The 134,399-nt window shown below is 44.3% G+C and overlaps 2 protein-coding genes and 1 pseudogene across 4 annotated transcripts; all 3 read left to right on the top strand.

Moving 5' to 3' along the window:
• The first annotated feature begins 16,282 nt into the window (after nucleotides 1–16,282).
• RBP1 (retinol binding protein 1) lies at nucleotides 16,283–40,938 on the top strand. The gene is made up of 5 exons (XM_047874687.1): nucleotides 16,283–16,553; nucleotides 16,995–17,173; nucleotides 23,063–23,197; nucleotides 38,767–38,868; nucleotides 40,693–40,938. The coding sequence occupies exons 1-5, from the start codon at nucleotides 16,481–16,483 to the stop codon at nucleotides 40,744–40,746; spliced, it is 543 nt and encodes a 180-aa protein (XP_047730643.1). The 5' UTR covers nucleotides 16,283–16,480; the 3' UTR covers nucleotides 40,747–40,938.
• Nucleotides 40,939–43,687: 2,749 nt separating this feature from the next.
• Nucleotides 43,688–111,760, top strand: RBP2 (retinol binding protein 2). Of its 3 annotated transcripts, none has more exons than XM_047875431.1 (5): nucleotides 43,692–44,029; nucleotides 88,627–88,750; nucleotides 101,750–101,928; nucleotides 109,824–109,925; nucleotides 111,500–111,760. In XM_047875431.1, the coding sequence occupies exons 2-5, from the start codon at nucleotides 88,678–88,680 to the stop codon at nucleotides 111,548–111,550; spliced, it is 405 nt and encodes a 134-aa protein (XP_047731387.1). In that variant the 5' UTR covers nucleotides 43,692–44,029; nucleotides 88,627–88,677; the 3' UTR covers nucleotides 111,551–111,760. The 3 variants fall into 3 exon arrangements, with proteins under 3 accessions (XP_047731389.1, XP_047731387.1, XP_047731388.1); XM_047875432.1 differs by lacking the exon at nucleotides 43,692–44,029 and adding an exon at nucleotides 48,821–48,888; XM_047875433.1 differs by lacking the exon at nucleotides 88,627–88,750 and having other exon boundaries at nucleotides 43,688–44,029.
• Nucleotides 70,608–88,111, top strand: LOC125175049 (protein farnesyltransferase/geranylgeranyltransferase type-1 subunit alpha-like; annotated as a pseudogene).
• Nucleotides 111,761–134,399: the final 22,639 nt, after the last annotated feature.

Genomic DNA, 134,399 nt, shown 5'->3' with positions numbered 1-134,399 from the left:
TTGTGCTTTACATTTGCTGACCAAATGACTGAATGTATTCAAAATTTCTCCATACTTTCACCCTCATTCATCCTTGCTACAGATTTAGTCATGCAGAAAAACAAAGGGCCAGTCAGGAAGAATCTTAGCATCTTCCCAAACATATCCCAGTGTTCGTGTGTGTGTCATGATAAAGAGGAGTAAAGTAGGCCATCAGGGTTCCAGGGTCTAGAGTAGTGGGGCCCTCCTGGGGGGGAGGGGGCTCCCCTACGCCTCCACCCCCTGCAAGCTCTAAAGCTGTTGGCCATTCCCCACCCTGACTGAGCTCTGCACCCCACGGGGTCTCTAAGAACCCTGATAATGCAGGGGAATAGGAATCAAACAGCCTTGTCCACAGTCAGCTGTGTGACTTTGACCAGCTCCCTTCCATACTGTGAGCCTCAGTTTCCCAAACTCTAAAATGGGGCAGTTCGAATAGTCCTTAAATTCTCCTCTAGCTCTGGTTTTCTGAGGCACTGAGTGTCCTACTTCAGCCTGCCCACCCTTCTTTGGGTCCGGTCCACTTCTAGCTACACTGGGAGCTCTCCAAGGGCAGAGGGTCTTTATTTTTGTTTACTGGTGTATCCTATGTGCCAAGAAATTTGCTGGTCCAAACACATTCACAGGACACAGTGTTTGCATCCCCCGGGAGCTGGATAGAAATGCAGACTCTCAGGCCCCACCCCAGACCTACTAACTCAGAATCTGCATTTTAATAAGATTCCCAAGCCAATAAACATACTAGCCTATTACAATACACATTAGTTTTGTTTTTTAATAAACTGAATATCCGATTGAAATTGCATGATGTTTACTCTGGTGAATATCTCCCTTCTTATCCTCTGAGCAGCATTTCCCCAGTTTTCTGTATGGAGTATTGAAAGCAAACAACTGGGGTGCCTGAGTAGCTCAGTGGGTTAAGCGTCTGACTTAGGATTTCGGCTCAAGTTGTGATCTTGCAGTTCATGGGATCGAACCCCACATCGGGCTCTGCACTGATGATGTGCAGAGCCTACGTGGGATTCTCTCTCTCCCTCTCTCTCTGCCCCTTCCCTGCTCGCTCTCTCTCTCAAAACTAATAAATAAACTTTAAAAAAAGAAAGAAAGCAAACATCTGTAGTGTCCAGCAAAAAGGGGTAAGAGGGATCCTGTGGGTTTGAGGCAGGATTTCTCAACTTGAGCCATTATTATATATTATATATTATATATTATATATTATATATTATATTATATTATATTCACATGACTCAGCATCGGATTAAAACTAGAATGCAGGTCATGAAGGCCCATACACAGCATACCCTGCAGCCAGAGGGCCCAGCTTCACCACAAAGTTAAGGAAGCTAAAGCTAGTCCCTCATTTGCCTAGGCCCTTTCCAACACCCTGGAGGGGCCTTCATCATATGGGGATCTAATTTCACATTCGTGATTTTTATTCTTTTTCTGAAAAGTGACCTTCAAATTTGTACAAAGTTTAGACTCCATAAAACATCAGCAATTCCTCCTGATGACAGAGTATAGACAGCAGGGAAGAGAGGATGGATTTGAGACCTGAAAGATGAATTCAGAAGACTTGGGGATGGGTGGAGGCCGCTGCACTTTCAGGCAGAATGAACAACATATGCAAAGGCCCTGAGGCAGGAGAGGTCAAAATGAGCAGCATGATGAGCTAGATTCATCATCAAGTCATGAAAGAAGGGGTTTACTATTGCAGCGTGCACCTGACAGCAGGCATCCTGGCATGCCACCACTGCCCTGCCCCACCTTGCCATAGGCTCAGGGCACTGGGCCCAACGAGGCTTGGACGAGACGCCCTCATCTCTCTGATTCATGGCTGTATCATGTGGCTCCCACCACTTCTGAGCCTTTACATTGTCTCCTTCTAAAATAAAACAACACAACGAAATCTACTTTATAATAAAGTAGATATAAATATACACACACACACACACACACACATACACGCATGTGTATCTCTCTCAATTTCTAGACTCTTACTTTGTCTCATTGATTCATGTAGCCTCCCTTTTTTTAGCATCAGAAGAGAAAATATGTATCACTGCTGTGCTCTGATTTATTGCATTGACACTGACCCGCATACCTGATTTCACATTCCTTTCCATTCCCTCTGGCCTTCTTTGTATCTAGTTTGCCAAGGTGTTTTGTTTATTTTGCAAGAACAGAAGCACAGTGTGTTGGCCTCCTGGGTAAATAGAATTTCCAGCCTTAAATAAAGGTTCTCCTGTGATAGCAGATGCTGTCCAAACGAGAGGAGCTCTGCATCCCAGCCCGAGGAAAGAACTTTCCATTTATGATACTGGCTGTGTCCCTTGGGACAGAATGATGTGAAATCCCGTTTTAAACCAATCGTGCTCCAGATTGGCAAGGTCCGTTTGATAATTGGGTTAATACATGAACATGAATTTCCTCATCCCTGGCCTTGCACTCCCTGTGCTAACAGTATTTTCTGCCTTCACTTTTTGCAAGGGTCTCCATGCACCGACTGTGTTCAATTTAAGTCATGACCTTATTTTCTTGGACCAGAGCTCACATTATAGATACACCTGTGTGACTAACAAACAATCTATAATAAGGCACATAGGCACACACGTCAGAATAGTTTAGAATTGCTAAAATAACCCCGGAATGTCTTGTTCATGGCACCATAGACTGTGAAAACCAGAAGGAACCCTAGTGTTCATCTGGTCCCACCTTTCTCAAATTATCAGAATGCTAAAATCCCACAAATTAGTGGGGTGTTCATTATTAAGAACAATAATTATAATAATAATATGGTGTCCTGTGGACCAGTTAGGAGAGCCCAGCTTTCCTTCTGGTAAAATCCATATTGAGCATCTACATGCCCTGCTGGTCTTACTTTCCATGCATTCCTCACACGCAGCCTCTTCTCTCCATCCCTCCTGGCACCCCCCAGCCCAGACCACCATCATCTCTTAGCCCAACTACTGTAATGGGTCTCCCCAACCCATTCTTGGCCCCTGCAATCCCTTCCTCACAGTATGAACCAGAGCAGTTTTGTGATGGCACACAAATCTGGTCGTAATGCCTCCCTGCCCAAACTCTTCCACAGACACCATTAAGAAAATGGAAGACAAGTCACAGACTTGGAGAACGCATTTACGGAAATGTAAATCTAATAAATGATTATGTCCAGGATATGTAAACATCTCCAACAATTCAAAAATAAGAAGACTTGGGGTGCTCCGGTGGCTCAGTCAGATAAGTACCTCTTTTATTTTTAATGTATTTTATTTATTTATTTTGAGAGAGAGAGAGAGGGAGAGAGAGAGAGAGAGAGAGAGAGAGAGAGAGAGAGAGAGAGAAATCCCAAGCAGTTTCCATACTGTCAGCACAGAGCCTGATGAAGGGCTCAAACTCACGAACCATGAGATCATGATCTGAGCCAAAATCAAGTCAGATGCTTTTCTGACTGAGCCACCCAGGCACCCCCTAAGCATCTGACTCTTGATTTCGGTTCAGGTCATGATCTCATGGTTCGTGGGATTGAGCTCCAAGTTGGGCTCTGTACTGACAACATGGACCCTGCTTGGGATTCTCTCTCGCCCTCTCTCTCTCTCTGCTATGCCTCCCTCCCTCCATCTCTCTCTCTCTTTCTCTCCCTATCTTTCTCTTTCAACATAAATAAATAAACCTAAAAAAAAAGAAGACTAAAAATCCAATTAAAAATGATTGAAAGATTGGACTAGACGTGTGTTGGAGAAGGTTAGTTAACATAATAAGCCTAACAAGGCCATTTAGAAAGAGCCTGTTGATGAGGCTGGCCCTCGGCCAGTATCTGAGAAACTGGCTTTTGGATTGCTGCCTACTATTCTAACTGATAAGGCTGTTTTGTCTACCTGGGGCACTGAACCCTGCTGTCTCAGCCTGCCCACACTGGTACAAACAATGCGACTTATAGTGAACACCTGCTCTCCTATGAGCTTGGAATTTCAGAAATCATGGCTGGTCTGGTAGGCAAAGTGCCTACATCACTAGCCCACAACAAAACCCCTGGATTCAGAGTCTCAAACAGACGTCCCTTGGCAGAAACACTGCAGACTGTTTGTTGCTGCATTTCCCTGGTGGAAGAAGTGTGTTCTGTGTGGTCCTCACCTGTGCAGGAGAATTTTGGAAGCCTTCACATGGACTCCTCCAGACTCCACCTGATGTGTCTTTTCCCCCGGCTAGACCCTGCTGTGTGTCCTTTCACTGTAATGACCCACTGCCATGAAGATATGGCCCTGGAGTCCTGAGAGTCCTTCAAGAGAGCCACCAGATGGGGAATCCCAGAAACAAAACACTTTACCAAAGAAGATATATGAATGACAAGTAGCACACGAAAGATGCTCAGCACTGTTAGTCTTGAAAGACCCACAGTGAGTGAGCACTTTGCACCCCATGAATGGTTGAAATCAGTCAGCAACATCCCATGCTTACGAATCTGTCTGGGGGCGCCTGGGTGGCTCAGTCTATTAAGCATCTAACTTCAGCTCAGGTCATGATCTCTCAGTTTGTGGGTTCAAGCCCTGCATCAGGCTCTGCGCTGACAGCTCAGAGCCTGAAGCCTGTTTCAGATCTGTCTCTCTCTCTCTCTCTTTCTCAAAAATAAACATTAAAAAATTTTTTTTCAAAGAATCTGTCCAAAGAGATGCAAACATGTGTCCACTCACTTGTATGTGAATATTTATAGCAGCATTGTGACCCAAAACTGGGAGAATTGAGATGTTCTTCAACTGGTAAATGGGTAATAAACAAATGTATCCATGCAACAGACAATTATCCAGCAACTAAGAAAGAACCAGTGATAGATACCTGCAATAAACAGAAAACTCTCAGAAACATGCTGAGTGAAAGAAGCCAGGCAATAAGACAACATATTGTATGATTCTATTTATATGAAATTTCTAGAAAAGGCAAAACTGTAGACAGAGGCACAAAGCAGACCGGTGGCTGCACGAAGGGGAGAGCGAAGACTGAATGCAGGTGGGCACAGGGGGTGGGGACGGAGAGGGGACAAGGGAGAGATTGGAATGTTCCAAAACCAGATTGTGGTGATGGTCGCACAACTCTATAAATTTACTAAAGCTCATCAAACGATGCATATCAAATGGGTAAATGTTGTGGTATTTAAATTATATCTCAGTAAAGGTGTCTCTTAAACATCTAAGCTTCCTTTGTCACCCTTGGAGTGAAGACCTGACTCCTCCTGGGGTGGCTGCCCCACCCCCCCAAGCCCACACGCCCAACAGCCCACTGCTGCAGCCTGGCTTTACTCCGTGTCCCACACCCACACCTCTCTTTCCATCAGCGCTTTCCCTGTGTGGTCCCCACGACGCACCCGCCCCGCCATGCATGCTATCTCTCTGCGTCCCTTCTTTGGGCTGCTTCCCATTTTGTCTTCTGTTCTCTGCCTCACCTTGCCCTCTTCCAGGAAGTTTCACTTGTCCACTCTACCTGTACCCCCCACTCCCTACCTTCCTCTTGTAAGAGAATTTCATCACTCCGGAAGTGACGGATTCGAAGTTCTCTGAAAGCAAGAATTTGTCTTGATCATTGCTCTTTGTCCCTAGCACAACTCCTGGCTCAGTGAATATTTCAGAAAATATTACCTAATAAGCATCTTAATAGCTCTGAGAAGCCGATGACATGCACACCTGTTTAACTTTGTATGAACGAGTGTTTTTGAAGCCTGTTTACACATATGATCTGTCTTATACATATGTGTGGACTTAGTAATATGTGGAACACAGTACTCAAAGGACTTTAGGAGGTTCTTATCTAAAGTTTTTTCCCAGTTTTTTCTGTTACAAACAATGCTGCAATAAATAACCTTATACATAAGGCCTTACAAACCTGTGCTTTTGTGGGATAGAGTCCCAGGTGTTGATGGGTCAAATGCTATGTGTACTTTCTATTCTAATTGATGATTGTAGACACTAGATTTATTTTCAAGATTTTCTCTTTTTTTTAATGTTCATTTTGAGAGAGAGAGAGCACATGCATGTGAGGGAAGAGGGAGAGGGAAAATCCCAAACTGGCTCCAGAGCCTGATGCAGGGCTCGAACTCACAAAAGGTGAGATCAGGACCCGAGCCAAAATCAAGAGTCAGATATTTAACCAAGTGAGCCACCCAGGCACCCCTATGCTAGATTTTTTTTTAATAAATTGATTTTTTTTAATTAAAAAAATTTTTTTTAATGTTTATTTTTGAAAGAGAGAGAAAGTGCAAGCAGGGGAGGGACAGGGAGGGAGGGAGACACAGAATCCAAAGCTGCCAGCACAGGGCCCAACGCACGGCTAGAACTCACAAACTTTGAGATCATGACCTGAGCCAAAGTCGGTCACTTAACCAACTGAGCCACCCAGGTGACCCTGAATAAATTGATTTTTTTTTAAAGGAGACTCACAGAGCTGCTGAAATTCTCATTTTCTTATTTTGCAGGGAGTCACCTTCGTTATCTTTTATACAAACCAAAATAATATCCATCTCTTTATAGATGACTTGTGCTAATGAATTTCAGGAACTCCTTCACCAGAGCATAGAGAGACATAGTAGTTTGCAGGCAAACATCGTTCCTGGTATGTTGGACGGGTGGAAGAAAGCAGGTAGTTTGGCCGGATGGTGGATGTATGGATGGGTGGTCAGATGGCTTTCACATCCCACTCTCCTACCTGGAGCCCAGGAGCATGGTGGCACCACAACGGGACAACTGTGTTTGCCATGCTGCAGCTCTTACAGTCTCCTGGCAGGCAGAACGAGTGGCTGTCCTGCCCACTGCACCCGCCCGGCATGCTGTGTTCCTCTGGGGGAGGGTGGTGGACTGGCTGGCCGCTTGCACAAAGGCTCCCTCCCGGGCCTGTTACCAGGACTGCAGGTCTCTCCTTTACTCCTTTCCTTGGCAGTGACACTCCCGTACTTACACCTCTCAGTGACTCTCCATTTCCTACAGGGCAGAGTCCACATAGCCTGTTCCAACAGAGAAGGTTCTCTGTGGCCTGGCCCTGCTTGTTTCTCCACATTCTCTTGGCCTGGGTCAGACCAGGCCATGCCTCCCGCCCCCAAGGCTCCGCCGCAGCCATGCAGTCACCACACTTGATTACCCCACCTTCCCTGAAGATGCCAGGCCCTGCTACACCTCCCTGCTTTTGCATGTGCCATCCCCTCTTGGGAGTGTCCTCCCCACCCCTCTGTCAGGCAAGTCCCCACTCATCCTTCTAAACTTTGTCCCCATGCTCAAGTGCCTGCACGTCCTGGAAGCACTCTGTACAAGCCTCTGCGCGTTGCACTCTACTGTCTCCCACCAGACCTACATTCCTTAGGGCAGCGTCTCACTCAGGGCTTCATCCCCAGCACCTCGCCCAGTTCCAGGAACCCACAAGGTGCTCAGTAAGCATTTGCTAAAAGGACCCATAAACGCATAGCTTTGACACCTGTCCCCTCCCCGTTCTTCCGGTGAGTATCCACTGGGCTCATGTTCCTGTGTGTCCAGCTCGTGACAAGGTGCTGCAAAGAATATGGAAGGAATTTAAGATGCAGTCTCTGGCCACAGAGCATCCCCAGGCATGCTGCGTGTATGCACAGAGAAAGAGCTCGGTCCTCCTGAGGCAGTGTGGAAGAAACAACATGACCAGGAGAGCCCAGGGCTCTTAGGATCCAGGAGAAGGGAAGGGGAAGCATATTTAGGCCAAAGGATCCAGGGGAATAAGGCTGGGCTGAGAGCTTGGGACACTAAGCCACCAGTGGGGGGGGGCGGTGCACGGAGGAAGGAAGGGGGACATGACGTATTACATGGGACAACTGGACTGCAGGGGAAAGAGGTACAGACAGGACAGAGAAAAAACATTGAGGCCACATGGTCAAGGGCCTCGGATAACAAGGAAGAGAAGGAAACTAGGATTTCTTGAGGATATGTGTTCCAGAATCCTCAAAACTAAGCTATGAGGTGAGAGTTCAGAGACATCAAGGGACTTGCCCAAGATCACACAGCTAGGAAATGGTGGGCCTAGGATTAAAATCCAGGTGTGCTATTCCACTGGATTCTGTCATTCCAGTGGGCAGTGGTGGAGCATGAAGGAAGCTCACAGATGAGAAGGGTCTTCACAAAGACTATTATAATGCAATTTGGAATATGTTTTCTGTCCCTAAATCAATGTGCTTCTCGCCTATTTCTTCCCTTTTTGGAAGCACAAACCTTCCACCAGCCGCCTAAAAATCGTGTTCACCCTCCAGTGTTTCTAGGGAGACAGGACCCAGGCTAAGGCTTTGAGGCCTGCCGGGAACTGATCAGGGATCCTGGTTCACCCTACACCCCCTCCCTCTCCCCTCCTCAACTGGCCTCCCCTCTGAGGCCACCTCCCCCTCGCTATAGGTCAGCACAGACCTGCTCTGTACTCCCTCTCAGGGCAGTCCTCAGAGGGCTCGGTCACATGCTTCCTGGAAATCAATGTGTGTTTGACCAGCTGCCTCCCTTCCATCCCTCATTGTATAATTCTGCCCCAAGAACACAAAAACATTGGTCCAGCAAGATTTGTTCTTTTTAAATCTGGCCAGAGCCTCACTAAGGTGCATTAATCTTTAACTGTTTTTAGATTTTTCTGCTTAGAATATATACCCTGCGCTTTGATTCCACATGGGGATTCAAGTTCTGTTTCCATATTGATGATGACTTAGGAGACATACTTTCTGTCTGGGATTTTCTTCTGCGGACTTATCTATCAGATATAGCATGCCAAGGCCCCCATAGTTCTTTGTCTCATTCGGGAGACAGTAGCTGGTTAAGACCTTGGGCTTTGGGGTCAGACAGAGCCAGACACAAATTTGGTTCCCAGCCCTGCCACTCTACCCATGTGACCTCGAGCAAATCACAAAACCTCTCTAAACCTCATTTTCTTCTGAAAACCAAGATCCAGTGGAGTTATATCTGAGCCAGAGTTCTGTAATCAGCACAAAGTGCATATGTGGTCATAACAATTACTTCTGAGAATCCTCAACTCCACAAGGACTTCATCTTCTCACCCACCTCTACTACCCCTCACCCTTTCTGATCTCCCCTTTTCTTCCAAGGGCAGCTGCCTGGTCCTTCTCTGTCCCCGAAGTGAGTCTCTCTGGGCTGCCTCCAATCCTCCCCTTCACCCAGCACCTCTGATTTGATTAGCTCCATAAGAAGGCCCAGGGTAAAGTACACAAAACCACCATCTTCCATAAAAAGTAGGGAAGTGGGGAAAGTTGTAAATATATATAGGTGATTTTTTTTTCAAATTTGTCGCTGGCCAAAAATATATTTTAAGAGTTATCATCAAAGTGAAAACACAAAATTTATAAATCTCCTATTAGGTCTCAACCCCTCAAGTACTTGAGAAAGACTGCTCAAGAAAAGTGATTAAAAAAAAAAAAGTGGCCACCTTTAAACAGCCACTGGTCCGTGAACCTATTGGAAACAAAGCAAACACACATGGGTCAAAAATCTGCCTTTACTTAATGTTGGATCTAAGACTTGGCAATGTCTGCTCCTTGGCAATGTCTACCCAGCTTCTCAGATAACCTGCCCCTACCTCCCATCTTAGTCCCCTATGGGCATGTCCCAATCAAGGTACACTGACTGGCCAGCAGTAGGCAGATAAATTACATTGACCCTGTTCCCACCTTTCAGTGACTCTGGTATAACGTCATCGCTAATGACATCTCACTTAAAAATTCCTTTAATAAAATAGCTTCTGATCCCATATCACCATCCCCATCAACCAACCCCATATCACCATCATGACATGGCAAAGATGGGATCATGACGTCTCCAGTCATTCCATCCACCATATTGCCTATAGGAGGAAATGGCCATTTAAAAACTGGAATCAGACTGACACTCAGAGACTGACCTCTTCTGACTTCCGACCAGCTATGGTACTCCACAAGATGCTGTCTCCGAGCTGAACCAATGCCCGGGGACCATCCTGTTAGATGTCTGTAACTCTACCCAAACCCTCCCAATCCTGCCACCTGGGTTGGTGGGCCTCTACTCCAGAAGGTCTCCACCCCTGTAAAGGGCTGTCAGGTCAAGAGATCTGCTCCAGCACAATCACCTCCTCAGGTCTCCAAGATACAGCTTTGGGACTCATGTCCGAGGGCTTCCACCAGTTTATGGGTGATCCCCCCCACCCCTGCTCCAACATCTTTGCCTGCTCCCACAGCACAGGATTCCACAGGACCCAGGCTTCATTTTCCAGGAGGCAGTCTCCTTGCAAATAGATGTCTATGGAGCCAGAGGGTTGAAACGTTGGGACCCAGATATCTTTGTAGAAAGGATATAAGACTTTAGAGATGGGCTGGGGTAGATAAAGTAGAAAGTGTTCTGTTCACAAAACTGCCACAACCAACAACATCTCCCCATTGAGTGACCTGGATCTACCCACTAGTCCACATCCTCACTGTAGACAAGAGCCTTGCCAGGCCTCACCTTCCGTACCAGATTTTCCAAGGTGCTCTAGCCATCTGGTGGCAACCCTGGGGAGCTGCCACACCACCCTGCAGCTGGAATTGCAGGAAAACATATGAAAGTGACCCCCTCCCCTCCGCTTCCCTAAAATCGTGCCCCAGCATGACTCAGCAGGAAGCCTCCAAGATGGTGGACATAGATGACTGCCCACTGAGTACCTCCCATCTTTCCAGACCCTGGGAGGCCCTGCTCTCCTCGGTGGAGCCCTGAGCCTCATACGTCATTTCTGGTAGCATGTTACACTGAGCAGTCATTCACGTGAGGTAACACGCATATGGGGTTTATAAACACAATTTAATAAAACAAACCCAGAAGTCCTATCTGTGCTCAGCAGTTCTAGTGATGGTCATTCACATGCACAGCGGGGCTCAAATGGGGCTTTCACAATCCTGGCCACAGAAGACAATGACTGCTCACCTCGTGGCATCAAAACCCTCCCCAAATGCAAGGCAAACTACTCTAAGATACCCTTTTTCAACCAGCAAAAATCCAAGCTTTTGACAACACAATCTGTTAGTGAGGAAACAGATTCTATCAGGCGTCACTGCTAGTGACATAGTACAATCCTAGGGAGGAAATGTGGCAATATCTAGCAAAAGTACTTTAAGTCTTTGTCCTTTGACACAGCAATCCCACCTCTAAGAATCTATCCCAAAGAGACACTCACTAAAATATAAAAAGCCTTAACCTGTTCATTGCAGCCATATTTGTTATAGCAAAAGACTGGAAACAACTGTCAGCAGGGGAGGGGTTCAATGAGCTAGGGCGAAGTCACACAGTAGAGTGCTCCACCACCGTAGAAGGGAAGGAGGAAGCTCTCTCTGTATTACAGTGAGTGATTGTATTAAGTTAAAAAAAAAAAGTATATAGTATGCCACTATTCATCTAAGAAAGGGAAAATATGACTCAATTATATTTATATTTTTTAATGTTTTTTTCAAAGTTTTATTTATTTTTGAGAGAGAGAGAGACAGAGTGTCAGTGGGGGAGGGGCAGGGAGAGAGGGAGGCACAGAATCTGAAGCAGGTTCCAGGCTCTGAGCTGTCAGCACAGAGCTGGACTTCATGGACTGGAAGATCATGACCTGGAGGCTCAACCCACTGAGCCACCCAGGCATCCCTATGTTTACATTTTTAAATGCAAGGATAAATCGTAAAATAAAAGATACATATCAACCAATGGCAATATATGAAACTTGTTTGGATCCTTATTCAAACTAAAAAAAAAAATTATGAGGTAAGTGAGCACTTTCTGAATACTTGATGACATTAAGGAATTGTATTATGGCTTTTAGTTGTGCTAATGGTGTTTGTTGTGTTATTGTTTTTAATGAGTCTTTTAGAGATACTTCTTGAAATGTTTCCAGATGAAATGATACGGAGATGTCTGGTCTTTGCCTCCAAATAATTTTACAAATGGGGTGTGGGTGGGAGTATAGATGAAACAGGATGGGTCAGGGGTTAATAACTGCTGAAGCTGGAGGTGAATCCATGTGAGTTCCATACAGTTCTCTCTATGTTTATGTAGGCTTAAAATTGTCCATAATAAAATAGCTAAGAAAGAAAAAACAAAGAGAGGGAAGAAAGGAAAAGAGAGGAGAGGAGAGGAGAGGAGAGGAGAGGAGAGGAGAGGAGAGGAAAGGAGAGGAAAGGAGAGGAAAGGAAAGGAAAGGAAAGGAAAGGAAAGGAAAGGAAAGGAAAGGAAAGGAAAGGAAAAGGGAAGGAAAAGGAAAGGAAAAGGAAAGGAAATGGAAAAAGAAAAGGAAAAGGAAAAGAGACATTCTCCATGCAGTGTATGTCACAATGTATAGAAACAATCATGTGTCAATGAAAGGTGGCTGACCCATTCTGCAGAACCATTTTCTAGACAAAAATAAATCCCAGGCTACCCCCACAAAGTGGGTGTAAGATTCTGCTGTTTGTAGACATGGTGTGTCATTTGCACATCTGCATATTCATGAACCCATCAAAGAAAAGCATCCTGGGTAAACCTTGGTGCCCCTCAGCCCCAGTGGCCTCTTGACAAACCCTCTCACTCCTGAACACAGCCCAACACAGGAAGGCAGCTTTTTTGGGCCACTCTCATCCCTTCAGGCATTAACCTCACAGATGGCACCATGACAGCTCAGGGATTGGAGCAGGGTCGTTCTCCAGAAAATAACTCCAGAGACATATTTGAACACAGGGAAAGGGAAGATTTTTTTTTTATAAGTCTCCAGAATAAAATGAGCCCTTTAGAAGAGAAGCAGGGGTGTGGTGTCAGATGAGAAAGGTTTTCTTTATAAACAGGAGAGAGGAATATGTAGTCACCTGTCCCCTGCTGGGAGACTCAAGTCTCTAGGTGTGGGAGACCTGCAGAGAGGGTGGGGCTGGGGCTGGAAGGTACTTTCTGCCCCAACGTTTTTTTGAGGAGCATCTTTTGGGGAGGGACAGAGCCTCAGGGTCTGTTCCAGGACTCTCTGCTCCAATCCCTTCTCCCTGAGGAAGCTCCGTTGCCCCAACAACTGGGGACACCGGGCAAGCTGCTTGACCTCTCAGTGACTCAGGGACAGGACTGCCCAGCACACAAGGCGATTATAAGGGTCGTGGGCAATCAATGAGTCATTTCATGGAGATGGCTCCCTGAGCTCTAATTTATCCCCAAGGAGCAAACTGATCTGCTAAAGAATGAAATGCACATTTCCTCCTTAGCTCCTCTGAGCTCTCCTTTCCCTCAGGGCCCTTGGCTCTTTCCTGTCCCGCTTCCGCTACTCTAGGATTGCTCACAGTGCCTACCAGTGCCACTGTATATGCACAGCCTCAGGGTGGTTCCCCACTGGCCTGCTTCCTCTGCTCCATGGTTTTGGTGGCTCTTTGGGACCGGAGATCCCAAAGATTGTGGATCTCCACTGCTGTTCTTAAGGCTTGTGAATGAAGCAAGCCCAATTAGGATGTTTCAGAGTGTTTATATCTCTCTCCCTTTCAGTCATTAACAAGCCTCCTCCTTCCACAGCATTCCTTTGTTCCCCTCTCCCCCTTCCCAGGGCCTCTCCTCCCCTCCTCCTGGCTATTGTCAAGATCCAGCCAGAGCCTCACCTCCTCCAGGGAGCCCTCACTGATTGCCAACTCCACACAACCCCCCTCCCCCCACCGTTCTTTATACACTGTTACTCTCTTTGCACTACACATCCCAAGTGACAGCATCTCAGACAAAAACAAACTCCAAAAAATACTGAATAATGCATTAAATCAACCATGACAGGGGGCTGAAGAAGGATAACTGTGATGATACCTAATGATTCCATGACACCCACGGAGTACTTTTCATTTCAATTCATTAGACTGACCTTAAGGCCCCAGAAGGAGACACAGGTCAGCATGTTTTCTCCCTTGCCTTCTCCCTCACTCATAAGGCCCCCTCTCTCTGGCTCAAATAGCAGTATGTCTGGAGGAATACTCTGTGCCATGCCCTTTATATTCGTTGTCTCCTTTGCTTCTCACCTCCTTAAGAGGTAGGTAGTCAGAGTGTCCCCATTTTACAGATGTGGGAACTGAGGTACAGAAGGGAGAAGCAACTTACCCAGGGGCACTCAGCTGGACAGTGACACATTCACCTTCAAACCAAGCACTCAGCCTTTTAAGCCTACCCTCACAACCAACCCCCAGTTGCAACAGCACAGCCAGCAGGGGACACACTTGGGAGAGCCCTCCTGGGAGGAGATCTAGAAGGGCAAGAGTCTACTGACCCCCGGGAGGACAAAGGCAGCACAACCAGGCTGAATTAAGTGCCCAGCTGGCCAGCTCAGAAGAGTAAGGTCAGGTAGGCAGGAAACCTGTAAGGTGGCCCGAGGAGGGAGGAGTGGCCAGATGTTGGTTCTTTAGGATGAACAGAAGAGGACCAGACAGGTGAGGAGGGCATGCCTCTGCCTAGAGCATGAAAGGACTGCTCTGGGCATGGCAAAGGGCCAGAACGGACTGGGCCAGGCACTGCCGTGTGCCAAGCACTGTGCTGGGCATTTGGCATACACCATCTCAGCACAAAGGGAGACTTAGCACAAAGGATGAAGGTTGTGATAGGTGAGAAATCCGGCTGGCCGAGCTGGATGGCTCAGAGAAGCAGGAAGAAGGGTTTAAACTAGTTTCAGGTAACCAAGAAATGGCCAGTTTACTGCTTAAGCCTTTGGCTGATTCCTGGTTCTGGTGAGTCAAGCTGACAAGGAAGCCCAGGGTCATGGCTGGCCCTGAGTACATGCCACAGAGAACCCAGTCCATGCCAGGATCCACCCATCCATCTGACTGAGCCACAGGGGTTTCTTCTTGCACCTTCAGGTTGGGCAGGGCTGGGACAGGGTGTCCTGGCTGTCCACCGAGATGAGCCCTGAGCTGGCTAGGGAGGGACGCAAGAGTCAGGATCTGGGTGAACAACTGATGGCCTGAGGGTCCCAGAGCCAGGTGAGATGAGATGGGAAACCGGCCTGATAGGGGCACGGCTGTCTAGAGCAGTGTGATTCTGCACCCCTCTCCCAGGCACTTGGAGATGTCTGGAGACATCCTTTTGGTTGGGGAATCTAGTGGGTAGAAGCCAGGAATGCTGCTAAAAATCCTTCAATCCATAGGACAACCTACCACCACTCCCAACAGAGAATTATATGGCCCCAAATGGCAACAGTGCCATGGATGGGAAATCCTGGTGTGGAGCAAGCTGGGTAAGAGGGGCTTAAAATCCAAGGCACTCCCTGCGATGAAACTGCCCCTATTCTGGGGAAGAGGCATTTTTTTCCCAACTCAGGAAGATGCAGTCTGAGGCAAGGACTAGCATGAGCCCCAGGCTGGGGGGGGGGGGGGGGGGGGGGGAGGTGGGGAGGGGAAAGCCATGGCAGTGCTAGGGGAGGAAGAGAATGTACCTGCTGTCACCCAGGCTTTGATTTGTGCAAGAAGCAATTTATAAGAGATACTTAGTATTTAATGGAAGGTCAAAAAGTCAACCCACACGATTATGTCATCTCTTTACTGGCAAAGGCAGAGGTTTTAAAGCACTTTGACATACCCACCCGGTGGGAAATGAAATGTGATCAAAGATCTTCACTGTGGAACTGTTTCTAAGAGCAAAAGATTGGAAACAACATAAATGACCATCGGTGGTGGGCAAGCTAGATAAACAATGGAATATCCCGCCAAAGAATGACATTTTCTATGTATAGAAGTAGAAAGGTCTCTGGAATATATTAACTGGAAAAAAGCACAGTGAGAAGAACACTACGGAATACTTCGCTGCCATTAGATGAAAAGGGAGGCAAAAAATCAACAGTATATTCATCATTGCTTACATTTGCATAAAGCAGGGGATCTCAAACCACCCAGAGGGCCTTTTCAGCCATACTTAACTTTAAACATCAACCTTGCTTTTATTTGGGGGAGGGATGTGGAAATGTGCCCACTTTTCTCGCCCAGAACGCAACTCCCCAGCTTTTCTGGCCCTGGCCGCTCACCAGCCCGACTGGCCAGGAGCAAAGATCAGTGACCAGCTCCTTTCCTAATCACTCCGGCAAACCCTCCCAGACTGTTTGTTAACCCTTAAGAGGCTGCTGAATGTGAGACGTTCAAGGCGTTGGAAGGAATCCCTCAGGAACCAAAGACTTGGAGCCACTAAAGCACCTCCCCCCTCCTCACCCCCATCTCCTCCTCCATCTGGAAGTGACCTTCAGGTCACTGAATGAAGGTGGCTGCAGGCCAGAGACAAACCTGGCCCTCCGACGCCCCCTACCCCCGCCCCGCCCCCGCGAAGGGGGCGGAGCGACGGCTGCGAGGGCTCCTCCCGCGGGCTTTGTGCGCGCCTGGAATCCAGCTGTCGCCGCCCCTCGGAGCCCCTTGCCCCCGGCGGGCGCACATTTCCGGGCCGCCCACCACCCCGACCGCGTCGGTAGCCGCTGCGCCTGCCTGCTCCGTGGCCGTCCCGCCCCAGTAGCCCCCGAAATGCCGGTCGACTTCACCGGGTACTGGAAGATGTTGGCCAACGAGAATTTCGAGGAGTACCTGCGCGCTCTCGGTAAGCTGCTGCCCTGGCTGGCCGCTCGGGGACGAGGGCTGGGCCCCGCAGAGCCCTCCCGAGGGCCCTCCTGCCTCCGCCTGGGCCAGCCGCCGCCCCGTGCGCCGGCCAGCGAAAGGGCTTCGGCCGCCAACTTGGGAGGGTGGGGGTTGTTAGGTAAACATCTGATAGTTGCCTCTAGACTTGGATAACTTCATTAGAAAAGCTGGGTGTAGTTTGCTCGGTTGCTTGGTACAGGGTCAGCATAAGGCCAGAAAACTTTGTTGCAAAAAAAAAGAATGCGCCGAACCGGTTGCTGGCTGAGACAGCGCTAAGCGAACAGGAAACCCCAATGGTGCTGCCCCGGGGAGGAGCCGGCTCCTGGGACCCCGCTACCTTGGAGACAGTTATCTGAATTTTCCTGCCAATTCTCTGTCCCCTCTACCCCCTCATCCCCTGCAGATGTCAACGTGGCCTTGCGCAAAATTGCCAACTTGCTGAAGCCAGACAAAGAGATTGTGCAGGACGGCGACCATATGATCATCCGCACGCTGAGCACTTTCAGGAACTATATCATGGACTTCCAGGTTGGGAAGGAGTTTGAGGAGGATCTGACGGGCATAGATGACCGCAAGTGCATGGTGAGGATTTGCATACACCAGGGCATCTCCTGCCCAGGGGGCCTGACCGAAGTCTGGACTACTTCCTTTGGGAGGGAGGCGAGGGCCCTTATGTTCTTAGGGACCAAGGATCTTCATACTCCCAGCCCTCAAGGTAGGCAGCACCCACTTATCAAGCATCCCCCTCTGCCCAAACAGGATAGTGATGGATATGAAAGCTGCAGATTGTTGAGTCTCTGTTGTGTCCGGGCACTGAGCCAGATGTTTCATACATCTGACTTTATCTAATCCTCACAACCTATGAGGGTGGTAGGAGTATGACCATTTTACAGATGAGGAAACAGTCTCAAAGAGATGAGTAACATGCCCAGAGTAGCTAGGGAGGGGCTGGGCTGGAATTCTAGGCAGGTCTGTTGATTCTCTTCTCCTCTGCCTGTACTAGGGCCAGGTGGAGGAAGGCTGAAGGAAAGGAGGAAAGAAACACAGGGAACTCTTTTGAAGTGTAAAACTTCCTGTATAGCCTAGCATGAAGCCATTCTAGGAAGCAGGGGATATCGTGATCTCCCTGAAGCCTCTGACCTGCCCCACCTCGTCCCCCGAGCTGGGATTTGGCTCCTGGCCCTCCCCTTCCCCACCCTATATTCCACTGCCTGCTGAGCTTCCTTTGAACCTTGCAGCCAACCCCTACTCAGTAGGTCATTGCCATGGTGGCCCAGGCTAGAGGAAGCATTCCTGCAGGAGGGGGAGGGAAGTGAGCAGCCTATCCCCAAGGGTGGGAAGCTGATGACCCAGAGACCCCAATTAGCGTTTCCACAGGAAATTCTAGAAGGTCAGCCCCAAGTCTCTATCAACATTCTTGGGTCACTGGAAGGTCTGGGTGCTCCCAGCATCCCTTTCAGTCTTGGGTCCAGAGCTAGTATTGTATGCTCACCCCCAGGGACCTGCTTTGCTTGTTGACGGAGCGCCCCTGCCCCCCATCTCCCTTCCCCCTCCCATCATTTACTGAGGGTCTGCTGTGTGCCCCGTACCGCACCATTCTTTTACACCATAGCCCAATGAGGGAGAGATCCACCACCCCATAATATACAATGACTGAGGCTCCAAGAGGGGAAGAGACTTGTAAGAGATGGGATTTGAACCCTAGGCCTTTGCACTTTGAAGCTTACCCTTCTGCTCCCTGCCAGGCCCCTGTCTGCCGGTCACCTTTGCAGAAGCCAGATGGCAGAGGTTTGCTGGGGCTGTGGTTGAAGGTGCCAGAGTGTGGAATCCCAGGCCTGGACTACTCACCCCCGGCCTGTTGATTCATCCGAAGGTAGTCAGGAGTTGATGTCTGAGTCTGCTGTTTGGAGTGATGGCAGAAGAGGGGGTATCCAGCAGGAGTGTCCTTGGAGAGGCCGATACTGGTGTAGGAACATGTCAGTTGTGCCTTAAGAAGGCCCAGGGCCTCTTAATCCTCAGAGAGGCTCGCAGTGGGAAAGGAGACGGGCAGCAGGGTCTGCCTTGGTAAGGTGAGGGCTCTGCCTTCCAGATTACTGTCCACGATCTGTTCCCTGGCCTGCTGGATGGAACTTAAGGACACCTCTTGTCCCCAGCTCATTCTTAGGGTACTCACAGAGCACATCAGACATCTCTTTGTTTTAGGTCACTGCAGCCTCTGGAATGTGCCCGCTTGTACTTACTTGGCTAATTGCCTTCCGTCTTGCTTTCCCTCCCTCATCCATTACTGCTTGAGACGTATGTTGATCACCTGGTAATACTAGCTAGTGCTTGTTGAGTGCTTACTGTGCACCACGTACTGTTACCACGTACTATTACCATTTTATTTTAACCCAGTCTTCACAATACCGCTTTCAACCCCATTTCACAGATAAGAAAACTGAGGCAAGATTTCTTGTTGTGTGACGTTGGGGAGGTTAAGTAAGTAGCTGAGGGAGGGTTTGAATTTGGTCTGTCAGCTCCAGAGTCCCTGCCATTAACCACTGCACTGCACCTACCGCGTTCCTCACACACTAATCACGGCCCCAGGCACAGGGACGTGGAGGAGGGTGTCGCGATCCCTGATGTGCCAGGAACTCACAGTCTTTGTGGTGAAGACAGACACACACAGAGAACATAGTGTGATTAGTGGTGACAAAGGGAAGCACCTAGAGGAGGGGAACCCAGAAGGACTTCTGGAGGAGGTGGCTTCTACACAAGAGGAAAGGGGGAGAAGAAGCGAAGGTTTCAGACACAAAGGAAGGGGCACACGGCCTCCTCCTTTTCTCAACTCAGCATTAGGACATCCCAGGTGAGCAGATCAGGGAGCCCAGCACCTGGGCAAACTAATGACATTGGACTAGGACTCATGGTCACCTTTGCTGTCCCAGGACTCAGGGCGCCCCTCCCAAATGTATGGCACTCACCTTGGTACTGTTGGGGGGGTGGACGGCCTCTCTGCTCCGGCCTTCCCTTGACCCTTTGCGTTGCAGAGAAGTCCTTCTCTGGCTGCCAGCTGGATGGAAGCCTACGGTGAAGAGCATAGCCAGGGGAGGGCGGAGGATAATCGAATTGTAGCGACTGTCCAGCCTGAGGCTTGCAAGGGCCAGAGGAGCTGCCTGCCAAGAGGCCGCAGGGGTTGAGGTCTTCAAGTCCCCCTGGGGTCCTGGGCCAGGCAGTTGCCAAAGCTAACTTTTACCGCCACCCCTTCTGCTTCACACACTCCGCACCCACCAGCCAGGAGCAGTGGCCAGGAGGAGGCCAATCTGTTCTCGGCACCAGGTTGGCTGGATTCTAACGTTTCCTTCCCAGCACATCACAAGGGTCTCATTTCTCACCTGGGATTGTTCATCTGTTTTGTTCATTCCTTTCTTGGTCCGACAAGCATTTTATGGCGCTTACCCATATCTTTGCAACCCCTGTGTTACTGAGACGAATTGCATAAGATTCCTGCGCTCATAGAGCTCAGGGCAGTGGGGGAGGCCAGACATCCTGTGATAGCATGCAAGTGGGGGCCGGACAGCCAGAGAGGCACCCCCCCTGGATCTGGGAGGTCAGGGAAGGTTCTCACAGGAAGTAGTCTGAACTGTGGCTTGAAGGATAGACAGGAAATAGCCAGGCAAACAGAAAGGGGACAAGAGGAAGGCCAAGGCCAAGAGAACAGAGACCTGTCCCACCTTGGCCTCTGGGCTCAGCCCTGGAGACACAGAAGCAGCAAGGCCTTCTGGAACACCCAGGCCATTTTTCTTCAGTGATGGCAGTACAGTGAGCTGAGGAACACAGTGTGGAGGGGTGAGGGAGCAGTGGTCAGCGAAGTTGCCTGGTTGAGGGGGGCCTTGAAAGACAAGTAAGCATTAGGGCATATGCAGAGACGGGAAAAGTGCATTCTAGACAGAGGGAGCCGTGTCTGTGAAGGCCCAGGAGTCCGAAAAGGGCTGGTTGTGAGAGGGCCTGGGAGGTGGGAGACGTGTAGTCCACAAATACCAGAGTGCCAGATGTGACTGGGGAAGACAGGAGTGATGAGGACCCAGTAGGGAGCCTGCGTGTGACCCTGACAGGCTGCAGGGACCCCTTGCCGGGAGAGGTTTGGTCAGACTGACATCCTTCCCTAAGGGCCCAGGGGCTTGCTGGCTCAGAGACCTCCGATTCTGCCTCTTTCTATGGGAACATTATGTGTGCTCTAGCACAGCAGCCAGAGGGTGAAATCTGGCCTGCAGATGTGTTTTTGTTTGGCCTGCACAGTGTTTGAAAATTTTCAGAGCCAGTTGCCAAAGTTTGTAAGATTTCATAGAAAAATCCATATTTCTGCCTGTTCTTACCAACACAATCAAGATGGCTGAAAACACTGGCTGCCCATTTCTTCCTGTGCCATGTGGACCCCTGGGGCATTGTCAGAGCTGTCCCTTTAGATGGGACACCGCCCAGGCCTCACCCCGCTCTGTTAACCTGAAGTCCAGGATCAAGGAGCCCTTTGTCTTTGTTTGCACTGTGGGTTCTTTAAAGTAGAGTTCTTTAAAGTGTCCTGAAGCGGACACCAGCCACAGGAGCGCACGAACTTGTTAGAAACACAAATTCTCTGGCTGCGCTGTTGGCCTACGGAATCAGAAAGTCTGGGTGGGGCTGGTGGCTTGGGGCTCAGTTTGTGCGCCACATGGCTCTGATGCGGCTGAAGTTCGAGAATCCCTGCTCTGGAGGAAAGAAACATATCTGTGTGTACGTGCATCTCTGGAGACACTGGGAAACCATACGGTCAGCTGCAGAGGGCCCCGGGCCACCAGCTGGTTTGGTCCATCATCTGACCCCCCCGGAGACATTGCCATCCAGGCCCAGAGCCACCTGGAATGGCTCAGCGGTCTGTCCCCAGACTGAGAGGTGGAGGATGCAGATCTGTGTGGCCCGGGATCACTCAGCTCACATTTCCAGTCTGTCCTATTCAGATTTTATGTGACCTGCAGGCAGCAGGGACTGTCATTTTGGCGGAAATGTGTGAAGACTGGCTTAGCTTTCTTTGCTCTGCTGCCGCCTGCATGCCTTTATCCATTAAAAGCAAATCTCGGGCCCAGTTTGAAGCCAATATCACGTATTAAATCCAGCACAGGTAGCTTTGGCAGGGTGGGAGGGCTTGCAGGAGGAGGGCTCTCCTCAACCCCAGATAGTGTTCCCCACTCAGGCCAGGGAATCCCTTGGAATGAAGAATGATGGACTTCTTTGTTCCCAGCTGTCCCCAGCATGAGCAGCTTTTGTGGGAGAAGACAGCCTCGGTTGGAATCACAGCCATGAGCCCGGCTCCGCGCAGTGGTGGCAGAAGGGCCCTTTGTCATCCCACCTCGGACACTGAGGCCGGTTTTCCCTGGAGGGGGCACCTTTGTTTATTTGGGAGTCTGGTGCCTTTTGCCCTGGCTGAGGCTTCTCCCTCAGCGCCAGCTGTGAACTCAGGATGACCCCTTCCGCAGAGCCTGCCTTCCGGCTTGTGGCCCTCCACCCCTCGGTTGCTTTCTTTGTTTTTATTGTAAAAGGAAAAAGAGAATTCAAATAGCGAAGGAGAGAGTGGACTGCAAAGGAAAGGGCCCCTTCCCCTACTTGGCCTCATTCCCACCTCCCAGAGGGTATCACCGCTCCTGTTTCTGGTGGATCTGTCGGACATCTTCCTCGAATATAGAAGCTGTCTATCTATTGATCGGTTTAAAAAAAAAAAAAGGGAAGGAAAGAAATCCAGTCCTTGGCTCCTTGTTTTCTCACTCAGTGCTGCTTCTTAGGCATCTTTCCATGTCCGTGCTTGTAGATTTTCTGAATTCTCTCTTTTAACCATCTGTGTTTCCTTCCCTTCCTTCCCTGACTTCCTCCCTTCCTTCCTCCCTCCCTTCCTCCCTCCCTCCCTTCCTTCCTTCCATCCATCCATCCATCCATCCATCCATCCAACTAATTATATATGGTAATACATGAAATCCACGAAACTGCTGTTAACACTTTGGTTTAAACTCTTGCCAGCTCTCTGATCCTGTTCTTGTCTCATTAATGGGTTTTTTTCTGGTTCATATTTTAAAGAACACAATGCCGATGGCACAATTAACTCCCTGGACCACAGAGCTGTGAACGCCCTCAGACTGGGGAGCCTTCCGAGGGCCACAGATCAGGCCCCCAGCCCTCTGCTGGGTCCTTTCCAGAATGGAAACACGGAGTCTCTTTCATGTCTTAGCTAAAGTTCTCCGACCTTTGAAATCGGTGTCAGCAGCATGCTTTTGAGGATTACAAAAAGAAGAATTTAAGCAACCCAAATAAAATGCACAAAGTAGCTTTCAAGAATCACACTGTTGTGTTAGGTTTTGTTTTTTGTTAGGCAGGAACAAAGAAAAATAACAAGCCCTAAGTTTTTACCAAGCACCATGCCTGCACCGAATGATTTTAGCACTTTTTCTCTTTTGGTCTCCACAACAGATGCAGTTCTCTAAGTGTCATTATGCCCATTTTGCGGATGAGAATCTGAGGCTCAGAGAGGTGAAGAACCTTTTTGACCCCAGGTCCCAGCCAGCTGGTGGCAGAGGAAGGATTCTAACTGGTCTATTTAAAAAGGTCTGTATTACAAGGTCTCCCTCGGAGCTCTGCTGAGGGCCAGCACCTCAGGTCCTTATTGTGAGCCCATCGCAGGCTGGAGGTGAGCGCACAGTACTGACAAGGCATGGGGGTGTGGACAGCAGTGCTAGTCCTAGAGGCCGACATCTGGGCTTGAATCCTCCATTACCCAACTGACAGTGACCTTAAATGACTGGACACGCTGCCTCTGTCTTCACATCTGCAAAATGGGCATCATGATTGCTGTCTCACAAGGCAAATTCAGAGGACTATGGAGATGGCACAGGGGACAGTGCCTTGTGAAGCCACAACACTGTGTGCAATAAGGGACCGAAAGCCCTTGTGATGCCTTAGACTAGAGGCAAAGCATAATCGTTGACGGTGGCCCGGTGTTGGTTGGGGGGTTACCGCTGTTTGTTTTTCTGACCGACATTGCTCTCCCCACCCACCCAAAGAAACACCTCCTCTTCTGGTGGGAGGTATTCCCTTACTCACCTCATAGGCTCTAGTGGAGCTGCGCGTCATGGTACACTGTCTCTCGTGGGTTGGGCACCTTAAACCAGGGTGATGACCGTGTCCAGTGACCTGTCACGGGATTGCCTCATCTCACCTTTTCCCGGGGTTTAATTTAGGGACGCTGGTGGAGAGCCGTGTTCTAGTCCTAAAGTTCATACGCTGGTGGGATGCCATCTCCCATGGCCGTGTGGAGCAATCCAACAGAAGGGAAAGATGAGGCCAGCAGAGAAGCAGAAATGAGAGAGAGAAGCTGCAACACTGGGGATTTGCTGGAGCCCCTGACACCAGCACATCTCCACGACTTTCGGTGTACTTGAGCCAGCCGGGGCATTCCCTTTCTTCCCCCTGAGGCTGTTTGAACCAGTTTCCTGTCACTAAAGACATCCTCAGACAGAGCCCACAGATCATGGGTTAAAGAACCACATCAATAGTAAGAGCAGGAGTTCTCAAACTTGAGCGGCCCACCCCCCTAAGTTTCCAAAACCTCCACGGAAGGTCTGCCGTGGAGCCCAAGAACATGTGTTTCTAATGAGCTCCCAGATGCTGCTGATGCTGCTGGTTCAAAGACTGGGCTTTTGATAACTCCTGAGAAAGAAAAATGAGGAAGCAGCCTGGCCCACGCTCAGGATCCTGTGATGTGCTGGTCATGATTCAGTGTAACAAGCCTGCACCGGGGCCCCGGCTGCCTAGTTTTGGGGGCTGGATGAGTGGAGACGTGCAGTCCAGTCCCTGCAGATGGAGTCTGCTTGGGGACACCAAACTGGCAGCGACCCATGATGGCCTGCAACTGAGCCCCCAGGTAAAAGACCTCAGTAGTGTGTGTGTGAACAAGGACGGGCTACGACAGAGCACTTAGGAGCTTTGGCCTCGAGGTGGATCCGGATTTGAATCTGGGACCCACCTTCCAGCTGTGTTTCCTTGGCGAAGGTACTTTATCTGTCATCTATAAAAATGAGCCGGGGGTCATAGCACTGATGAGATTATTGTGACAATTATGTATGGTGATGAGTTATTTCATTTTTCTATTGCTGTGTAACAAACCACTCCAAAACCCAGTGCTCCAAAACTCTAAGCAATAGCAGCTGTTTATTTTGTTCACGAGTCTGCAATTTGGGCAAAGGGGGGTGGGTGGTCCCGCGGCATGTCCTGTCTGCAGGGAGCTGGAAGACCCACGTTCCGTGTGGCCCCTCACACGCACTGTCTCCTGGCTGCTTGAGCTTCCTCAGGACACGGCAGCTGGGCCCCGAGAGTGAGAGGGCTGAGAGCACGAGGCAAAAGGGTATGACAGTGTTGTGATCTGCCTCGCCTCCAAAGTCACATAGCGATACTTTGCCATATTCTCTTGGTTGAAGCGGTCGCTGGGCCTGGATCCAGAAGACCTGAGTGAGCAGGAAACCCCCTCTGCCCTCCCCTCCTGGCATCCGGAGGCTGTAAGCTGATGACTGCCTTCCGGTCCCCTTGGCCCCGTGGGAAGCTTCTCCCGTAACCAGCCCTGCAGCTCAGGTCCTATTGTAACTTCTCACGTGGGCTTGAGGACTTACTCGTATTTGACTTGGAGTTGGCTGAAAACTCTGCCAACCAGCTCTGTGCCTGAGTCACAATGGCTTCGTCCCTGGGAAGCATTGGTGTGGCTCATCTGTGTTGCACAAATTGATCTGTGCTAGAGCATGCGTGCATACACACACACATACACGTACACATACACACCACCCCTTGTCCTCCAAACGAAAACTCCAGGTCTCCGTTATGATGCCTGAAATTCCAACATTAGAGCACATTTATTTTGGTTAAATATCCCAAGCCTTTTCTAGGTGTTTCCTTTAACCAGCAAATACCTTAGAGGGCTGGTTGTCTTTAATACAGGGTGATTGGTGAGTCTGTCCTTCCTCCCTCCCCCACCCCCCCCCCCCGCCCCGCCCCGCTTCTTTCTTTCCTGACCTGAGGGGCCAAGGACAGCAGAGGAGACTCTGGGGAAGAACTGTATGAACAAGATGGGCATGAGAGGTGTGAGGGTAGAGATGGAGGAGAACCCAGGCTGCAAAACCCACCCTTACCCGTCCTCACAACATACCTGGCTCTGCACGCAGGAAATGAGGGGCTGGGGAAATCCTGTCTGACAGTGTCCGGTGAGTCAGAAACATCATCTCACTCTTTGGCTCCGAGATCCACTTATGTGATTACACTCCAAGAAAACCATTCAAAGGAAAGCCACGTCTATTTGTCCAAAGGTGTTTGTAGCTGTGTGGTTAATAACCCTCCCCAACCTACATATAAGCACAGCCACCATCTGGGGGCTTCTGTGTGGCCGGCTCTGCCCTTGCACTTTACATATATTATTTAATCCTCCAACAGTCCCGGAGAGGAGGTGCTACTCCCGTTTTACAGACAGGGACCCTCGGTCCTATGTCACATTGCTGGTTAACCATAGCCTTGGGATTCAACTTCACACCTCTCTGACTCCAGACTCTGTGTGGTTTGCAGAACTGGTCGCCTCCTGCTGGTGTTCCTAAGTGCCACATAACCACAGGTGGTTAGAGTAACTGTGGCTTTTTGATTCCACAGACCACTGCATTGCCATGTAAATGATCACCGTGAAGATAAATGGAAAGTGTTTATGGGCAACGAGTCAACAAGTTCGGTAGATTCTGCTTCTTAGCATCTCTTTCCCCTTCCCCCATCCCCACTTCTCTGAATATCTGTTGCCTGTAATAATAACAATAATTATTAACATCTCTTATGCTTACTCCTGTGCAATAGGCTCAGCACTTTCCAAGAATTCTTTTTTTTTCATTTTATAAATTTATTTTTATTTTTTAATTTATATCCAGGTTAGCATATAGTGCAATAATGATTTTGGGAATAGATTCCAGCGGTTCGTTCCTTATGTATAACACCCAGTGCTCATCCCAACAAGTGCCCTCCTTAATGCTCCTTACCCATTTAGCCCATGCCCCCATCCCCAACCCCTCCAGCAACCCTCAGTTTGTTCTGTGTATTTAAGAGTCTCTTATGTTTTGTCCCCCTCCCTGTTTTTATATTATTTTTGCTTCCCTTTCCTTACTTTCATCTATTTTGTATCTTAAATTCTACTTCATTCCACATATAAAGTCATGATAGTTGTCTTTCTCTGACTAATTGCACTTAGCATAATACCCTCTAGTTCCACCCATGTTGGTGCAGATGGCAAGATTTCATTATTTTTGATTGCTGAGTAATACTTCATTGTGTGTGTGTGTATATGTGTGTGTGTGTGTGTGTATATATATATATATATATATATATATATATACACCACATCTTTATCCATTCATCGTTGATGGACACTTGGGCTCTTTCCATACTTTGACTATTGTTGATAGTGCTGCTATAAACATGGGGGTGCATGTGCCCCTTTGAAACAGCACACCTGTATCCCTTGGATAAATACCTACTAGTGCAATTGCTGGGCTGTAGGGTAGTTCTATTTTTAACTTTTGAGGGACCTCCATACTGTTTTCCCCAGTGGCTATACCAGTTTGTATTCCCACCAGCAGTGCAAAAGAGTTCACCTTTCTCCACATCCTCGCAAACATCTGTTGTTGCCTGAGTTGTTAATTTTAGCCATTCTGACTGGTATGAGGTGGTATCTTATTGTGGTTTTGATTTGTATTTCCCTGATAAGTGATGTTGAGCATTTTTTCATGTGTCTGTTGGCCATCTGAATGTCTTCTTTGGAAAATTGTCTATTCATGTCTTTTGCCCATTTCTTCACTGAATTATTTGGGTTTTTTTTGGGGGGGAGGTGTTGAGTTTGGTAAGTTGTTTATAGATTGTAGATACTAACTCTTTATCTGATATGTCATTTGCAAATATCTTCTCCCATTCTATTGGCTGCCTTTTAGTTTTGCTGATTGTTTCTTTCTCTGTGCAGAAGCTTTTTATTTTGATGAGGTCTTAATAGTTCATTTTTGCCTTTGTTTCCCTTGCCTCCAGAGACATGTTGCGTAAGAGGTTGCTGTCGCCGAGGTCAGAGAGGTTTTGTCTCATTTCTCCTCTGCGATTTTGATGACTTCCTGTCTTACGTTTAGGTCCTTCATCCATTTTGAGTTTATTTTTGTGTCTGGTGTAAGAAAGTGGTCCGGGTCCATTCTTCTGCATGTCGCTGTCCAGTTTCCCTAGCACCATTTGCTGAAGAGACTGCCTTTATTCCACTGGATATTCTTACCATGAACTACGTCTTCACCCTGATCTCCCTTCCACCATCCTCAACACTTCACCCTATCGTTCACATTCTAAAATGGGAATCTTACTGTATCACTCCCTGGCTCAACTGCCCAGGAGCTCCCCAGGGCTGGCAGGCAAAGGCCAGAGGTGGCTTGGGTTTTTCAGGACGTGGCTCCAGCTCCAATTCCTACCCACCCCATATCCTTGGCCCCATCCCACCATTTGCAGGCGCCTTCACTTGCCCTCCTCCTTGGCATCTCTCTGTTCACTTCCCTGGGATAAGTCCCCTGCTTTCTCCCTTGGGAGAATAATTACCCATTGGTAAAGACCACCCTGGGCTTAACTGTTCCACCAACCTTGTCCTGACTCCTCATCCCACCTCATTCATCCTTTCCTTTTGCTTCACTGTCGCTGTTTGCAGCCATTGCTCCCAGGGCACCTGTGACACTTATTAATGCATTTGAGATTCTAGACAGTGGAACCCACACTTTACATGTCCAGTGCCTAGCACAGAAGGCTCCATTGTGTTTGTCATATGAGTGTTACGTAAAAATAATAGAACTTCAAGCAATATAACTGGTAAATCCTATCACTGCAAGATCCATTTGCCACTCGATAATAGCTAGTGTTTGTTGAGTATTTCCCATGTGCTAGGGATTCTAAACACTTTCCATGCATTAGTTCTTTTCTTTTTTAATGTTTTTTATTTATTTTGAGAGAGAGAGAGAGAGAGAGAAAGCAGGGGAGGTGAAGAGAGAGAGGGAGAGAGAATCCCAAGCAGGCTCCATGCTGTCAGCACAGAGCCCAATGCAGGGCTCGAACTCAGCCAACCATGAGATTATGGCCTGAGCCAGAATCAAGAGTCAACGCTTAACCGACTCAGCCACCCAGGTGTCCCTCCACGCATTAATTCTTTTAAGCCTCACGATTCTGTAATGAAGATGCCAAAATTCTTCCTCTATTCTATGTGAAGAAAATGAAAGCCGGCACCAATATCGCTTGTCTGAGCGGAGAGAGCTGGTGGAGCCTGAATTGGGATCCTGGCAGTCTTGAGTCCAGATTGCTACCAGAGAGAGGTGACATCCTTGTTATGTTAAGGGTCACAACTCTGGAATAATTTCTCTGTGAGGCTTTTGAAATGTCAAATGCAGTGTCCCCAGTGACGTAGCGGGGTCATGGATGGAATTGTCAGGTGCAGAGGAGTGGGGGTCTGGTTTGCATCTCATTCTCCTCAACGGTGGAGGCTGTCCACCGCCCAGCTCTCTCTGCAGCAGAACCTGGCTGAGTCATAACTGGTTCACCTCTGGAGCCAGACCATCGTCTTTGGAGTCTCATCTATGCCACTTGCCAGCTGGGCATGAAACAAGTTATTTCACCTCCCCGTGCCTCTGCTTGTCTGTGAAATGGGGATAATTATAAAGTAAGGGATCCCTACTACTCCGCAGTGAGGATTAGATGAGAGAAAGCCTGTAATCGTCACCTCCATCAGTATGAGCTGTTACTGTTAATTCTTTCATCGTGTAACCTGTGTTCTCCAGAAGACAAATTCTGGAGGTGGTGACGTGTGGGTGGGTGCCCCGGCCACCCAGAGAAGAGCTGGCAGAGCTACCTCACGCAGGCTGGCCTGCAAGGGCGCATGCCTGTCCACAGCCGGAGAGAACAGGCTGGGCAAAGCCAATGGCAGAGGGAGCTACTGCTTATGGAGGGTTTGCTGTGTCCAGCACTGAATGGGTCCTTGCAACCCCTTGTTTCATTTCATCCTGATGCTCTTGTTCTGCGGCAGGACATTCAGCCCCACTTTGCAGATGAAGAAATGGAGGCTCAGAAGGTGGGGTACGTTGCTCAGGGTCTCCCTGCTAGGTAGGGATGGATTGGGGCTTGGGCCTGCATCTCTCCAAGACTGTCACCAGGCCCCCCCGAACCCCCCACCTGCACAAATGCCCAGATCAGGCAGGCAAGCCGGCCCATAGCCTGCCTGGTACTGTTTGGCAGCAAGATCATCCATGGCGGCAAGATGCTCATGGGGTAACAGAGAGCAGGCTGCGGGTTCCGAGTTGGGCAGAAGGGGGTTGAAACCATGACTGGCACTCTTCCTGGCTTGTGTGGCCCTGGGCGTGACGGCTAAGTGCTCTAGGACTCAGCATTTCAGGCCAGTGTCACACAATGGCTAACACAGTTCTGTACAGCTCATCTTTGGAAAACGGCTACATTATCTGAAAATAAAAATGTGCTCATTGCAAGAGCACCCCTACAATGTTTTTCTGCCATTTGTTCATTCATTCAGCAAATGGTGATATGCATTTTCCCTGCCTTAGATTCTGTGGTGGGGCTTGGTATCCTGCAGTGACTAAAAGGATCCCAGACCCCAAAGAGCTCTCAGTCGAGAGATCCCGACCTGCTGACTCCTCTTCAGCTACTGAGCTAGCATCTCTTATCTTCTGGGAGCTGTGTGCTTCTGTTCGCCTTGAGAGATAAGAAGTAGAAACCAGAGGCTCTTGTGGAAGTGACGAGGTTCTGGTGGACTCTGCCCTTCAGAGTCCCTCCGAGCACTGTGGCAGGATGGCCCCTCCTTTACTGTACATCCTCCCCCGCCACCTCCCAACAACCCCCCCCCCCCCCAACACCCGCCCTGTGGACTTGATAACAAGCTGATTCCCTGCCCTGGCTCAAGTAGCAGGCTGGCTCTGCCTGCCAGATAAGCAAACATCCGGACTGTCCGTTGCTCAGGTCTGGCTGGTTGGAGCCACCAAGATGTAAAGTGAGGGAAAAGAGAGGCTGAGTCCTCTCCCCAGTAAATTCTGGGCTTGGAGGAGCAGGGTCAGGATCCTTGGGGAGCGTCATGCCAAGAGAGTCCAGCTGGGCAAAGCTCATTTAGAAGCCTCACTCATGCAGCCTCCGGCCTCCCTGCATCTGTCCAGGCTGTTCCTCTGTTTGGGATTCCCTCGTTCCTCTTTTCCAACTTCTACTTCTTAACTAACTCCCGTGGTGTTTTCTGGTGTCAATTCCAGCATTAATTCCAGCAGTGATTATCCCCTCCAGGAAGCCTTCCCTGATAGATCTCTGTCCCCATTCCAGAGACTGATGAGATACCTTCCCACTTCTGCAACTACCATCACCTGCCTCAACTCAGCACTTGCCATCCTGTTGGAATTCTCTGCTTGTCTTCTTCTCTAATAGTCTGTCTGCTCTTGAGAGTAGGATGCTCGCCTCACCTGCCTCTGTTTCCAGTACCCAAGGCTAGTGTGCAGGTGTCGAGCGCACGATTGCCGGATGTTTCCTTGCACAGAACCACGCTGGAGAATCCTACTGCTCATTCGAAGATCAGCTTAGATCAGGTAACTGCAGGGCACAGTAGGCAAAAACATGGACTCTAGTCCAGTGAGACATCTCATCTCCCCACTTCGTGGCTGGGTGACCTGAGAGGCTCAGTCTCCACATCTGTAAAATGGGAGAAATGCTCCAGGAAGATACGACCCAGGCTGTATTTAATACCCTGCCCTGCCCAGTGCATAGTGAATATTCAGCACATATTGTTAGAGTAATGATGGTGACGGTGACAATGACAGTGGTGCTATTACTTCCACCAGAAAGCCTTCCCTGTCCCTTCACTGGGCTGGGTACCCACCACCCACCCCAACTCAGAACACCAGTGGTGTCAATGCCAGTTTACATATCTTCCTTCCCCTTAGGCTGAGCTGCTCTGTGGCATAGCGTGGGTCCAGCCCAGCCTTAGGGCCCCTAGATTGGGGCACTCAGTGCTGGGTCCCTGTATTGGCTGAGCACAGTTTCTCATGAGCCCTGTGACTTTCTCCAGCCCCATTTCCCTCCTCCCCATCCAGAACCTTGGCCTCATGGGGCCTTGAGCTCTCTAAGGGCTTCTTGTTTTAAAATTGATCCTGGGTGCTTTCCAGAATGTTTAAGGAATTTTAAAAATGACACGTCAAGATTAGCCATAATATTTTATCATTTTGTTTGTCCTAAGAGTTGTGTTATCATTTGCGGTTAGCTCCTTCATGGCATTAGAATTGCATTCTTTCATGCCCACAGAGGTCTTGTTGTGGCTTTACTGGTTTATAGTAGTTGCTCATAACAGCTTTTGTGTCTCTAATTACTCGTTCACATGTTAAGGCCTTATTAATTTAGTTTTAATCTGCTTTTAGAGAGAATTGGCTTTTCCCCTGAATGTGCTGATTTTAGATAATTACCAGCCTCCTAGGAGTGGATCAGAAGAGAGTGAGCACACTGCTCACCGGGCCGAGCCTCGTGGGCAGCTACTGGACTTTTCCACCAGAAAGAACTGGGTCCAGGTGATGGCCCAGCCCATAACCCCCACGAGACATAGGCTGGTTACCTAAGTCTAATTTTTATCAGCTCTAGAGCTTGAAAGTCAAGTGAAACATGGAAGTACCTGGCATTTGACAGGCTCCCTGTTACCTTTCCTGACTTTTCTCATCCACTCACTTATTTAACACAGGCACCAGAGGCTGTGAACTGTCTTATTGTCCCAGGAACCCTCAAAGGGTGAAGCATACTTTAAAATCAGACTCCAGGAGCAATGGCCAATTTGCAGCTTTTAGCAATTCACATCACGTACAGGAAGAGTCTAGTCACTGTCTGGTTTTTCAATCCCCCACCCCCTCCAGAATTTAAAGAGCACAGGCTTTGGAGTCAGATCTGGGTCAATCCTGGCTCTGACCTTTGCAGAAAGAAGCACTATGGATAAGACCTCCCTTCTGACCCGGCTCTGGAACCACAGACAGTAAGATGCAGTCCCAGGTGCCTCTGGGAGGTGGGTCCGTAAGCACAGGGCTTCCTCGAGCTGTGTGGGCAAGTGTGGAGGGGTCAGTGACCCATCCTCCCCCTGCTTGTTGGAATGGGTGTTTGGGGCATGTGGGAGCTTTAACAAATGTCACAATTCTTGGGAGGCAAGATGAATCCCACTATTTGTGGACCAGGCCAGGTCACTGACAAGAGATGGGTCCATTTAGTGTGAATAGTCTGTCACTCCCAGTATAGGTCACCTGCACAGGGCAAGGGGGGCCTCGGGACCCCTGGGACGTGCTTCCTCAGGCTGCCTGCCGAAGCCGGGTTTTCTGTGTCACTGGTCCCCATGCAGCCGTGCCAGCTGGGGTTTCTAAGTGGTCAGGGGAGCTGGATAATGGCTTTTGAAGTGACAGTCCCTTGTCATAGTGATGCAAAGCTGTCTTCGTTCATCTGTTGGTGCATGTCTTTCTGGGAAAGCTGCTGACAGAGCCAAAGTGTTAGAGGTTATTTGTTTTTAATAGAAAAGTTACTGGACTGGCTTCACTTCACAACCAGCTGCCCTGGACTCCAGCCCTTTTGCAGACTTGCAGGTGGTCCGTGCAGAGAGGAGAGAAATTGAAGGTGGCCAGACTTCCCCTTCGTTTCCAAGGTGGAGTCCCAGAGCCCACAGTGGTGGTACAGACAGCACTGCCTATCTCTGTGGTTTGTATCGTGTCCACCTCAGCCCTCACAGGCACCTGCCTTCCCATGCCACTTGGAAAGCATCAGGAACATTCTCTCGCCTGAAATTCCCCCATTAGACCCTGGCTAAAGGGATTAGGCAGTAGAGAGTGCCTGAGCTGGGAACCTGCATTGAATGACCTCTTAAAGACCCTTTCAGACACGGCATTCACAGGGCAAGCCAAATCCTTGTCCCAGATTTCACTGCTCCTGGTCTAGCAAAGGTGGTTGGCTCTTACCACAGAGGACGTCACAGGAGGAGTTCTTAGGTCCTGGGGAAGATTGTCATCAGGAGTTATCACAAGAAAACAAGTGACCATTGTTTGTTACCCAGTCCCCTTCCAACATTACTTCTTTCTTTATTTCCCCTCTCCTGTTCTTGGGTGACCATCCTCCTCCCTGACTCCTCACCCCTCTTTTCTGTTCTTGGGACAAATCTGGCCCTCTGGGGAAAAGCTGGTTTATTCCCATAGGATACAAAGCTTAAATAGAAAAATCCATTCCCACCAAAAGTGAACATGAGCTAGCCAAGTGAGAGAACTAAATCACCGTTTTGGAGCCATCACTGCTGTGAGTGGGGAGTCTCCAAATCTTCAGCTTGAACAAAAACTAATTAAGTTTTAGGGCAGTGGACATCCCAGTACTCCTGGGCGCCCAGCTCAGCAAGCAGCCCCTGCAAGGTATCCTCCTGAGTCCAAGTCTCCAGGAAGGGAAGGAGCTTCTGAAACGTTTAGCCACAACGAACAGCCTATCCATCATGGCTTCACAAACTTCCAACTTAAAAGAAAAGACTTTTAGTTATTGTCCAGCTTGGACAAGCAAATCCCATCCCTGTCTAAACTCTGGAGGTCTTGATGACTATTATTTGGGCCTCCTATGCCAGCCCTGTGCATTTTACGTACATTTTCTCTCATCCTCAGCACAACCTGGTTAAGTAGGTCTTTTGGTTAGCTAATGCCACATAACAAGCTGCCCTGAACCTAATAACTTAAGATGACAACCATTTATTCTCCTGATTCTGTGGTTCAATTGGGCAATTCTTGAGTTCCATGTGAATGCATGTTTAGCTGAAGGCTCAGTTGGGGTGCCTTAGTTCTCCTGCGGTAACCTCTCTCGTGTCCTCCAGGGTTTTCCACGTGGTCTCTCTCCCCAGGATAGCCTGGCCATCCTCAAAGCATGGCAACTTGGTTCCCACAGGGGAGGGTTCTGAAAGACCAAGCCCCCGGCGTACGAGCACTTATAAAAGCGCTGCATGCTTCGTGCTTGCTAATGTCCCGTGGGCCAAAGCGAGTCACAAAGCCAAGCCCAGAGTCTGTGCAGGAGGGGACTTCACAAGGGTGTGAATATGTGATCCATTAATCCCTCTTTTGTGGATGAGGGCACTGAAGCTCAGGAGGTTACTCTCATTGCCCAGTCATTCCTCACGGCTAGAGACTGAGATCCCAGGTCTGTTGACTCCTAGGCACGTGTTCATTGCGGACAGTACTGGGTCCACCTGATACAGGTGGAGGGTGGGCGGTGGGAGGGGGCAGGTACCAGGAGCCCTGTGTACATGATGGCTGAGCTTCCTGCCCTTTTTAGCCTGGAGGACAGCTCGGCTTCTTCCCCAGCCGACGGGTTCCACCCAGGAGATCAGAGCCAGCGGGCTGCGTTGCGGGTGCAGGCAGCCCTGGCAGGCATTGGAAACATGCTCCAGGCCACAGTCCCAGTTTTCAGCCTGGCGCTGTGGCCCCGTCTAGTCCCCCAGCCCTGTTCCCACCCTCTCCTTAACTCCAGGATAGCTTTTATGGCACTGGCCTGCTTGTCCTTAACGCACTGTGTTTGGCATGCCTTGCCGCTTAAAAACAAAAACTAGTTTATGTTTCCTGTGAGAATGAGGAGCCCTCCCAGGCACTGCAGCCTCTGGGTTTCCCCTAACGCCAGTGCCAGCCACACCAGGCTGGAACCGCCTCATACTTTTCCATCTGACCTTCTCAGCGGTGATCTCTTGAGGATCCATCTCTGGCTTTCAGCACCCACACCCAACAATGTTTGGACTGAACTGAAGGGTGTTCTCCTGGAGCGTCTCAGAGTCTGAGCACAATGCCTATGTGTATGTGCAGCCCCCAGAGACTCTAGCAGACACCTGCTGGATGCCCTGCCCTAGGCTGGGAAACACGGGGGTCACAGAGTCCTGCAAGCCTCATGTTCCAGCCCAGATTCTTTCCTTGTTAGCTGAGTGACCCTGAGAAACTGCCTTCACATCTCTGAGCTCAGCCTCCCCTGTATACATCCAGTACAGACGAGAATAGTCTGTTCTGTCCAACGTACCCAGGGTCAGAGACAACAGGAATTTGGGGTTGAGGAAGTGTCTCCTTTGGACACTGCCATAGCATTTGTGTGTTAGGGATCCTTCCTTTGAATGGGCTTGATTGTAGGGCTCTGAGAAAGGGTTCTCTATGCCCAAAGATCCTTCTGCCCTCTCCCTCTATCCCTCCATCTCTCATGATGCCTGAAATTCTGCTATCCATAATTCTCTTGCTAAGGTATTTTATTATTTGTATCCAAATGGTCCCCATTAAAAGATGTCAAATGATCTGGAAAGGGTAACATGTTAGTTCAGGAGCAAAGACTGCCTTACCATTAATGAACATCTCTTTCAACCTCGTGCCCTGACGTTGATGTTGGATGGTAAACAGGTGTGAGCTTTCTGGGGCTCAAGCTGGCAGTAGTTATCAAAAGTCTTAAAAATATGCATACTCTTTAATGCTACAATTCTTCTGTAAACGTACTCCAAGAAATTGATGTGTTCAAAACTGGGTTATTCCAGGCAGTCTTACTTATAATAGCACAGAATAATAAATAACTTAAATGTCCAAGAACACAGAATGGACTAAATGATAGTGTGTGGATATGATGTAAACTAGCAGGCTTAGCTCCGTGGTCCTGTGACCAAGTGCAGTCACAGAGGTCACAAGGCACAGAAGGGCCCCTTGCTTGGTTTAATGCTCGTCTGTCACCATCTTAAAATTCCTAACATTTTTTTAAAAGAGCCCCTCATTTTCATTTTCTGCAGGGCGCCACAAATTATGTAGCTATTTCCTTAATATTATGTAACAATTAAAATAATGCTTATTCCGACTATTTATTGAAGTGGAAAATTGCTTCCATTAAATGAAGAGACTAGGGCCCAAAACCATAAATGATGCAATCCTAATTTTTTTAAAAACAGAAATATATATATGCATTCATAGAGCACAATACTGGACATAAACACACCAAAATGTTAGAGTAATTACCTGTGAGGAGGCAAGATTACAGGTATTCTTTTTATTACCGTGTTCTTCTTTGAGCATTTCTTGTATTTTCCAGCACGGAGGGCCTGAATATGCTTATTGACTCTAACATATCTGGCAAAGGCAGAAGTGTATATAGCATAACTGGGGACCAGCGATCTTTTCTTAGCCTCAGATGGAGTCTGGAGCCTTTAATATACAGAGTAGACTTCAGGATAAACACACAAAGAGAAGTTCAGTTGATGGGGAAGCCAAGTACTCTTACGAGCTCCTTGAAGCCGAGGAATGTCTGATTTCTCAGTCCCCACTTCCCTTCATAAGCCCGGCATGGACAGGGTGCCCAGTGAATGGGCATCTTGTCTTGTGGCTTGAGTCATTAGTGGTCTTTGCCCATGACACACCTCATCAGACATCAACTTCATTATGTTCTCATTTGAAGGTGGGAGCTTCTCTTTGGCTGGACATGTGCCCCGAGTGATCTCTAGACCCCAGAAAGGAACGTCCCCACCCCAAGTCCTCCTGATCTCCGTCTCCCTCTGGAAACAGGTTCCAGGACCAGAGGTCTGATTTACTCCTGCACACAACTGGCTCCACCTGTCACCCTGTGCCTGTGTTGCCTTGCAGGCTTCACCCTAACAGCAGAGGGCAGCAGTCATCAGTGAGCCCTGGAGGGAGCTGAGGGGTTTGGAGGAGGAGGTAGTCCCCGCTGCCCAGTGAGTGGCCCCACTCACTCCATACTCATTTCCCAGACTTCTTCTCTCCTAAATCCTTATCAGGCTGTTGCTGACTGTATATCAGCTGAACAGCTGAACGTGGCCGGGAACACATGAATCCTAGAAACTTGCCTCTGTAAAACCAAGGCCGGCGAGTGAATGGCCTCTGGCCCCTTCCTATGACAGATAGGAACACAGGCACCCAGTGACAGGGTGGACCTGTCTAGAGCCACACAGTGAACAAGGGGCAAATGGAGTCTTAACTGCAGCAGTGAGGAGGCAGGGCTCATAATGTGCAATTGCCATATATGGAAAGGCTGTTGAAGGGGAGGTGGGTAGCTGCAAATATGGGAAATGCCCACTGCACCTGCACAGTAGCCTCTCCCTGCCCACCTGGGGTGCACTCAGCCCTCTGAAGCCCCTCCTCCTTTCCCAGCCCCCTACTCAGCCCCAGCTCTGAGAGCCCCACCCTGATGACCTTTTCTCTCCTAAGTACCCCTTTTTTTTTTTTAAATTTTTTTTCAACGTTTTTTATTTATTTTTGGGACAGAGAGAGACAGAGCATGAACGGGGGAGGGGCAGAGAGAGAGGGAGACACAGAATCGGAAGCAGGCTCCAGGCTCTGAGCCATCAGCCCAGAGCCCGACGCGGGGCTAGAACTCACAGACTGCAAGATCGTGACCTGGCTGAAGTCGGACGCTTAACCGACTGCGCCACCCAGGCGCCCCTCTCCTAAGTACCCCTTTAAGTGAAATTTAGGGAAGTTTTTGTAAATGTTAAAACTGATTTCCAGGGGACATCTGGGTGGTTCAGTAGGTCAAGCACCCTACTCTTGATTTCAGCTCAGGTCAGCTCACTGTTGTGAGGTCAAGCCTCACGTCGGGCCCTGCACTGACAGTATAGAGTCTACTTGGGATTCTCTCTCTCCTTCTCTCTCTACCCCTAACCTGCTCGAACACACACACTCTTCTCTCTCAAAAATAAAGAAATACTTAAACAAATAATAAAATAGGGATGCCTGGATGTCTCAGGCGCTTAAGCTTTCGACTTTGGTTTGGGTCATGATCTCAGAGTTCATGAGTTCAAGCCCCGCATGGGGTCTGTGCTGACAGCTCAGAGCCTGGAGCCTGCTTCGGATTCTGTGTCTCCCTCTCTACTCCTCCCCTGCTCGCATTCTGCCCCTCTCTCTCTCTAAAAAATAAATAAATGTTAAAATAATATAAATAAAATAAAATTGATTTAGCTGTTGTAATAAGACACATGGTGGACGGAGTTAGGCTGCAAATGTTCTGTAATGAAATTGACTTGAGCACACCCTGCGTAAACAAGGTTGGGGCTGCTTGCTCAGGACTGACAACCCTGTTCCTTTGCTTGGCAGACCACGGTGAGCTGGGACGGGGACAAGCTCGAGTGTGTGCAGAAGGGGGAAAAGGAGGGACGCGGCTGGACCCAATGGATTGAGGGTGACGAGCTGCACCTGGTAGGTTGTTGGTGTGTGGGGTGGGGGCGGGGGGGCAGAACAGGGTCCAGAGACTATAATCACTGTTGAGGTCCAGTGGACCTTGGAAAAATACTCTGTGGCTGGGCCTTGGTTCTGCTCTGAAGCTCCTCTTCCAAGGGCCTGAAGAAGACCTTTGAGTGACTTTAAACACTGAGCCCCGAGTTTTCAGGGTCTAGGCTGACTCAGCTGTCCAGTCAGAGACATGAGGAACAGAGGTGCGTTTGCTAAGCATCAGACGTGGAGCTAAGCTCTTTTGCATTCCATAATCTCTCTCTGTCCTCTCAGCAGCCCTATGGGCCAGCTGCTATTAGGGGTCCTATTCTGGAGATGAGAACATGGGGGCGCACATCCAAATTACACAGCTAGGAGACAGAAGAACTGAAATTTGCTCCCAAATGAGGTCTGTGTTCACCAGGCCAAGCTGTGGCAGGCTAGAATCAAGGAGAATTCTTTAAGCTTCTCAACACTCTAGGTCAGGGGACGAGAAGCCTTTGTCAGTTCAGAAGCCTAGGTGTGGGCCTCTGGCTTGGGAACTCTGGTCAAAGCCATTTCTACTCCATCCATTGTCTGGGAAAAGTACGCACAAATCCAGAAGAAGGGGCTTAGCATCTGGAGAGCTAAAAGGAGACCTCCCATCACTCCTTTTCCCTTGGAACTCCCCAACTACCTTCCTTCTGAGAAAAGAGCCTGGTCCAGGTGACTTGGGTTCTTCAACTCTTGACTCACTGAGTACCTTTGAGTAAGTACCTTCCTCCCTCAAGCCCCCCCTGCAAAATGCCATCCTACCACATAGGAGTTCTGCAAAGATCCGAGTCCGTGTGAATGCTGGGAAGAGGCACGAGGGCATTATTTTCAGAGGCATTAGGCTAACGCAGTGCCTGACCTTGAGCCTGTCTTCTCCCCCGGCCTCTATTTCAACTGCAGAGCAATGAGGGTAGATGGGTATGTGGTCTCCACTGGCTCGTTCAGCTCAGTAGTTCTGTGGCTCTATGCCAGAGGTTGCAAATGGCGGGGTGGGGGCAGGGAGGGCTCGGACCTCTTTTCTTTGGCCATCAGGGAGCTTCACACTTCTTCAGGGAACAATTTAAAAATTAGGAGACAGCACATAAATATTCAGATTTCCAGCCTCCTTCAAAACACAAGACAGAGCAAAACAAAACTTGGAATGTGTGGTGACACTCTGTGTGTCATTTCCCCTGGCCACTCAGCAGGGGCTGTCCTGTAAGCAAGGCATGAGCTTTCTGGTCTGCATTTGAGTACTACCTGGGAGCTTTTACTAATAGCAATTCCAGGGCTTCACCCACTGAGACACTGATATAACTGGTCTAACCTGGGACGCAGGCATTTTTTCAGACTCCCCGGGTACTCTAATGTGTAGCTGAAGCTTAGAATTTCCACGCCGTTTGCAGCTTTGGCCTTGGCGACCTACTGAATCCTCTGGGGGTTAAGCCATGTGTCTGGGCCCGATTTCTTCCAAGCTTGGGCACAGACTCTTTCTTGGGCTCAGGACTGAGGTTCTGAAAGCCTTTTGGCTCCGTGAGTGTAGTAGGGGGAGGGGAGGTATCAGAGGGTCCTGCTGGCCCATTTTGAACCACACTTTTTTCCCAGCCAGCCCTGCCTAGGGCATAGCAGGGCCCAACATCCACTGATCCAGTTTAACGGACTTTCTAAGGAATTGGTTAGTTCGAACCAACTCTTGAGGAGAAATAGCAGGCGCTATTTTCGAAGTTCCTGCCCCTGTATGCACTGAGCCCCAAGTGTGACTTTGTTCTGGCCAATGACAAGCATCTGCTTTTGTTTCAGGAGATGAGAGTGCAGGGTGTGGTCTGCAAGCAAGTATTCAAGAAAGTGCACTGAAGCCTGAGCAGACCTTGATCTCGAAGAATGAGTGGCATGGACGTATGCGCCAGGATCCCCTTCTTTGCACAGCATGGGGCAGAAATGTCCAGCCACTCTTAGGCATCTGTTAGCAGAGTCTCTCTCTTGGCTTTGTCTCTTTTCTTTTCCTTAAAACGAAGCCATCCCAATAAAAGTGATTTCTGCTCAATACATCTGTTTTGAAGAAGCTTCAGAACCCCACTGTGCTCACTTTTTCTCTGGGGCTTCTGAAGCCAGCTTCTCCTGATGCCATCCCTGGGCTGAAGGAGAAATATCACCCACACACCTGCAGATTTAGTCCTGACATTGCACCTGTAAGGTCTTTCCCCAGGAGCACAGGCTTGGGTTCAGGATGTGTGAGCTGACATTCAATTATCCACGTGTTAAATACCTTGCATGGTACATGTCTAGTCAGGACCAAAATGTAGTGCATGCTGCAGAAGCAGGAAAAAATGCCCTCCACCTGGGAACTTAAAGCCTAGGTAAGGAGATCCAGCCACCACCGATCTCCAATTCCATACTATATACATAGGAGATGCTCTAGAAATGATTCGTGAATGAGATGGAACTGGATAGAATTGTAAGCCAAAGCTAGAATGAGGTGAACCTTAACCAAAGGCAATTACCAGTCGGACTTGATTTCAGAGGTGTCATGAGCACACAGGTTGCCACCCCAAACTGTTCCACCTCACTTATGAGCTGATGTAAAGCCTTCCTTCTCACTGTTATCAATGAGGCATAACTGGCAAATCCCTCTAGAAGAGGGAGACTAGCTCATGTTCATGCTAAAGTGTGAATGACTGCTAGTGTGCCTTGGCATAGAGACACTCAGGGAAACTGAAAGGGAGGAAACGAGAGACCAGGATAGAGGAAAAGCAGTGCACAATGGAAGACTTCCATCCAGGACCCCCTTCAACATCAATCCTGCTTAGGCTGTGCCCTGGCCCTTGGAAGAGTGGGTTAGGGGCCGGACGAGCGGAGTTGTGATTCCCACTCCACCACTCACAAGACAACACCACAAGTCTCTGGATCTCACTTCTCAAGTCAGAAAACCACACTAGCAAGCTACCTCCCCTTCCACCCAGGTGTGCCATGAAGCCTGTAATGCATATTACACTTGTAGACTGCCAAGCACTAGACCAGTGCTCTCAGACCTGGCTAAGCATTAGAACCACCTGCAGAGCTTACCGAATTCCCTCTACCTGGGCCGCTCCTCAGCACCAATTACATCAGAGTATCTCCAGGTGGGACCCAGGCGTCAGTTGTTTGTAAAGCTCCCCGTGTGAATCTAATATGCCACTGGAGCTGGGAATCACTGCCCTAGACCATTATTTCTAACCTGAGGGTAATCTTGCCCTTGCCCGGAGCATTTGGCAATGTCTGGAGACACGTTTGATTTAACAACTTGGGTCAGGGGTGCTGCTCAACACCCTACAATGCACAGGACAGCCGCTCCCCCCCCCCCCATGGAAGAGTTATCCAGCATAATATGTCGACAGTGACAAAGTTGAGAAACCCTGCCTTAGACAAATGTAAGAAATGTTTAATGTTTTTTTCATTATCTAGGTCATTTCCCTGGCCGAGACAAGGCAATGAAACCCAGTATTGCCTAAGATTTTAGAGACCTTTTCACCTTTGCCCTGGTCTCTGGTCCTGAGAATAGAGAAGTCAAAGGCCAAGAAGGGCATAACGGCTGTTCACTCACTCGTTACACAAATGTTTAATGAAGCACTGAACTAGCATACCTGTTGGACATTCTGGAGTTCCCATCCTATCCCATCCCAGGTATGGGGATCCCCTACAGATGCCCACCTCCAATACGTAAATATCTCACCCAACAGTTAGGTTCTGATGGGGACTCAAAGTGTGAGTGCATGTGATGGAGAGGTCATGGCCCCACTGTTGGGAGTTTCTGGTCTCATGGGGAGACTCAGCCCCACTCTGATTGAAGAGCTTGACCAACAGGACCTCAGTGGGAGCCACATGACGTTTTTGAGCCTTAGAGTGGCAAGATCAGCCTTTGAGCAGAACTAATCCGGGAGCCGTTCTCTCAGCGGTAAGAGGAGTAAAGAATGAAAAATACGAGTTGGAGCTGAGCGCAGGGCCGTCACCTTTAATTCAAAATTCACATCATAGAAGACTAATCTTCCCAAAGAAGTATATGTAAAGTGGGAGGGTTCCTTACTGTGCATAGATCTGTAACCCGAGAAGCAATCTTTGGGCTTCAGCGCAGCCTTTCCTCTCCTCGGCACCAACTCCACTATTTTGCAGAGGGCTCGCTTCTAAGTGGGCAGTGGCGAGCATCACGGTGCTTATTCAGCCTTCTTTGTGGCATTTTAGCACCTCTCACCTCCAGTGCGAAGCTATTGACGTCCGTTCCATTTTTGGAACGCTATTGCAAGCTTTGCCACTGAACTGACACTCAGATGCCATTGTTAGAGGATATGAAAACGACTCTCAGCTCTAACAACGGTGCCTGTTCACAGAACGGGGCACTAGCAACGGATTCGTTCGCTCAATTTCCAAAGCACGTCAACAACACTGAGAGCCCCACGGGACTGACAAAGGATGGAGGTTATCTATTTACCAGCTCACCTGGTGCCACTGAGCTATGGAAATAGCTTCACTACATCTTGCAATTCCATGGGCCAGCCAACTTGAAAAGGTTATTTTTTTTCCACATTTTTCAAGCTGGAGGGTTACAATATTTCAAAACACACTCTACACTAACATACCTTATTAACGCGTTTGTATTACATAACTTCACATTTTCAAAACGTAGGCTTGCCACATGCAGGAACTCAGGCAGGAAGCGCTGAGGCCGAGCCTAGGCCCTCCCGGAGGAGGGTCGGTGGGGGTGAAGTGACTGAGCTCCCAAGCTCGGGAACCACGTGGCCTTGGTTCAGTTCCCATCGGTGCTACTCCCCAGCTCTGTGAGGTTAAGGCAAATTGTACAGCCTCTCTGTGCCCCAGTTTACTCCTCTGCAAATCAGAGCTGACCTTTTGCCATGGACTTTTTGTGAGGCTTGAATGAATCTAATCCATCTAATGAGCTTACTTAGAAGAGATACAGTAGTCCCCCCTTATCCGTAGTTTCACTTGCTGAGGTTTCAGTTACCCCCTCCCCGGAAGCAGAAGATTCTTCCTCCTGACGAATCTGCAGAAGGTCAACAGTAGCCTATCGCGACTTCAGGGTGCCTGTGCCAGTCTCCTCGCGCCAGGTCTCACGTAGGCTTTTTATCATCTCACATCATGACGAAAGGTGAGTACAGTCTAATACAATATTTGGAGAGATCACATTCACATAACTTTTATTACAGTATGTTGCTATAAATTGTTCTATTTTATTATTTATTGTTAATGTCGTCCTGTGCCCAATTTATAAATTAAACTTTGTCCTAGGTATTGTACGTCTAGGAAAATGCATTATATATATATAGGGTTCAGTACTATCTGTGGTTTCAGGCATCCACTTGGGGTCTTGGAACATATCCTCCACGGGTAAGGAGGATTACTGTATATATTATTTTTACAAAGAGATTTGAACAGTGCCTGGCATATAACAAGCCAATTTATATGTGGGTTAAACAAACAAAAACAAAAACAGAGATCTGATTGGCATCCGAGGAGTGGAATCAACATGACTTCATTGCTGACACAGTGTGGGTGACAGAAAAACAGAAGGAGCTGAAGTTCAGGGGACACAGGGAACCATTTAACAGAAATCCGGAAGCGTGGCTCAGCTAGGGCAGGAAGCCCCAGACCTCTCAGTGGCAGAAGGAGGAGGTAGAGCAGAGCCTCTCTGATGTTTTGGGGGTGCAAACCCAAGTACAGGTTCTCTTTGTCTCTCTGTCCCTCTCTCTCTCTCACACATGATACTGATTGAGAACCCAGAGTCTGCAATGCACAGACACAGTGACCTGTCATCCTAGGGCTGGCAGGTGGACGGATCCTAAACCCCCAAAGCCCCTGAAATGTCATTCTTTGGGCAGCCTCCAAAACCCTCCTGCATGAACATCCTGACAAGGTGGACCCCAAGGACCTCTCTGGAAGCCCTGATTTAGAACTTCTGTCTCAATTAATTAGGACAGCATTATTGTTCTTTTCAGGTGCAAATGAAACAGCTCAACACTGCCCTGCAATTAAACTCTGCTTAATTCCCCCACATGTCCCTTACCCACGCCAACGCTGACAGGAATAGTCCCCCCAGCCTGCCTCCATCTGCAGAGCTGAGTCTTTCCTAATCTCAGTTCCCAGGGATTTCACCAGTGCGGCCCCATCCCCACACCCCACCCTGAGCTGGGGACCTGCAGGACTGAGTTAGGGTAGGTGGTAGGGACATGCTAATCACCCAAGTCACAGAAGTGGCTTTCCTCTCAGGGATAGTGGGGACAAGGAAAGGGATAAGTGTCCCTCTGGGAAAAGGGACTTGATTCACTCCAGGAGGGACACACCCATGATGATATGCCCCATTCTCTTACAATAATCAAAACCCTACCAATCGTTCAGAGATAAAGTTTGGGACCCTCCTCTCCCCCCTCCACAACCCACAAAATCCCCTTTGAGTACTGATCTTCTTTAAGATGATCCTGGCCATTTCTTAAGATGCCTCTAACAAAGAAATACCAGATCTGAATTAACAAAAGTTGTGGTTTGTTTTAAATGGCTGCAGGTAACAAATAGGTTAGTACACAAAAATACAGTATACTTATGTAGTGCTAGTTCCAGGATAATTTTAGCATTTATAAAATTTCTGAATTCAGAGTGTACCTGGGGTAGTCTGGTCCAAGCATGGTGTACAGGTTTAAAGGTAGATGGATATTGAGGAGGGCACCTGTTGGGATGAGCACTGGGTGTTGTATGGAAAACAATTTAACAATAAATTTCATATTTAAAAAAAATAAAAAATAAAGGTAGAGAAGGAACTCTATTCTGTCCCATTACTGTCTCTCTGTAACCACTTGGCAATAATGTCAAAAGTTGAAAAGCCCTTCATGAATACGAGGTCTAAGCCCAATGGGTCCCTTCCCCCAAAACCACATACCCCAGTGAGGTCCTGTTTGAACTCCTACCGCTTAGCTCTCAGTCTTACCATGGTCTTAGATGCCCTCGTGCACATTCATCATATCTGTGGTTTGCCATCTTCTGAACAAGTCTCCCATATTTAGGGAATCCCTTCTTTGGGGATTCCATCTCTCTCAGGTATTCATCAAAGAAAGAAATAGCTTCCCCAGCCTCCTTTGCATGCAGGTTCCAGGTATGAGACCAAGATTCCCTCAGTCACACCAAGTAAAGAGATCTGGAAAGGGAACTAGGTGAGAAAGATGGATAATGCAAATTCCGTTTTTTGAAATGGGACCAGTAGAGGAATTGGCTTGGGGTGACACCAGTGGCAGACTTCCGGTTTCCAGGGTCCGGTGTCACAGGTACTAAGTAGTGGACACAAAACAGAGAGGCAACAACGTCTCTGTGCTTCTTACACAATCCACCTACCAAGTGGCCTCACCAAAAGTTCCACATAGAATCTGGTCAAGTCTCTGGATCCAACTACATATTTACAGGAAATGTAGGGGCGGCGGGTCATGTTAGACATTTGAAGGGTGTGATCAGCAAAACCCAGACCATAAGAAACTGGAGGACAAACAACCTGGTTTCCTCAGCAAATAAACTGCAAGGAACAAAAAAGGCATACAGAGGGAACATATAGTCTAAAATAAACTCAGGAGACATATCAGCTAATTTTACTATATGGCCTTTATTTGAATCCTAATTCAAATAAATAAATTGTGAAAACAAAATACTCTAGAACAAACAGAAACTAGAGATAACTAGAGATAACTAGGGAAATTTGCACACTGACGACATGTGATATTGCCAGAAATGCTATTAAACTTTTAGTATTATGGCATTATGGTAATGTATTTTAAGAGTTCTTGTCTTTTAAAGATACACACTGAAATATTTATGGAGAAAGGGCATAATATCTGGGTTTAGCTTCAAGATAATTGGAAAGGTGAGGAATAGTAGGAATGGAGACAAAATAAGACTAGCCACAACCTGATAAATGCTGAAGCTGGGTGATGGGCATATGGAATTTCTTCAGCTATCCTTTCTGCTTCTGTAGATACTTGAAATATTCCATGATTGAAAACTTTAACAACAAAAAAAACTAGTATAAAAATTTAAACAAACGATCCTGCACAAAATCAAACTCCATCTGGCTTAACTATGACTACTCTTACAGAGTTGACATCTTGAGGAGCCCCCTGGCAAGGTTAGCCGGGCACTTTCCATTTTAGATCAAAGAATGGAAAGCCATCGTTTCTCCTCTGGGGAAAATGGAGGATGGGGCTGCTTGAATGTGGAGGCTGAGAAGCTCTAGTACACTCTGGCCATCTGGTCTCCCACAGCTCTTAGATGCTCTGGTTTCCAGGGCTGCACCGGGAACCGTGGGAGCCAGTTCCATAGCTACCGTGCATCTCCGCTCCATCCCATCTACCTAGTTCTACCACCCACCAGCAGCCATCTTCCTCTGCTACAAACTATCCGCGTGTTCTTCCGTAGCCAGGGGGATATTGGAAAGTGTGTGCAGATGATGGATCTTCCAGAGCCAGATTCAGGTTCTGTGCTCTGAGAGAGTTGGAGGGGTGTCTCCAGCCTAGTCCAGGAGAGCAGCAGTGAGAGGCCATAGCAAGGCAGTGCTTTGGAGGAGGAGGGGCCGTGGCAACCAGCAGTGCTAAAGGAAAATCTGTGGGACTTATCAGATGATTAAATACAGAGAAAGTGGAAAATAGAAGAATCCAGAAAAAAATTCCATCAAGCACCAGACAGTTTATATACTTTGTCTCCTTCAGTGCTCACCATCAGTGTTGCAGATTGCTGCCAGTGTACTTGTTCCAAGTCTGGTCCCCTTTCTTCTGATAATAACACTCAGTCCATGTACTTTGGACAGTTCTTGCTTCCCTTGTCCCCAGTCAGTTCCAGGGTTGCCATACAACACAGGCCTGGCCAATCACACTCAAAGTCGCTAGACCTGACACAAATACATAATCTTGGGGTTTTCATTTAAGATACTGGAAAGAGATGCTGTCTATCCTTTGGGAATACTAAAGGGGTAGAATGTCAGCCTGGAGCTGCTGAAAGCCATCACATGGAGGGAGTCTTACTGAAATGAAGGCTCATGGAAGAAAGCACAGGCAAGAGATGAAGAGATGCTCCATCATTCGCATGTCAGCATCCAGCCCTGCCTGACGTCAGTCCTAACCCTGGGCTTTTTACTTATCAGCCAATTAAATCCTTTGTTTTCCCTAACTAGTATGACACACACACACACACACACACACACACACACACACACACACACCCCACTCTGGCAGAGATCCTGGACTCTGGGAGTAAGGGTGAGGGGTTAGGGGAACAAGAGTAGTAATAAGACCACGTAGATGAAGACAGAGAAGAAGGGTGGAGACCTAGTAGAAAAGAGAGCTGTGGTGGTTTTTAAATCCTCTGGCAAATCCTTTGATATGTCTGCCTTTCAAAGCCTAATTTCCCTCCCCTTGAATGTGGACTGGTAGCAGAAGTGAGGGTATGTGACTTCTGAAGGTAGGTCATACAAGGGTACGTACAACTGCCTCCTTGGTTTCTCTCTCAGACTACTTGATCTGAGGGGAACCAGGCGCTATGTCACAAGGACACTTGAGTAGCCCTGTGGAGAGGCCCACATGGAAAGCAACTGAAGCCTCCCACCAGCAGCCAGTGAGCCACCTTTGAAAGCAGGTCCTTTAGTCCAACTAAGCCACTCTCAAACTCCTGACCCATAGAAACTATGAGACAATAGAAGTTTATGTTGCTTAAAGCCACTAAGTTAAGGAGTAATTTGTTACCCAGCAGTAAATAACCAATAAGGGAGCTCTCAGACACATAATCAAGGTGGCCCCTGTGCAGACTGCCAGTATCTCAGTGGGGAACCATGAAGAATTGCTGTGCCCCATGAGTATGATGTATCAGCCCATGGCAAGACCTCCTTTCTTCTCTGTAGGCCTTTAAAAGCAGAACCAAGAGGAAGCACTGAGATTGGCACCTGGGTCTTTGAGATGCCAAAGACTGTGACCCTTCCATGAGGTAACTGTTCAGAGTCTAGATGCCAACGAGCTAGAAGATAGGGAGGAAATAGCTAATGAGCATCAGATTGTCTTTTTGAACCTTAGCGGGGTCGTGAATTAGAAGATAGAAAAAGAGGGTGGCTCTGTTATTAATTTAAATTACTTAAGTCCCATGGAGATGTGATTAAGGTAGAATCAAGATTAAGATCGTAGTAAATCCAACGAGACTGTCCTTATAGGAGATAGAAAAGGGCACACACAAAAGAAGGTGGTTTGAATATGGAGGCAAAATTTGGACTGTTGTATTTATAAGCCAAAAAAAATGCCAAGAATTGCCAGTAACTACTAGAATCTAAGAGAGAGGAACTGAACAGATTCTTGCTCAAGCCTCCAGAAGGAACCCACCCTGTCAATATCTGGATTTTGGAATCCTGGCTGCCTGAAGTGGGAGAATAAATTTCTGTTGTTTTAAGCAAAAACAAAAACAAACCTACCCATGATAATGATATTAACTATTAATAGGTGAGACAATATCAGATAACAGATTTAAAATGGCCTTACTGGGTTAAGACGTGCCCTTATTGTCTTTCATTGCTTCATAAATGTCTACTGATCACCTGAGCAGGGCAGGGCCAGGGCCATGGCTGGGCCATTCACACGTAAGTGTTACACCGGGGCCAGGGGCCAAATGAGTGCCTCAGACGTCCAGTGCTATAAGAGCTTGTTGGCATATTGAGAACAGTGTGCAGGGCAGGACTTGAGAAAGACCCCCTGGCAAGTGTGGACTGAGCAAGCTGGCTGGATATTTGGAGAGATAAGAGGGGAGTTTTCTAGTAGGCAAAGAGATGCAGCACCAGGTGAAGCAACTTAGGCTGGTCCATTGTATGGGAGGAATACCAGAGGGAAGAAATATCTTCAGACTGTTCACCCCTAAATGAAGAATCTGGAGGCAACAATGCCTTAACCTGAAGAAGTCACCCTAGGCCCTCCTTGACATCTCAGACACCATGACAAGTGGTGGGGGAGAATGTGGGGAACTTCCTGAGCCCATGAGGAGTACCTTCATTCCTGTCCTGTGGCATCTGCCCTCCTCATTTTGGTGTTCAAGTCCTCCTTAAGAAGTTCCCCACTCCCCTGAAGTCCTGAACACACCCTTTTTGGTTGAGCCAGGCTTGTCTCCTGAAGTCAACAGTGACTACACTGCACTACACTATTGTTCTCCCTGTTCTCACTGAAAAAAAAAAAAAAGTTCCTAGTTCTTCCCTTTCTAGCAAATTCTTATGAACTTCTCCAAGTCCATCCTCCAAAAAGCCTTCTTGACTGACTATTACCTAACTAATTCTGCTCAATTTCGATTGGTTTGGTGCTGTTGTGATGTTGGAAGTGAGAGGTCAAGTCAGATTGCACATTCCAGGAGCTCGTTCTTCTTTGATGGCCATGTGGCCTCTATCAGACTTTCTCCAGCCGGGTAGGACCTGGTCTCATGCCATTCTCCTTTCCCTCCTCACTTCGCACTATGTTCTCTGAGTTACTGGGCTGTGCAAGTAAGGTAATTACTACTCTGAACTTCACACACCATGGTTATCAGCCCAGCCCTGACCATGCTTTCATTTATGGCCCTTCAAAGGAGACCTCCAACCAGCGTAAAGAAATCTTCCTGCCACGCAGCAATGGGTAAGAGACCTTTGGCCTACAGAAGAGGCCACCTCTGAGAGGGTGCTGCTCCTCAGATGAGGTGGCCATTGCAACACCTAATCTAGGATATCAAGATAATGCCCGAGTATGTCTTCAGAAAATTTCTGCTATTGTGTACTTTGGGCCTCTCACCATTTTATAGCCCCTAATTGATAACCCTCAAGGTTGCTGCAATCACTACAGATTATTTTCCCCCAAGCCCTACCTATTCTTGAAGACTCAGCTAAAGGCCCTATTGAAGCAAGACACCTTCCCTATCAGTCCCGGATGACCGCATGACTGCTCTCCTGACTGACATTGTATCATTATAAATTCCATTCTTTTTGTGGTGCATGAACTCTCTTAAAAATATTTCTTGAGCAAACAGTAAATCAAAACTGAAGTGGCAAAATGGTTAGACAATGATGATAATATAAATGTAGAAAACATTTGCAAATCCTATATCCCAGCAAGGGACTCATATACAAAATATGGAAAGGACTTTCTACATTCAATGGTAAGACAACAGTCTTATCTAGAAAATGAGTGAAAAACTTGAATAGACACTTTACAAATGATGACATAAGGGTGGCAAACACATTAAAAGATGTTCAGGATCACTAGCCACTGGGAAAATGCAATTTTAATCATAGTAGTATCTGTTCAAAAAGTATGCTATTATACTTGTTAGAATGGCTAAAATTAAAAATCTGATAATGCCAAGTATGGGCAACCCTCCAGAGATACTAGATCACTTGTACATTTTTGGTGGAAATATAAAATGGTAGAGCCACTCTGGAAATTAGTCTGGCAGTTTCTTAAAAAATTAAACATACACTTGTCATACAACCAGTAATCACCCTCCTGGGTGTTTTTCCCAGAGAAATGGAACATTATAGTCACACAAAAACCTGTACGTGAATGTTCATAGCTGCTTATTTATAATAGCCAAAGACTAAAAAAAATCCCAATGACCTTCAACAGATGAAGGGTTAACAGAATGCTAGTCAGCAACAAAAGCAAAAAAACTGTTCATATTTAAAATAATTGCATGGATCTTAGCGCATTAAGCAAAGTGAAAAAGCCCAGTCTCAAAAGTTGCATATTATATGGTTCCATTTATATGGCATTATCTAAATGACAAAATTGTTAAGACGGGGGACACATCAGTGGTTGCTAGGGGTTAGGAAAGGGCAGGAGGATGTGGCTATAAAGGGACAACATAAGAGAGTATTTTTGTGGAGATAGAACAGTCCATAACTTGACTGTTATAATGGTTGTATGAATCTATACATGTGATTAAATATCACGGAAGTATACACACAGACATACAAAACGAGAGGGTGAAATCCGAATAAAATTTGTAGTCAATCGTATGTATTGTGACAACAAATTTCCCATTTTGATAATGCTCTATAGTTGTAGGAGATGTCACCAGTGGGAGAAGCTAGGTGACGGGTACTCAGGACCTCTCTGTACTATTTTTGCAACTCATGAGTCTATAATTATATCACAATTAGAAAAAATATTTTTAATAACACTACATACAAAACCCTAAGGGATATGATTTAAAATATAAGAAAATTCGGGGCGCCTGGGTGGTGCAGTCGGTTAAGCGTCCGACTTCAGCCAGGTCACGATCTCGCGGTCCGGGAGTTCGAGCCCCGCGTCGGGCTCTGGGCTGATGGCTCAGAGCCTGGAGCCTGTTTCCGATTCTGTGTCTCCCTCTCTCTCTGCCCCTCCCCCGTTCATGCTCTGTCTCTCTCTGTCCCAAAAATAAATAAAACGTTGAAAAAAAAATTTAAAATAAAATATAAGAAAATGCTCATATCCTTAGGTAATTAATAAATTAATATAATTAATATATAAATTATAATTACTATTATTGAACAAGGTTTGGAAGCAATTAGGAATTTAAGTGTTAGAAAAAGAATAGCAAAATTAGTATAAAATAATAGGAAGAAGGAACTGACAAAGCAAAAAGAGAAATTTTTGCCATTGAAAATAGGCAAATAGAACAAATCTTTAAAAATAAAGGGTTGGAGGGGCACCTGGGTGGCTCAGTTGCTTAAGTATCCGACTTCAGCTCAGGTCATTATCTCGGGGTTCGTGGGTTCAAGCCTCGTGTGGGGCTCTGTGCTGACAGTTCAGAGCCTGGAGCCTGTTTCAGATTCTGTGTCTCCCTCGCTCTCTGCCCCTCCCCCACTCGCACTCTGTCTCTCTCTCAAAAATACATAAACATTAAAAAAAATTTTTTAATAAATAAAGGGTTGTAGGGCACATGGATAGCTAGCTGAGTTAGCTGAGCCTGTGACTCTTGATTTCAGCTCAGTTCATGATCTCATGATAGTTGGCCCCTGAGCAGAGTGTGGAGCCTGCTTGGGATTCTCTCTCTCCTTCTTCCCCTGACCCTCCCCACTTCAATAATAAATTAATAAGTATTAAATAAATAATTAAAAGTGTTGGAGCTTTAAATCTTTTTTTTCAACGTTTATTTATTTTTGGGACAGAGAGAGACAGAGCATGAACGGGGGAGGGGCAGAGAGAGAGGGAGACACAGAATCGGAAACAGGCTCCAGGCTCTGAGCCATCAGCCCAGAGCATGACGCGGGGCTCGAACTCCCGGACCGCGAGATCGTGACCTGGCTGAAGTCGGACACTTAACTGACTGCGCCACCCAGGCGCCCCAAAAGTGTTGGATCTTTAGAAATAAAATAGAGAAACCACCAGCTAATGAAATCAAGAAGAATTCATAAGTATATAAAATTAAAATTAGAATGAGGAAATAACTAGTGACACAGAGGAAATAAAAGTATGATTATTTCTTCAAGAAATGAAAGATTTTTAAGTAAAATGTAAAAAAGCAAAACTTATCGCAGAACAGACTGAAATCTAGAGAGATCAATGACTTTTATTGAAATTAAGTAAGCTGTCAAAGAACCACCCTTTCTCATAAAAGCAGTAGGCCCAGATGATTTCACAGGCAAATTTTATTAAATACTAAAAGGAACAAAACTTGTACTTTTTTTCTTTCAAGGTTTCATCAGGTTAGGTTTTTGGGATGAATATATTTTTCGTTTCTATCTTTGTATTCTCATTCCCTTTCCTCCATAAGCGACCATTTTAATAAGTTTAGTGTTAATATATTTTTGCAACATGTGCATTGTTTTCCAGCACTATATTCTTAATTTATGCAAATGATGTTATATATTTCATTGTGTCCTACATTTCTGATGCTAACTTAAAAATAAAGGCTCAGTAGGGGCACCTGGGTGGCTCAGTTGGTTAAGCATCTGACTTCAGCTCAGGTCATGATCTCACTGTTTGTGGATTCGAGCCCTGCCTCGGGCTTTGTGCTGACACCTCAGAGCCTGGAGCCTGCTTCGGATTCTGTGTCTCCCTCTCTCTCTGCCCTTCCCCAACTTGTTCTCTGTCTCTGTCTCTCAAAAATAAATAAATGTAAAAAAAATAAAATAAATAAATAAAGGTTCAGCAAAATAGACTTGGGTGGCTGACTTCTTAACAAGACATATTAGACTAAAAACTAATCAGTTATTGACAAGACATTAAAAATATTTCTACTAAAATCAAGAATAAGACATAGATAACCACTAATATTTTTCTGTGAGGATTAGCCATTGCCAACGATCCAAAAGCACAAATAATAAAATAATAAAATAAATAAAAGAATAAAAATTGGAAACAAGGAAGCAAAACTAACATTATTTGTAGATGATATGATTGTATACTTGAAAATACAAGAATATAAGTAAATCAAGTAAAAAACTTTACAGATAATAAGAGAATTCAAAAAGGTAACTAGGCACAAAATTGATGCCCAAGTCAGTAGCTTTCTTATATACAAACAACAACTAGAAAATATAATGTGAGAAAATATTCTATTTCTAATAACCATGACAGACAAAATATTTAGAAATAACTAACAAAAATATGAAGGTTATATAGACAAAAACTTTAAACTTAGTCTTAACATAAGATAATATTTGGATTAATGGAAACCTCTACCCTGTTCTTGTATAGGAGAACTCAACATTATAAAGATGTCCATTCTTCCTAAGTTAATATGTACATTGAATGTGAACATTTTCCCACTTTCCTTCTTTTTTTATGTTTATTTATTTAGAGAGAGAGTGTGTGCAAGCACACAAGCTGGGGAGGGGCAGAGAGAGAGACGGAGAGAGAGAGAATCCCAAACAGGTTCCACGTTGTCAGCGCAGAAGCGGATGTGGAGCTCAAACTCACGAACCATGAGATCATGACCTGAGCTGAAATCAAGAGTCTGACATTTAACCAACTGAGCCACCCAGGAGCCCTCATTTTCACATTTTCATAGCAAAATGGAATTTTAAATTAGTGGGGAAACTATTTGAAATGGTGTTGGGACAATCAATGACACATTTGTGAAAATAATTAAGCTAAATCAAAAAGTTTATAGGCTTAAAAATGAAAGCGTAAAGGTTCTAGAAGTAATTACATGAGGTTTTCTTTTTCTTTTTAAAATTCATCTTGGGGTGGGGAAGACCTTTCTATGACATAAGCCTTAGAGCCAATGAAGGAAAAGTTTGATAACTTGAAGTACCTATAAATTAAAATTTCTGCACAGAACTTTCAGTTTAAAAATGTGGATTAGGGGTGCCTGGGTGGCTCAGTCAATTAAGCATCCCACTTTGCTCAGGTTATGATCTCATGACTCCTGAGTTCAAGCCCCATGTCAGGCTCTGTGCTAATAGCCCAGAGCCTGGAGCCTGCTTTGGATTCTGTGTCTCCCTCTCTCTCTGCCCTCCCCTGCTCATGCTCTGTCTGTCTCTCTCTCAAAAATAAATAAACATTAAGAAAATAATACTAAATAAGTAAATAAATAAATAAGTGGATTAAATACATGAATTTATCACTGCTCTTTCCCAAAATTTCATTACAATGACAATAAAAATGTTAAAGGACAATTTTTAAAGATGACTAATCATGAGCTTCATGCAAATATGAAATAAATACTTGGCAAAGATTTTATTTAATTTATTAATTAATGAAAGAGCCACTAAGATATTACATTAATATCCTTACAAGGAGGATTTGACTTAGAGACTTATACCCCCTACCTAACAAAATCTACTGGCATTGTCATGATTAGACATCATTTGCATAGCTATAGACTGTAAATAGTTGTATTATTATCAGTTCTACAAGTTAACTTCTATCTCACAGAGTTGGAAAACAGCCTAGTCAGAAACAATCAACAAAACTAAAAGACAACTGATGGATTGGGAGAAGATATTTGCAAGTGACATATCCAATAAAGTGTTCTTATCCAAAATGCATAAAGAACTTATAAAACTCAACACCTAAAAAACAAATAATCCAATTTAAAAATGGGCAGAAGACAAAAACAGGCATTTCTCCAAAGAAGACATCCAGATGATCAACCGACACATGAAAAGATGCTCAACATCACTTATCATCAGGAAATGAAAATCAAAATTACAGTGAAATATCACTTCACACCTAGAATCATCAATACAAGAAACAACAGGTGTTGGTGAGGATGTAGGGAAAAAGGGACCCTCATGCACTGTTGGTGGGAATGCAAACTGGTGTGGCCACTGTGGAAGACAGTATGGGGGTTCCTCAAAAAGTTAACAATAGAACTACCCTATGATCCAGCAATTGCACTACTGGGTATTTACCCCAAAATTACAAAAACACTAATTCAAAGGAATGTACACACCCCTATGTTTATAGCAGCATTATTTACAATAGCCAAACCGTGGAAGCAGCCCAAGTACACTTCGATAGATGACTGGATAAAGAAAAGGTGGTATAGATACACCATGGAATATTATTCAGCTTTAAGAAAAAAATGAAACCTCGCCATTTGCAATGATATGGATGGAGCTAGGGAATATGATGCTGAATCAAATAAGTTAGAGAAAGACAAACACCATATGTGGGATTTAAGAAACAAAACAAATGAACAAAGGGAAAATGAGAGAGAGAGAGAGAGAGAGAGAGAGAGAGAGACAGAGAGAGAGAGAGAGAGACAGAGAAGCCAAGAAACACACCCTTGACTATAGAGAACAAACTGATGGTTACCAGAGGAGAAGTCACAGGGATTAATGAGTACACTTATCATGATGAGTACTGACTGATGTATGGAATTTTTGACTCACTATATTGTACATCTAAAACTAAAATTACACTGTATGTTAACCAACTGGAATTAAAAAAAAAAACTTAAGGGGGGCGCCTGGGTGGCGCAGTCGGTTAAGCGTCCGACTTCAGCCAGGTCACGATCTCGCGGTCCGGGAGTTCGAGCCCCGCGTCAGGCTCTGGGCTGATGGCTCAGAGCCTGGAGCCTGTTTCCGATTCTGTGTCTCCCTCTCTCTCTGCCCCTCCCCCGTTCATGCTCTGTCTCTCTCTGTCCCAAAAATAAATAAACGTTGAAAAAAAAAATTTTTTAAATAAAATAAAATAAAAAAAATAAAAACTTAAGGGGTACCTGGGGGGCTCAGTCAGTTAAGTGTCCTACTTCGGCTCAGGTCATGATCTCACAGTTCCTAAGTTTGAACCCCACATCAGGCCCTCTGCTGTTAGCACAGAGGCTGCTTTGTATCCTCTGTCCCCCTCTCTCTGCCTTCCCCACCCCTCTAAAAAATAAATAAGCTTAAATAAAAAAAGAGCCTCGTCAAAGACAACCAAAGATCACCTGCATGGGTAGGCTAGACAGGATACCCACTAACATTATTTTGCCTGTTTCAAGTCTTTTACAGTTTTCCCTGACAGTCTCCCCAATTTGTCATCATAATAATCTCAAGAAAGATTATTCCTGATCACAAAATAAGACTGTTATCCAAATCTTTGGCCTGATTATGTGCATAGGTGCAGTAAGAGTGTTAAGATAGGTTTCTTTAAATTTGTTTTGTGGGATCTAGAGTAACACAATATTGAACATTTATAAAATTAACTTCCATCTGAAAGTTTTCATAAGGATTCTCAAATTGGACTTTTAAAAATGTCTATTTGCTCTCCCCTGACTAAAAAAATGAGCCTAAGAAACTCTAACAAATTTTAATTGCACATGTAGATGAATTTTACTTTTCTCGAGGTCCACAAAATGACTTACGTTTTCTGGCCTGCCAGAAAGTGACCTTCCTTACAAATTGTGAGGCTGAACCCTGTAAACCAGGCACTTAGGCCAGTTTTCCTGGGAGGTCATAGTAAGCGATGGTTCCGTAAGTACAACCAAACTTTGTTCCTTAGCAGTGGCTTGTCATGCCTCATTGAAAGAGCATTGTTCTCAACCATGATACTCTGGAAAGGCCTTGGTTGTTTGATAAATTTGTTTAATTAGGTTATGGTAGAAAGGAAGACAGATTCTTGTTAAACCTATGCAAATAACTATATTGCCATGAAAAATAGACTCAGAATTTCTGAATCGTAGGAGTTCATGGAATTAGATATCCCTTTTAAGTGTTTCAGTTTAGTTTATGAGAGCAGAGTCTACCAAATTTTCATGGGTTACTTAGAGCATAGGAAGAAATAGAAAGGGCTTCCTTATATATCTGGAAAATAGTGCATTAAAACAACATCAGCGGGGCACCTGGGTAGCTCAGTTGGTTGAGTATCTGACTTCGGCTCAGGTCATGATCTCACAGTTTGTGGGTTCAAGCCCCGCATCGGGCGCTGTGCTGACAGCTGGGAGCCTGGAACTGGCTTCAGATTCTGTGTCTCCCTGTCTCTCTCTCTGCCCCTCCCCCACTTGCACTCTGTCTCTCTCTCTCTCAAAAATAAACATTAACAAAAATTTTTTAATAAAAAAACCAACATCAGCAATATTCCAAACAACCACAATAAAATTTTTCTCATCAGTTCATTCAGTTTATATAATTAATTCTTATTCCATTCCATATCCTGGATTCATAATCTCATGAAGCCATCTGTTTCCCAACTAAAAAGGGTTCTGGAAATCCTGACTTAGTCTCCTGATATGGTCTCAAAGTTGCCTAAGTGATTTCAGCTCAGATGCCTCTACCCAAGAGTTAGTTCTTTGAAAGTCTGTATTTTGAAGTAAGTTTTTCTACAAGGCTCTGGGACTTTCTTTATTAAAAACACAAATTCTGGCTTGTAGCTTATAGGAAATACTTCAGCAAACATTGGAGTAAAACAGAAACTATTTTTTGTTCTTGTTTTTTGTTCCGATTGTTGTTGTTTTTCATTTTATTTTACTTTGTTTTTTCATCACCACAAGTTCACTCTTTTTTTTTTTTTTGTAATTTTTTTTTTTCAATGTTTATTTATTTTTGGGACAGAGAGAGACAGAGCATGAACGGGGGAGGGGCAGAGAGAGAGGGAGACACAGAATCGGAAACAGGCTCCAGGCTCTGAGCCATCAGCCCAGAGCCGGACGTGGGGCTCGAACTCACAGACCGCGAGATCGTGATCTGGCTGAAGTCGGACGCTCAACCGATGCGCCACCCAGGCGCCCCAAGTTCACTCTTTAATCCCTATCACCTATTTTCCCCATCCCCCCACCAATCTCCCCTCTGCTAACCACCAGTTTGTTCTATATAGTTGAATCCCTTTCTTGGTTTGCCTCCCTCTCTCTCTCTCTCTCATGTTCCTTTGCTCATTTGTTTTGTTTCTTAAATCCCACATATGAGTAAGATCGTATATGTCTTTCTCTAACTTATTTCACTTAGCATTATACTCCCTAGCTCTACTTATATTGTTGTAAATGCTAAGATCTTTATTTTTTATGACTGAGTAGTATTCCACTGCATATATATATATATATATATATATATATATATATACTACCTCTTCCTCCATCCTTCCATTCATCAGTCAGTGACCACTTGGGCTCCTTCCATAGTTTGTAAATAATGCTGCTATAAACACAGGGGTGTGTGTATTCCTTTGAATTAGTGTTTTTGTAATTTGGGGGTAAATACCCAGTAATGCAATTGCTGGATCATAGGGCAGTTCTAGTGTTAAATTTTTAGGAATCTCGATACTGTTTTCCAGAGTGGCTGCACCAGTTTACATTCTCACCAACAACAGTGCATGAGGGTTCCTTTTTCTGCACATTCTCACCAACACCTATGGTTTCTTGTTTGTTGATTTTAGCCATTCTGACAGGTACAAGGTGATACTTCATTGTAGTTTTGATTTGCATTTCCCTGATGATGAGTGATGTTGAACATCTTTTCATGTGTCCATTGGCCATCTGGATGTCTTCTTTGGAGAAATGTCTGCTCATGTCTCCTGCCCATTTTTTAATTGGATTATTTGTTTTCTGGTGTTGAGTTTTATAAGATTTTTATACATTTTGGATTCTAACCCTTTATCAGATATGTCATTTGCAGATATCTTCTCTCATTCCATCAGTTGCCTTTTAGTTTTTTTGATTGTTTTTTTCACTGTGCAGAAGCGTTCTATTTTGATGTAGTCTCAATAGTTCATTTTTGTTTTTATTTCCCTTGCCTCAGGAGACATATCTAGAAAAACGTTGCTACAGCTGGTGACAAAGAAATTACTGCCTGTGCACTCTTTCAAGATTTTTATGGTTTCAGGTCCCACATTTAGATCTTTAATCCATTTTTAATTTACTTTTGTGCATGGTGTAAGAAAGTGGTCCAGTTTCAGTCTGTTGTAGTACCTGTCCAGTTTTCCCAGCACCATTTGTGAAAGAGACTGTCCTTTCCCATTGTATATTCTTGCCTCCTTTCTGTGTTTTCTGTTCTAGCCTATTGATCTATGTGTCTATTTTTATGCTAGTACCATACAGTTTTAATTACTACAGCTTTGTAATATAACTTGAAGTCTGGAATTTTGATACCTCAGTTTTGGTTTTCTTTTTCAAAATTCCTTTGGCTACTCATGGTCTTTTGTGTAGAACATGGTTTGCTTGTTCTACTTCTGTGAAAAATGCTGTTGGCATTTTGATAGGGATTGATCTGTAGATTGCTTTGGGTCATGTATACATTTTAACAATATTTGTTCTTCCAACCCATGAGCAAGGAATGTCTCTCCATTTCTTTGTTTCATCTTGAATTTCTTTCATCAGTGTTTTATAGTCTTCAGAGTCCAGATCTTTCACTTCTTTACTAAAGTTTATACCTAGATATTTTATTATTTGGGGTGCAATTGTAAATGGGATTGTTTTCTAATTTCTCTTTCTGTTTCTTTGTTATTAGTGTATAGAAATGCAACTGATTTCTGTACATTGATTTTGTATCCTGCAACTTTACTGAATTAATTTATCAGTTCTAGTAGTTTTTTGGTAGAGTCTTTAGGGTTTTCTATATATAGTATCATGTCATCTGCTATAGTGACAGTTTTACTTCTTCCTTCTTTTTATTTCTTTATGTTGTCTACTTGCTGTGGCTAGAACTTCCAGTATTATGGTGAATAAAAATGAGAGTGGACATCCTTATTTTTTTCCTGACCTTAGGGGAAAAGCTTTCAGTTTTTCACTATCGAGTATGATGTTGGCTGTGGGTTTTTCATATAAGGCCTTTATTATGCTGAGATATGTTCCCTCTAGACCTACTTTGCAGAGATTTTTTTTATTAAATTTTTTTTACATTCATTTAATTTTGAGAGAGAAAGTGACAGAGCATGAGCAGGGGTAGGGGCAGAGAAAGAGAGAGGGAGACACAGAATCTGAAACAGGCTCCAGGCTCTGAGCTGTCAGCACAGAGCCCAACGCAGGGCTCGAACTCATGAACCGCGAGATCATGACCTGAGCTGAAGTCGGACGCCTAACCGATTGAGCCACCCGGGTGCCCCGAGAGGTTTTTTTTTTTTTTAATCGTGAATGGATATTGTACTTTGTAAAATGCTTTTTCTGCATCTATTGCAATGATCATATGGCTTTTATCCTTTCTTTTACTAATATGAAATGTGTTGGTTGCTTTGCAAATATTGAATCACTCTTGCATCTCAGAAATAAATCCCACTAGATTGTGGTGTATGATTTATTTTAATATATTGTTTGATTTGGTTTGTTCATATTTTTTGAGGATTTTTCATCTATATTCATGAGAGATATTGGCCTGTAGTTGTCTTTTTTTGTGGTGTCTTTAGCTGGTTTGGGTATCAGGGTGATACTAGCCTCATAGAATAAATTTGGAAGTTTTCCTTCCTCTTGTATTTTTTGGAATAGTTTAAGAAGAATGAGTCTTAACTCTTCTTTAAATGTTTGGTAGAATTTGCCTCCAAAGCCATTGGGTCCTGGACTTTTGTTTTGGGGGAGTTTTTTGTTTTGTTTTGTTTTTATGGATTCAATTTTATTGCTGGTGATAGGTGTGTTCAAATTTTAGATTTCATCCTACTTTGGTTTTGGTATGTTAGCTTCTAGGAATTTATCCATTTCTTCAAAGTTGTCCAATTTGTTGACATATAGTTTTTCATAATATTCTGATATAATTGTTTGCATTTCCATGGTGTTGGTTGTTATTTCTCCTCTTTCACTAGTCATTTTGATTATTTGGGTCCTCTCTTTTTTTTTAATGAGTTTTGCTAGAGGTTTATCAATTTTTTTGATCTTTTAAAGAACCAGCTCCCAGTTTCATTGATCTGTTCTATTTTTTGTTTTTGTTTTTGTTTTAGTTTCCATATCATTTATTTCTGCTCTAGTCTTTATTTCTTTCTTTTTGCTGGATTTAGGTTTTGTTTGTTGTTCTTTTTCCAGATCTTTTAGGTGTAAAGTTACATTGTTTATTTGATATTTTTCTTTCCCCTTGAGGTAAACCTGTATTGCTATAAACTTCCCTCTTAGAACCACTTTTGCTGCATATAAAAACTATTTTTAAATGACAGAGCAATGTTATTTTATTACTGAAATTTTTCAAATGGACTGATAAGAGTTCATAATAATAATAAAGCATGAAAGATATCTGATTATTTGGTTAGTGGGTTTGCAAAACAAATGTAATAAACCCATTCTCCCAAAAGAAACTTTAAATAAACGTCTCTTAGATCAATCATTAAATCTAATTTCTTTTTTTATATATAAAACTTTTTATTTATTTTTGAGAGACCAAGAGTGAAAGCAGAGGAGAAGCAGAGAGACAGGGGTCGGTGCAGGAGACAGGGGATCCGAAGCAGGCTCTGTGCTAATAGCAGTGAGCCAGATGAAGGGCTCAAACACACAAAGCATAAGATCATGACCTGAGCCAAAGTTGGCCACTCAGCCGACTGAGCCACCCAGGTGCCCCATTAAGTCTACTTTCTAAGAAGCCAGTGAATGTTGCATCAGATTCATAAAATTGGGTGAATATACTTTTATAGAGGGAAAATTCTTAAGATATATCATAATCCTTAGATATAACATGTATATAATATATGAAGGATATCAAATAAAAAGATTGAGTACATCTGGAGTAGGGTCTAGACAACGGTATTTCTATAAAATTTTATGATTAGGTCTGATATGCATTAAGATCCATTGGCCTAAAAAGTACTTGATTCAAATTTTTTAAAAAAGATAAAAGACTGTGACAATCAACATTTTAAACAATAATTGAAATATATTGTTGCTCATTATCATCAGACAAAACACTATCAAGACTCAAATAAATAGGGGAAAGTTCAACAGAACTATCTTATAAGACTTCCAGTCAATGTTTTTCCTGAATTTAAACATATACAGAAAGCAAGTCATTGAAAAATCTCTAGGGGCTTCCCATAAAGCATAAAATTTCTGAAATATTTATATTAATAACATCTTACCTATACAAATTTAACCTAGGGAAGGCTGAGCATTTCTTCTGATTTAACAGCTCTTCCCATGCAGCTCACCAAATCTGATTATTTCTAGCATCCCTTTTTATAAGGTAAAAGAACAAAGCTTTGTGTTTTTCCAGGATCCCTCTGGGAAATCTCAAAGACTACTTTAGGTGTAAAAGATTTCCTGCAAGTCTTATTTATTTTCTTCTATATTTCAGACCTAATTTTTCAAAGGCAAAAATCAAGAGTTGTCAGAGGAGATTTAGACACTTGATTAAGACAGGATCATGGGTGCTTGAGAAACAATACTTGGCTGCTTATTAAATCAAAGTGACAATAAAACATTTAAAAATAAAGACAGGGAGGAAACAGAATTGCAAAGAACCTTAGCACCTTCATAAGCAAGGAAACTTTTTTTGTTCCCTTTTATTCTCCTCCTCCTCTTTTTCTTCTTCTTCTTTTTCATAATTAAGAGCATAAAGTTAACATAGAGAATGTAAGATTATTCAGGCAAGTCACAGAGTCTTTGCTTTCTAGGCAGATTACACAGAAAGTAAATAAGGTAGCCAACTCTCCCAGCTTCCCCAGGACTGTTCTGATTATAATACTGAAAGTTCCACATCCCAGGAAGCCCTTGGTTCCAGGCCAATCAGGAATGTGGGTTACTTTAAAAAGAATAGCCATTGGGGCACCTGGGTGGCTGAGTCGGTTGAGCATCCAACTTCGACTCAGGTCGTGATCTCGTGTTTTGTGGGTTCAGGCCCACCTGGCATTGGGCTCTGTGCTGATATCTCAGAGCCTGGAGCTTGCTTCAGATTCTGTGTTTCCCTCTCTCTCTGCCCCTCCCCTGCTTATGCTCTGTCTCTCTCTGTCTCTCAGTAATAAATAAACATTTAAAAAAAATTTTTTTAAAGAATAGTCATTTACACTGTAGGTGAAGACATTAATCAGAAAATCAAGGATGCAAGCCCATCAAGACCGAGAACATTGCAAAAATTTTAACACATTTCATAGCTTATAAGATTAAGAATTATAAACCAGGATAAGAAAAATATACTTTCCAAGTCTTTCCCTTTACTACACTGTTTCATACTCTGGTTATACTTTTATTCTAATACAGATGTCAAGAGGTCCATAAGTTCAAAACTAATTCTATAATAATATTAAGATGCTATTTTTGATAACATGCTATATATTAATCACTATATTCAAATGAATACATAAATGAGTATTCTAAATATTTCTCAGTTTTGATTTTTAATAGAGTAAGTATAAATAGTTGTAACACACATAAATCCCAAGAACGACTGCTTATGGAAAAGCGAAAGCATATTCTCGGTTGTATTTCTGTCATTTCTCCTAGTGCAGTTGCGACCACTGATATTAATTTTAACTTTTCACTCAAGTAATTAACTTCTATTTCACAGAGAAAACTAGAGAGCAGATAATTGAGAACTTTCTGTCATACTGAAGCATTTTAGCAGACAGCAGAGTTCAGAATATAATTTTTTATAGTCACATGCATTCCTGTGTGGCAAAAATGAGCACATTCATTAACATGACTCATTGCTATAGCTTCTCTTTTAGCATATTAAAAAAGCAAAATTATGCTTAGTAATCAATGTGTCAGTGCTCTATCCTACTTAGAAAGTACCTACATATCCACTGGTTACATAATAATTAATTTAATTTAATATCAGCTTACGGGTTTTAAAAAAGCTGTTGAAATTAAAAATTTGTCAGAACAATGATTCAATTTAGTCAGGCATAAATTTATATTTTTCATAATCTTAAACATTATGTAGGAATAATGTTAGCTTATCTGATCAGTAAACCAATAAATGTCTAAGAAAAACATACCTAAGTAGAAAAAACTGCTTGTATTATACTTAACAATGATAAATCAGAGGAGACAAAGCTGTTTTTATTAAACTCACATTAGTAAACTGGTCTTGTTTGCCAAACATTTACTTTAATTATGTGGATTTGGATTCTTAAAAGGTTTCTGACATAGCTTCAGGAAGAAGATTTTTTAGCACATTTAAAGTATTAGAAGTTTAATTATCTTATTTGGAGGATTTTATATAGACATTTATTCTATAAACCAATAAGAACAAATCTCCTTTAATTTAAAAGACTTTGTAATCTAATTTGTTTATACCCTCCAGAAATAAGAAAATACACACACACACACACACACACACACACACACACACATTGATAGGTAAAGGCCTTTCCAAATACAGAGAGCTTATAGCTTTAATTCTACAATTTTAGCCACAAGTCACATGAAACAGACACAGAATTGTTTGTTTTTTTTTAAATCACCATTCTGTATATCAAAGAGACCTGTTCGCCTTCCTACTGGGCATGAATTTTTAAATTAATTTGTGTTCAAAATTTGTGTTTCCCAGAGAATGTAGAGTTGGCAAAGTTAAAATTCTATACTTGGATTTACCTAGGAGCCAAGAAAAAAAATGTTTCTTGCTTTAAGCTGTTCATGAAATATACTTCTCTGGGCACACAGTCCACCTGGCTCTGTCAGGTGAATCTATAGTGCATCTCAGCAGAAACTTCAAAACTGTTAAATGATATTTTTTAAAAGCTTATTTATTTTTGAGAGAAAGAGACACAGACAGTGTGATTGGGGGGAGGGCAGAGAGAAAGGGAGACAGAGATTCTGAAACAGGCTCCAGACTCTGAGCTGTCAACAGAGTCCAATGCAGGGCTCAAACCCATGAACCGCAAGATCATGACGGGAGCTGTAGTTGGACATTTAACTAACTGAGCCACCCAGGCAACCCTAAATGATACTCTTTTAAAGATGAAATCATAACTCTCATATAAATATAAAATGAACACTTAGCAAAGATTTTAAATTAACTCATTAGTTGATGAGGGAATGAGTAAGATGTTACAGCTGCTTCAAATGATAATTTGACTTACAGAGATTCATATTCTTTACAGGATAAAACCTATTCCATGATCAGGAATCAATTGCACAGCTATAGACTGGAAGCGGTTGCCTCACAATCAGCTCTACAAGTTAGAGATAGAAGTTAACTTCTATCTCTACAAAGTTGGCTAGCTAAAGACTACCTGAATGGGTGGGCTATATAGAATACCCACTAATATATATTTTTTTGCCATTTAAAAATGTTCACAACTTTTCAGAAAAGAATAAAAATGTTATAAATCCACAAAAGTGAAGAAAGTGAAAAAGCAGTTGAGTGATGGGAGAAATGAAAAAGTGTTTGGGTAAGTAGTGATTGACTTAGCAGAGTAGAAAAAAAAAACCCTCAAGTGTCACAAAAGGAGTATGCCAATGAGAAGCCGTCTAATTTGCCCAAAAAAACTTTCTGTGGGGGCACAGAAGTCAGAAGCATAAATGTCCCAGAAGATAGGAGTAAAGACTGAAAGTAGAAAGATCAGTTACATGTTTATAAAAGAAACAACTAGGATTCTGCACTTTCACCTCTTTCCCATCTAGAAAACTGACTATGCCTACCACTTCCATCAAGAACTACAGGTATACTGTCTAGAAAATTGTCCCTTTGGGCTTCTACATCTGAGGACATAGGCACAGCACAACCACCTTGGTTGTACAACAGGAGAGCTACAATAGGAGGAAGAAGCACTCCAGGACAATATTTTCAAGAAATAGTATCTTCCTTGATGCTCTTGATTCTACTGAGAGAGATTTCACGTTGTGTTTGAGAGTTTGGAAAGAATTAGGAAGAGATATGTATTAGGCTGAAACATAGGAAATTCACAATGTTCAACTGATTTGGACTTACAAAAAAAAAAACCACAACAATTTCAAGCAACAACCTAAGGCAAATATTAACAGAACAAAGGGAAACAAAGAGTTGTGCAGGAATAGAAATCTAATCACAATAAATTATTCAGCTTGATTATCAATATTTAAATAGTCAAAATAATGTAAACACTAAACATTGACCTACCCCAAAACTGGATAATATATATAGAGAGAGAGAGCAAATAGAGGGCTGAAAGGTATATGTTGGAAGGGAAGGAAAAACTGGTATAATACTGCGAAATCTTCAACATCAATTGACAGAAGTCAACAGAAAATGTCTAAAATTGGTATAGTAAAGAAAAGTTATATAAGTCTATTGAGAAATGTAGACGCAAGTGCCAGCAAAACAGCTAAAAGTGGTAAAAAACAGTTGCTTCTGGGAAGTAGGACTTTGGTAAATAGAAGCAGCACAAAAGACTTCTACTTTTATTATAAGCCATGTAGTAGTTTGAGTTTTGTAATAGTTACACACACTGTATTGAGAAAAATATGGGGGGAAATGCAATAAAGAAAGGAAGAGAGCAAACAAGGAACTGAGGGAAATATTTGTAACAGTTACATAGTAAGATTAATTTCCTTAATGTATAAAAAGTTGTTTATTTTTTATTGAAGTATAATTAATATGCAATGTGATATTAGTTTCAGGTGCATAACATATTAATTCAACAATTGTATAAAAAAGTGCTCACCATGATAAGTGTAGTCACATTCTGTCACTATATAATGTTACTACAGAATTATTAATCATTTCTCTATGATATACTTTTCATCTTTGTGATTTATTTATTTTATAACTGGAAGTTTGTACCTCTTAATACCCTTTATGTATTTCACCTGTCCTCTCCTCTGCCATCTCCCCTCTGGCAACCACCAGTTTGTTCCCTGTATTTAAGAGTCTGGTTTTTTCTTTGTTCATTTGTTTTGTTTTGTTTTGTTTTTTAGATTCCACATATGAGTGAAATGATATGGTGTTTGTCTTTCTCTGATTTATTTCACTTAGCATAATACCCTCTAAGACCATAAGGTTTAGATGCATAAGGATGTTGCAGATAGCAAGATCCCATTCTTTTTATGATTAGGTAATACTTCATTGTATATACATACCACATCTTCTTTATTTGCTTATCTATCAATGGACACTTGGGCTGCTTCTGTACCTTGGCTATTGTAAGCAATACTGCAGTAAACAGAGGGGTGCATGTATCTTTTCAATTTAGTGTTTTCATTTTGGGGAGGGAGATAAATACCCAGGAGTATAATTACTAGATTATGTGGTATTTCTATTTTTAACTTTTTGAGGAACCTCCATACTGTTTTCTCTGGTTGTACCAATTGACATCCCCACCAATAGTGCATGAGGGTTCCTTTTTCTCCCCATCCTCACCTACACTTTTATTTCTTGCCCTTTTAATACTAGCCATTCTGACTGATGCGAGGTGATATCTCACTGTGGTTTTGATCTGCATTTCCCTGATGATTAGTGATGTTGGGAATCTTTCCATGTATCTTTGCCATTGTACATCTTCTCTGGAAAAATGTTGATTTAAGTCCTCAGCTCATTTTTTCATTAGATTCTTTGGGTTTTTTTTTATGTTGAGCTATATAAGTTCTTTATATATTTTGGATATTAATCCCTTATCAAATGTATCATTTGCAAATACCTTCTCCCATTCAGTAGGTTGCCTTTTTGCCCTGCAGAAGCTTTTTATTTTGGTATTGGCCCAATAGTGTTTTTGCTATTGTTTCCCTTGCCTGAGAAAACATACCTAGAATATGTTGCTAAGGCCAAGAGATTACTACATCTGTTTTCTTCTAGGGGTCTTATGATTTCAGGCCTCACATTTAGGTTTTTAATCCATTTTGAGTTTATTTTCATGTATAGTATATGAAAGTTGTTCAGTTTCATTCTTTTGTATGTAGCTGTCCAGTTTTTCCAGCACCCTTTATCAAAGAGACTGTCTTTTCCCCATTGTATATTCTTGCCTCCTTTGTTATAGATTAATTGACCTTATAGGTGTGGATTTATTTCTGGACTGTCTGCTCTGTTCCATTGATATATGTGTCTGTTTTTAATGCCAAACCCTACTGTTTTGTTTACTGCAACTTTGTAGTGTATCTTGGAATCTGGGATTGTGTTACCTGAAACTTTGTTCTTCTTTCTCAAGATTGCTTTGACTGTTTGGGGTCTTTTGTGGTTCCATGCACATTTATAAAAAGCTCTTTAAATCAGTCAAAAGTCTAACAACCCAATTTCAAATGAACAAGGGACATGAAAAAGCAGCTCACAGAAAAAAAATGTCCACAAGTATTTGAAAACATGCTTAATTATAATAGAATAAATTCATTTTAAAACAACAGAATACATTTTTAGAAACCTATCTGATTGACAAAGATTTCTAAAAAATTACTTGTTAATACACAGGGTTGCCAAGAATGTGATGAAACAGAACCCTCATACGCTGGGACAACCTATTAAAAACATTTTCTGTAATGTGTAGAAAAACATATGCACAAGATGGATCAGAATTGCAGTCTGTAATTACAAATGACAGGAAACAACCCAAATGACCTTCCAGTCAGGACTGGCTAAATTAATTATGGTACTTGTAAGGAGTTGGATACTATACAGCAGTCAAAAAGAATAAGAAAGCTCTCTGTGTATTAATATGAAAATTTGCTAAGAGAAGCAAAAAGAAAAATATGGATCAAAGTTTGTCGGATTCTCCTTCTTGGATAAAAAGGCAAGAAGTGGGAAATGTCTTTGTATCTGATTTTATATATGGAAAGAAACTCTGGAAAGGTACACAAGAAATTAATAAAAATGGTTTCTTGCTTAGCAATAGCAGCAGCAGGAACTGAACCAAACTTTTCACTGTGTATTTTTTCATGCTTGAATTTCAAGCCAGGTGAATATGTTAGAGATAAATAAGAACAAAGTAGATCATATGTGCTGATTTGGAAATATTTCTTAGATATATTAAATGGAAATGTCAGATATTCCTTATATCTGATGGAAGGAAAGGTCAGTGGGAAACAGTTTCCATTTGGTGGGATTACCAAAGGCAGTCCAGGGATTCTTAGAGGAGGGGCAGGGATAGCCCCCTTGAGAAGAGGTGGTCTAGAGTGACTGCTGCCAGTGCCCTACCTCCTCCTAACTATTGGTTAGAGGGTGGAAAAGGGTGGGGAGACCCAAGGATTGCAAATGGACCCCATCTTAGGCCTGAGCCATTTGATCCCTGTGGCCCTAGGAGGGATGAAGATTTATGACCTCTGGTTCTTCTGGCCTGCCTTCTGGGTGCAAAAGTGGGGAAGGGGCACAATTTGCATAAAGACTAAAGCATGGCCCAGTACTGCCTGATAGCTGAAGGAACTACCAGGTCTCCTTCCTTCTGAGGACTCTGGTGAATACAAATCTAATGGCTCATACCTGATTAGCACCAATCATTTACTCAGGGCCCCGATGAGGGCTCTGGGCTTGGGGTCCCACATCTCACAGCATGGGGAACAGACTTGCCTGGCCCCAGCAGCCTCATTGGAGTGTCCACTTGGAAAACATTGAATCTGACTCAAACACATGGCTGAGGTTGGCAACCTATCAGGCCGGTGAAGGGCACCACGATCAGGTACTCCTCACCTACATTGCCCCAAAGAGAACGACATGCCCCTAGTGGCTGCCTTGAGGTCACTGTGGGCATGCGGGCAGCCATGCAATGACCATTACTAATACCTGTTCCTGAGGCCTGGCTCTCCCAAGTCCAGAGGGCAGCACTCGTGGAATGCAGGGCACTGAAGGGACCATAAAAGACTGATGCTTTCTGTGGTCCAACATCTTTGGGCGCCCTCAGCTCTCTTTTTATACCTGGGCTTCATGGGAATTTTGTTTTTGCTTGTTTGTTTTGTAGCTCTCCCATGTTTAGTGCATAAAATGTGCTACATTAATGTTTCTTGCACTTTGGCAGGTATCAGAATCACCTGGGGAGCTAATAAGGCATGCCCAGGATCATTAAAGTAGCATAAGGCCTACCCTCTGTATTTTCACCAACTACATTGGGGTAATTCTGATAGGGCCAAAGTTGGAGAACCACTGCACTAAGCCATTTTCAAACATTACACAATTTAATTCTCAACACCGCCTTAATAAGTATATATTATTTTCTTCAACTAGAAAACAAGGCCTTACTGGTCAGATAAAAGAGTGTCTGGGTTCAAATCCACAATCTTCTTACTAGCTGTGTGACCCTTGGTAGGTACATAACCTCTCTGAACCTCATCTTCATCAACCTCATAGTGGGACTTCAGTGACATTCTCTCTCTTGAAGGGCTGCCGAGAGAGTTAAATGAAATAAGCCAGGACAAGTGCTTGGCACACTCAATAAAAGATCATGATTGCTATTCTAATCATGGGTTAAACCACTTATTGGAAACAAAACACTGTATAATAAAAGGTTTTGAATGGGCACATCTTCATTGATTTTAACACATCAAATGGCATTTGACAAACGGTGCAAAGGAATATGGACCAATATCTAATTGATTAAATCACCAATGTTTTCATTTAATTTGAGGTTCTTAAAAAGAAATATTGCTGGTAGCTTATAGCATCATTCATAGTCAAAATCCTTCTGTCTTTCCTTCACAAAGAATGCAGAAAATTGGGGCTTCTGCCTGAGAAATACCTTCCCCATTTACACTCAAGACCAGCAGTCTTCACTCTACAAATATTTGTTTATTCCTCATCTACAATGTGCTAGTCACCGGGGATATGGCAGTAAGCAAAACAGAGAGACAGTAAATAATCCTCTAATCTCAGGGAGAAAGAGATAGTAAATAAACAGATGTTCCCTAATCTGAGAAAAGCCAGAAATTCCTTAGTTCTGGTGGCAGAAAATTTCAGCAGGGAGCAGTTTCCATCTGTCAGGATTGCCAAGGGCATTCCAAGAATCCTTGGAAGAAAGGCAGGGACAGCTCCCTTGGGAAGAGGTGGTCAGGAGTGACTCACCCTTGCTAGTTTCCCACATCCTCCCAACTGCTGGTAAAAGTGTAGGGCAAGGTGGGAAGGAAGAGGGGGTTGCAAGTGGGCTCCTCCCTGAGCTAAAGCAATTTGATCCCTGTGGCCCTGGGAAGAATGAGTGTTTGTGATCTCCTGTTCTCCTGGCCTGCCTTCTGGGCACAAAAGTGGAGAAGGGGAACAATTTACATAAAAACTAAAGCAAGACGCAGCTCTGTGTAGTGGCTGAAGGAACTCGAGGTCCCCTCCCTCTTGGGGTCTCTGGTGAAGACAAATCTGGTCTTGTCTAGTTCCTATAACAAACACAGGCCAGACAGACAAGTTGCAAGGGCATTCAACAAAGGGAGGGGAAGGAGTGGGCCCTGAGGAGAAGCTGAGTAAGCATTCAGCTGATGCCTTTTCCCTGGTAGGACCTGCTTTCTTGCCTCAGGAGGAAAGAGGGTGGAGCTGGGCAGGCCTGGGCTCTAAAGGCTGCCTTGCTTAACTGGAGCCAGTGAAGAGCCCAGATGCTGGCAGCCAGATGCTCCTGAGGACTGCAGGTAAATGCCTGGAAATCTGCTGTGCTTGCTTTTAGCTGACTGATTTATCTTAGACCCAAGCTTCTTGAGAGATCCACATCTTCACTTTCTCGTGTGCTTTCCAGAAAGGTTCTTGCAATTTAGAAAGACTGGGTTACAACTGATGAGTTCCCACAGGCTTAAGACTCACCTAAGGGATTCTACAGAGAGGTTAATAAATTCAGAAGTGGAGATGCCCAGGCAACAGAGAAAATGAAACATCTGGGTGTGTGATTTGTTAGTATGAATGGAGAGTTAAGGGATCCTAGGGTAGAACTTTTGAAATTGGGGTTCTGCCAATTTTAAGTTAGTTGGTCCTCCTGGGATGGAAGGTGTAGGCAATAATACTGGCTGAATTGTTGAGTGGCAATTGCTTTCCTTCATCCACTGTCTCTTACTTTCTTCCCCCAGTATCCCCACTACCACCACACCATCCTCTACAAACACAGATCTGAGAACAAAGAGCATGGTGAAGCTGTATTTTGTTGAGGACTTATCACAAGCCAAATCCTTTCTAGGAGCTTGATCTCCACCCCCATACCATAGTTACCACCTCAGAATAAACGCATGCTGGGTGCCAGGATGCTGCTAAGACCTTTATGTGTATCACTTCCTTTAATTGCTACAATGACCCTGAGACACATGATTCTGACACTCAAAAGAGGCAAGTGTCTTGGTATCCCACTGCTAGGAAGGGATGAAACCTGGATTCAAAACTTGGTGTGACCAACCCCAAAACTTTTTAAAAGATTTTATTTTCCCTCTCCACTGTTTTCCTCTTCCATTTCTATTACTCTCTAGCAATGTTCGTTGTTTTTTTAAATACAATTTATTGACAAACTGGTTTCCATACAACACCCAGTGCTCATCCCAACGAGTGTGCTCCTCAATGCTCATCACCTACTTTCCCCTCTCCCCCACACCCTATCAACCCTCAGTTTGTTCTCAGAATCCAAGAGTCTCTTATCTTTTTCCTCCCTCCTTCTCTGTAACTTTTTATTTTTTCTTTCCCCTCCCCCATGGTCTTTAAATCATAGTCCTATACCAGCAGCATCAGCACCATCTGGGAACTTCATAGAAATGTAACTTCCTGGGCCCTACCCCAGATCCAGTAAATCAGAAACTCCAGGACTAGTGCCCCACAATCTGTGTGCGTGTGTGTATGTGTGTGTTTCCACACTGATATCTTTTATTCTTTTTTCAATGAAAGTATAATGAACATACAGTGTTACATTAGTTTCATGTGTTTAACATGTTGTGTTCAACAACTGAATATATTACAAAGTGCTCACCATGATAAGTGTAGTTACCATCTGTGACCATATACTATTATTACAAAATTATTGACTATTTCCCTATGCTGTGGTCTTCAGCTCCTTCACTTACTTATTTTATAACTGGAAGTTTATACCTCTTAATACCCTGTATCTATTTCACCCATCTACCCTTCAGCCACCTCCCCTCTGGCAACCATCAGTTTGTTCTCTGCATTTAAGAGTCTGTTTTTTTGTTTGTTTGTTCCTTTGCTTTGTTTTTTTAGATTCTAGATATAAATGATATGATGTTTGTCTTTGTCTGACTTATTTCATTTAACACAATACCCTCTAAGTCCATTCATGTCACAGATGGCAAGTTCTTATTCTTTTTTATTGCTGAGTAATACTTCAGTGTGTGTGTGTGTGTGTGTGTGTGTGTGTGTGTGAGATATATAAATATATATATATATATATATATATATATATCTTCTTTATTTGCTTATCTATCAGTAGATACTTGGGCTGCTTCTGTATCTTGGTTGTTGTAAACAGTACTGAAGTAAACACAGGGGTGCATATATATTTTCAAGTTAGTGTTTTCGTTTTGAGAGGAAGATAAATAACCAGTAGTAGAATTAATGGATCATATGGTATTTTTATTTTTAATTTTTTGAGGAACCTCTAGTTTTCGCTAGTGCTCGTACCAATTGACATTCCAACCAACAGTGCACGAGGGTTCCTTTTTCTCCACATCCTCACCTACACTTTTATTTCTTGCCCTTTTAATACTAGCCATTCTGACTGATGTGACGTGATATCTCACTGTGATTTTGATTTGCATTTCCCTGATGATTAGAGATGTTGAGCATTTCTTTAGGTGTCTGTGGGTACATGTGTCTGTTCAAGATATTAATACCCCTGTTTTCTTCCAGGAGTTTTATGGCTTCAGGTCTCACATTTAGGTGTTAATCCATTTTGAGTTTTTTTTTTTTTTTGTATAGTGTAATAAAGTTGTCCAGTTTCATTCTTTTGCATTGTACATCTTCTATGGAAAAGCGTCTATTTGAGTCCTCTGCCCATTTTCAATTGGATTATTTGGGGGTTTTTTGATGTTGATTTATATAAGTTCTCTATATATTTTGGATATTAATCCCTTAATCAGGTATATAATTTGTAAATATCTTCTCCCATTTAGTAGGTTGACTTTTCACTTTGTTGATGGTTTCCTTGACTGTGAAGAAGCTTTTTATTTTGGTATAGTCCCGATAGTTGATTTTTGCTTTTGTTTCCTTTGCCTGAGGAAACATACCTAGAAAATGTTGCTAAGGCCAATGTCTGAGATATTAATACCCCTGTTTTCTTCTAGGAGTTTTATGGCTTCAGGTCTCACATTTAGGTCTTTAATCCATTTTGAGTTTATTTTTTTGTATGGTATAAGGAAGTTGTCCAGTTTCATTCTTTCGCATGTAGCTGTCCAGTTTTCCCAGTACCCTTTATTGAAGAGACTGTCTTTTCTCCATTGTGTATTCTTGCTCCCTGGGTTATAGATTATTTGATCAGATAGGCATAGGCTTATTTCTGGACTGTCTATTCTTTTCCATTGATCTATATGTCTGTTTTTGTGCCAATACCATACGGTTTTAATTACCGAAATTTGTAGTATATATTGAAATCTGGGATTGTGTTATTTCCACCTTTGTTTTTCTTTCTCAAGATTACTTTGGTTATTTGGAGTCTTTTGTGGTTCCATAAAAATTTTAGTATTATTTGTTCTAGTGTTGCAAAAAATGTTCTTGGTATTTTGATAGGGATTGCATTGAACCTGTAGATTGCTTTAGGTAGTGTGGACATTATAGCATTATTAATTCTTCCAGTCATGAGCATGTTATAGTTTTCCATTTTTTATGTGTTGCCTTTCGGTTCTTTCATCAGTGTCTTATAGTTTTCAGAGTATGGGTCTTTCACCTCCTTTGTTAAATGTATTTTTTTTTTGGTGCAGCTGTAAATAGGATTGTTCTCTTAATTTCTATTTCTATTGTTTTGTTATTAGTGTATAGAAATGCAACCGATTCCTGTATGTTAACTTTGTATTCTGCAACTTTACTGAATTCATCTATCAGTTCTAATAGTTTTTGGTGGAGTCTTTAGGGTTTTCCATATGTAGTATCATGTCATCTACAAATAGTGACATTTTTACTTCTTCTCTACCAATTTAGATGCCTTTTATTTCTTTGTGTTGTCTAATTGCTGTGGCTAGGACTTCTAATACTATGTTGAATAAAAGTAGTGAGAGTGGACATCTTTGTCTTGCTCCTCATCTTGGAGGAAAGGCTTTCAGTTTTTCACCATTGAGTATGTTGTTAGCTGTGGATTTTTTATATGTTGACTTTATTATGTTGAAGTATGTTCTCTCTAAACCCACTTTGTTGAGACTTTTTATCATAAATAGATGTTGTATTTTGTCAAATGTTTTTTCTGCATCCATTGAAGTGGTCATATTTTTTTTTATAGTTCCTCTTGTTAAAATGATATGTAGATACTGATTTGTAGATACTGAACCACCTTTGCATCCCTAGAATAAGTCTCATTTGATCATGGTGAATGATTTTCCTAATGTATTGTTGGATTTGGTTTGCTAATATTTTGTTGAGATTTTGTGCATCTATGTCCATAAGAGATATTGGCCTCTAGTTTTCTTTATAGTAATATCTTTGGTTTTGGCATCAGGTAATGCTGGCCTTGTAGAAATTTGAAAGTTTTCCTTTCTTTTCTATTTTTTAGAATAGCTTGAGAAGAATAGGTATTCTTTTTAAATGCTTTGTTAGAATTCAACTGTGAAGCCATCTGGTCCTAGACTTTTGTTTATTGGGAGTTTTTCCTTTATTATTGATTCAATTTCATTGCTAGCAATCTGTTCAAAGATTGTACATTTCTAGGACTGTATCCATTTATTCCAGGTTGTCCAATTTGTTGACATATAATTTTTCATACTATTCTTTTATAATTGTTTGTATTTCTGTGGTGTTAGTTGTTATTTCTCCTCCTTCTGTTCTGATTTTGACTCCTTTCTTTTTTCTTGATGAGTCTGGAAAAGGCTTATCAATTATGTTTATCGTTTCAAAGAACCAGCTCTTGATTTCATTTATCTTTTCACTTGCTTTTTTCAGTATTTCATTTATTTTTGTTCTCATCTTTATGATTTCCTTCCTTCTATTAGCTCTGGACTTTATTTGTTATTTTTCTAATTCCTTTAGGTTGTTTGACATTTTTCCTGGTTTTTGAGGTAGACCTGTATTGCTATATGCTTTTCTCTTAGAACTGTTATTGCTGTTTCCCAAAGATTTGGAACTATTGTGTTTTCATTTTCATGTCTCCATGAATTTTTTTAGTTTCCTTTTTCACCCATTGGTTGTTTGAGAACATATTTTTTAGTCTCCATGTGTTTGTGTTTTTTTCTTATAAGTTTTTTCTAGTTTTATACCATTGGGGTCAGAAAAGATGCTTGATATGATTTCAATCTTCTTAGGCTTATTAGGACCTCTTTTGTTGCCTAACATATGATCTATCCTGGAGAATGTTCCATGCGAACTTGAAAATAATTTGTATTCTGATGTTTTTTGATGGAATGTTCTGAATATATCTGTTAGGTCGAGCTGGTGTAATGTGTCATTTGAAGCCACTATTTCCTTGTTGATTTTCTGTCCAGATGATCTATCCATTGATGTAAATGGAATGTCAAAGTTCTCTACTATTATTGTATTACTGTCAATCTCTTCCTTTATGTCTGTTAATATTTGCTTTATGTATTTAGATCCTCCAGTGTTGCGTGCATAGCTATTTACAATTGTTATATCCTATTGTTGGATTGATTCCTTTTCATTATGTCATGCCCTTCTTTTCCTCTTCTACAGTCTTTGCTTTAAAGTCTACTTGGTCTGCAGGAAGAAACGATAGTGGCTGAACCCAGAGAAGTGGTGGTGTCCCCTATGGACAATGGGTTCCTCAGCCTGGACTCGCCCACTTATGTCCTGTAAATGAAGAGAGCAGAATGGGCAGATATAGGGGTGCCTGGGTGGCTCAGTTGGTTAAGTGTCCGACTTCGGCTCAAGTCATGATCTCATGATTTGTGAGTTCAAGCCCCACGTCGGGCTCTGTGCTGACAGCTTGGAGCCTGGAGGCTGCTTTAGATTCTGTGTCTCCTTCTCTCTCTGCTCTTCCCCCACCCACACTCTGTCTCTGTCTCTGTCTCTCTCTCTCTCTCTCTCTCTCTCTCTCTAAAATAAATAAACATTAAAAAAAAAGATTGGGCAAATATACATCTATCTAGTGCCACAGAATTATGGCCCCAATACAGTGGTCTAGATCATTTGTAACAAATAATTTAGAAATGTTTATGATTATTTTGGGCTTATTCTGCGATATGATGAAAGAAGTGAATGAGCTTTTAAACTAACGAGAGGTGTTATTGAGTCAAATGCAGCCAATTATACAGTGTGGCATTTTTGGAGAGTTCTCTTAAAGTCACTTCAAAAAGATCTACATGAAAAAATGTACTATATCACTGCAATAATTGAGGAACATCTGAAAAACTGTCAAGTTTGGCATTATAGGAGAGTACTAGCGGACTAGCTAAAAGATCCATCTCAGGAGCTTGAGCTTATTGCTGATATTCTTAATTGGTTGCAAAGAAATTATCATCCCTGGCAACATCAACAATGGGTTATTCGGGAATTTAAATTTTGGGATAATGAGCTGCAGCATGTGGACCAACTTTTTTTTTTTAAGTTTGTTTGTTTGTTTGTTTGTTTGTTTATTTATTTATTTTGAGAGAGAGAGAGAGAGAGAGAGAGAGAGAGAGAGAGAGAATGAACGTGCATGGGTGGGACAAAGAGAGATGGAGAGAGAGAGAGAAACCTAAGCAGGCTCTGCACTGTCAGCACAGAGTCCGATGTGGGACTCAAACTCATGAATGGTGAGATCATGACCTGAGCTGAAGCCTGACACAACTGACTGAGCCACTCAGGTGCTACAGTGAGTGGACCAACTTCTTAAAGAGGATGTGAGAAATAACTCTGTCTGGAGTCAAAGATACTTCACATCTGACACCACTGGCTACAAAGATCATGCTGTATTGGAGAGAGAAGTCCAGTTAGTAATATGCTTCACTTCTTTACTCATTAAAACAACATTTGTGTGTCTATCATGTCTCAGGCATTGGAGATACAGCAAAGATCAAGACTGCCCTTGATCCTGCCCTCATGGAACTAATAGGACAGAATACTTAGATGAACTGTATAATGACAAATTTACAGATACTGTAATATATCTCTACTTTATAGTGTCTTACGTTTCTTGAAATATTGTTGCTACTACAGATTGAGAAGAAATCAGATTTCATAGTATCTCAGAAGCTTTATTTTAAAACTATCTCATTAAATTCTGGTGCCCTTTAGATAATAGTCTCCACTGACCATGTTATCATTGCCGGGTTTGGAGCAGGGTAAGTCTTTGTTGTAAGGGGCTGTCCTCTATAGATTGTAGGATGTTGAGCAGCAGTCCTGGCCTTTGGCTGTAACAAACAAAAACATCCCCAGACATTGACAAATGTCCCCTGTGGGGCAAAACCATCCCCAGTTGAAACTGCTCTTTTAGCATACAAAAAGCTGTTGTGAGAACGAGGGTTTTCTGAATTGGCATGGATTTCTATGTTAATATCCATGAACATTAATAGCCACCTCTTTTCAGGAAAAAAAATGTCTACTTGATTTGATCTAAGTATTGCTATCCTGGGTTTTTTTTTTCTCACTTTGATTTGCATGGTATATGTTTTTCCATCCCTTCACTTTGAATCTGTATGTGACATAAGGTCTGAAGTGAGTCTCTTGTAGACAGCATATAAATGGGTATTACTTTTTTATCCATTCAGTCACCCTATGTTTTTTGATTGGAGCATTTGGTTCATTTATATTTAAGGAAATTTTTTAAAGTTTATTTATTTATTTATTTATTTTGAGAGGGAGAGAGAGTGAGAGAGAGAGAGAGATAGAGAGAGAGAGAGAGAGAGCATACATGTGTATACACATGTATGAGGGTGGGGAGGGGCAGAGAGAGTGGGAGAGAGAGAATCCCCAGCAGGCTCCATGCTGTCGGTGTGGAGCCCAGCTCAGGGCTCGATCTCAAAAACCATGAGATCATGACTGGAGCTGAAATCAAGAGTCAGACACTTAACCAACTGAACCACCCAGGTGCCCCCATTTAAGGTAATTATTGATAGGTATATACTTATTGCCATTTTGTTAATTGTTTTCTGGTTGATTTTGTAGTTCTTCTGTTTCTTCTTTCATCTCTTCATCTTTTCCTTTGTTGTCTGATGACTTTCTTTAGTGTTATGCTTGGGTTCCCCTTCTTTTTATTTATTTATTTTTTGTATCTACTATAGGTTTCAGATTTGTGATTACCATCAGTTTCATATATAACATCTTATGTATATAGCAGTCTATATTAAGTTTGTCGCTTAAGTTTAAATACATTCTAAAAGCACTAAAATTTTACTCCCTTCACCATGTTTTATGTGTACAATGTCATATTTTACATCTTAATTTTCTTGTATCACTTGACTAATTTTTATAGATATAATTGATTTTTACTAGTTTAATGTTTTAACCTTCATATGACTTTATAAGTGATTAATCTACTAGCTTTACTACATGCTTGCTTTTACCAGTGAAATTTTTTCCTTTCGTAATTTTCTTACTTCCAGTTATGGTCTCCTCTTTTTCCACTTAAAGAATTCCCTTTACCATTTTTTTGTAAGGATGGTTTAGTGTTTATGAACTCCTTTAACTTTTGTTTGTCTGGGAAACTGTATCTCCTCTTCTTTTCTGAATGATAATGTTAGTGGGTAGAATATTCTTGGTTGTAGGTTTTTTACTTTTTGGTACTTTGAATATATCATGCCACTCCCTTCTGGCCTATAAAGTTTCTGCTGAAAAATTAGCTTATAGCCTCATAGGATTTTCTTTGTATATAACTATTTTCTTTTCTCTTGCTGCTTTTTCTTCTTTATTTAATCCTCACAGCTTTCATTACTATTTCTTTTTTTTAATATAATTTATTGTCAAATTGGCTAACATACAGTGTGTAAAGTGTGCTCTTGGTTTTGGGGTAGATTTCTATGGTCCATTGCTTACATACAACACCCAGTACTCATCCCAACAAGTGCCCTCCTCAGTGCCCATCACCCATTTTCCCTTCTCTCCCACTCCCCCCCCAATAAACCCTCAGTTTGTTCTCTGTATTTAAGAGTCTCTTATGATTTACCTCCCACCCTCTATGTTTGTAACTGTATTTTTCCCCTTCCCTCCCCCCATGGTATTCTGTTGTTTCTCAAGATCCATATATGAGTGAAAACATATGATTTCTGTCATTCTCCAACTGACTTATTTCACTCAGGGTAATACCTTCCAGTTCCATCCACATTGCTGCAAATGGCACGATTTCATTCTTTCTCATTGCCAGGTAGTATCCCATTATATATATAAACCACATCTTTATCCATTCATCAGTTGATGGACAGTTAGGCTCTTTCCATAATTTGGCTATTGTTGAAAGTACTGCTATAAATATTGGGGTACATGTGCTCCTATGAATCAGCACTCCTATATCCTTTGGATAAATTCCTAGTAGAGCTATTGCTGAGTCGTAGGGTAGTTCTATTTTTAATTTTCTGAGGAACCTCTACACTGTTTTCCAGAGTGGCTGCACCAGTTTGCATTCCCACCAACAGTGCAAGAGGATTCCCATCTCTCCACATCCTTTCCAGCATCTGTTGTTTCCTGAGTTGTTCATTTTAGCCACTCTGACCAGTGTGAGGTGGTATCTCAGTGTGGTTTTGATTTGTATTTCTCTGATGATGAGTGATGTAGAGCATCTTTTCATGTGTCTGTTGGCCATCTGAATATCTTCTTTGAAAAAGTGTCTATTCCTGTCTTCTGCCCATTTCTTCACTGGATTATTTGTTTTTTCAGTGTTGAGTTTGGTAAGTTCTTTATAGATTTTGGATACTAGCCCTTTATCCAATATGCCATTTGAAAATATCTTCTCCCATTCCGTCAGTTGCCTTTTAGTTTTATTGATTGTTTCCTTTGCAGTGCAGAAGACTTTTATCTTGATGAGGTCCCAATAGTTCATTTTTGCTTTAAATTCCCTTGCTTTTGGAGATGTGTCAAGCAAGAAATTGCTGCAGCTGAAGTCAAAGAGATTGTTGCCTGATTTCTCCTCTAGAGTTTTGATGGTTTCCTGTCTGATATTTAGGTCTTTCATCAATTTTGAGTTTATTTTTGTGTATGGTGTAAGAAAGTGGTCTAGGTTCATTCTTCTGCATGTCACTGTCCAGTTCTCCCAGGACCGTTTGCTAAAAAGACTGTCTTTTTTCCATTGGATACTCTTTCCTGCTTTGTCAAAGATTACTTGGCCATATATGTGTGGGTCCAATTCTGGGTTCTCTATTCTATTCCATTTGTCTGTGTCTGTTTTTGTACCTTCTCTTTCTGCTTTTAAAATTCTCTGCTTATTACTAATTTTTGTCATTTTTACTTTTTAAAATTATTGTGTGTCTGGTGCAGACCTCCTTGGGTTCATCTTGTTAGTGCCTGTCTGTGCTTCTGGGCCCAAGATGCCTGTTTCCTTCCCCCATATTATGGAAGGTTTCACTGATTATTTCTTCAAATAAGTTTTCTGCCCCTTTCTGTTTCTCACCTCCTTCTGGGATGGCTCTAATGTGAATGTTATTACATTTGATGATATTGCTGGGTCCCTTAATCTATTCTCATTCTTTATTATTATTTTTTCCTGTGCACCTTGGTTACTTTTTATTATCCTGTCTTCCAGATCACTGACCCATTCCTTTGTGTCCTCTAATCGTCTGTTAATTGTTTCCACTGTATTTTTAAAATTTCAGTTATTGAATTCTTCAGCTCTGATTTGTTATTTTTTTATATTTTGTCTTTGTTGAAGTTATTGTGCTGATCTACTTTTCTGTTAAGTCTAGTGCGTATCCTTATGACTATTACTTTGAATTCTTTATTAGAAATATTGCTTAAGATGTTTCATTTAGTTCTTTTACTGTGACTGTCTGATTTTTTCATTTGGGAGATATTCCTCTGTCAACTCATTTTGTCTCTCTGTGTTTGTTTCCTTTTTTTTTTTTTTTCAACGTTTATTTATTTTTGGGACAGAGAGAGACAGAGCATGAACGGGGGAGGGGCAGAGAGAGAGGGAGACACAGAATCAGAAACAGGCTCCAGGATCTGAGCCATCAGCCCAGAGCCTGACGCGGGGCTCGAACTCCCGGACCGCGAGATCGTGACCTGGCTGAAGTCGGATGCTTAACCGACTGTGCCACCCAGGCGCCCCTCTTTGTGTTTGTTTCTATGTATTAGGTAGGTCAGCTACATCTCCTGGTCTTGAAAGTTGTGGCCTGGTGAAGTAGGGGTCTTGTGGTGCCATATAGTGCAATCCTCTCTGGTCATCAGAACCAGGCACTTCAGGAGTATCCCCTGCGTGGGCTGCATGCATCCTCCTCTTGAGACTAAACTGTAATTGCCTTCAGCCCAACTGGCTTCAATGACCTGCTTTGCCTGCTATGGGCATACTGGGCAGGGTTTTGTCCCTGTTGAGAGTCATGTCTGAGGTCGCTGAGGTCTTGTTGGTGGGTGGGGCTGGCAGTCAGATTAGCTGTTTGCACTTAGCCTCTCTGCCACAGCTGCAGGCATACAAAGGGCAGGGCTTGCTCTCTGGACAGTCAGGTAAGAGGCCCATCTGCTACAACTGCAATGCTGGTGCGTAGAATTATCTTCCTCCCTCCCCAGGGCGGGAGTCACTTTGGAGTGGCACCAGTCCTGGCCACGGTTGCCTACAGAGTCTCAAAGGACAGGAGCTGTTTTGGAGGGATACCTGAAGAAGCTAGCAGGTTGGGCATGGTGGGCTCTGCAGGGAAACACAGGGGCAGGGCTCACAGGCTAGCAGGGTAGATGGAGAGTATTAGCTCTAGCTCCCACAAACATCAGGCCATCTAGACTGGAGGAGAAGAAGAGAAATTCTTTTCTTCCTGGAGATGTCTCCTAAAAATCCCTGCCTCACCAGCACACATTTTAAGATTAGTCAATAAATCTCCTTCATGTCTAACACAGGTAATTTTCAAACTGCTTTATTTGTGCTGTGTCTTGAGCTGAGTTGTTTATTATGCTGGCTTTTTAATGGCAGGGACTCAGTTTCCTATCACCTTCCAATTCTCCCAGAGTTAAGTACACTGATTTTTAAAGTTCTTGGAGTTAACCCCCAGTGATTTTTAAAGATCCTCAAGTTAAGCTCTGCTGGATTTCAAAGCCAGATGTTACAGGGACTCATCTTCCCAATGCAGGTACCCAGGGCCAGGGGTGCCTGGTATGGGGTCTGATCCTCTCACTTCTCTATGTCTGTGATGTCCTTCCCACTTGTAGTTAGTCTCACTGGGGGAGCTATGTTCCCAATTACTTCTCTACCTTTCCTACCCCTTTCAACATGACTTTCTACCTAAGATTAAGTGGAAAGTCTATTCTTCCAGAGTTCAGGTCATTTTCACAGTTAGTTGCATAGATGTAGCTGTTATCTCTGTGTGCCCACGGGATGAGATTACAAATAAATCTGACCCTTGGTAGGGCTTGAGAACCACTTCCTTAGAGGTTTCTCCTAAGTTTTTCAGATAATATTTTTTTAAGTTTATTTATTTTGAAAGAGACAGAGACAGCATGAGTGGGCTAGGAGCGTGAGAGAGACAGAGAGAGAGAGAGAGAGAGAGAGAGAGAGAGAGAGAGAATCTCAAGCAGGCTCCACACTACGTGCAAAGTCCGACACAGAGCTCACAAATTATGAGTTCATGACTTGTGCTGAAACCAAGAGTTGGACGCTTAACTGACTGAGCCACCCAGGTGTCCCCAGGTAATATTTTTTAATGTTTATTTATTTATTTTGAAGGAGAGAGTGCACAAGCATGGGGAGGGGCAGAGAGAGAGGGAGAGAGAGAATCCCAAGCAGGCTCCCTGCTATCAGTGCAGAGCCCAACACAGGCCTTGATCTTATGGTTTGTGAGAACTGTGGGATTATAACCTGAGCTGAAACCAAGAGTCAGTTGCTTAACCAACAGAGCCACCCAGGCACCCCTCAGATAATATTTAAACTTATATTTCTTACAACCATCTAGTCAATCAATAATTATAACCTCCTTAGCACACACATCAATCAGCTAATTTCCCATGTGGGTATAATATGGGATTTTAGTTTGAGATGCTACTAAATCTTTTTTGCAAAAATAATCATGAATGAATGCATGAATGAAAATATTTTTTATAGTTTTTTTAAAGTTTATTTGTTTATTATGATACAGAGAGAGAGCATGTAAGCAGGAGGAGGGGCACAGAAAGAAGGAGAGAGAATCCCAAACAGGCTCCACCTTATCAGCCACAGAGCCCAAGGCATAGCTCAAACCCACAAATCCTGAGATCATGAGCTGAGCCAAAATCAAGAGTCAGATGCTTAACCAACTCAGCCACCCAGGCGCCCATGAGTAAAAATGGTGTTATTCATTAAAAAAATTTTTTTTAATGTTTATTTATTTATTTATTTTTATTTATTTATTTTTTTTTTCAATGCTTATTTATTTTTGGGACAGAGAGAGACAGAGCATGAACGGGGGAGGGGCAGAGAGAGAGGGAGACACAGAATCGGAAACAGGCTCCAGGCTCTGAGCCATCAGCCCAGAGCCCGACGCGGGGCTCGAACTCACGGACCGTGAGATCGTGACCTGGCTGAAGTAGGACGCTTAACCGACTGCGCCACCCAGGCGCCCCAATTTATTTTTGAGAGAGACAGAGACAGAGAGATAGAGACAGAGAGTGGAGGGGTGGGGGCAGAGAGAGAAGTAGACACAGAATCTGAAGGAGGCTCCAGGCTCTGAGCCGTCAGCACAGAACCCGACGCGGAGCTTGAACTCAGAGACCACGGGATCATGACCTGAGCCAAAGTCAGGCACTCAACCAACTGAGCCACCCAGGCACCCCTGTTTTATTCATTTTTAAATTAAAGTTTAATTTATATACGATAGAAAGGAACAGATACAAATTGCAGAGTTTTAGTTTTAGCGATTGTCATATAGCCACCATATGAATTATAGACATTTCCATCTTACCTCTCCAAGAAATTTCCCTTGTGTCCTTTCCTATCCCCACCTTCTCTTCTTATACTCACCAAATCACTGATCTATTTTCTATCACTGTAGATTAGATCCTTTTTCTGGAGTTTCTTATGAGTGAAACTATGCAGTATATGACCATTTGTGTCAAGTTTCTTTCCCTCAGCATAATACCTATGAGATTCATTCACATCATTAAGCGTATCAGGAGATTTTTCCTTTTTACTGTTGAGTAGGATTCTATTGTGTGAATATACCACAATTTGTTTATCCATTAATTTGTCAATGAATGTTTGGGTTGATTCCAGTTTGGGGCTATAATGTCTGAAATAATTTTAGTTTTAAAACCCTCATATTTTAATGAAGTTGACTGAATTTATAATTCTTAGTCAAAAGTATTTCCCCTTATCACTGCAAGATATTGTTCTATTGTTGTCTTCCATCAAAGTTGTTGAGAAGTCTGATATCAAGATGATTATTGTATTGTTTATTTATAGGTAATCTATATGTTGTTTTGTTTTCTCTGGAAGATTTTAGAATTTCATTTTTATTTTGATGCTATAAGTTTCCACCAGTGTATTCTATGTTACAAACATTCTGGGAATTTCCTCAACTCTATCATCCAGTTTACTAATTCTCTCTCCAGCTGTGTTTAATCAGCTATTTAACCCACCTATTACCTTTTACATTTTAATGACTTCATTTTTTAATTTCTATAACTACTCTCTGGTTATTTTTCAATATGTTTTTAAATGTCTTTTTATCCATTTTTATGTTTTTAAGTGCTTTTAATTTTTTTCTCATTATAAAATACTTATTTTATAGTTTGTAACTGGCCATTTGTATTATCTGAGGTCTTAGAAGTCTAATTTGACTGTATATTTCTTCTGATGTGTGCTTTTTTGGTGGATTTTCATATGTGTTTAACAATTTTGGATGAGCTCACATTTGGCTGACTTTATCACAGGGAATTCTGGTTGGCCTGGTTTGAAGATATATCCCTCCAGACAGATTTTACATTAAATTCTTGCAGCCTATAAGTTTTGCAAGCTCCAGTACTCCATTTATTTAATACATTGGCTAGCAGGAAGCATAAGCTCAAACCCTAAACCAGAGGCAAAGCAGGGTAGAACTTCTTTTTAACTCACATAGATCCCAGGCTAAATAGACACACTTTCTTACTGTCTCTGGGAATATTTTGACTATTTCACATTCTCAATGACAGAATAGTCTGTTCAGTGTTTTGGTTTCATGCAAACATTTTAGTTTCAACTTCCCACCTGATACAGGGTGAATGCCTCTGCCCACCCATTAAAGTTAAAATCTCTGGCTTATTGAAATTAGCAACCTCATTTTTGCCCCCAACTCTCTCCCATACCAGGTCAGCTTTTAATTATTTTCTTTCAAAGGAGGCCTATAGGAGACTCAGTTGGAGGTAGGAGGGGTCACGTAGAGGTCCTTGAATCTTAACCTTTAGGGGAATACCTACTGTTCCAACCTAGAAGGCTAAGTGATCATCTTATAGAAGCTTCTGACTGGACACCAAATAGTGAAGTCTGATGCTACTTATATAACTGCTTCTTCTGCCTTCACTCATTTTCTATTTGTAGTGAAGTTGTCCTTTACTCTTCCCTTTTCCCTACATTGGTTTTTTGATAGCAGCTGAGCCATTTTTTTACTGTGTGTCTTCCTGACTCTAGTATATTTACTAAAAATAAATAAATAAATGTGCTGTTTTACATCCCCCAAACCACAAGCAAACAGAATATAAGCAGAATTTGCTTATATTTCATAGCATATAAATACATATATTAGAGATCCATAGTGCCATAATCAAAATTGGCCTCACTTTTGGGGACTCATGGTTTATCCATCTCAGCCCACATCTCTGTTTTTCACATATAGCAGCTCCTCTTCAGGCCTCATCTCTCAGAACTATGCATCAGAACAGTAAACCGACCCATTTTCTCACCCCTGGGGACAGCCAATCTGGGAAATAGCCCAAATTTGGCAATTGTCCAAATGCCAGCTATGCCCCCTATTTTGGTCAAGGTGATCTTCAGCTTGCTCCTGATGGCTTAAAGCAGAGTCCCACTGCCCCTCTGCCTTCCATCTGGCCTCCCTCCTTGTCTGGCTTGCTTTTAGTAGATTGGGCACTTCCCAGTGTGGGGTGGGCACTGAATATTTGTTTTCCTCAAATGCCAGACAGTGTTTAGTTTGGGTCCAAGAGCTCTCTTGGGCTTCCAAAAATGGGCTTCTCTGGACCCCTGCATATGGTACAGGTCACTGGGGCACCCATGTGGCCACATTGGACTTTGAGCGTGGGTTGCTCATAGTCCTGCTGAACTTTGCAAAGGAAAGGAAAGGTTTTTTTGGTTGTGCTTATGATCTTTGAACCTGTTATCTCAAAGCCATAAACCTAGTCACTAGGCTATAAAAGTAGCTCATTTCAACATGTTCTCCCTGCAGCCTACTCCTTGACATTCAACATTCACCCACACTGAACCAGAAGCTATCACCATGACAAGGGACCAGAATGGAACCTGGGAGATGGAGAGTAATGACAACTTTGAAGGCTACATGAAAGCCCTAGGTAAGGGAGAGGACAGGGATGGAAGGGGGGGGTCACTTTGGGAGAACTTTAGTCTGGCCCTCCAGACAGTGCCGTTATGGAGTTCAACAGATCTGTATGTAAGCCTTGCTCCTTATTTGCTAGGTATGTAATAATAGGTATGTCATAGAAATTCTGAAACTCAGATTCCTCATCTGTAAATTGGGAATAATAATAAATGAGATTATGTCTGGAATGTCCTCAATATAATACCTGGCACACAGAAAAGATACATGAATGTGGGGTACACATACACACATACATGCACACATGGAGTAAAATCAAACTTGACAAGATAAATACAGTAGCTCTCCCGCTTTGGATCACCATCTATTAGATAGCCAGTTAGACCTGATATTATCCATGAATGACCCTGCATTGCTCTTGTGGCAGGCTTGTGGTGGGGAAGCAGACAAGGAGTGGCTAAATTTGTTATTCTAGAGAATATGAGACCCACAGAAGGCTAGGAGTGGCTTTTGGCATACAGGTCAAACAACTCACTGCTTACCTGGCTTTTGAACTGGACTCCAGGCCACAAGCTTGATCAATGTGTGTCCTGAGTTGACTCTCTTGTGGGATCTCTCATGGGCTGACAGAAATCATATAACACCTGAAGGAGGAGCTCACTATGTGGGGCAGCTGCCATGGGCCAGGCGCTGGGCAGGGAGCTTTGGCTGCCTGTGCTTATTTCAGGCAACAGCCTGCAACAGCCTCCTCATCACCTTTTCCAGCTTTAGAACTTTCCACATAAGGAGCTCCAGGTTGGAATTTCCCCACTGCTAAGGCTGCACGTGGGGTCAGAGGTCCAATAATCTGGATATGAAGATGGAAGTCCCACCAAGAATGGGAATTGTTGAATTTTCTGTGCCATTAACTTCTAGTTTGATGAACATTTCTTTTTTTTAACATTTGTTTATTTTTGAGAGAGAGAGACAGAGCACAAGCACAGGGAAGGGCAGAGAGGGAGGGAGACACAGAATCTGAAGCAGCTCCAGGCTCTGAGCTGTTAGCACAGAGCCCAATGTGGGGCTCGAACTCACAGACTGTAAGATCATGACCTGAGCTGAAGTTGGACACTTAATCAATTGATACTCCATTGAGGAACATTTCTACTCTGTCAGTGAACAAGGAGAGCTACATATTGTGTGATGTATAGAGATTGGAACTTTCCTCATGTACTTTAGACGTGTTTCCAATACAGAATAGCTTTCTTTTCCCTCTTGGCTGTCAGAATTTTACCTCAAATACTTGGGGGAGGAGGAGGGAGGCACAAATCTTCCTTCCAGAGCTCCACACCTGTTGTACTGAGGTTAGTGTCCTGAAGAGACAATAGAAATGGAAGATTGAGGGGTGCCTAGGTGGCTCAGTTGTTTAAGTGTCCAACTCTTGGTTTCAGTTCAGGTCATGACCTCACAGTTAGTGAGTTTGAGGCACATCAGGCTCTGTGCTGACAGTGTAGACCCTGCTTGGGATTCTCTCCCTCTCTCTCTGCTCCTTCCCATTTCACTCTTTCTCAAAATAAATAAATAAACCTAAAGAATTGTTTTAAATTAAAAAAAAAAATAAATGGAAGACTGATTCTACACATGGGCAGATGGTCTGGAGCTTAGCTCAGAAGTGTAATTCTGAACAAGATCATGCAGGTGAGGAAACCACACCAGAGGGGCCAGCCCACATAAGGTTTGTTCTCTGACTTTGACCAATTTTTTAACCTTCCAGAACTAGTTTCCTCATCTGCCAGGTAGGAATAATAGTACTATCCACGGGCTGTTTGGCAGTTTCAAGCTCTCAGCCTGTGCTGAACAAGCCAGACTCAGTGAATATAATCAGAAAGCAATTTTGTGTCCTTTGCTGTGTTTTCTTAAATAATAAAGTCCTATGTTACTTCAGGTATAAAACTGAGTTTCAGTTCAGTTTTCAGTTGTGCAGACTGGTCCCTGATGCCCCCTCTCTAGGCTTCAGGTGAGAAGTAAACACCACTATTACCATCCCCTGGAAGCAACTGAGTGGGGCTGCCCCCACAATTTAATCTGCTACAGGCAACCCAGAAGACCTGTACAATTCCCTCACACCTACCCTGCGGAACAGGGGTTGCTTTCCCAACATTGACAAGTCAGGAAACTTGCCCTTTTGAGCATTCAAACCCTTGGCATTTGGGAAGAACATATGTGGAGATCTCTGCAAATCCCCCGATATGGAAATATCACTAAGTATAACTCTATTTCCTACTAAAGAACCATCACTTTCTTAGATTCTAATCCCTCACACCAAGGAGGTGGCTTTCTCTGGGGGACTGGTGGCTGGCTCAGTAGGGAAAGAGAGATTCCTGTTGAGAAGTGGGTCTGGGTGGCAACCTGGCTTTGTCACTAGCCAGCGACTCACTCTACACATCAGCCTTCCCACATGACTCAGCTGCCAGTTTCAGCAGCATCACATGTCACAATAACCTTTGGTTTTATCCCAAATCATCAAAGTTACTAAGTGTTCAGAGACTGAGTGCCAAGGGTCAATGGTACCTCCTCTCCTGCCTTCTTAGGCACCTGGTGTTTCTTGAGGTCTTAGACTTTCTTGACAGCAAGGAAAGCAGCTGGTAAACTCTTGCACCCTAAGGGGTTTGTAGCTTTCTGAGGTCCCCCTGCAGCCTGGATCAGGGGATCAGGGAATGGGGGGAGTGGTCTTTAATTTAAAGGAGAGCCTGAGGAAGGCTTATCTAAAAATGAAGTTCCAGCATTGTGAGAGAATGCTGGCAGAGGTCTGTTAACTACCAAGGAGTGAGGCCAGTAGTGTCCAGACATGGGGAATCACTTGACTTTTCTACCACAGTTCAGACATTAGCCATGGAGGCCAGAGACTGTGCCATCTAAGGCAGAACCAAACCCAGTCTCTGCTCTCAAGGAGCTCAAACTTACGTAGTCAGCCGAGTTATAGCCGTGCACAAACGGTGTTCCTGTTTTCTGCTGCAGTGTGACAAATCACCCCCAAATATAGTGGCTTGAAACAACTACAGTAATTTTATTATTGTCTCTCATGTTTCTGGGGGCTGACCAGGTTTACCTGCTAGGTTCTTGCTAGGGGGCTTTCATTCCGTTGCATGTGGACAATAACTGAAGCTGGAGCCATCTCAAAGTCTTCCCCACTTCTGTGCCTGGCAGTAGGTACTGGCTGGCAGCTGAGGCTTCAGCTGGGCTGTCAATATCTACACGTGGTGTTCCCATGTGGCCTGGGTCTCCTCACAGCATGCTTGCTGTATCCAAAGAGAGAGGAAGTGAAAGCTGAATGGCCTCTTATGATCCAGGCTCAGAAATCATAGAGCATCACTTCCTTTGTAGTCTATTGGTTGAAGTAGTCATGAGCCCACCTACCTCCAAGAGAAGAGTACATAGACCCATCTCTCAGTGGGAGGAATGTTAAAGCCACATGGCAAGAATAGCTTGTAGGTTGAGAGGTACTGTTGCAGCCATTAAAAAAATGCAATCTATCATCCATGAGACAGTAGGTGATTCCATCCCTTGAACCCACAGCAAGATGTGTGTGTGGGTGGTGAGTGGAGCTACTGGACAATGTCAATGAAGGCTTCCTAAGTCCTGGGTGGGGTTTTGAAGGGAGGAGAGAATGGCTCCACACAGAAATGTAGTCAGGCATTGTTCTGCGGGTATGTGCAAAGGACAGGCCAGTAAGAATGTGGTGTGGGCAGAGGGAACAGAAAAAGTTGTATTGCTAGAGGGTGAAGTGCAAGGAGGGGATTGAACAGAGTCAGAAAGGTAACAGGTCAGATCTTGAATGGGGTGTGCCACCACATGTGGACTTCATCCTACAAGGAGAAGAATTGTCTGCAGAAGAGAGAGAAAGCACCCATGCTCACCCCGACAACCAGGGGTGAATAGATCTGCAGAACTGTCAGAGAACTGAAGAGGTTGTTGCAATGGCCCTGGGAAGATAGTAAGAGCAGTGCCAAGAAGGTAGACAGGGGGATGTCCAGAGTGGGAAATAGACTAGATTTGGTTACTGGGTGGTGACAGGGCAGGGAAGGAGCCTGGAAAATGAAACACCTTAATGTAACTCAGTGAACCATCATGTAAATCAGCAAAGATGTAGACATATAATGGAAGGTTTGTATCCTAAAACTGCTCAGTTAATGTTCAATTTAGACATCTAGGAAATATTTAGTTCACCAATTGTAAATATTGGGGAAAATCCAGTTCTCCTATTTACTTGGGAAAGAAGGTGGGGCCCATCTCCTATGAAGACCATCTTTTCATTTAAATTAATATGCACAGATTTAAAAGAGCAGAGGCTACTGCAAAAAGTCCTAGTGTGTCTCTGGAAAATTCAATCAGAAAGGAGGTAAGCTTAAAGGCTGAAGTCGAGCAGCCCTCACCTGAGTTGTCTCTGCCAGGAAAGGTTTCCTAAATACCCACAATGTTCCAAATCCTGTCCTAACGGTTTAAGAGCCACAGTCTACCATCAGAGATGAGCACGTGCCATGATGAGCACCATTCTAGAAATTTATATATATTATTTCATGTAATTTATTCAGTTGCAACAAATGCATTGAGCACCTATGACATGCCAAGAAATGTCCTATGCACTGGTAACATGGTGGTAAATGAGGTGACAAATCCCTCTCACCTGAGGAGTGTACACACTAGTGGCTGTGAGAGAAAATAAAGTAGGTAAGTGCTTTAAAGAAAACAAAAAGGACTTGTTGGGTGAACAGTGATGGGTGGTCAGAGAAGGCTGTTTGAGGAGCTGACAGGTGAGCCAAGGCTCGAATGCCGAGAAGCAGCGTCCCGGGTACAGAAGACAGCAGGTGCAGAGGTTCTGGGTGTGTTCAAGAAACACAAAGGTTGATGTGTTGGGAAGTGGAAAACAAAGGGAAGTTTAGACATTGTGGTGGAGGACAATCTACTTTATTTATATTCTTTAAGGATCACTGTGGCTACAGTGTAGAGAATGAATCACTGGAAGGCAAGACTGGAAGTAGGGAGGCCCATCCTAGGAGGCCACTGTGTTGTTCAGGCAAGAAGTAATGGTGGCTTGGGCTAGTAGTGCCCAGGGGTCTGGAGAAGAGAGAACAGGTTCAACATACAGTTTGGAGATAAAGCCAACAGGGCTTTTAGGGGAATGTGAAACCAGAGGATATGGGGGAAATGAAGATGGCCCCAGGCTTAGGGATGAACAATTGGGAAGATGCTGATCCCATAGGCTGAAATAGAGAAGACATGGGGGAGGCGTGAGTTTGGTAAGGGGTACTGGGCAGGGCAGAATGCGCTGACGGTTCTGTTTTGCATATTTTGATTTCACATGCCTGTTACACATCCATTTGGAGTATTAAAATTGGCATATTGACGCAAGATCTAGAGCTCAGGGTATAGTCAGGGATCAAGATGGAAGGAATGTTTTCCATTTCATGGAATGAGGAATCCGAAGCCCAGGGAAGTGAAAGGACCTCCCCAGGGTCATCTGTGGTTGGGAAATGATGTTGCTCAGACAAGAGCCCCGTCTGCCTGCTTCCATCTCTCAAGCTCTTTCCATGGCACTATTCTAGGTACAAGTACTAAGCATGTGGGTAGCAGAGGAGGAGCTCACTGGTAGTCAGAACGCTCAGAAACACTGGGTTACTCAGAGTCCCTGGGTAGAAATTAATTAACAAATGAGGGAGAGGCAAAGGGAGAGGGAGAGAGAGAAAGAAAAAAAATGTCTGATGACCCAAGGAGTTAATTTCACAAAATTTGGATTTCTGCTGGTGGTCCTAAGTCAAAGAAGTTATACACCTTGCCAAAGCCTTTACTTGACGCAAAGACTGGTTGGACTTTTAAACAGAGAGAGTGCTGGGGGTAGAAAAGCCCCTGTGAAGATAAGCTCAGCCTCTTCCTAGCATCTTCCCCTAGGAGAGCGAGAGCCCCTTCTCCTCTAGGTTGTAATGGCAGCACCTCCACCCTGCCCCCAACCCAGTAGTGAGTACTAGATTATGGGTGGGGAGGTAAACTCGTGCAGGGGGAGCAGGGAGGCATCCCAAGGTCTCCAGCCTGCCTCTGCTGGCTACAAAAGGTTTTAAACATATTTGAGATGCCCATGAGAGAAAGGAAGAGTCAGACAGGGGGGCAGCTCACTTTCTCTCTAAATGTGTTATCTGGAGGACGAAATGGTATGAAGATGCGGAGAAGACTGCTCTTGCACCCTTCTCCCCACAGTTGCCTGAGAGGGCTGATGATCTGAGAATGAAGTCCAGGTTTGAAGCCCATCGAAGCTGCCCTTGAAATGGGTCTCAGATTTCACATGATGAATACGTGTGCATCTCTCTCTTTAATTTACAAAGAGTGCCTGCCCTTTTAGCCCGCAACTTTAGCTTTTTGCGCAAGCATATTACAAAGCATTTTAATGGTGAGTAGTATACTCATATTTCAACTTTATGGCTTGCATTGTTCAAAATGCAGTTATGGAAAGTATGCTTTAATAAAGTCACTTCAGTGTTGTTTTCTTCTGCAGGAGCTACAAGCCACATATATTATTCAGAAATAGCTTGCCTTTGGACCTTTTCCTCTGAGATAGAAATTCATTTCACCTGGCTATAAATCAGGCTCGAAGATACCTTTAATCCAGAAAAGCAGATAAAACATACTTGATAACCCTGGTGTTAAAATACCATATCAGGAAAATAATTTTCTCTGCAAAGTACAAAGAGGAAGTGTTTTTATAATCCGTGTGTGTGTGTGTGTGTATTCTACAGCTGCAGTTGAACCTTTCCTTTTGATTAGAAATATCACGAATCTACCAACAGAACACTTGGTTCCCTTCCCTGGGGTGGAGCAGAGGTGACATGATTAACTAGCCTGTGCAAATGCTAAAGGGTGGCCAAGAGGCCAAGCCATTTTTCAATCTAGAGAAGCAGCAATGCTTGATTCCATTTGCATAGAGCCCCTGATAAGATTCCCCTAGCACTGGTCAGAAAGATTGACGGGGGGTGGTGTTTCCAGGACAAACCAGTTCTATCAGCAATAGGCATTTTTAGCTGTGATCTACCTTTCTAGGCAACCAGGGACAAGCAATAATTTTGTTAGGGGAGCCTTAGTTGTGAACGATAAACGGACTGTATTTGTAGGCAAGCTGTCAGGAGCTCTGTCCCAGCTGGGTCACTCTGAACCCACCACGTAAATTCTCTGTGCCTTGATTTCCACATCCTCTCTGAGGAACACTGCTGTTCTAAATTTCTCAGTAATTCCCAATTCTTCCTTAGTCCTTTTGCCCAGAGCCTTCCCCTTTGTTTCACCTGGTTACCAAGGTCTGTGGTTTTCTTTCTCATCTCCTAACTACGGCTCCAGCACCAGGGTTTAGAACAGCATGGACCTCAGGAGCAAGAGCTAAAGTTGTTTCTATCCACTGGCCAAACTACACAGTGAGGAAACTGGCCCATGTAGACAAATGTGTGGCCAAGCTGGCTAGAATTCCTATGTGACAAGCCAGGCCTATGCTAGTGAGAGAGTAGATAAGCCACCATTCTGACTGTTCCTTCAGAGTCCAGAGCCCTTGGACCGTGGAGCGGAGATGCAGAAACATGAACCAAATATTTCGCCCTGGACTGAATGCTGATCTGGCCACTGTTTCACCTAAACAGGAAAGGTTGAGGGGTAGAGGCCAATGCATCTATTACTACTCAGTACTACTGTGTAAAGCATTTTACCATCATTTTAACAGAAACCTTACATAAATAACCCTACGAGATGAGCATTCTTTCCCCATTTTACTGTGAGAAAACTTAGGCTCAGAAAGGCAAAGTGACTTCATTGAGGTCACATAGCTGGGAAATCTGGACCAGGATTTATACCTGGATTTGACCCTCACTCTTTTATACCAGTAGTTCTGAACTTTAGCAGGCACAGAATCACTTGGAAGTCTTGTAAAAACAAGCAGGTCCCAATCCCCAGGTCTAGTGCAAGCCCTAGAATTTACATTTGTAAGAGGTTCCCAGGTGCTGTGAAGCTGCTGGCCCAGGGACCTCACTGTGAGAACCACTGTCCCAAACTAGGGTGCCTATTAACCAATCCAGAAGTGTTTCTGGTGCATCTACTCTGTGTCCGATCCTGGGGACACAGAGCAAGTAGACAGCATTGTCCTTATCCTCATAGAGGTAAGACTTCAGAGGAAAGAACCATCACCCCCGTGAAAAAGTCAGAGGAAACTATCAGGTAGTGTCTCCTGGGGGTAAAGCTCTGTGGCCTGAAGAACAGATGAGGAAGGAGGCAGGAAAGAGCAGAACAGCAGTAGAGAAGGCAAGGCTGGGGCTGGGTCTTAGGAGATTTGGAGAGCTGGGAGGAGAGGGGCAGAGATTTAGGGGGCGAACGCACAGGGCATATCTAGAAAAATGCTAAGGACTCTGAGCACACCAGCCTCTGAGATCAAGGGGCTTCATAATGATGATTACAATGATGGCAACAGCTACCATTTACGGGGCCATAACCACAAGGCACCAGCCACTGAGCAGAACTCTTCACAAACACCATCGAAGTTAATCCTCAAAGCAACATGATGCAGTTAATAATAACTCCACTTATGGCCACTACTCTCTGCTGCTTCTAGATCTGGACCCGAGGGTCCAGCAATGGCACTGAAGCTGGACACACAGATGTCACCTGACTCGCTAGACTGTTTCTGGGATAGAAGGAGAGAAGCAGGAGTTGGAGTGTGACATGTTAGCCCTCTGCCTACCATAACCATGTGTTTATACTGACCAGATATGGAAGATTCTTCAGTGGCTTTTGGCAATTTTAAGGAAAGATTAATTTGTAAGACAGAAATACTTGAACACTTGGTCCTGTTTAGTCTTTTCTCAACAGGCCAGCAGTTGCCTTGAAGGGTGAAAATTAAACAGGAAATAGCTCCATAATTGCAGGGCCCAGGTGACTGAGATAATGCCTCAGATTGGGGGGTTGTTAGCGCTTTCTGTATTATGTTCTGCGGAGCACCAGACCGGCTGGGTGAGATGTCCCACCACAGCACAGGGCTACGACCACATAAGACTGGGAAAGTCTGCATCCTATCTCCCCACTGTTGGAGTTGCAAAGTATCTCTCATAGAATGAAGACTCTGTGCAGTTCTTCAGTGTAGAAACCAGCTTCTCTTGCTTTTACTTCCTCATTTCCCGAACTTAGTAGCTCACGGGCCACATTTTTTTGACGACCAAATGACCTATGAAGCAAACACAGTGGGATGCCCCGGGATCTGTGAATGCTGGCGAAGAGGCCTAGAGGTGTTCACAGCACAAAGAGCAGAGGAGAGAGCCTTTATCTCTTTCCACATCCTGTTGCCTCATTCCAGTCTGTGTGGCTTGGACGTCCCCAGGTACAATTCCATAAGCCATGAAGCTGAGGCTAAATGAGGTATCAGAGAATGGCCAGGGGCTGGAGTGTGAATGACCCACCTCAAATTTCTTATAGAACCCTGGGCACAGAAAACCATTGCTATGTGGTGAAGATAATACATTAGAGCTCTGGAAAACATAAACTGCCCCAAACAGGGAGGTCTCATCTAGCTGGACCCAGAAGTCCTTATGCCTCCAGGGGAAGTATAAAGAAGGGTCAGTCAGAAGTTACTGGTATTTGGGCAGCCACAGAAAGTGCACAATCTAGGATGGTCTGACCTGACAAGATGGGCCAGCCCACAGCTTTCAGGCTTGTAGAGCACTGTGCTGACCCTGGAGACAGGCCATTCTGAGTTCAAATTCCACCTGTATTGCTTCCTCACTATATAACCCAGGGAAAGTGACACAGCCTCTCTGAGCCAGTTTCCTCATTGGTAAAGTGGAGATAATATGGTACTTATCTCATGAGTTTGTTGGGTGAGGTTTCCCAAGGGAGGTTCCACCCTGGGGCACCATTCCTGGTCGGTTTCAAGGCATGTCTTAGTTACCGCCCCAAGTATTACCATGGGTCCACACAGTGTAGCCCCCAGATCATCTTACCTAAAATTTGGCTCCTATGTTCCCCAAAAGATTAATCCCCTGTCCCACTTTTTGGATCTCACCTTGACTCCAAAGCTGAAAACCACTGTTTTCTCCTCCCAACCTGATACCTCCACACATATCTATCCAATTATCAAATCCTATAATTGCTTTTTCAGCCATGTATACTTACACAAGTCACTTAACCTCTCTCAGCCTCCATGTCATCACTTGTCATGGCTTGAGGAGTAGGTGCTTAAGCCATGGCTTTCAAATTTCTTACACCATGGAACTCTCTCCAGACATCCCCTTATGAGGAAATCCAAGATATAAAAAAACCCAGAGATTCTGGGTCTAAGGTAAGACCCAGAAATATGTAGTTTTTACATCTTCCCACATGATCCTGATGGGCAGCTAGCTTTGGGACCCATTGGTGAATTCTTAGACATGACAGGTTCTCAACCAATATTCGTGAACAATATTTGAGCAAGGCACTAGCATTCATGTACCAGTTCATGCCAATCTGAACCTATTTTTTCTTTTCAACTTAGGATACAGGTATGTAACCCTCTTACTTTCTGGGCTGCCTAATGCTAGGTGAAATTCTTCTCTTTATGATAAAGGCTGTCTATTCAATTTCAGTTCCAAAATCCCAGCCAGGGCCCTTCCCCATGCAGATGTGATACCGTTGTGGGTTCCCATCTGTGGTCAAACTGCTGGCCCACAGTGAAGTCCAACCAGCCAGCTTCAGTCCCTTCATGGTCCTTTAGAACCAAGGTTGTTTAGGTCCTTTAGAGTGATAGTAACTGAAGAGATCCAGAAGGAAATGGGTCAGAAAGGAAATGGGAAGAGAGGATAAAGGACATGATGTTTGGTTACCATAGAAGCACAACAGAAAGGGTGGGGTATGGCCAGCAGAGATGTTAGTTCTCCATATTGACTGGAGCTTCCTGAACTGTTGGTAACTGCTGCTCTTTCTCACGGGCTCAATAGTATTTATCCCCCACCAGACAGCACACAGGGTCAAGTTTAATCACCCCCCTACCATAGAGATGGGACTGGGGTTCTCGGAGAAAGAACACTCAATGAATTTGAATTGTTCTTACTCTTGAGGTCAGTATCAATGTCAGAGTTTCTGAAAATTTCCAGGTAGAATTTCTGAAAAAAAATTAAAAATTTAGATTGATATCCAAAAATATCTGGAGAATTCACAGACATAAAGAGATTCAAACATGATTTGGCTAGATACTAAGAGCTTAATAATGTTTATAGCAAGTCCCAGAATTATCCTTTGTTTCTAAATCTATTCTACAGGACAGTGACATTTTATACAAAACCAGAGGTTGGCGAGAAAGTTGGTTCTGCACCTAGCTTCATACTATAAAATTCAAGGCTTAGTAAATGAAACACCCCACTGAGGGGCACACTCCCTTTTACTTACTAATAGTCTCTAAGAAATGAATATGTTTTCCTTCAAAATATTTTTTAATAACTTCACTCCTGTTTTAAAGTAAATATATAGTTAAAGATAATTGGAAGGCTCTCTGGCGAAACTTAATTTCCAAATATCCATTGCCATTGTTTTCAATCAAAAATATATGTGAAAACAAAGACTGCATATGTACCAATTGTAAATCTGTCATAGGAATACTACTCAAAGTGTGGCCAATGACCAATAATAATGAACATCACCTTGGAGTTTATCCGAAATGCAAACTCATGGCTTGCCCTGAGACCTAACAGAGTCGGAACATATGGGACCAGGGCCCAGTCATCTCTTTGCCAAGTTTTCGTGGAAATTCTGATGCTTACTGAACTTTAAAAATAACTGCCTTATTGTTCTTAAACATTTTACAACATATACATGTTTCAAATCATCACATTGTACAACTTAAAGTTATGCATTCTTATTTGTTCATTGTATCTTAGTAAAGGTAGGGATAAAAAGAACTGCTATAGAATTTGATGGGGAAAAAATCAAGGCAGAGAAAACATGTAAATGGAGTAAATGAGGCAAAATCTTAATTAATGAATCTGGATAGTGGTTGTGTGTAGTTCTTTGTATTCTCCTCTCTGTTTTGTTTTAAACTTTTTGCAATAAAAATATAAACAACTATTCATCTTTTCCTTAAAAATAACCAAAGAAACCTCTGAACAACTATTTATTAAGTGTCTAGAATATGCTTAAAGTTGTCTTGGAGGCTCATGACTGAGGCAGAACAGCCTAGCTAAGTACATCCTCAATCTGCTTTAAAAATGAAAGTTTGCTGGGGTGCCTGGGTGGCTCAGTCACTGACTTCAGCTCAGGTCATGATCTCACAGTTCATGAGTTCGAACCCCGTGTTGGGCTCTGTGCTGACAGCTTGGAGCCTGGAGCCTGCTTCAGATTCTGTGTCTCCCTTTCTCTCTGCCCCTTCTCTGCTTGTTCTCTCTCTCTCTCTCTCTCTCTCTCTCTCTCTCTCTCTCTCTCTCTCAAAAATAAATAAACATTAAAAAAAATTTTTTAATGAAAGTTTGCATGTATCCATACCTGCCATGGCTATTAACAAAAGGTCCATTTTTACCCATGATCTAGACTGGTTATTTTTAAGTGGTCCTTTTTCTTTTAAACCATGAAGTCTTTTGCTCAGCAAGCTCTTAGGAGGAAACCCAAAATGTCAGATAGATAGAATGGAGCTTCTAGGTGGAGCGGTGTGTGTGTGTGTGTGCGTGTGTGTGTGTGTGTGCATGCACATGCATGTGTATATGTGCATGTGTATGAATGCACATACACACTGGGACTTGCAGCTCAGAGGTAAGCCCTGCCTGCTACCTCTCCCTCCTATTAGGGCTCCTGAAGAGGCACTGAGAGACCCTAGGTTTCTAGACAATTGACTGAGATGCCCAAACTGGCCGTGTGTAAGACAACTCTCCTTTTCCATTTAAGCAAAGAAATGTGGCCTGCCCATGATCTGTGCCTCTGGTCCTAAATGTTTGGCCTTGTTAGAGAAATGAATGAGTCTGGCTGAACACATCATAACCTCCACAACTCCCTTTGCCAACAGATATTGATTTTGCCACCCGCAAGATCGCAGTACGTCTGACTCAGACAAAGATCATTGATCAAAACGGCGATAACTTCAAGACAAAAACCAACAGCACGTTCCGCAACTATGACCTGGATTTCACCGTTGGAGTGGAGTTTGAGGAACACACAAAGGGCCTGGACAATCGGACTGTTAAGGTGAGGACCTGGCCTGGCAGTTTCTACTCATATACTCTGTGTGCAGGAGCTGGCTATCTGCCTTCACAATGAAAATATGACAGAAACAACCTGGGAGGGATCAGGAGAGGGGACCAGAGTGGACTTAATGATGCTGGCAATTAGCAATTACTGGAAGTTCAGCAGGAAGAGGCAAGCTGCCTTCTACACTAAGTTTATAATGAAAGGAGAGATGAAAAGACTGCCGACCTCTCTAGGATCTGGGTTAGGAGGCCAGCTCCTATGCCGACATGGGTCTGGCCAAGAAGGTGGAATATTGTAGGGAGTGACAGTGATTTCACAAGCTGGGTAGCACAGCTTCATCCCAGGGGCAACCCTACTCAGCACCAGCCAAGCATTGCCATGGAGCCCTGGGGCCTTATGTTGCTAGATTTCATTTTTCTTTTCAAGAGATGCTGAGAATTCATGTTTTTATATGAAATACCTCAATATTGGAGGATCCCAACTGATGTAAATTTTTTTTAAGAAAAATAAAGTGCCAGGGCACCTGGGTGGCTCAGTCAGTTAGGCATCTGACTTTGGCTCATGTCATGATCTCACAGTTCATGAGTTCGAGCCCCACATCGGGCTCTGGGCTGACAGCTCAGAGCCTGGAGCCTGCTTCAGATTCTGTGTCTCCCTCTCTCTCTGCCCCACCCCTGCTTGCTCTCTGTCTCTCAAAACTGAATAAACTTTAAAAAAAAATTTCAAAAAGAGAAAAAGAAAAAGAAAGTGCTAATCAAAAAAGGTCAGTAGACTAAATGAAGTCAGGGTTTCCCCAGTCCTGGTATTTGGAGGAATCTTCTGTCTCAGCATCACCTTAACTCACAGGACATCACTGAGGAAAGCCTCCGTTTATCAGAAGGCCAGACTTCCAGCCACTAGAACTGCTTGGGTATAGGTAGGACCTTGGTTGTGAGCAGACAACTCTGAGTGCATAAGTCGAGAGTTATCTCAAAGCCTGAGAACCGTACTCTGCAGAGGAGATAGGTCCTTGCCCAGAAGAGCTTTTTGTAAATAAGGTAGAGAAGGATAGCAACAAGGGGAAGTGGGGAGGAAGGGGGGGAAGGCGAGGTAACAGCAGGCCCCCCTCTCCTCTTGCAACCCCATGTGGAATCATAACACAGTGTGCAATCTCCACAGTGCCCACACTCATAGTAAGTGCACCTGTCTTTGGTTATCCAAATCCAATTACACCTGGTCAGTCCCCACAAGTAGGAGTGGGGAGAAATGCATCTCAGTCATATTTAAGGATTCCCCCATTCCAATCTTAGCATCATGCAAGAACCTCATGGATGATACAGTCCAGGAAACTTCCGGGGATATCATTTAGCATGGTTGCCACAGACCACTCACTGTCCAGGCCCATGCAGTTTATACCACGGTGGGCAGCTTAAATATTTATAGCACCCACTCCCCCCATGCCAATGTAGACACCAGGACCTCTGCCCTGGCTCCCAAAGTGAGGGCGGGCAGGGCTGAGTATCATGTCCACCGGTATTTGTTCCCTCAACCCCCAGCAGTGGGCCATCCCCTTAGAGTGTCTCAGGAAAGCAGAATCCTCCACCCTGCCCTTCCCCTTTCACCATAAGCCCCACTCTCTACAGAGTCCCACTTTTCTCTGGTGCATCCAGGAGCGCCTTCAAAGTCACAGGTCTCAACCCTCCCCCAAAGCCAGGGACATGAGGTCTGGCTGCTCTCCTGGGTGGGGAGAAAAAGCTGTCATCATTCTTTGGTGATGAGTCTGAAGCCAAGAGAGCAGGACACATTTTATTTCTCAATCAAGTTGTCCTGCAGCATTGATAATCTCAGCCATCACGTCAAGGTTGAATTATATTTAGTGCTCCTTGCTAAAGAAAAGTGGGAAATGAAAAGCACTTTGGAAATGTTTCCATCAGAGCAATCTTGGCCTAAGAGCCTGAGCTTCCGGGCTCTGGAACAGCCCCTTGTAGAATCCCTCCCCGAGGGGTTGATGGATCGACAAGCCTTCTCTGAACTGTGTGGCTAGAAGGCCAATTCCTCAGACACCGGAACCGAAAGGAAATTTGTGGTCTGGATTTTTGCATCACTCTGCTGTTACAGCCTGATCTGTTCACAACGATTCATTTTCCCTCACCTTTCCGTTCTGGGTTTGGGCTATTGAAAAGCAGCCCTGTTGTCTCTGACTGGCTTTTCCATCACCTTTGATAGTCGAGAACTCACTCTTCCTGAAATCAGTCACATACGTGCAACCTTCCTGACCCTTAAAGGATTCCGTCTCTTAACACCTGTTCTTCTTGTGCCTCTTCTTCCATTCTCGTCCCTCTGGGCTCCCTCTGGGAGCCCCATCTGTTCCCCAGGATCAGGTCTTAGTCCTGCATGGAGAGAGAATCCCCCTTCCCACTTTTTGTCTCTATTCTGCCCAAAACAAAAAGTTGGGGCTTACATACACACACACACACACACACACACACACACACACACACACACACTCAGAGGAGACTGGTGGGGGCTGAGAAGTGCCCAGGACAGAATGTGCCCAGTCTCCTCCAGCAAAGGACTGTTCCCATGAGAATTACACAGAGAGCAGATGCCCTTGGAACTACCTACTCACTGTAACTTGACTGGATTCCTTCAGCTGGAAAGGGACTACAGGGAGCAAGTGAGTCTACCTCTCTGCTGAATTTCTATCTTCCACAGGTGGTGGCATGTGTGAGTGCACACAAAGCTGTGTGTCTATGTGCATGTGTGCACATGTGCATGTATGTGCCCCAGTATGCACGGGTGCATATATGTATATGTGTGCATGTGTATGAGTGTGTGTGTGTGTGTGTGTGTGTGTGTGTCTGTGTGTGTGCATGTATCTGTGTGTATATATGTTGCTGTAGCACTCATGCTCTTATGCTCCAGGGGTCTACTTCTCAACAACTTGGTCACCCTCAGGAACCCCTCTGAGAATCTCCCCATTGGGCAATTTGGGGGAGAGATGTGTGTAGGGTGGGGTTGTAGCAGAGGCACAATAGAGCCCTAAAGTGCCCAGGTCTATGCCAGAACAGGAACAGCGACACCACTTTGATCATGGGGTCGAATCTTTGAGGGACCCAGGGATCATCTTCTTCCTTCCTATGGGTCACATGGGTCACTTCCTATTCTGATTTGTTTCTAAGAGAATTTAAAGCACCTTTCAAAAAGGTGCAAACAAGCAAACAAGCTTGCAAACAAGCAAAAAAAAAAAAAATACACAAGCTGCCCAGAATAAAAGTACATTAAAAAGAAGTAATTAATAATCTTATAATGGAATAGCATATGGGCATAGAAAGGAATAAAGTACTGATACCTGCTGCAACCTGGATGAACTTGGAAAACATTCTGCCAAGTGAGAGAAGTCAGACACAGAAGGCCACTTGTCGTATGACTTATATAAAATGTCCATGATAGGCAAACCTATAGACACAAAAAGTGGTTGCCAGGGGCAGAGGGAGTGGGTAGCAGTGACTAATTCGTGCAGGACTTCTTTGGAAGACAATGAGAATATTCTGGATTTAGATAGTGGTGATGGTTTTACAACCCTGTGAATATACTAAAAATGACTGAATTATATACTTTGAAAGGGAGGGTAAATTGTATGGGAATTATATCTCAATTAAAAACAATAAGTAATTGGAGGCAGACAGTAAGGGCAGGGGAACACAGACACAGATGATGGCAGTTAGAACAAATAATGCCATTGTGATTATTCTGCGCCAGAGCCCAGGGGAAACACAGGAGGTCCCCACTTCAGGGATCGCCGGAGGGGACAGTGGGCCCTGCCAGAATAACTCTTCCATGAGGGCAGGTGCACTGGGAGAGTTTAAACCTGTTAATAGTGCCCTTTAATGCTCTTAATTTAAAGAGCTGTTATTTTCCTTTAAAAAAAAAAACTTCCTTGGGGACTGATTCAAATTTACAGAAAAGTTGCACGAAAGTAGCAAAGAATATCTGTGTACCCTCTGCTGAGACTTACCTAACTGTTAACATTTTTGCCCCATTTGCTTTATCTTTTGTACATGTTCTCTTGCCATTATATAAATATATTTTTCTGAACAGTCTGATATGTTACCCCTAAATAATTGAGTGTTTCCTATGAATTGGGATATTCTTTTATGTAATCACAGTATAGTTGTCAACTTCTGCAAATTTAACATTGATACAGGACATATCTAATTTCCCATTCAGGGCTGTTTTTAATGATGTTAACTTTGAACACTGAGATAGGGGAAATTGCAGTGCGGGCGCAGTTTCCTTAATTCACTGCAAACACATCTTCTTCACCCTCTAGCTCACAAGCAATGATTTTCCTGACTAGTATCCATTTCCTCAGCCTCAAGATCTTTTAAGACAGTTGGGCATCTTTTAAAACCTCCTCTGATGTGGGGATGAGGGACACCAGCTAAAAGCAAGTTGAAGTGTGGAATTTTTGTTTATTTAACCATTCTCTCTTCTTGTCGTCTGTTTCATGTAGGAAACATGTAGGTGTTGCCATTAATTGTAGATATTGCCATTGGTAATGGATTTACAGTTACAGAGTAACTGTTAGTCTTGCTGCCTACTAAGATTTATCAACAGAAAATATTAGGACAGGCCCTCATGCACCAACATTTTTCTTTTCTGTTCCTTCTATGTGTTTGCCAAGCGCCTACTACATGCCAGGCCTGGGTCATTGCATTGACCCCTTTTTGCCCTGAAAGATCTCACAGCCTCCTGAGGAGGCAGACAAGTAGATGGACAATTACCATCCAGTGTCCATATTGATGGTCCCATGGGTGCACTCCCGGGGTACCAGAGAAACCAAGGCAAGGAGGTGGGTCGGCTGAGTCATTGCCAAGAACCATCATCAATGAAGAGTACATACGCTCATTTATTCCCCCACGTGGATTTACCTCAAGATTCCGTTTCGACAAAATTACTCAATCACAGATTCATTTAACACTGCTTACCAGGCACCTTCTCTGGCTGGTGACTGTGCCGAGTCTGGGGTTGCAGAACTGAGCAGCTGGCATAGCCTCTTCCTTCATGGAGCTTATTGTCAATTGGGGGCAACAGATACTTGTTCAATGAGCATGTATTAGGTGTCCATTAGGTGTAAGGCAATGTGGGATGGGGGAGGCAGGGGTTAGAAGACAAGGTCTTTGCCCAAATAGAAGACATTTTGAGTTGTTTCTCATCCTTTTGGGAGGGAACTTAGTTGCAAGACTGATGATGAGCAACAACAAATGAGTATCCCCTTCTCATCTACTTGGGAGAGAATTCTGGAATATTCCAGACAACATCTCCCTCCCAGAAGGGCAAAGGGAACACCCTGCGAATTAAGCTTCTCCAAGACATTCAAAGATGTGAGGCTTAGGATGGCCCCAAAGGAGGAGATATTTTCTTTAGAAAACATAGGCAATTTTATCATTACATTAATTTAGGGAATATTAATACATGCAGATGGTTTTTTTTTAAGTAAAAAGTAGGGGCGCCTGGGTGGCGCAGTCGGTTAAGCGTCCGACTTCAGCCAGGTCACGATCTCGCGGTCCGTGAGTTCGAGCCCCGCGTCAGGCTCTGGGTTGATGGCTCGGAGCCTGGAGCCTGTTTCCGATTCTGTGTCTCCCTCTCTCTCTGCCCCTCCCCCGTTCATGCTCTGTCTCTCTCTGTCCCCAAAAAAATAAACGTTGAAAAAAAAAAAAAAAAAAAAAAGTAAAAAGTAAAAAGTGAAATTTCCTTCCCATCCTGACCCCCAGCCTCTCAGTTCCTTCCCGGGGACAAATACTACTAAGGGTTCTTTTACTTCCTTAAAGAGATTGTGTGCAAACATATGCAGGCATGCACCCACCCCCCCCCCCTTGTTTTATGCACGTGGCCCTGCTCTTTGCTTTCTTGACTTAACTGTGCCCTATGGAGACTGCCCTCCTCCATAAGTAGAGAGCTGCCTCCTCCTTTCAAGGGCTGCACAGCATGGATGAACCGCACATATTTAACCAGCCACCCACTGACAGAATTGATGAGGCTTCCAGACATTTGCTGTAACAAACAACACTGCATTGTGTTGAGGAGTAAAATGAGGAGGAATAAAATTGTACATTAAATATATAATATGGTCAAGGTCAAATATTTTAGAAATAGGTAGACTTAACAATCTGTAGAAAGAAAATCTGTACCAAAAAATAGACCTAAATGTGCAAAGGACAGTGACTAAATAAACACAGGTCAGTTTGTCACCAACTAGGCTTGTAAGATAGAAAAGTAAACGTCTAGTCCTTGGCATAATATTGCTCATAGAGGTGTACTACTGATTGTACATGCTTAGAAGGAAACCAGCTGGCATCAGGGCCATCCCTGAGAAAGGACAGTACCGACACAAAACCACTGCCTGCATGGCAGTGACATCATTCTCTCAGGAGGTGCATGTGCAGTCCTAATCTGAGCTCAGAGGTGCGTGGCCCTAGAGAACCACCTAGGGCTGGTACGAATCGTCCTGAGGCAGGTACCAGGAGAAATAAAAGGGAAACAGAGGGCAGAGGAGTTGGGGGGTGTAAAATTTATAAGTGTGTGCACAGGAGTTTTTTGTTTCTTTTTTTCTTTTTTCTTTCTTTTTTTTTTTTTTTTTTTGAGAGGGAGACAGAGCGTGAGCAGGGGAGGGGCAGAGAGAGAGGGAAGAGAATTCCAAGCAGACTCCACACCATCAGCACAGAGCCCGACGCAGGGCTCGAACTCATGAACTGTGAGATCATGGCCTGAGCAGAAATCAAGAGTTGGACGCTCAGCCAATTGAGCGACCCAGGCACCCCAGGCACAGGAATTTGAGCCTCTTGGAATTCAGCAGGTTTATGGCTTTTCCAACCTACTGGTCTGCTCAGCCTGGCTGTCCAACATGAGCTCCGAATCTCTGCTGCTGCTCCTGTTTTACTAACCAGTCTGCATTGCTTCCTGGAGGAAACCCAGGACCAGGGGAAGGTCCACCCTCCTGCTTCTGGATGATGAGGATGGCACTGAAGCCATCTGTTGTGGCCCCTGCTAGTTAGGTAGCTTCTCTGCATGTATTATTGCCCTCCAACAGGCAGTCCTCACAATGTAGCTTCTGTAGGAAAATTCCCAGAAGCAGAATTTCTAGGTCAAGGAGTATACACAATGCCATATTTCAAAAGGTAATATAAAATTGCCCTGCAAAAGACTCATACCAATTTCTATACCCACCAGCCGTTTACGGAGGTGCCTGCTTCTCTACACTTCCTCCAACTCAGTGTGTTATCAGACCCTTTGATCTTTGACCCTATGATGAATTGTATCTGAAAAAACACCAGCCTTAATTTGCATTTCTCCTATTATGAGTAGGTTTGAATATGTTTTCTTATGGGCAAAAGCCATCTGCTGGTTTGTTTTTTTTCTCCTTGTAAGCTGTTGGCTGCATCCTTTTTAAAATTTCCTATTAGGTGAATGATCTTTTTCTTATTGATTTACAGGAGCCCTTTATATATAAGGAAGTCAGGTCTTTGGTATGTGTTACAGTTATTTTTCCCAGTTTGTTACTCATCTGTTGACATTACGCTATTTTCCCCTTCCACAAAGTTTACATCCTTACATAGTCAAATGCATCATCTTTTCCCCCACTGATGTGAAATGCTATCTTCACAGTATGGTAAAATGAGAGAGTAGAATTCTTTAAAAGAGAACCAGCTCCAATAAGCCGGTTTGGTGGGAATGGTGGGTATATGTGGAAAGTGAGTCTGGCAGATCTTGGCTTGGCAGAAGCTGAGGGCTCTGCCCTGTGGGCAAGCGGGAGGCTGGCTATGGCCTCCGGAAGTGCAGCTGTGGGTTTAGGCTTGCTCGGTCCCCATCAAGATCATACATTTGAGTCGCCTGGGAACCTGTCATTGCAGACGCTGATCACCTGGGAAGGCGATGTCCTGGTATGCGTGCAGAAGGGGGAGAAGGAGAACCGTGGCTGGAGGCAGTGGGTTGAGGGGGACAAGCTGCACCTGGTAAGTCCCGGGGTCTGCCCGGCTCCCTTCCACACGCTTCCACACATGACAGGTTCACCGCGCCAGGTGCTTTGACAAGAAAAACGGCCCTGCACTCCTCCCCTGAGCTCCAGCCAAATGCGTGTGGTCATATAGTCAGAAAGCCATTCCCATCTGGCTCAGGGGACTCCAGGAAGAAATCTATATCGCTGTTTCTGTGAGCGGCTGCAATTAAAGTGAAATTTCAAAATGCTGAGTTAGGAAGCCGAGATCCAGGGAGAAATGCAGGGAACCTGCTAAAGACCAGCTGAAGAGAAATGGGAGGCACAGAATTAAGACGCCCCAAGGGAGGGGAAGTCCAGGCCTCACCATTATGTGAGCCAGGGAAGAAGAGTGGTGGGAGTAGGGTGGACAGGGGCAGGTGGGCTTGGGAAACCATCTCACAGACCACAAGCATTACCCTCTCATCATCAGGTGTGCCCACCTGATCCTGAACTATTTTAGGTAAACTTGGTATTAGAACAGAGCAGTAGGAACAATTGCTGATCTCCTGAAATGAATTATGTGTCTAGATAGCTTAATTTTTCAGTCTTCAACCTTCAAGGAAATTTATGCATCCGGCATTCATGTAGGGGAAAATCTTTCACTGCTTTACACATTCAGTCACTCATTTGTCACACGGCTCTTCATTCATTCAATCATTCATTCACCTGTGGAGTCAAGCGGGTGCCTGGCTCCAGTGTCGGTATTCAGGTCACCATGGTGCCCTTCACAGGCGGGCTCTGCCTCACCTGAGATCTTTATTTTGGAGGCAGTGTCAACTGGTGATAAATGGGAGGCATTCACCGTGTTCTCCGTTGATGGTTTTCCCTACCTTCTCTGGTTTGGATGATGGATTTTTTTAATTGTAGTACAATCCCCAATGGTCCCTGTGGCTAAGACAATGGATTCATTGTCAACTGCAATGATTTTGTGGCCGTCCCCACACTCATATTTTTCCCTCCTCCCTCAAGGAGTCATGAGGTGAGGATAAGGCCTGGGGGTTCCCTCTGTCTAGATGAAAAGCAGCATCTTGTCTGCATAGGCAGGCCTGGGGGGAGCCCTTCTGTAGCCCATGCCCTGTCCTTGCCTGTGATGTCGCCAACCCACATTCTAATCCCCAGAGGCCAGAAATCCCCCAGGATGGAGTGACACCCCACCAGCCAGCATATTCCCAGGCCCTTGCCTTCCAAATGCTTTTCCCCACTAGATCCTTTCCTTCTTTGTGGCTTCACTGCCTTTTATAAATTAGGAGATGTTGCTTTAATCACGGGAGTAGGAAAAATCCCGCCCAAGAGGGTAATTTCTTTGCATTTTTCATTTTTATAGTTGTTCAAGCTCAATTCAAGTGTCAAAATCAAATTACTGCTACCTGCAGGGCATGCCAGCTGATTGGGTCTATGAGATGCACTTTGCCCAGAATGACTAAGTGTCCTCTTTATTCCAGCTTCCCCCACCACCCCAACTCCCAGACACCAAGAGGCGGGGGCAGGGGGAGGTGCGGGCATAGGAAGGCCTGGCTTGCTACTCACTTCACCCACTTTCTAACCTTGCAGGAGCTGACCTGCGGTGACCAGGTGTGCCATCAAGTGTTCAAGAAGAAGTAATGGCCCACGAGGGGGCCTGCTGAGCACGTGCTCCACACTTCCCACATGGGTTCTCTGTGGGCTTAGGGAAGCAGCCATGGGGACCCTCCCCTCCTAACAGAGCCCAGTAAGGCATCTGGATGGGTTTTAAAACAGAATGAGTATGTTAACAGGTGACAAATATATACTTCCTTCGTTGAAACCTGGCATTAAATGAAAAAACAAAAATCACTCCCATACTTTGAGACCCTTTATATCTATCTCCCTTTATTTCTAGAACTCTCAGTTTTATCCACAGGCAACAGTGTGATTGCCCACATGGTGGTTTTCGGTGTAGCTTTTGTTGTGGTAGTTGTTGTTTATTTTTTGGTTTCATTTTATTTGTTTTTTGTTAATTTGGGGGAATTACTTTACTCAGAAACATTCCCTGGCTGACATCAGCATCCCCTACTAATTCTTGAACATTGCCCTTTGTGATTCATTCCTTCGGATAGTACATTCATTTCTCCAAGATTCTCTATTTTAAGAATGCAGATGGCTTCCAGTTTGCACTTTGCCTTCAGCAACATGGGCCCAGCTACTTCTAAGGGCCTCTGCAGATCTTCAGTACCAGCTGCTCTTGGCCCAGGACAGCCCTCTGCCCTTCATCTATGGGCAAAATGGCACCCCTGCAGAGGACTTGCTAAGCACTTCCAGGAAGCCTGAGTTCAAGTTTTGCTTCTCCACTTCTTAGCTAGGTAACCATGGGAACTTCATTGACTTTTCTTTTTTTTTTTTTTTTGAAGTTTATATCTTTATTTTGAGAGAGAGAGACAGAGAGAGAGAGAGAGAGAGAGAGAGAGAGAGAGATGGGAGGGGTAGAGAGAGAGGGAGAGAGAGAGAATCCCAAGTAGGTTCCACATTGTCAGCACGGAGCCCAATATGGGGCCCAAACTCATGAACCATGAGATTGTGACCCGAGTTGAAAACAAGAGTCAGATGCTTAACTGACTAAGCCACCAAGGAGCCCCTCATTGGCCTTTCTATCCATGTTTTTCTCTTCTATAAAATGGAGAAGACAAAATAGCATCTCCTCCATGAGGTTAATGTGAGCATTAAGCAAGCTATTGCATACAGAGTGCTTGGAATGGAACCTGATACATGGTAAGAATGAAGTTCCTGCTAGCTCTGATCATTATTTAGAGCTACTCCCTCCACATCCCATGGGCCCAGATGAGTGGATACTAAGTAGGAACGACTCAGAACCCCCAAGGCCTCCTGGTACTTCCAGAACATTAGGTTTGTTACTCTGAGCTGAATTGTATTTTCCTGCTGGATGTACCAATGGAATAGTGCACCTGGAACAGCATGGTAGTCAATAGGAACAGATTTATGGTGGATCATTCATGGGGTCCTGAGAAAGCCCCATAGCTCAAAGCCATTTTCCTCCCCATTTTGTAGCAGGGCCTAGAATCCCACCATTAGGTAAGCATTATCTTTGAAAAGCAGGTTTATCCCCAGAGCAGTAGCATGTGGTGTTGGCACACTCGGGTGTGACTTGAATGAACAGAACATTCATTGATCCTGAGCAGCCTAAATGGAATCAAGGCGGGAGAGAAAAGTTGTAATCTGGCCACGTGGCCCAGGGCCAGCCTTGGGCTAAGCCCTTGACCAGGAATCCATGCCACAGGCCTCCTGGCAATCTGTCCTCCCCAACAGCCATGCCATGTTCCTGCCCCAGGAAAGACAGAGAAGTGCCTGGATGGAGCGTCATGCTGCCTGGGTGGGGGTGGGGGTCTTCCCACATGCTCTAGGGAAGAGGGGAGCTTTCTGAGAAGCTGCAGGACCGTCTCCAAGTGCAGGGACTGATGAAGCAAGCTCTTTGTCCCCAGCCCCCCTGGAGCTTCTCCAGGAGCCCCAGGTCCCCCTTTTGATGCCCCCTCCTAGTTTCACCCTTGTCCAAAACAGCCTCAAATCACCCTCTCCTTTGTCCTTCAAGAAAGCCCTAGAGAACAAGATCCATCTGAAAGCCCATTGAGACGAACTATCAGGTATTCTGTCCATGGCAGGGATTCTAATTACTAGTAACTTTCAGTCCTAGCTTCTGCAAAGTGTATTCCAGGGGATGTTAGCCCCCCAAGATTCTGTGAAGAAGTTGATGGTTAAATGAACTTTGGAAATGATGAAAACCATATCTCCTTCTTAGAAACTCGTGAGAATTCCTATTTTTAAAGCTCTGACAAGTCCTGCAGCGAAGAAGCTGGGCCTTAAGCCCTGGGACCCCTTTACCCACAGTGTTTCACTCCTGGACAGTGTTTTGGAAACACCAACTTGTTCCTTACATGTGCAGACCACTTTTTCGATGACAGATAACAAACAATATAATTTAAAACTCCCATTTCCAAGTGGGATTTTCTCAGCGTACCTTTTCCACAAGTGAAGAGTTAACTGATTAGTTTCCCTGTGGCACAAAAGACCAACAGTGGCTCCATTCATTCTACTGCTCCTTCTTTTTTCAACAAAGAAAGTGGCACACAGAAGTGGTCAAATTTGAGGTATTCATTTCAAAGCTGGGCAGATGTTGTGGGCCAGGGCCTGTCCCCATGTCCCTCACTCACTGTGGGCGAGATGGGGCAAGTCCTGCCTCTCGTGTTTCTGTTCCCTCAGCCAATTTCAAGACTAAATCATGACAACAATGCTTTCCCCCAGCACACGGACAAGTCTGTTTAGGGACAGAGTGCAAGGAGTCACCTTTGAAAACCCATCTTACACTGAGGCATATAGCTCCATACGGGCTGTTGGGAAAGACTCTCAGAACCTCAAACCCCAGCCTCTAGAGATGTCCTGAGGGAGGATGTGCTGATCTATGAACCATGGGGCCTGAGCTTGAAAGTTAAAAAAAAGCCTGCCCACTGAAAACCCCAGTTCACAAATGGGGAGCACTGAGTTGCTGAAATGTGGGCTTTGGCCTCAGCCCTTAGTTCAGACCCTGCTCGGCTGGACGGGGGTGCAGCCTCTGTTTCTCCTTCTGTGGAGTCAGGAATAAAGACTTTGGAGCCTGCGTCACAAAGAGTAGCGAGATTGGGCAAGAGCTTAGCACAGAACCTAAAACCGTAGTCAGTACTCATTCTCTTCCCCAGTCCCATTGATTTATACATACATGTGTGCTGAGGTAGTGATCCCTTCATTAAAACTCTTGCTTTCTAAGCATTTTGATACTGACTTCCCCGGGGCACATGGGTGGCTCAGTCTATTAAGCGTTTGACTCTTGTTTCCAGCTCAGGTTATGACCTCATGGTTTGTGAGTTCGAGCCCTGCATCGGGCTCTGCACTGACAGCATGGAGTCTGCTTGGGATTCTGTGTCTCCCTCTCTCTCTGCTCCCCCCCCCCTTCTTGCTCTCTCTCTCTCCAGGTAAATAAATAAACACTTAAAAACAAAAACACTGACATCCCTTACACAGTCCCCAAATGTGAAGATCACAGGAGAATTGATTAAAAACACAGATTCCTGCCTCCCTCCCCCTTCAAAATTGTGGCTCTGAGGTTATGGGCAGGGCCTAGGAATCTGTGTTATTACAAGGCCCCCAGGTGAGTCACCTGCAGGTGCTTGGCAGGCACAATGACAAACCCTACTTCTTTCAGTTAAAACATGATTCATTTTAATGCTTTTTTTTTTTGAGAGAGAGAGACAGAGACAGAGCCTGAGTGGGGGAGAGGCAAAGAGGGACAGAGACACAGAGTCCCAAGCAGGCTCCAGGCTCTGAGCTATCAGCACAGAGCCCAATGTGGGGCTTGAACTCACAGACTGCGAGATCACGAGCTGAGCCGAAGTCGGACCCTTAACTGACTGAGCCACCCAGGCTCCCCAAAGCATAATTTATTCTGAATGCATATTCACCTATGTACCTGTACCTGCACACTCTCAACAAAGCCCAGTCCATCTCCACAGGTGACCAAAGCAAGTGCAGACCACCTACACATCTCTCTGGAAGCTGTATCAGGACCTCGGCCTGCATGTCCTGAGCCCCTTAAGAGAAGTGGTTTCATGCTCTCTGGAGAAGCTTCATGGCAGGGGAGACACCTATCATATTCAGGCAACCTCTAAAGCCATGTCTTCCCAATCATCTGAAACCAGGCTGCATTTTTCTTAAGTCAGCATTCACTCTAAATTTCCTTCAAGACTAATTCCACTGCAGACAGGATGTCACTGGAGAGGACTGGTTCACATTCTCCTAGGCTGGGGGGTTTGGTCCCACCTCTGTGCAGAGCTGGACAGAACTGATAGAGCAGGCCTCCCGGAGCCAATTCTTCCACTTGAACCAGCTCTTTTCACTCATGACTTGTGATTGATTAGAAGGGCAAAGGTTGGGGGTATTTAATTTTGGCTCACTGATTACACTTGTTATGTAAGTGGACCCAATTAGAAGCTGGGGCTTGAGAAAATGAAATAGAAATGCACTAACAGAATTTTCAAGAACTTTAAAGATTTGGTCATAGATTTTTCTGGGGTTGGTCCTCACTTTAGTTGCCCCTCATGCTTCTGGATCACTTAGGTCATGGATCATGATGGGGAACCCAGTGCAAGGCCTGGAAAGGTGGACAAAATCCCATCTTCTTTGAAATGCAACAACAGAAAATGCACTCAGCCGATCAGAGATCCTGTCGAGGCCGGGGACACAGAATGCGACATTGTGCTCCTGTCAGGAAACAACCATGCTAGGCATTTCATATGGAGGGAATGCAGTACAGGGAAGTGCTTACACAGAAGCCGAGAGGGAGAGGGTCACCATCAAATGACCCCTCCGTGTGCCACATGATGTATCAGGTGTGCCTTTCTACACGTACCTTAGTTCTCTTAATCCTCAACACAACCTCATGGCAGTACCAGCCTCTCTTCGCACATGAGGAAACAGGCTTGGCAGAATACGGAGGGGAAACATGTCCACGGTGACAGCCATGGACAGGGCTGTGGGTTTGGTGCAGCCTCACAGAGTCCTGTCTTTTGCTGTCATTCCCAGTGCAAGTGGCTGCCTTACTCCAGTCCTCCATCAGTCTTTGGGCAAATATGACCTTTTCCAGATGTAGACAAACCTGAATCCCAATCTTAATGGACAGTGAGGTTAATAAAAGAAAGTGCTTACTGAATTGGAACAAAACAGACTGTTTTATTAGTCTTAATTATTTTTAACTCCTAGTATTTAAAAGTTCAATGGAAATGTTTTCTTTTATTAAAGTTTACTGTTTTAAGCTTAAAAAACAATGAACACTTCTCTAAAGCTTCTTGAGAGCCTAGATCCTTGGCTCTGGAGATTCCCACAGTCTGGGCCACCAGGTATTTGCTCTCACCTGCCTGCTGTCGGGCGTGCTTGTGTGTAACTGTGTGTCCAAGTGATTGGGAGTGTGTGGGTGACTCTGAAACCTCTGCTTCGTGGTATTTTCATACTTGCAATTATTTAATGACTAACTTCCCATCCTCCTGGATCACAAACTCTGCAGGGCAGAGGCGGTTCTATTTTTTGTCCTGCTCATAGCATCCGATGCCTGCTAGTGCCTCTGACACGTACAATCGGACAGGAAGTATTGATGGGGCACATATAAGTGCCAGGGCCTGTGATAGATGCCAGGCATTCTTCTTCATTGACCTATTCATTCAGGGAGCATGCATTGATCATCTACTGTGAACCAGGTCCAGTGGCCTGGCATGAGGAGATAGGGATAAGCAAAGCAGGCATGTTCCCTCTCCTCACAGATTTGTTTCTAAGCCTCACAGCCTTTCAAGGATGACATTATTATCTTCATTTTATAAATGAGGTTCCAAAAGAGTGACAAGGATGTCCAAAACCACACCCCTAAGAAGCGACACAGCCAGGACCCTAATCTTTGTCCCCAGCCCGACATGGTCACTTTTCTCTGGGTGGGGCTGGGGCAGAGGGAGAACCCACAAATTAACCAGAGAAATCAGGACCCTGTTGCTTTATGTGTTTCTCATACTGAAAGAAAAAAATAAAAGGCCCTTGTAACCCAGGAGACACAGATAAACAAGATCCTGTCTGTAAGGCCCTTAACACGTTGCCTGGCATGTAACAGTCACACAGTAATTAGTGGCCAAAATGATAGTCTATTATTACTTTTTCAAACCAAAATGGGACCATTTTGACCCCCAGGGGACATTTGGCAATGTCTAGAGGCATTTTTGGTTTGGTAACTAGGGGAGAGGTACTAGTGATGGCTGGAAACCAGGGCTGCTGCTAAATGTCCTACAACACATAGGGCAGCCCCACAGCAAAGGTTACCCAGCTCCAAATGTCAGTGGTGCAGAAGATGAGATGCTCGTCTAGTGGGATATTTTCTTGCATCACTAATATTCTTCTATAACATTTTCAGAGGATACAGAGCAACTGACCACATGACTGACAATCTAGAATAAATTGGAAGACTCTATTTGTCTTGTGACCCAAGTATAGGACTGATCTGCTTTACCCTGCTTGCCAAGACTTCAGAGGACTTTTATTTGTCTGTGAGATTTCCTTTGCAGACCAGTTTTGGGGTGTTGCCCCTGTTTGACTCATTCTACCCACTCCCCTTACCCCAGTCACATTGGTTCTCTCAGGAAGCATGGAAGGGTTGAACAAAACCTGCTTCTTTGCAGAAAAAGTCAAGATTGCAAAGATTGAGTTAATATTTTTAAAAGACCATCCTCTCAAAGTTCCTTCTCCCTCTACCACAGACCTGGAGTCTCCTTCTTATGAACTTTAGGGAATGTTAGTGCAATTCAGGTAATGGGAACTCTGGAAGCCAGCACCAGGTGACATGAGCCCAACCAGATTAGAGCTACTTCAAGTCCCTTTAGACTTAAGGAACAACAGCCTTGTCAGAAATGTCAGGATAATTAGAAAAAAATAGTATTGCTTTCTCTACTCAGGGTCAGGTTCAGGGGATTGCAGAGGCATCAGCTAGGAAGCAGCTACATTTTCTCTAAAACATAAGGGTATAGAAGACCTACATGAATCAAGACCTTAGTGGTTATCTGAGCTATACTTAGCCACAGTACTCCCACCCTATGTTCCAGAGCATTCCTCACTCCTCTGGGGCTCACATTTATTACAGACACAGAAATTCCCCAAATCAGGAGAAACCCCAGAGTCCTCAGACATCCCCGATGGAACTCCTCCAAGTTTGGGAGACTCTACTGTAAGTGAGACACTCAGGCAGACTCTGATGCCACCTCCAACAGGTGGCCTGGAGGTGGGCATTTCAATGGCTGGAGGAGCTCATGGCCTCTTGCTGGCACCTAGGAAGGGAAGCTTTGTCAAAGGCAGAAGGGTGGGATGGATATTCCGTGGCTCTGGTTATCCCATTAAAACAGAACAAGAAGGAGAAAAAGGCCACTTCCCTCTGCAACCGTTCAGGAGAAAAAGTTAAGCCCCACTAGCCAACAGATGGACTCTGACCCTTGGCTCCTTTGAAAGCCAGATTATCTGAAGTCCTGTTTCCAATCTCTTTGAACCAAATATCACCAGGGAAACTCAGAAGGAACCACATATCCCAATGGACAAATCAATGCCTTTGCGTTAGAAGTCAACATTCTGGCAGGCAACAGCTGGGCCTATCTGCCCAGATCTGCTTAGCTGGGCTTCACTGCCATTTTGCCTTGGGTGGAGCTGCCTTAGACTCTCTGCCTAGGAATGTCCTTTCTCTATCTCTTTTCCCTGTCCCCTGCCTTCTCATACCCACACTGGGAAGATTTTTGTCATTAATTGATAGTGGGTAATCTTGGGACAAAGGGCACTTAGAGGTGAGAAGGCAAAACATGAAAAAGCAGGGCCTGTGGGTAGGAAGCAGGGATGGGGACAGGGAAGAGCTGGGTGCCAGAGAGTGGTTGGTTGGCAGCTAAGATCTAAGATGCACATGTGGGATCCTCTCTAAGAGAGTATTGAGATACCAACCGTATACAGAACAAACAACTCAATCACCCATGGGACTCCCTCTTGCTCTCAGGGCCTCCACAGGATTCTAGACCATAAACAGGTTCTGAGTGAGCAGGGACAGTAAAGAAAGTCTGGCTGCTGCTCTACCACCTGTGTGACCTTGAGTTAGTTTCTGAACCTCTCTGAGCCCTTTTCTGGCAAGTAGATAGACTAACCCTGGCTGAGCTCTCAAGTTTACCATGGGTGTTTAAGAAGCCAGAGGATGTCACAGTCTTGAAAACCTGGGAATGCTTCTCACGTGCCAGTGTGAGGTATATATTAGTTATAACATGGCGAGAAGTCGCCTGCCTACCCAACCCATAGCTCTCTCCTGCCTTTTTGAAATGAGTCTTAAATTTGATCTGGGATCCCCCCCCAGCTCCAGAGGGAAACTGTTATCTGTCTGGGGTACCCTAAATTGCCCAGTCAGGTTAAAAGGAAAGGCTTACATTTCATGGTCAGGGAGAGGTCTCTTCAGCACTTCCCCCATCCTCACAAGGAGGCAGGTATTTGCCATTTTCCCTGGCAGCCATCTTGACACTCTGAAGGAAACCATCTTAGGAGGACATCCATGCAAGGGTGGCAGAGCTGAGACACAAAAACAGCCTTGATGACATCATTGTAACACCAATAGTCTCTCATCCTAATCCAGAGCCTGCCTTACCTCTGCACTTCTAGTATGGTGAGAAACAAACAGAACTGTCGCATGCAGCACAAAGTGTCTTAACTGCCCGTAGTGAATTTCTTTCTCATAACAGCCACTGAAGCCATCGTGGGAGCTGCCACATTTCTTCTCATACACTAGGAGGCAAGATAGACATACAGTGGTGGGACAGAGAGAGGTCAATGCCCCCTCACCATCCCAGGATCAATGGTCACTCTCCGATCCAGCTGTCATTCTGTTGGATTCTTTACATTTTCTACTGGCATTTGGATTCAAGAAGAAGACAGAACCAGAACAGTCTTACTCCTCCTGGAATCTGGTTTCATGGACTGACTTGTGTGCCCACCCAGGAACCATCTCTAGGGCACAGAAGAACCTCATTTTTGGTACTGAAATGCCTCCCCAAATCTGTTTCCATTCTTCTCTAGACCTGGATTGAACCCTGAATCCTGACCCATGCGGGGCCTCAGACTCTTCCCTGATGGACAGAGTCCTCAGTTTCTCTGCTCACTTTGCCTCTGCTCAGGCCCCTGCCCAGGCCCCAGTGATTCAGAGGGCCCCTCTGTCTGCCTATATTCCAGGGTCAGTGGCAGCCACCGAAGGGCTTCAAGTAGGATGAGAGATATGCTTTAGAGCTCCATTTTTAGAAAAACTCTATTGGAGGCCATGTGGAAAGTAGGTCCAGTCAGCCTGTGCCTTGGCCTCCAAATCCCAGAGCCTACACAAGGCTGAGGGGTGATGGATCCTCTCTGGAGTCCCAGCTTTGACACTGAGCCACCATTTGGAAAGAAATAATGAATATATAGTAACAAAGACTACCACTTTTGAGTATTTACCTGTGCTAGACCCCTCCCATGCATGGGCTTATTTAGTCTTCATAGTATTGAAGTATTGGCCAATGGGGCTTTCTCGAGAACTCCATGTCAGACAAGCTTGCAACTGTTCAATGTTCACAGACTGCAAAGTCCTCCCTGGGCTTTGGGATCTGACCTGTCACCCAAGGCACAAGAGGTCTTAGTGCCCTTCAAATCCTGGTTCCCCTTGGGCCCTTCCTTCTGGGCTCAGGGGTATGAAAATGATACATGTCGGAACCATGGGCCACAGTGTATTCAGGTTTGTGCTTTCTTTATGGGTGGGCAGTGTGTGTGTGTGTGGGGGGGGGGGTCATGATGCCAGGATGGAATGATGCCAAAGAAAACCAAGGACTTTGTGTGCCCTAGGGATGGTCCCTGGGTCGGCATGCAGGTCCGAGACAAGATACCATGAAAACAAAGAGGAGGAAGAAGAGTCTCCTGGTTCTGTCCCCTTCTCGAATTTCTGGATGCCAATAGGAAATGTCATAAAGAATCCAGATACACCTTGATCAATAATGTTGAATTCCTGAAACCTGAGATTTTGCTCATAGTCACTCGTCTTTCATTTTTGCCCATACACCACCCTGCTTTGAAAAAAGACCTATATGGGGGCGCCTGGGTGGCTCAGTCAGTTAAGCGTCCGACTTCAGCTCAAGTCATGATCTCATGGTTCGTGGTTTCAAGCCCCACGTCGGGCTCTGTGCTGACAGCTCAGAGCCTGGAGCCTGTTTCAGATTCTGTGTCTCCCTCTCTCTCTGCCCCTCCCCCACTTATGCTCTGTCTCCCTCTGTCTCAAAAATAAATAAACATTAAAAAAAATTTTTTTTATAAAAAAAAAGGAAAAAAGACCTGTATGAGTCCTGCCCCTGCGAGCACTACTATATTAAAGAGGGGTCAAACACTGTCCAGGGCCTGGCTCTTCAGGAGGTGCTTTTGGACTGTGTTGCATGCTCTCTGTTGTTGTGACTCTGGTTTTGCTTTATCTCCCTACTCATAGTGGTGGTTTGGACCCTCCATCAGGTATGCTTTGATTTGTTCACTGAAGTAACCCTGGAAAAAATTTAAAAAGGGGAGTTGGTGGTAGAAGAAACCTTATCCCATACAAAGAGAGAAATGACAGGGGTGGGATAAAAAGAAAAGAAAAAAAAAATTGGCCAGGCAGAGAATCAGAGAAACTATACAGCTTAATCCAGAGAGAGAGAGGAAAATAAAGAAGAAAGAGATACAGAAGAAGTGTAAAAAGAATAGATTAAAAATGTCTGCTTAAACAAACCAACAACCGGAAAGGAGAAGGGAAGAAATAAGAGGAAGAAAAGAAGTATATATATATATATATATATATATATATATATGGAATTGACCAAGAATCAAATCAGAAAATGCAAAACCACTAGAAAGATATATGATGGTGCCTTGGAACTGGTGGCTGCACTGGTCTGGATGCATGGTCTGGTTCAGTCAGTGTCAATCCCGCTCAGGTAGATACACTGTTACCAGGCATGGAGGGGTGTGGTTTGGTGTAGGCGGCCCGGCTCCACTGTGGGCCGCTGTCCTGTTACCTGAAGCCCCACCTTGTTGGTGATGGGGGAAAAAATGACCATACCCCAGTGTCTCTTCCCCGGACCAAGTGTCCCAGCCACTCAGTTGAGTCGTCTTCACAGCGCTGCGTGAGTGTGAGCAGGTGGGTCTGTCCCGCTCCACAGTCTCCTGCACCTCCCAGGCACTTGGCTGGGATTCAAACCCCAATGTCAAAGGATCCCGCTCTGTGCGTGCCCCTGTTGGGGGTAGTGCCACTCCACCCCGCCGACAAAGGGCCTCTGGTTGGCGGGTGCCTGCAGGGTCTTCTGTCCTTGGAGCGGCTATATACCTTCTTCCCACAGCACTCAAGGGACCCTCTTGCACTGTCAGTGGGAATGCAAACTGGTGCAGCTGCTCTGGAAGACAGTGTGGAGGTTCCTCAAAAAATTAAAAATAGAACTACCCTATGACCCAGCAATAGCACTGCTAGGAATTTACCCAAGGATACAGGAGTACTGATGCATAGGAGCACTGGTACCCCAATGTTTACAGCAGTATTATCAACAATAGCCAAGTTATGGAAAGAGCCCAAATGTCCATTGACTGATGAGTGGATAAAGAAGATGTGGTTTATATATACAATGGAATACTACTTGGCAATGAGAGTGAATGAAATCTGGCCATTTGCAACAACATGGATGGAACTGGAGGGAATTATGCTAAGTGAAGTAAGTCAGCCAGAGAAGGACAGATATCATATGTTTTCACTCATATGTGGAATTTGAGAAACTTAACAGAAAACCATGGGGGAAGGGAAGGAGAAAAAAGTTTCAAACAGAGAGGGAGGAAAACCAAAGAGATCTTAAATACAGAGAACAAACTGAGGGTTTATGGGGAGATGGGGGAGAGGGGAAAGTGGGTGATGGGCATCGAGGAGGGCACCTGTTGGGATGAGCACTGGGTGTTGTATGTAAGCGGTGAATCATGGGAATCTACCTCCAAAACCAAGAGCACACTGTATACACTGTATGTTGGCTAACTCAACAATAAATTACATTAAAGAAAGAAAGAAAGAACAAAGACCTTTAGCTGATTGCACAAAGCCCCTGATCAGCCAGTCTTCCCAGCCCTGCCCTGCATCACCCCCCTCAACAATATTTCCTCAGATGCAACATTCAGGCAGGCCACCCTCAACTCTGAGAGATCCCTGGAAAGAGAGACCCTCTGAGCCGCTGGTTCCCAGCCACAGCCTTTCCCCTCCCTGGTTTCGATATTGTTAATTAAGAAAGCAGGCTGGGCTTGGTGTGAGGGAGACTACTGTGCCTGCCCCTCAAAAGCAATGGCACCACTGTGAGAAACAGTTGGCATGGCGACTGAGCCAGGAGGACGCTTGCAAAATGGGCAATTTAATTTCAAATGATCATTGCGTTTTTCACTAAATGTCACATTCCCATAATTGTGAGGACAGCTAATTGGGCAATTAATTGTTTGGAATCTTTTATTTCTGTTCTCTTACTCCACTTAATGTGTGAGCATGCATGCACATGTGCATGCACTCATTCACAGTATGGGGCAACTTACTAATCCCATGGCTACCAGTTACCAAAATTATGAAGAGTTGTCTCAATGTTTGAATGTTTAGTAGCTGTTGATTCATTAGCATCATGTCCTATGTTCAACCCAAGACGAAGCCCCTACAAGCCCCCTCAGTCCCCTCCTCCCTGAGAAGGTGTGTTTGTAAGGGCGTGTCTGACTTGGGAAGGTTATGATGGATCCTCAGGCATTTTTGAATTCAGAAGCCCCTGGCCTAAGCACATATCTAGGTTCACTTGTATATCCATCTTTCCTAAACTTTAACTTCAGTGAAAAATACAGATGTGGTCCTCTGAGGGAGAAATTGCCTGGAATGTGTGCAGATGTGTTATTTGCTCTGATTAATGCTGAATTCCATGGCCACATGCTTGATGTCTGCACTGGAACTCAGCTCTTTGAGTTTCACTGCCTTTTTTGGTTTGTTTGTTTGTTTTGTTTTTTGAGAGAGAGAGAAAGAGAGAGCACAAGATGGGGAGGGACAGAGACAGAGGGAGACACAGAATCAGAAGCAGGCTCCAGGCTCTGAGCTGTCAGCACAGAGACCCACACGGGGTTTGAACCCACGGACCGCAAGATCATGACCTGGGCCCAAGTCAGATGCTTAGCCGACTGAGCCACCCAGGTTCCCTGAGCCTCACTGCTTTGACATGCTAGTTGCCATACAATATTTTCTGTTTTAAACATGGTTTCCAAAACGCCCATCCAGTGAGCAATCCCATTTTGCTGGGTTCCTGTGTTAAACTGACTTCAGAGAGAATGTTTTCACCCTACCCTAGGACAGACTGTCCCTCCAAAGACAACACGTAAGGCTGATTAACTCATCTTAATAATTTTTAAAATCCAAATTGCTGCTCTGAATAAACTAGAAGTAACCAAATGTACTCAGCTTGTGTGTCAGCCCAGGCAGCAGGCTGACTCTGCTGTTTAATTGAGCCAGAGATGAAAAGCTGAGAACCAAGGGTCTCTCACCCTGCAGGGGGAAATGGAAACCCTGTTTCCATCTCACATGCCATTCTGACCTTTCGTTACTGATTGCAAGCCTTTTGAGTGCAAAGCATTCCCTTTTGTTCTGATTTCCTGACAACTGTTTAATCATGTTCTATTCATAGAAATTGCAGAATTCTCTTGTTTCCCACGTATCAAATAAGAGAATGCACAGGAAAGTCAGATTCTGGAAACAAATAATTGAGTTGTAAGACTCCCATCAGTAATGAAATCCTAAAGTATATTGAAGGCTAGATTGTGGGTATAGACTAGAGGGCAGGGAGGGCATTTATCCTTACATAAACATTTCCAAGTAAATTTGCCCTCAACTCAAGGTCCAATCATCAGTAAAATGGAACATCTAATTTTAACAGAACAATGGGAAGACTTTGAAAAGGGAAATTGAAATTTATGGAGTATCTTTCACATACATTATTTTATCTGATGCCTACAATGACCCTGTAAGATAGGATCCATTAACCCCATTTTATGGACAGGGAAACTGAGGCTCGAGAGGAGAAATAATTGCCCAAGATTGCCTGGCCAATAAGTTGCTGTGTTCTCCCTCTTCCATGGCCCCATTCTGCCTTCCAAAACGATTCATCTGCCTCAAGTCCAGTGTTCCAACAGGTGCCTACCCAGCTGGTCATCAGTGGCTTCAGGCCAAGAAGCTGTTGCTAGGACTCCCCAAGGGCTTGGGGCTGCAGAACTGTCCTGAGGCCTGGCAAGGTGTAGGCCATGCGTTACAAAGCAAATGTGACCTGGTCACATTCTACCTGGTCTACTGCATCCCAGAGTACTTCAGGTATGTTGAAAGTCCCCTGAGCTCAAGAAAAGCAAAGAGGGGTACCAGCTTTTAAAGAAAAATAAAATCAAGGGGCGCCTGAGTGGCTCAGTCGGTTAAGTGTCCGACTTCGGGTCAGGCCATGATCTCACAGTTTGTGAGTTCAAGCCCCGCATCGGGCTCTGTGTTGACAGCACGGAGCCTGGAGCCTGCTTCCGCTTCTGTGTCTCCCTTTCTCTCTGTCCCCTCCCCTCGTGCTGTGTCTCTGTCTCTGTCTCTCTCTCAAAAATAAATAAACATTAAAAAATTTAACAAAAGAAAAAGAAAATCAATACGTATATGCCGTGAGAGGAAAAAGTGAACTCAATCCAGAAAAGTGCAGGGAAGGGGGGAAAAAATCAGAAATCCCACTGTAAGACATGGAAGCCTGTGATAGCATCTTGGGAAAACGCCCTCGTGGGCACTTTTACCAACATCAGCACATGATCATAGGTTTGCAGATCATCAAAGAGATTTTCCTTTACATGTTGCTCTGAAACCTAATTATTTTTACTCAGAAATAGAAAACACAGATCTCAATCTTAATTCTTAATACTCCATGTAAATTCCACGGCATGAATTCTTACCATTTACTTAACCGACTTCTGACTACATAAGCCATTTTTGTTTACTGTTATAAACAGCGATAGAACAGATATCCCTATTATATATGTTGTTTTGCTTGTTTGGGGCAGTTCTTTGATTTTTCTCCTTAAGCGTTAATTCCCCAAAGTAAAGAGTTAATCAAATATCTAAGCCTTTTCTTTCTTCTCTTTTTCTTCCTTTGCTATAAAACTGTGGTGAACAGCCAGCTGGACAAAAACAGCTGCCTCAAAATGGCCAGAGGGAATTTTCTTTTATTTCTTGGGTTTTCTTCCAGGCAGGATTCTTCATCTCTCCTTTGTCTTCTACGTATTGCTCGCTTTCATATTTATGATGCATCCTTTTCCATTTTGCTCATTGTAATGTAGATAACTCTAAAAAGACTTTCTTTATGGACTCCATCCTGCTATACCCAAAGCCTGGTTGTCTTCTCCAAAGGGAGACGCAAATCCCCACTTCTTATACCCTGAGGGTGCAGTAGGGAGGAGAACTCATACAGAGGTCATGGGGAGCCCAGAGGACTTTGGCTCTCTCTCTGCTGGGATTTTAGTGAAGCCACATGCAGCTCCCTGAGGCATTATAACAGTACCCCCATTCGGAAAGGAGCCCATGAGATGGTTAGTCCGATTGCCAGTGAGACCTTTCTAGAATACTTAGGGTCATTTACTTGAGGGTTTTTTTAATTTCATTTTTTTGGTTTTGGAAGTTTTCTACAGAATATCTGCTCATTACCTCAGTCTAGTGTTGCCAGATTGAAATAATAATAACAATAACAACATCAACAATAATAATAATACAAGGACTCCCAGTTAAATTTGAATTCCAGATAAACAGCAAATAATTTTTAGTATAGGTATGTCCTCCCTACTGCATGGGGCATACACTAAAGAATTATTCACTGTTATCTGAAATTCACATTTAACTAGGTATCCTGTAGTTAATTTGAGAGCCCTGCTTTAGTCCCTCTTGCTCCAATTTGGGGCATAGTTGTGTGAATTCTCAGAATTTTTTTCACTCACCTTTTTCCATCTGACTGGCTTACAGGGAAAGTTTACAAGTCATGGCAAGTCCAGCCAGACTGCTCTCCTTCCCTGACAGTACGTCGTGGACAGTGTGGCATGAAGTTGTACCCCTTTCCTTGACTGGCTGCCACTGTGGATGTCTGATTGCTTGCTTTTTGCTTTTGTTTTGGTGGGGGAAGCTGGTTTTAATCTTATGATTCTTTCACTAAGTATTGCAGGAAGGTGAGTTTGTGATCTGACTTTATTTTCTGTCTACAGCCCAGGAATTACATTCTTCACTAGAAGTTTTCAAAAAACACAAAGGTGGTGAGGCTCCTGGGTGGCTCAGTCTGTTAGGCACTTGACTCTTGATTTCAGCTCAGGTCACGATCTCACGGTTCATGGGTTCAAGCCCTGCAGAGTCTCTACACTGGCAGCATGGAGCCTGCTGTGGATTCTCTCTCTTCCTCTCTCTCTGCCCCTCCCCTGCTCTCTCTCTCTCTCTCAAAATAAACAAACAAACAAACATTAAAAAAAGAAAAAATGAAAAGAAAAACATAAAGGTGGATCCAATCTATACCCCTAGCAAATCTCCTTGGAAATCTCTTTCCTGATTCCCTTGCACTGTACTTGCTCTGAAGCCCCTCACTAGCCAAAAGACCCTCAAAATTATGTCTCTCTGCCTCTAGCCTTCTCAAATTTTCTTTTTCTCATCTTCTCTCTTCTTTCTTTCACTGATTTATTCTGCAGAGGGCCAAGTTCTCCCTCTCTACCTTCTCTCCCCTCTCCTGTCTTGTCTTGTCCTTCTCCACCCAGTTAGTTCTGCAGAAACAACCTCAAACTCTCCTGGAGTGGAGGTGGGGTGGAGGAGGATTGAGGTAAGGACAGAATGGAACCAGGTAGAAAATTAAGGGGTGGGGTCTCCTCTTTGGTGGACTGGAAAAGGGGAATGTCTTCGAGAATATCCATGCCAACAGTGGCTATCCCATCTCACCGATCAGTGGTGGACTTTAGAGTTTAGTGGTTTGGAGAGATCAAGTGGTTTGCCAAGGTCACATAGCTAGTCAGAGATACAGTTTAAACCCAGATTTTTGTATCCCAAAGCCTGGGCACTTTCTATCTCATGATACTGCTCGTCTCACACTTTAGGTGTATGGTGTAGGAGAGATATTAGTATAACGTTCATTGCCCGATAACAGGTGTAGTGGTCATGGCAATTGACTCCCCAACATCTGGTCCACCTATATATTTGCTAGGGCTACCATGACAAAGCACCACAAAGTGGGTGGCTTAAACAAAAGAAATTTATTGTCTCACAGTTCTGGAGGCTAAGAGTCCCAAATCAAGGTGTTTGCCGGGTTAGCCCTTCTAAGGAAGAATCTGTTCCCTGTCATCCCCCTAAATTCTGGTCATTTGCTGGTGGTTTTTTGGCATCCTTTGGCTTCTACTGCATCACCCCAATCTCTGCTTTCAGCTTCACATGGCATTCACCCTGTGCACAGGTCTATGTCCAAGCTTCCCCTTTTTGTAAGGACACCAGTCACGTTGGACTAGGGGCCCACCCTACTCCATTATGACCTCATCTTAACTGATAACATCTGTGGTGACCCTATTTCCACGTCAAGTCACATTCTGAGGTACTGGAGATTAGGACTTCAACAAGTAAACTTGGTGGGAGGGGAATAGGGACACAACTCAACCCATAACAACACTCAAAGACTGGTATAAACTAACTTGTTCTTCCCATCTTGTAGGCATAGGTTTAGAGGTGGATATACAGTTTAGGAACAGCCAATGGGATGAGGGGAAGCTTTCCAGGATCTTGTAGGAAAGGCTTCGTGGTTCCTTAAGAGAGGTCACAAATATAGGCTTCTTCCTTGCAGTGTTGACAAGTCTGGATGTGACATCTAGGATTCCTGCCTCCATTATATCCCAATCTCAGAGGTAAGCCAACACACAAAAGCATGCAGAACAGAATCACAGAGGAGCCAAGTGCCCCTGATGAACTGTTCCCAGGTGTACCCACCTGTGGAATTCTTGTCACATGAGCTAAGACATTTTCCTATCTCTTAAATCCATTTTAGTCTGAATTTTCTGTTATCTGCTACTCAACTGATACCAACTAAAAAGGCACCACCAAGTCTATATAGCGTAAATGCTGTTCACAACTCATTCACTTGCCAGCTTGAAATGATGCAAATCGTGATGTTATATTTTGGGGGGAGATTTGTATTATTTCCAATTCAGTGCATGAAGTGAGACCAATTAATATATTACATGACACCATTTTAAATTCTCTCCTCTCAAATTTGCAAAAGAAAAAAAAGAGTACAATTGTTCTCAAACTTGAACATGCATCAGAATCACCTAGAGGGCTTATTACAACAGCTGAGCCTTATTCAGGAACTTAAACAGAGTTCCTGATTCAGACGAGCTGAGGTGAAGACTGGGAATTTGCATTTCTAACCATTCTTGGATCCTGCTGGTCTGAGAGTTACTGGTCTAGTGAAATAAACCTTGTTGCATCCAAAACAATCTGGGGTATGCGCCCCTTTCCTGTGCAGGAGGTCCTAAAACCAATTGTAAAAATAAGCCTCACTTATGGAGTCTCCACCACGTACGGAGCACGGCACTGGACGTTTTGCATTCATTTTTATTCCTTTTCCCCATGACTGTTCCAGGTAGGTTTGCCAATCTCATTATATAGATGAGAAAGTAAGACACACAGAAGCTAAGTCACTTTTCTGAACCCAGGCCTGTGTGACTACATGGTTCTTGTTTTTTTAACAAAGTATGTGCCCGTCAGAGACAAAATACTGGCCTACCTAGAGCTCAGGGCTGGTGCAGCAGGCCAGTTGGGAAGTTACTGTGCAGCATGGCTTGAAGACAAGGAACTTGTCTGGGTGGGATCCATCACCCTCAGCCCAGGGAGGTTAATGGGTCTTGTCTGGCCCTTTTATCTGAGGCTGCTCAGCATCCTACTTGGAAGATCCTCTCGGAGGCCAAGGCCACAAGTTCGATGATGGTGTTCTGCCATTTCCTCTCCACGCAGTGGATGCTGCTGAGCATCAGTAGGGGCAGGGGAAGCTGGGCACAACAGTGGCACCCCCAAGTATTCTAAGCTTGCCTCGCCCCCCATTGCCACGGGAGTAAGGGCAGTGACCAGGCACCATGTCCTGGGGCCCAGCAGAGGGGGCTGGAGGACATCAGGGAAGGCAGACCCTGTCTGTGTCCGGTGAGTCCCAGGATCTGAGCACACCGTGAATGACAGTTTATTTCTGTATGAGGAAAAAAGGTGAAGAAGGAACCAGGTCAACTCTGGATTCCCTGCTCAGCAAAAACCTACCAAAATGTGCAGTCCCCTTCTCCAAAAGTAGGCAGCTGAGAAGTTAGATTTTTTCCCCCACTGTTTTGATAGCTAAGCCTGATGGAAAACTAGAAATTCGAGAAGATGGGATGCTGCCAAGTACCCCTGTTTGCTGGAAGCTCCTGATGAGTCTGCTGTGCTGGGAAAGCGATCAGGCCAGCATCTCTGATGTAGGACATTCAGGGACCCTGTCCTGAGAAATGGTTTTCCTCCACGAAAGAACAGGTGCCTCCACCCACCTCACAACACTTTGCTGGGCCGGGCGCCGTGCAGGAGTTGAAATAGGAACCACTCTGAACTTACTATCCTTCTCCTCTTGACTCTAGACTGACTCTTCCCAAAGGTCCCCTTTCGACTCACAGCTAGACCACAGGCCCAGGCCCAGCGCCCAGAGGGTCTAGCTCTCCTTGGACTTTCATAAGCAACTGCTCCTTGAGCTTGGCCATTTCTTCATTCCTGGACTGGAATCCTAGAGTGAAAGATCTGGAATTGGAGCCCAGAGCGATCATCTGGCCCAAGCCCTTCATTCTGGAGAAAATGTCCAGAGAAGGAAGGTGACTTGTGGGCCCAGGTCACATAGGATGTCACTGGCCAAGTTATGCTGAAGAAAGACCCAACTAAGGGTGATACTGGGGTGAAACTGGCCAGGAGACACATTTTGACCTAGCTTAGACACATTTGTGGCTTATGTTTCTTACATAAAAGAAGCAGAGAGAATGGGCAAGATACATATCAATGAGGGGCAAAGTGGAAGAAACCAACAGGGAAGGAAAATAATCTTCAGAGAGCTATACTTCTGTCGGGGTGTGAGACACTTTACCTATAACTCTAACTAACCTCTAACTTCCCTTGGGGGCAGATTTTCAAACGCTGTTTTACTGATGAGAAAACTGAGGCCCCAGAGCAGTTAAGTGACTTGCCCAGGGGCACACAGTTCATCCCTAGCAGAGCCTAGATGAGAAGCTAAGTCTCTATATTAAGCCTCTGATGTTCATACTTTCTAATCTCCCCAGCCCAGACTCCCACAAGGTCAGGTCAAGGTTATAGCACCCACCTTCTAGCAATGTACAGCCCCCTGGGAACCTCTGCAAGTCAAATCACCTCCACATCACCACTAGGTTATTTTTCCCAGAACACCTCTGTTTAGGGTTGCTGGAACGCCATATAAGCAAAATCATACAATTATGTGTCCCACCTTCTTTCGCCTAATATGCTTTTGAGATTCATTCATGTTGTACACATTCATTCCTTTTTCTATTGCTGCAGAGCATTGCATTATGTGGCCATACCATAGTTTTTCATCCATTACCAGCTGATGGGCATATGGATTGCTACCAGTTTGGGGTTATTATGAATAAGGCTCTGTGTACAGTCACATACAAGCCTCTGTGTAAACATATGCTTTCATTTCTCTCGGGTAAATACTAAGGAGTAGAATTTCCAGGAATTCTATTAAGTGTACATTTAACTTTATAGGAAACCGCCCAATCGTTTTCCAAAGTGACCTTACTGTTTTGCATTTACACCAGCAGTGTATGAACGCTTTCATTGTGCCTTATCCTCACCAACCAGCCCTTGGCACCTATCTTTTTCATTTTGGTCATCTAGCGGCATCTCACTGTGTTTTTGACTAATGACGTTGAGTATCTTTTCATGTGCTTATTTACTGCCTTCATATGTTCTTTTCTTTGTTTTAATGTTTATTTTTGTCACAGAGAGAGAGAGAGAGAGAGTGCACACGCGTGCACGCGTGCAGGTGGGGGAGGGGTAGAGAGAGGTAGACACAGAATCCGAAGCAGGCTCCAGGCTCCGAGCTGTCAGCACAGAGACTGAGGCAGGGCTCGAACTCGGGAATGGTGAGATCACGACCTGAACTGAAGTCAGACGCTTAAATGACTGAGCCACCCTGGCGCCCCCAACTGCATGCGTTCTTTAGTGAAGTCTCCATTCAAGTCTTCTGCCAGCTTTTTAATTGAGTTGTTTATCTTCTCATTGAGTTGTAAGAAATCTGTCATGTATTCCAGACACAAGTCTTTTGTTAGATACATGTTGTGTGAACATTTTCTACCAGTGAAGGGCTTGCTATTTCACTTCCTTACTGGTGGCTTTTGATGACACTGTCTTTTGATGAAGTCCAATTTAATCCTTTTTCTTTTATGACTCATGCTTTTTGTGTCCTTTTAAAGAAATCTTTGCCTAACCCAAGATCACTAAGGTTTTATTCTGTATTTCTTCTGGAAGTTTTTGAGTTGGCGATTACATTTAAGTCTCTGATGTACTCCATGTTAATTTTTTTCACGTAGTGTCACATAACAGCCAAGGATCATGTTTTTGCATAAAGATATCCAATTGTCGACCCTCCTATTATGGAGGCTTCTGTATTTAAAACAAACAAAAAAAGAAGTAAGGGTGCCTGGGTGGCTCAGTCAGTTAAGCATCTGACTTTGGCTCAGGTTATGATCTCGATTTGTGGGTTTGAGCCCCGCATCTGGCTCTATGCTAACAGCTCGGAACCTGGAGCCTGCTTGGGATTCTGTGTCTCCCTCTCTCTGTGCCCCTCCCCTGCTCACACTCTCTCTTTCAAAAATAAATAAACATTAAAAGTTAAATACATAAATATGAAGAAGATGCAGCCATGCCAAACCAGAACTTTAAAATATTGTCAGGTATTTCAAATGTTCACATTTAATAAGCTAATGATCCTGACCCAAAAGCTTTGAAGGCACAGTGAAATCTCATTTGTGCAAATGATCTCGAGGTCCCTGAGGACAGACCCCATCCCCATCCCGCCCTCACTCCTGCTTCTGTCAGCCAACTTCTAGCTCCTGGGGCCTGGGATTTCATCTTCACATTCCCTGCACACCCCAGAAGGACTGGATGGCCCTTATACCTAACGTAACAGCTACTGTTTTTGGTGGGTCTATCACTGTCTACTATTGGTGATGATTCTCATATCCAAACTAGACGGCATGTCCAGATAGAACCCTTGATGTTCGAAACAAATAACATGTTACCATCCTCATTTTACAGTTGTGGAAACTGAGGCACAGAAGTGCCGTGTTGCATAGCCAAGGTCACCGATCAAACAGCGGAGTCGCTGGGATTTAACACTGGATATGCAGAGAACAGAGTTCTCCTCATCCCAACCATTTCTCTTCTCCACAGGTCTGGGCTTGATTCTTAATGCTGTCACTGTGAGTTCCCGAGCCCCCGGTCATGTGATTGCTTCAGTAGGATGGAACTGATTTTTTTGTCATTTTAATGAGAATAAAAGTAAGGGGGTGTTTTCTTAATAAGTAGAAGGTATAAAACAAGATTGTAAGAGTAATTTTTCTTCAGACTTTATTTTGAAAAATTTCAAGCATACAGAATACTGAGAGGAACACTGTTCTATTATACACCTACGTTTAACAACTGTTAACCTTTCGCCACATTTGTTTCACTCTATGGACTTTTTTTTTTTTTTTCAGAATTATCTGAAGGTACGTTACAGACATCAAAAGACTTCACCCCTAA

The sequence above is a fragment of the Prionailurus viverrinus genome, chromosome C2, assembly GCF_022837055.1.
Source record: "Prionailurus viverrinus isolate Anna chromosome C2, UM_Priviv_1.0, whole genome shotgun sequence".
Lineage (NCBI taxonomy): Eukaryota > Metazoa > Chordata > Mammalia > Carnivora > Felidae > Prionailurus > Prionailurus viverrinus.
Note: the sequence above shows the minus strand (reverse complement) of the source record. Positions and strands in the feature narration are given on the sequence as shown.

What these genes read in the sequence shown, in the direction of transcription:
- RBP2 (XM_047875431.1), top strand. Translation starts at nt 88,678, where the DNA reads ATGACAAGGGACCAGAATGGAACCTGGGAGATGGAGAGTAATGACAAC. An exon ending in TGGACAATCGGACTGTTAAG is followed by an intron (nt 101,929 to 109,823) that starts GTGAGGACCTGG and finishes CTGTCATTGCAG; the next exon opens with ACGCTGATCACCTGGGAAGG. An exon ending in AGGGGGACAAGCTGCACCTG is followed by an intron (nt 109,926 to 111,499) that starts GTAAGTCCCGGG and finishes CTAACCTTGCAG; the next exon opens with GAGCTGACCTGCGGTGACCA.
- RBP1 (XM_047874687.1), top strand. Translation starts at nt 16,481, where the DNA reads ATGCCGGTCGACTTCACCGGGTACTGGAAGATGTTGGCCAACGAGAAT. An exon ending in GGAGTACCTGCGCGCTCTCG is followed by an intron (nt 16,554 to 16,994) that starts GTAAGCTGCTGC and finishes CATCCCCTGCAG; the next exon opens with ATGTCAACGTGGCCTTGCGC. An exon ending in TAACTGGTCTATTTAAAAAG is followed by an intron (nt 23,198 to 38,766) that starts GTCTGTATTACA and finishes TTTGCTTGGCAG; the next exon opens with ACCACGGTGAGCTGGGACGG.